At 27.8% G+C, this 116356-nt stretch overlaps 3 protein-coding genes across 10 annotated transcripts in view; 2 read left to right on the forward strand and 1 right to left on the reverse strand.

The window, feature by feature from the left end:
* Positions 1-21117: 21117 nt before the first annotated feature.
* Positions 21118-23860, reverse strand: LOC136081272 (uncharacterized). Its single transcript, XM_065798574.1, has 5 exons — positions 23741-23860; positions 23543-23639; positions 23261-23411; positions 21723-23162; positions 21118-21274 (listed from the first exon to the last, which is right to left on the reverse strand). Exons 1-5 carry the CDS (start codon positions 23858-23860, stop codon positions 21118-21120), a joined length of 1965 nt encoding a protein of 654 aa, XP_065654646.1.
* A 24160-nt stretch (positions 23861-48020) lies between these two features.
* Positions 48021-73616, forward strand: LOC100210973 (potassium voltage-gated channel subfamily A member 2). Its single transcript, XM_065799538.1, has 3 exons — positions 48021-49107; positions 65175-65364; positions 73011-73616. Exons 1-3 carry the CDS (start codon positions 48229-48231, stop codon positions 73238-73240), a joined length of 1299 nt encoding a protein of 432 aa, XP_065655610.1. The 5' UTR covers positions 48021-48228; the 3' UTR covers positions 73241-73616.
* A 29473-nt stretch (positions 73617-103089) lies between these two features.
* Positions 103090-116356, forward strand: part of LOC136081717 (aryl hydrocarbon receptor-like) — a 125594-nt gene continuing 112327 nt past the window's right edge. For 4 of the 8 annotated variants that reach the window (XM_065799544.1, XM_065799539.1, XM_065799546.1 and 1 more), the window contains exons 1-3: positions 103163-103227; positions 103460-103507; positions 105400-105462. In XM_065799544.1, coding sequence (XP_065655616.1) covers positions 105413-105462 — 50 coding nt within the window. In that variant the 5' untranslated portion in view covers positions 103163-103227; positions 103460-103507; positions 105400-105412. Of the gene's footprint in view, positions 103228-103459; positions 103508-105313; positions 105463-116030; positions 116123-116356 lie in introns of those variants that run through there. The other 4 variants (XM_065799542.1, XM_065799543.1, XM_065799541.1 and 1 more) reach the window with 4 other exon arrangements.

The raw sequence follows: 116356 nt of genomic DNA on the forward strand, positions 1-116356 counted from the left end.
TATGGGAATAACTGGACCGTTAAAAAATGCATCGAAAGAATAAAAATAAAGTTTATAAAACAGCTATATTCAAAACAAAAATTTTATTTGGTTATTGTTACTTACTGTTGTGCTACAATAATGAAAAAGAAAATTTACAAAAAAGTTTTTTTTTGCAAAAAGTAATCAAGCTATAAAATTGTTTACACCTTGCATTTTCTTTATCTGTCTTAAGTTTTCTTTTATATAAACAAATTTCTTAACTTTGGATGAATACAGGTTTGTTCTTTTGTCACCACAGATATTTCCAGCTATGAAAACAATTCGTTCAGAGCTGAATGAAGCTACTGGAATTGCTGATACTCTCCGGGCGAAGCGGGCTAGTTTTGGATACTAAAATTATTGGTTTTTCCAGTAACAAGGTATATTCCCATTATCAGTGTTGTTTTTAAATAGCTTGCTAACTTTGCTTTCATCTCCGTTATAAGGAAGTCCTTCCATCCGGGTTATCAACCACTTATCCAAAAGTTTGGACCTTTAAACTCTCACAAGACATTCTTACGTATCCATTTGTTTTGTTTTTTTGAGGATGTGTTTGTGCCTGCGCCATTGTGTCTTGTATCAATGCGTCTTGTACGATTGAGTCATCAATGAGGAATTGTGATGTGTTGGGTGAGGGGGTGTTCCTAAGTTCAGGTTTTCACATGATAAACACAGCTTCCTTTAAGGATATTTAAACATATTATGTTGTACCATTGTCTAATGCCATGCAATATTGATCCTTTGTAATGTGAATCCAACATGTTTGCATATGCATATTCTAAAAATGTAGCTCCACATTCGGTAAACCCGTCATTGATTATCAAAAAGTAATGATCAGCAATCTCTTTCATCATTGGATTGGGTGGATTATATGATATTGACTGCAATTCATCCTCCAGATCAAAAAGTTTTGGCATTACATGGACTATTTTGACCTCGTTCTTTGAACTTGTTGAGTTGAAGAATTCTTCATATTTTTTAATGGTTCAATCATTGTCCTCAATTGTTTAATCTCCTCTTCATCTATTATTTTGTAGACTAGCTTTTGTGAAACATCTTTTTTTGCAAGATTTTAATAAAAAAAATTTTTTTTAATTAAAATCTTGTAAAAATGCAATTTTTTTATTTTTAGTTTAAAAACTATAGTGTTTACGCAATTAAATCTAAAATAATAATTGTAGTATAAAATATAAATTTTTTGAAATTTTTATTTATTGTTAATATATTTATTTACTGTTATTATTATTATTATAATAAAATAGTTTCCCAACATAACATACTTTTAAAAAAAGTATACCATGTTGGGTCTCAAAAAAAGTAAGTTTAAACATATTTATTTTAATTTTTTTTTTTTTAATATTAGGGACTCAATTATCAAATATAGCAAATATTTGTTAAAATGAGAATAAAAATAGTCAAATGAAATGGGTTTTTATGCGTTGTTTTATATACTATCTGGTCATTGGTATTCGGCCGAATAGTTTACAATATTTGGCCGAATACCGAATAGTCACCAAATATTCGTGACATCTCTAATATATATATATATATATATATATATATATATATATATATATATATATATATATATATATATATATATATATATATATATATATATATATATATTAAAGCGCAGTCATTTATGATAAAAAAAACTTGTCTCACCCCGGGGTAAGTTGGCTCAAACTATAAAAATGATCATTAATGTAACTATTAAGTGCAAATTTATAAAAATTTTTAACTATTTGTTCGGCATCAATTTTAATCCGAAACTTTGATTTTACTTATTAGCTGGTACCAAATATTAATTCGTATAACAAGCCAAAACAGCAGCCCACTTTTTAGCTGGTAAAAAAAACCTCTGAAAAAAACTTTTTTTTTTTTTAAATAAATTTTTTCAATATTGCTAAAACTTAAAAGAAAAATATTAATTTTATAAAAATATTTTTTTTTCTATAGTAAATACTGTGAGCCAACTAGTCCCGCGAAAATTTTGCCAATCTACCGCAAAAGCCTTTTTTCAATAAACTGTTTATTTTCTATAGATACTTAAAAACGGCGACTTTTCCCGTAAACACAGGTTGGTTCAGAATTGTTCAATATTTAATCGAAATCGGTCGAAAAATGGATAAAACGTTTAGCAACCTATTATTGACTAAAAAATCGATACTTGATTTGAAATGTACATTTCAGACTTTTTTATATATACGTTTACTAAACGTCGATCCTGCGTTTAGAATATCGACTTACATTTGCCAATATTGTAAACCTTTAATCAACCTCAAATGAACGTAAGCATTTATAGATTTAAAATCTACTAATCTTTTAATAACTTTAAATCTTTAAATATATAAGTTTGTTAAACGTCGATCAAATGTTTACCATATTGACTAATATAAATCGTTATTCTAAACGTGTGATCGATGTATAATAAACGTTTATTATACTATAATATAACAATATAGCCACTGGTCAGAATAGCAATATAGCCACTGGTCAGCAATATAGCCACTGGTCAGAAGACTCGCATAACAGCTTAAGTCACGCGGTTTAAATAGGCATAACTAAAACGAAATAAAAAAATGTTCAAAACTTATTTTTTATTGGCTAAATAATTAAATTTAACTTAAATGCGTTTTCAAGATTTACTTCTTTACAACAACTGAAAGCAAAACGACTGATAAATAAATAATAAACGAGTGTTGAGTGCCCCATTTTAATTCATAGAAGTTAAAAAACTCTTATCGCGATAATCTATCTTCCTAAATGCCAACAAATCAATGGACTCCGATGTTTTAGAAATTATTAATGGCGTTATGAACAAGTAATAGACGGTATTCTAGGAAGATGATAATAAACCAGAGAAAACAGTGATCCAAAATATTTTATAATATATATTATAAGTATGAGTTTATTAATCTTATTAGTAATCATTGACTTAATCTTAATGTAAACTTTTATTTTCTGCTAATGAGATTAAATTTAAAAATACTAGATAGAAATTGTAACTATAAAATTTCCACTGCAAAAAGCTTGATTATTTAATTTTTTTTAATTATCGAAACGTAAGCAAGTATAGGGCACAAATATTTTTTCTCTACTATATGAAAACGTTTTATATAAGTTTATAACTTTTATATAATATAAGTGTAGTAAAAGTAGTATAAAAGTTTATAAACATATTACAATAGTTATAAAAAATATAAAAAATAAGACCTTTTATAACTATATCTTATTTATAAATTTCAAGACCTATATAGCTCGTATTACTTATAAAAGTAATAAAAAAAACAACTTATAAGTTGAAAAGTTGTAACGTAATTTTAATTTATATTAGTTTTAAAACTTAAGTAAATTGAGATTACGTTTACTAAATCAAAGAAACTATTAGACAAAATCTAAAAATTTAATAAACGTTAACTAAGACTAAATCTAAACGCTATTAACTATACGTTAATTAGACTAGATTTAAACGTAAATTAGACAAAATCTAAACGCTTTATATACGCATAATAATCATATAATAGACGTCTAAAATACGTTTGAATATAAATGTTTGATGGACGTTTGTTCTACACGTTAATCTAGATTTCATTTTAAACGGACAATTTACCGTATCTGAACGTTTTGTCGAAACGTTGTTTTAACGTTTAATAAACGTTTGTGTGTTTACTGGGTTGAATAAAAATCTGACAGGAAATAGTAAACCAATTGTGACTCGAATTTTTTACAAATTATTTTTCATACGACTAACTATTATCTTAGTGAAGTAAAGAGGAAGCAATGTTCCAAAAGTTACGTATTTGCCCAAAAAACACATAAATCTCAGCATCTCCCAAGCACATGCGCAAGTCCTAAAAATACTACAGTGAATGATGAAATGGTCAATTAAGAAAGTTCTATGTAATTTTTGGCACTTTCTGAGAAAAGCTTTTTAGATAAACGCAGTTCGTCAACTTACCCCTGATGCCAACTAGCCTCGGTCTCCCCAACTAAAAGTTTTATTCCAATCTAATAGTACTAATAGTTTTATTTTAATGATAAAACACTGATTTAATATTAATTATCTAAAGATCAATATAACAAGCAAGTATTTAAAAAGCCTGTTAAATATGGTAAGGAAAGTTATATTATTAAATTATAAAGTTGTTATCAGAATTGAAATTAATACACCACCTAACTGATTTATTACTTCAAAAGATCATAATGGTTTGTTAAATACCTGTTACAAATTTAAACCTAATTCTAAACCAAAACTCTTCTAATATCTACTGAAAAACAGTAAGCGCAATATAATATGGTGTAATCTCCCATATAGTAAAAAAGTTTCTACCGAAATTGATAAACTCTTTTTGGATTAAATAGAAAACCATATCCCAGTAGGCCATAAATACCACAAGATTTTTAATAGAATTACTTTGAAGGTGATATACAAGCCAGTATTTTTTTTTAATTTTTGTCAATGAATGGTTACTTTTTTTGTCCCACAAAAAAAAGTTATAAAGTAACGAACGAGTAATAACTCTTTGAAAAACTTTTTTATTTTATGGAAACTTGTGCTATAAGCGATAGTTCGTAAGATATTTACGCTTTTCATAGCAGTAAAAAATGTCAATAAAACTTTGTTATTTTATTTTCAAATGTAGTGTTTCATTAACTTACATTTTAAAAGGTGATAAAAATAGAAAATCAAAAATCTAAATTCAGCAAAAATATATGAAGACTGAAGACGAACTGTTTGTATTATTTGTATGAGAAAAGGTGACAGAGAACTTACAGAAAGACTCATGATAAGCATTAAACAAGTTTTACAAAAGCATCTTAACTTCAAAGCTGACAGAATTCCTTTGTCAAAATGTGGTAAAGTAGAATTTAACTTTTTAATCTATTTTAATAAGCCACCAACAAGACTGACTACAAAATGTGACTACTTAATATGTCAAATTGTCAAACTAAAGTCCTACAAAAAACATCCTTTGAGTAACTTCAAGAGTATGACAGCTAAACATGATGAGGAAATTGAGAAACTGTTTGTCAGTTTTTGGCAATGGCCTTTTAAATCAGTGCATTCCTGGAACCTGGAACTCGTCATGAAAATTTAAGGGTGGTGACTAAACCTGATCCTATTGAAACTGAGTTAGTGGTATCAACGAGTGAGGCAGGCGAGGATTCTTCTCCAAATGGTACTATTTGACTTAGTCAGACAATAGAAAAACCTTTACTATTAAGAAGAGGTAAATTTATAACCTATGACAAAGGTTTGTCTAAAATAGGCTTTAGCTTAAAAGATGATTTTTTTCTATTCAAGGAGTCTTTTACAACTTAAAACATATTTCTATTTCAGCAAAACACAAGTCTTTCCTACAACGGAATGGAGAAGTTAGGATCTGCTGTGAACTTTTTGAGTCCTGTTAGAATTTTGAAACCTAACTTTCAAAATTAAATTTGCTAAAACAGGTCTAAAGCTCAATGACCATTTTACAGTGACAAGTATTTATCAGTGAAAGCCACAAGTCAAGTTGTTCACTGTTGTGATCACAAGCTCAGGGAAATTATCAAGTCAGCAAGAAAAATATCTGACATGAATATTTAGACCCAATTTAGTTCAAATAAATATTCAGTTTTATCGAACATTAGTTAAGTTTTCATCTGAACTAAGATTATTTTAAGCTATAGTAATATGCAGTGGCGGACTGGCCTCAGGGAGCACCGGGAGAATTCCCGGTGGGCCGGTATGACTTTTGGCCGGCCTAAATCAGGTCGGTCAAAAATTTCAAAATTAGTGAACGCAAGAAAAAAAAGGAAGGAGCTAAAAAAATTTATCTTATTAGAATTCGAGTATTTTTTCAGGTTTTATGAATTTTTAACCCGTTTCTATACTTTCATTTTCTTTGATGTGGACCGTACAAATGTAAAATTCCCGAGCCGATTTCAAGCCTCAGTCCGCCCCTGTTAATACGTCACCAAATAAAGTAATACGTCAGACACTTTTAGATTTTTAATGGAAAATTTTTCCTATTCTTGTCTCCTTAAATTTTAACAAACTTTTTTGTTTAAATATGTATTTATTACATGTTAGAATCTTTTAAAGAACATTTGTAATCATAATATTAAAGAAAACATGTGTAAAAAGTTAGCAACAATGGTAATTTATGAGAATTTTAAAGTTTGTTTTGTAAAACTATCATTTTTTCTTAGAAAAAATGATAGTTTTACAAAACTACTTATTTAGGCCACGTGCCCACTGGGGCGTAAAAGCATTTAACCAGGGAGTTCAGAACACTAACTACTGTTTATTTAATTACTCAGCTCAGTTTGTTAAAAATTTATTTTTTTACATATTTTTATACATAATAATGTACCGCATTTACTCTATAAATTATATATATATATATATATATATATATATATATATATATATATATATATATATATATATATATATATGTATATATTTATATATATATATATTTATATATATATATATGTATATATATATATATAATATATATATATATATATATATATATATATATATATAATATATATATATATATATATATATATACATATATATATATATATATAAATATATATATTATATATAAATATATATATATATATATATATATATATATACATATATATATATACATATATATATATATAAATATATATATATATATATTTATATATATATATATATATATATATATATATATATATATATATATATACATATATATATATATATAATATATATATATATATATATATATATATATATATATATATATATGTATATATATATATATATATATATATATATATATATATATATATATATATATAGATAGGTATATAGATAGGTATATAGATATATATATCTTCAGGGATGCCAAAACAAAAAGTTGCTACATTTTTCTCAATTACCAATAATATTAATTATAATAAAGTATAAATGAAAAAAGCTAACTATAAAACTTTACCAAAGTACTTACATTTAAAAGTCATTTTAAGTACTTTTAAAAAAAATCTTTGATATAAACAAAGAAAAAATAGAAAAATTAAAAAACTAATTATTCAAAAAATTAAAACTTCTATTTTAATTTCAAAATATCCAAACAAAACTAGCAGTTTTTTGACATCTGCTTAACAATTGGATGTAGATTGTAGTTCTCTTAACGAGGTTAGTTTAAAACCAGCATGTCGCTCTGATTAAAATAGAAGATCAAGCGATACTTTGATTTCCCTTTTTGAAGTTCTAAAGCAATAATTTTTTTAATTTAAAAGAAACGCATTGTGGAAAACATAATTAAACATCTCCATCAATTAATAATTTAAAAAAAATAAATAGGCAAACAATCAATTGAATAAAAACTGACTGCATATTCATTTTGTTTGCTTTAAATTTAGGTACTTGAATTTTTTTTAGTATTAGAGTATTGTTTGTATACTAAAATGATCATTTAAATTAGAATTAAATAAATTAAACAAGTTTTGAAATTTTAAGATCATTCTGTATTGGTGCATATCCGTATAAAAAACTTCAAAACATATCGGTTTGTAACTTTTGAAACTATTTGGCTCGTAATTTTTCAAAGATACCGGTAAGTTTAACTTTTGCAACACTTCTAAAATTCAGTTTACTGTCACTAAAAATCGTTTTTTATGACTATGCATTGATGAAAAAATCCAAATAACTATAAGGTATAAATACATTATAATTTCTTTAACCCGATTTTCTATTGAAAACTCCTTTAAAATTTAAAACAAAGCATTTTTCAAATTAAAGAAATTATTTAATAACAAAATCGGTTGCACTAATCAATTAAAACAACTCAATATAAAAGCTCAGGAGTGGAGCTCCAAATATATAGTTTTAGTAATACATAATACCCAAAAAATTTGTTAAATTCAGTTTTTAATTAAATTTCGGTTTATGATATTGTCCGCGAAAAAAAATATCAATTTTGCAACTAAATCTAATTTCTTTACGAAATTCAAAATTCTTTAAACAGATTTTATCATTGTTCAGATAATTGATCGTGTCCAGAAACGGATGCAAAATCCAACAATGAGGAAGCAGCATCTGATCTTTAATCGGTTGTCAACATCCGTAATAATTTGAGCAAGGTTGCGGTAGGTAAATATAAAAACAAGATGCACAAATTGGAAAATCAAGCCAGAAGGATTATACAACATCAGAGGATGCCTGGAGAATTAACAAGAAATGCAGTACTTTCTGAGAAAGAAGAAATTACGCGTGTGATGAACAGCGTATTCGATATTGATACCCCAAAATGAGGTATCAATAAGGTTTTTACGTCTAAAAAAACTAAACACCAAATTTGGATTTTTACTAGACATCGAAACTCTTCTCGCTAAGCCAATAAACTTGGTTAAAACTTTTAAGATTTTGGAAATTTCTGCTACACTGACGTTAATGGTCACGAATCGTGCTCACAAACCAGAGTTTCAAATGAGTGCGACACTTTTTTTTTTTTTTTTTTCAAATAAATTGTTTAGAATGGTATAAAGATTTATTAGTCTGTTTTCCATTTCAATAAATATTATTTTAAATTTTATTGAGATATAACTATTGCTTGTAAAATATTTAAAATATTGATTTGAAGTCAATATTTTAAAACTTGTTAATTACAATAATAGTTTTAAAATATTTAGTAAATCTGTATTCGTAGGTAAAAATAATTTAAAATATTGAAGAAACTAGAATGGCTTGAGACAGCTGCAATCATAAAGAGAAAGGTTTTTGTGTTAGCAACTCCACAGCGCAGCCAAAAATATTTGATGTTTGACACAAACACGTAATTTTCATGAGCTTTTCTCTCTTATATCTTTTAAGTTTGTTAAAATTAAGCTAAAATCTTAAGGTTTTCTGCATCAATTAGTTTGAATCAACTTCTTTTCAACCATGTATAGAAAGTACTATGTTTTTATGGTCTCTCTTACATATTATTAATGTTTTAAGACCACTATTGATAAAAAAAACTTGCCGCGAGAATGTTTTTTGAAAAGAAGTTTTTGAAGGTAATGATTCTTAAGTACCAAAAAACACATCAAATTTGTGTAAAACGCATCAACTTTGTTTGAAATTTCCATATAGATTAAAAAAGGATAAAGAATCTAACGGAATGGAGAACTTTTTTAATATATACACTTTTTTTAAATTTCATTTAGATGCACCAAGAAGTTCTAACTAACGTCTTATCACAGAGCACCGTGGATGAGCATTTGAATAGAAGTTCACGCCTTCTTCTATACCGATGTCGCAAAACTTGCTTAGAGATGGGGTTCGCACCACGGATCCTTTGTTCCTGAGACAAGTGTATTACCACTGCGCCGCGACTGCTCTTGAACTATACGGTTATGTTAATCATACATAAAGTTTTGTGTAATGGGAATTTGTATAAAAGCAAAAAATTATGGTAGAATGTTGTGTTTTATGAGTCATAAAATTTTAAAACAAGTTTAATGTAAAATTATTGCGACTCTTGAATGTAAATGGTCAGGTTTTCTTTTAAAAACCAAAGCGTTTTATTTTTTTAAAAACCAATTCGCAAATTTTGCATCTTAAAACTTGCACACACAAAAAAAAAGCATTCGAATGGCTAAGCACATTACTAGCTGTATGAAATGTAATAGTGACCAAATAAAGAATAAATATTTAGATAAAGTTCCCTTTAAACAAAAAATGATTAAAATGATTAAATGAAAGAAGAAGTTATTCCTAAAAATTTATTTGCTCAAATAATAGAAGCAGGGGATAAAATATGATTGCCATCCACTTCATCACAAACTCCATTTGAGACATTCTTTTATACTCCGCATTTTGGATGATCATTGAGACTTTATGGTTATAAGCTGTGGATCAAATATCTTGCAAAATTGCAACCTGCATTTAAACTACCTAAATGTGATATGTTGTCTATTTCTTTACTTTAAAAGGTTTATAATGAAACCTTAACAACCATAAATTAACTCGTCATAACTGCCTCCATTGTAGAATTAAATGTAAAGGTTGGATCAATATCAGTAGGAAAATCGTAATTAAAAATATTAGGTTTTATATAAATTCTAATTTGTGGTAGTCTTAAAATTATTTAATATTTAATATAATTTTTCACTTTAAATAACATTGCGTATAATTTAGAATTAGTATTAAAAATTTAATTTAATTTCGCTTAATTTAAATTTAAATAAAAAACAATTACAAAAAAAAGGGTAATAATGGTATGAAAATAAATAAATTTACGCTTTTGAAATTTATTTATTTGCATACCGTTACTATCTTTTTTTTTTTTGTCGTCGGCCCTGTATAATGGCGCGTTAAGTAAAAATAACGTGCCATAATACTGGCCTCCCACTTTTTTTCTAAAAGACTTTTTTTTTAAAAAAAAAAAAGAAAAAAAAAGAAAGTTCTAGATAAAGAAGACTTTTTTTAAGAATTGGCAATTGTACCCCCCCCCTTCACTTCGAAACCCGTGTTTAGTCAGATACCGTGTTTTGTTTTTTATTCTCCAAAGTAATATCTTAACTAAGTTTTCTGGAACAATTTGAAATATTATTTTTATAGATGATTGGCCCATAAACTAAATTTGCGACATACATTGTGCAGTCTTGTTAATAGCTTTCCAACAAGATTGCACAATGATGTTAAAAGCAATAAAAAACTCCCAAATTTTATAAGCTTTGTTAAAGCAACACTAGCACGAATTAGGACAAGCCATTCAACAATTGCCAAAACTTTCAGTTTAAACTAACTTAATTAAAATTCAATCATATCTATTTGCTATTACACTAATTATCAAACTGAATTATCATATTTAGCATGTAATTAGCCTTAAAATTATAAAGCTAAGTATTTATTTTTTAATATTTTGTTTCTTCAGATGGTGTTCAATAATCCAATGTATAAAAATTCAACAGGTAAGCACTGCGGGGATTGATGATGAAACTAAATTACTTGTTAAGCCTATTCAAAACATACTGTTGTCAGAAGTATTCTGGTAAAAAGTTGATGGATTTATTATGTTACAAAAACCGATTTCCACAGCAGTTGTAGCAGTCAAAGAAGATAAAATAAGTCTCTCCAATGTGGCCAAAATATATTTGGATTTAGAAAAACTTTTTCATGACAATATTCTTTGCAACCCAACTAAGTTCTTTATTATTTAATATTTATTTGAGTGTTTTTTTATACTGAAAAAAATAAAAACTTTTTAAAAGTTAAATTATTTATCTTTTTACATTTAAAATTAGTTATTAATTGATTGAAAACATTTTTTTAGATGCTTTTAATGAAATGATAACGGATTTTAAATTAACCATCGAAAGCTTTCATAGTTTAAAAAAAATGGATCCTTTGATTAAGGAATGTGACAATAAAGTTTTGGGTCAGATTGGTGACTATAGATCTATAGATCTAAAGAAAGATTTAAAAAAGGACTTTTTTCAAAACATTATATATGGGCTTCAGTAAATTATACACCTCGTGCAAGTTAGTGAAAGGAAATATGTTGTTCATGTGTTCCAATACTGTCTTTTGTGTGTGTGCATCCAAATTAGTTAAGTACTGAAAAATCAAAAATGTGATACAGAATCATCAAAGACTAAAATTCAAAGCCAAAAATTTAATCTAACCAATCTTATTGGACAGAGTTTAAAGGAAAACGTATCAAGTGACTTAAAAGAATCCGTATTCAACTTCTCAATTGATAACCTTACTAAAGTGGAAATTCAGGATACAGAACTATGATGTGAAAAAAAAATATTTATATATTTTGTATTGGTCTTTAAGATATGTTAAGTTATACGTAACAAAAATATTTTATAAATAATTATTTTTTTGTTTTTTTTGTAAAAAAAAAAAGAATTATTTTTCGCAATTTTTTTTTCTATATACAGATGTTAAAAGTAATAGTTGAAAACAATGTTTGGCGTATATAGAACTTGAATAAAATAGATTATTTACAAATATGGTTTTTTCTTAACTTAAATTATGGACAGTGGTTGGCAGTGGTTTTAAGTTTTTGAAAAAATGCGGACCTGGAACGATTTAACACGAGCTCTCACGTACTTCATAAAAGAGAGATGGGAATTAAAGTCGGTGTGGGAATTTTATTCCGATCTATTAAACAGGGGAAGAGGTTAATTTAATTATGGTGGGTGGTAATTTTTACAGATCACGAGTAAAACAATTTAATTTTAGTGTGGCTTACCGTCAAATGTGCATCATTTAACAACTGTTTCATCATAATTTTAATTGCATTTAATATGCTTAAGTATAGGTATTAGCATAACTAATATAAGTTTTATACTATGGTGAGAAATAAACGAAAACCAAACTTTTGACAAATCTAGATTTACAAGATTTTTTTATGATTGACGATTTTTAAAGTCTGATTACAAAGTTTTATTATTATCAATAGCTGATGTATATGTATTTTCTGTTTGTTTTTTTTAGTTTTAAGTTGTTTTTTTGTTGATAATAAGTAAAAATTAACAAAAGAGGTACTGTGGAAAATACTACTACAAAAAAAGTACCATGAATGCTTTTTGCTTAAATTTCAATTTAACTGCTGAAATTATATTTTAATTTTTTTTAATGGCTTTTAATAGTTAATCTTTAATATAATTTGGTATTTCAGCTAACTTTATGTAAAAATATAAAATGGCTTGGAAGCTACTTAACAAAAAGAAAACAATTTGTAATTAATAACGACGGTAATCAAAATAATTATCTTGATATCGTATGCAGTGTTCCTTAAAGTTCAATCCTTAGACCCCTACTTTTCTTGATTTATATAAATAATTTAATAAAGCTTCTTACATTATAAGTATCATGAACGCAGATGATACAAATCTATTCCTCTCAAGCAGTAATATATATGAACTCTTTACAACAATGAATAAAAAATTAAAACATATATCAAACTGGTTTAAATGTTATAAGCTAACTTTAAATATTAATAAAACCAAATGGACTCTATTCCATTTGTGCAAAAAAGCGATTTTTACCAACAAACTCGCCGCAAATTTATATAGACGAAATTGAAATATAAAATGATTCCGTTACAAAATTGTTAGGCGTTAATCTTGATGAAAACATCTCCTGATATCAACACATTAATTATGTATTTACTAAAATTTCAAAAAAACATTGGGATTCTATATAAAGCTCGTAACTACCTTAATAAAAATTGCTTAAGCCAACTTTATTACTCTCTTATCCACAGTTGCATAAAGTAAGTTAAAACTTCTTTATCGTCGTCAAAAACATGCGATCTGCATAATTAACTATGCTGATCATTTTACACATACAAAACCTATTTTTACTGAAATGATATTATTAAACTTATTTGAACTCAATGTATTTAAAGTTTTATGTTTTGTATATTTATGGATAAATAATTAATCTCCTACCGCTTTTGATAATATTTTCAAACTCAAACCTAACAAAAAATACGGAATGAGAAACATAATTTTTTTAAATGAACCGTTTTGTCACACAAAATTTAATCAATTTCGCATTGCTTATCGTAGACCACATCTATGGAATAATATTACCATAATAATCTACCAACTTCCTTTTATCTTTTCAAGCTCAATCTAAAAAAATGTATTTTTTTTCACTTGATATTATCAAGTTGATAATATACTCCGATACTTCTAATATTTTGAAAATTGCCATTGAACTTGGATTTTGTTACTTTTTTATTTTAATTTTTACTTTATTTTTTAGTATATTATATGAATTATATAGTATGTATTATATGTATATTATACTTTTTTTATTTTGCTTGCTTGTATTTTATAAGGTTCTGACGACAAGGTCTTGTGATCATATTTTCAGACTCAGGTTATATTTAATTGTTAGCAGTTAATGTATGTGCGCATCTATACATTTGTAATTGTATATATTTTTATATTTATATATGCGAGTGTTTTTCTTATTTTAATTATTCTGATATGGGAATTTTTTTTAATTATAACACTATATATACGGCGTATAATTGTACTGTGACATCTTAATGTAAACAAAATTTAAAAAAAAAAAAAAAAAAAAAATATTTATATTTTTGTTAATGTTCAATTGAAACTTGTTTGCTTTATAACTTTAAATGTTATTTTCTATAGAACTTGTTATGAATAAGTATTAAGTGTTATACATTTTTGAAAGCATCGTGTTATGGAGATTTTAGAACAAAGTCATATTTTTAATTATATGATTTTGTTTACTAATAATTAATTAAACTACAAAATGAGCTAGAAAATATAAAACCTTAAAGTTCACAAATATTTTTGGCAGTCCCCCACGCTTCATTTTTATAATTGATTTGTAGCTTTGGTGTCTATAAAAATGATTTATTTAAATCATTTTATTACTTTTGCATTTTGTGGTGAAAATGTTATCAGCAATTTGTACACACTGCATCATTTAAAAAATAATGTATAAAGAGTTGAAAAAATTATATCACTGCAACAAACTTACAGTAGAAATTAAATACTTCGATTATTTTTTAAAATGACAACTTTTAAGTGTTTGAAACGTAAACTGTTACTTTCCTCTATTGATGGAGGAAAGTCAATTAAGACACTATCAAAAATTTTAAAAGAAAATTATCAAGTTTCAGGATTGCTTGTGTTTCATCGTTAATGATATTCATAGGCACCTTATTCCGCCGTTTAACAAACAATGGACCAAGGCAAGTGGAAGGAAAGTGGAAGCTTATCTAACAACAGAAATTGGTTAGATTCTGAATAAAGTGTATTTTTATTGAAATCGAAAAACTTAATAACAGACCCCACTCCATCTATATCATTTAAAAAACGTGGAAGACCGTGCACGTCTTATGGAGATTTGTCAGAGATCAGTAAAAAAAAAAGAAAAAATTCCACATTAGTTAAGTCAATTGGATTCAAACACATCTTTAATACATATCTTCAGGCATTACGTTCAATAGGAGAAGAAACAGAAGCAAAGCTTGTGGAAGCATAAAGGACTGCCAATAAAGAAAAAAATGACCTCTGTCTCGAGTTTTATGGAAAACACAAATGCTTTACTGACGGATGAAGAAGCACTCAGAGCGTTTGTTGATTTAGATTTAACTAAAGCACAATATTTATATTTAAGGAAATTGACAGACGAAAAAAACTGTTCCTTATTCCCACCATATAACAAGTTGAAAAAAAAGGAAAACAGACCTGCTATCCACCATCTTCTGAAATAAAAATTACAAACACATATACAAGAATTATGGAACTGCAAAATTTATTGGATCACACAGTAGATAGAATTTTGACAATAGATTCAGCGTACAATAATAAATTTAAACATTTAATTTTGTTTAGTAAATGAGGTTGTGATGTCCTCTGGCCAAAGCGAGTACAAAAAGACACTTCCAAAGGAGTTTGAACTTATTTTTAACCCAAATTTGTTAGTACTTTGGTACCAATCAGTTAATGAGTTAACTGACGTAGTTGTTTGGCAAAATCCGACTCCTTCGTCTGTACGTTTTTGTTGACCTATATACATAGAATTGTGCAAAGAGACTTCTAAGAAAGCTAAGGTTGATGTAAATGAAACAAAAGCAAAATGTGCTCTTTATGGTCATCTATAATTAACAAAAGTTGTAAAGGAATACAAGTGAAACATTAACTTTTTTTAACAATGACAGATGGAAAAGTGGCTCAGTTATTAACGGATACGCCCTCTGCGTTTACATGTACAATATGTTGAGCTACTTCACGACAAATGAACGATTTAACTAAAGTGTTTGCTAGACCTGAAAATGAAAGTTCGTGTTAATACGGTCTGTCGGACATTACATGCCTGGATTCGGTGTTTGGAAATGATATTACATATTCTGTACAACCTGTCTTTCCAGACATGGTCAGCTAAAAGTGAAGAAAAAAAACAACAAAAGAAAGAGAAAAAGATCTTTGTACAGAAAAGTTTTTGTGAGCACCTAGGGTTAATTGTTGACAAACCAAATTAAGTAAGTGGTACTACCAATGATGGTAATACAGCTTACTAATAGTAAGGTAATACTGCTAGGAGATTTTTTTACAATGCAAGCTGCTCTTCTGAAATCACTGGAGTAAATGAAAATTTGATCAAGCTACTTAACATAATTCTCTCTTCTCAGGTGTTATGATAAATGCTGAAAGTTTTGGTACACATGCGACAGAAACTGCCCACATTTATGTGAGTAATTATAGCTGGTACTATATGCCGTCATCAGTACGCAAAATTTTACTTCACGGAGAAAATATCATAAAACATTTTGAAATACTGCTTATCGGTCAACTTTTAGAAGATGTGCAAGAATCCCGTAATAAAGATTATAAAAATTTTTGCCTTCATCATGCCACGAAATGTTTTAGATTGCCTTAAAATTTGGAAGTATTTTATACTCTTCCGTTCACTTTCGATCCCTAGATCACCAGCATTAGAAAACCGTACAGCAAAAATGCCAAAGAACTTGATGAAAAAACTTGATGAAACTTTTTTGTTGGGCAATTGTTGCTCAACTCAATTTTTTACAAGTTTAAAAGTTCTGGAACATAGTCCATCAATAAAGTCATACGTTGTCACACACCCAGACATTGCACTGTAATAAACAAACATTTTATAATCCAATACAGAAAATGCACGATTGCGATGTTGTCTCTGATGGGTTTTAGAGCTTTTTTAAAAACAGTAGGCCACCAATCTTTGAAATTTAAATTATCCTCGTGCGTGATCTTCGTAACCGTAAATGGTTTGGAATTTTTTTTTGCTACTGACTATTAAATCAATATACTCATCCACAAGGAAGATGCGATCATGCTTTTGTATATTCCTTTTGATAGTACCAAAGCCTCTATCACAGGGAAGGAATGAGTGTCCCCGCGTAGAAATATAATGATATATTTTCCTAAAACACTTTCAAGCTTGTAGAGCTACAAGAAATTGAACAAGGGTATGGTTTTTATTTTGCCCAGCGCAGCCATTGAAGAATAGATGAAGTTCTTGAATAGAATCCGGAATTTTTGTGAAGATATTGTTCAGTCGAAAGGTACATACTTCATTTGGGCCTTTTCGGGCCTGTCCTTTGTGATAAACATAGCAGCGGCCCGTATTATTTCCCAGGTTGTGAATTTCAAAAGACTTAACCCAAAGCTGACGATAGTAAAATACCTCTTGAACAGGTGTGTGCGGAAGAGGGAGGTTTTGCATGAAGTCAAAACATAGTACGGCTACGTTTGAATTTGTATTACAAAGGTTTGTTACTTCTCTAATCTTATCATAAAATTTATTAGCACGTCATTTGTGGACCATGAGCTGAGCTGCCGCCACTCTATTAGCATTGTCGTTTAAGTTTTTGTCGAATATTCTTGATCCCAAGTTCTGACCTTTTGACACGTCAACTTAACTTTTGTACTAAACTGACATTTTATAGACTTGGGCGCATTCTAGTGATAGAATTTATTAAACTTGATTTGGCGCATTATAAGAATTGATTAGAAAATCAGTACTAGTTCTGGACAAGTATTGTTCTTCAAATAGTTTAAATCTACTTTATGGTAAAAAATAATGAAAGAAAGATGGACTAGTATTATTTTTGTAGTACACAGAGAGATCGATATAAGTTAAATGAAATTATGAAAAAAAGTGCAATTAACAAACTGTTCTTCTTTTTACCAATTGTACTGTTCTTCTTTTCACCAATTCAATGAAAAGTAAACAATTAAAAAATTAATAAAGCAATTTTGCGTCTTTGTTCCTTGTCTAGAGTTTAGCCGAAAGTTCGTATAAATATTTTTTGTATATATATAAATTTAATATGAATATATTTTTTCCAATTAAATAAGCTTTTAATGTATTTTTTGCTGTTTCGAATACTTTTTAAGTTTTTTCATATAATTAAAAAGAAAATGTTTAGTTAAAAATAAAAACTAGGGTTGTGAAGCCTTTGATTTTCATTTGTAAATTTTATATTTCAATTTTTTCTTATTTAAGAAATATTTCTTTAGAAGCGTCATATACTACTTTTGTGCAAAATTTACTTTTGAGCAAAATTTCAACACTTAATCTTTAGTAACAAAAAAGTTATTGATTTTTGATCCTAAACAGACCTTTATTTTCCGCAGTGCGAGGGGGAAGGAGAGGTCTTAATAAGTTAGGGTTAGGTGGGCAAAATTTTAAAAATGTTAGTAAACTTCCACTCCCGCGTGTTAAGCACTTCAGAGTATCACTCTTAAGTGCTTACTTTAAGCAATTTTTAACAGATACTACATAAATATAATTTATATATATTATTTTTAAAACATCAATAAATACAGTTTCTTTCAATACTAATAATTTTATTATATAAGAAGTTTCCGCTGGGTTAACAGCATCTTCAGTTTCTAATCTAATCAGAATCTTTGCAATGACATCGCAAATGGTTGACGCTTTTTTCTAACGGATGTAAATAACTTTTTTAAAAGATGAAAAAAGAAAAAAGGAAAAAGAAAACATTTATAAATTAAACGAAAACTAAAATTAACTAAAAATAAGAATAAACAAATATTTTTAAAGTAGAAAAGAAAAAAAAAATTAAATAAGTAAAAAAGAAGTTAAAATAAAAAAAAAAAAAAAGTTAATGAATGAAATAAATAAAAAGAATGGAAAACAAAGAAAATAATAACTCTTTATACATCGAAAAAAGATCGGCAAATCAATATTTTTTTATTTTTTCATATATTTCTTTAGATTTCTTTCATATATTTCTTATATATATTTTAATATATATTTCTTATATATATATTTTCGTATATTTCTTTCATATATTTCGTTTTTGAGTATTTATCATGCCATATTTGGATCGCACCTTAGGTATAGGTGTCAGATTTGGGGTAAAAAAAAAGGTCCCTCAAACCAGCTAGTTTCACTTCAAAACAAAGCCCTTGAAATTATTCATTTTCAAAATTTCCTATTTGGCAATGTTTCCCTACTGTATAGACTGTCTAAAATTCTTAGGCTTAACGACAATATTACTTTTTAAACTGTTAGTAGTAGGAAAAGGCCGATTCTGGCACATTTTTTATTTTCTACCATTTATCCAGCCACAATTTTATATATATTTTAAGATGTCCAATTGACCACAACTTTTATGATCGATTTTAACTGTAATAGTAAGCTACACCAATGACATGAAAACTTCCAGATTGTCCAACTTGTTCATCACCAGAGTTTAATGTGACTTCCAATCTTTTTCCTGGACCAACACTAGGCATAGAATCTTTAAAACTTCTGTAAAATGAGATAGTAGTTGCTGAATCAATTGATGGTGCTGTATTAGCCTTAGAGTTTATTTGGGCTAATAATCCAGATTCTTCATTATTAAATGAAGTAAGATTAGTACTATTCCACGATGTAAGATAAAAATCTTCTAATCCAGATGACATGAAAATACATGTACTATTACTAGACTGATTATTTGCATCTACATATCCACTAGATAATGAATAATTACCATAGTTGTATGGAGTCCAAGGTGTTATAGTACTGTTAGCATGTTTAAGAGGAGCGCTACCATCGTACATTCGTACTCTTGATTCCCACCATTTTCCAGATATACCAATAATATGCATTCTAATATATTTTAAATAAACCCCAATACCCTTTCTTGCAGTATCTATCAATATATATTCACTACCATAAGATGTGTTAGTATATCTAAATACATCTGATCGTAAAGTAAGATCTGCGATGTAAGGTGGTAATGATGGATTTTTAGCAACAAAAGGTTGTATCCAATAGTTAAGAAAAACTCCAGTAGCGTTATAAAGTTCAATTTTTAAAGTTTGTTTAAATGGCATATCAAATGTAAAATATCCTCCAAATTGAGTAGGAGTATGCACATTACATCCTTGCAAAGAGTCAGCATAAAATGGGCCACCAAGTGGAGAACACAAAAAATCACAGGCTAGACCATTAGTATCCATTCCAGTATTAGTTGTAGTATAAGCTAAATTTCCTATGCGAAGTTCGCAATCTGCATATATTTTAAGAAATACGTTACCTGCTACAGGTGGTCCAGTAGTAAAAGATTTATATAATGCTAGCCATAGTTTTCTTAGGATACCACTGTTATTGTTATTAAATGATATAATATATGCATCTTTTCCCTTATTACCTGTACTTGGTGGAAGAGATTGATTTTTCAATTCAAGACATGTTAAACTTGAATCTGGTACTATTTTGAAAATGTGAGAAGTAGGTACTATATGGTCAATATAATCTTTTGTAGCAACATCATTTGGATGTATAGGAGCTGGCACATTTTCTATTGTATTACCATTCATATCAAGTTTATCAGACATATTATTTAGTCCATCTCTTCTAATAAATGTGTTATTAGCTTGAGACATTGTTAATCCGTTTTTCTATTGATTGTGTATTTGAGTTTGAAGTTCTTCCGAATATATCAACAGGCATTTTATATATGAAAGATTTTTTAAGTCTTTAAGATTCATGAAAAATATTTGATTTTTTATATTTTTGCATTCTATAAGTTTTCAATAATATCTTGAAAATCGTATCCTTCATCTAATTTCTTTAAAAAGTAAAGACACAAGTGGCCGCAATAAGAAGTATTTCCAAATTGAACTCTTTCACTATTATAATAAACAGGATAGCGTAAGTATTCAGCAAGTTCAAATGGTGGAGGTTGGCTATAAGAGTCAAAAGTGTACTTTACTTTATCGTCTTTATACCAACAAATCCAATAAAATCCATTAGTACTTGAATCTCCTGTATTTAATATTCCACATTCTTTTTTTATTGTTCTATTTGGTAATTGATCTCTAACAAATACACCTCTAAAAATTTTTATTTTTAGTTTTTTTGCGGCTTCTATCAATTGAAAATTAGTTAGAGGTTCATTTGGTAAGACTAATCCTTCAACATTAATAAACTTGTCCATTTTATATATAATAAACTTTTTATTATATATATTAATTAATAACTGTTAGATTCTTTAGTTTCTTAGAATTAATTACAATATTCATAATTACATTATTATCAGTCTCTTCAGTCTCTTAAATCTCTTCATCTGACTCTTTATCTGACTCTTCATCTGACTCTTCTATTTCTTCTTCATATTCTTTACGAACTAATTTATATTTACTAATACGTCCAGTTTTATATATTATAATATCATCATAATATGAAGTTAAGTCATATTTATCAATGTTTCTGATGTAATGGATTTCTAAGTTTACGTTATCATTATTACACTAAGCATCTTTTACTATATCTTTGTTTATTAAATCTTTATCAGCTCTATTAGCAAATATAATTATTTTATTTTTACTAAGTAAAAGAGTTTTTAATTTTAATTCTCTATTTTCCATTTATATATGCAAGAAAATTATTTATATCATTTTTAAAAAAAATTTTTTTTTGTAAATTTATATATACACTTCTATAATATTATACAAGTTTATAAATGGATCATATTTATCAGTGTTTTGTATAAAATAGATTGAAATAACAACATTATTAATAAATTCTTCACCGTAGTATTTGTAATATTGTTTTACAGCTTTTATTATTTTTTGATTAATTTCTTTAATAGTGTTTCTTTAATGCCTATCGTCTTAATGCCTATCGTCTTAATGCCTATCGTCTTAATGCCTATTGCCTTAACTTATAATTTTCGTATGCTAACGTGTGAATTCCGTCTTCTAAAACAACTCTTTTATCATCGTCTGCACTTAATGCAATTTTATTTATTTCTTCAGTATATACTTCATGGGAATGGGATCTTATTACATTCATTTTCCTAACTTGATCTACATAATTTAATAAACAATTTTTACAATCTTCATTTGTTATATACTTTTTAACAACATTTTTCTTTACTCCTTTGCATTTTTTGTTATCTTTTCCGTGTACTTTGTAAGAATACAACTTTGATCTGAGTCCTACAAATTCTTCAATTTGTTCTCCTCCAGTCTCATCTTTAAACATTCCTATTACTTTCTTATTAAGACCAACTTTAAGTCCTACATTATTAATTGCTGGATGATTTGGGTTAAACTCACTTGTATCAAATTTGTTTTCAATATCTTTAGAAATATTGTAATAATAGTCTTCTGTTTTAATTTCGTATGTTAAAGAATCTGTATCTGTGAATAATGATTTTGCTCGATCAACATAGTTTTTCATTATGTAATAATAATGAAATTCATACATTTGAGTTTCGCTCAAGTCCAATATGCACATTCCTAAGTAAATTGGTTTTTTGTACATTAATTTTATTCTTTTCATATGTATAGCTATTAAATTTTCATCAAATATTGTTCTACTTTCGTAGTTTGGTCTTGATGCTAATTTAACAGCTTCATCTCTATTAGTTATTAATCTAACATTGACTCTGTTCTCAATGTTCTCCATTGTTTTTCCGAATACTGAGTTGTTCATGAGTTTAAAAAATTCTTTTTCAAAATCATTCGTTGCTTTCATTCTAAGGTTTGTATTTAGTTCAATGTATTCATTGAGCCATGCTCTTTCAAATTTTATTCCTCTATACATTTTAGTAATTTTTAATCCTAATCGTTCATATAGTTTTAGATTTTCATAATGTACTATATACTTTTTCTTATTATTCAAGTTTGGGACTAATTTTTCAACTTTATCAATATTTAATCTTTCAGGTGCAAGTGGATAATCATTATGTTCATCATGTAGATGTTCAGGGTAATCTAAATCTACTTCTAGTATGCATGGAACTGATTTCCAGTTTTCTATTTCATTTTCGTCCATCCATTTAAAACCATGTGTTGTAAGTGGTTTACTCATTGCCCATCCATATAAATTATTAGCCTCTAGATATTGTATGAATGTTGATTCTTTGCTTTTGTCATACTCATCACCCATGTACTTGTTATTAGAAGTTCCTAATCTATTAGATATCATACTGATTCTACCTCTTATTCCTTTCTTTATCATTAGGATCATATCGTAATTGCTCAACAGTTCTAATTTTATTTTTGTTTTCTTCAATGCTGCATCCCAAGCTAATCCTGGTGATGTATAATACCAAGCAGGATTTAATTTATAACAATTCATAAAAACATCTCTAAAATTTTCAAAGACGTCAGCTAGTAAAAGCACATCTGAATCATTGTACAAGTCATGATAATCTCTAAATGTTTTGCAATGAAACTCCTTCCATACATTTTGTGCATGTGAGTATCACTTATATCTTCATCGTTTAATTTTGAAAAAAGAATTTTTGGTGATAATTGGTTTTCATTAAACTTATTAACAGAGTCTACCCAATCATATGGATATACGCCTTTTTTTAGTAACAAATCTAATTGTTTCCCTGAATATAATTTTCCTATATTTTTGCATATTGGTCTTTTGCTAAATTCTTTGATAAAGCATCTAAACTAAAAGGCTCAAATCTATAACTATCTAAGAAACGAAGCTCACGTTTACCTTTAAATTTCTTACCTTCTTTAATATACTCATCGACTTTAATTTCTCTAGAAAAGCTAATGTACTTTTCTTCATTGTTTGGTATGCAACTCAATTTCCTTCCTGATATTTTCTTTATAAATAAGTGAGAATCATATCCAGATAAATTGTGAAATAGTTCTGGAAAGAATTTGGGAATTTTATAATTTAAATTACTACTTTGATGAGCAGCACCTCTATATTTTCCAGTATATGACAATGGTCACGTATTTTATCTTTTCCAAGATCTTCTCCACAAATGTGACATTTTATTGCTGCATTAAAATGATGCTTGTTTTTAGGAGTAGATATCATCTTTTTTGGAAATTTGATACTATCAAAAAAATTTCTTAATATCTTCTTGTAAACTATTAACAAAAATTTGTGCAACATCATCTGTTTCACTACTTGCAGTAAATATGACTGGACTGCTTTGATAAAAACTTTCATCAAAACATTTAATGTAGTAGCAGAACGAACTAGGTGTATGCTTTTGATACTGTTTAGTATAAGATTCATTCGGATTTGGTGTACAAGTATTAATGGGTTTAATAAAACTTTCTCATACACAACAATTCTGCATACACAACAAATGGTACTCTCATCGACCTATTATGATGAACAAATTGCATTGTTGAACCTCGATTAGGAAGTTCAATTCTAACTGAATCATGTGTATTACAATACAATTTATGTTAAGATAATGATTCTTCAGAGTTGTATCCAAGTAAACAATTTCTACAATAGTATGTAGAATGTTGCTTACTACATGTTTGTGAATAAAGCAATCTGCTTAAACTTTTTATTAAGCAGTAATGACTTTTTTCTCCATCTGAAATTAATAATAAATCTATTAAATGTTGACGATCATTATCTTTTGAAATGCGTAAAGAATAAACTGACTTTTCAAATCCATACACATTAACACTGATATCTTTATTATTTTTCTCAAACTGTGTAATTTTATCTAATGAAACTGGAAATTCTATTTTATCCCAATTTATTTTTTCAGCTTTATTTTTAAGATCTTTATCTACTCTTTGAGGATTCTCATCTGTTTGGTTTAATGCTCTTGCAATACACCATTTAAAGCATTCATTATCTTCATTTTTCATATTAAAAGAGGCTTTTTTAGTTTCTAAATATTTATCTAGCGGAATATATGATTTTGCTTTAAGAGTATTATACTCTATCATATTTATATCCATCTTCATAATAGAAACGAATCTCCAATTTGATCCTTGTTGTTGAAATGATGATAAGTTTTCTAAAATTTTAGACTTTGCTTCTCCATAAAACTCATCTAAATTTGTAGATTCTAATACTCTTAAACTCTTAGTTGTAAATGGGACAACTGCAGTTATAGTTTTTCCTGTTGTAATACTCCATTTCACAAGTGATAACTCTATTCACTTTTGATCCTCTATTTTTATTTATTATTTTAATTGCATTTTTCTTAGCATCTTTAATGAAAGATTCTGCATCATATCCATCTACATCTTTAACTGTAAATTGTTTTGTCACATTTTTAAATGCTAATTGTGATAATTTAAATTCTATTTGTTTTTTGTATACTGTATTAGAAACTATAGATTTTATTGATTCCACTTTCTTTTAATATCAGATCCTGTATCTTCTACTTTCTTCTTAATTAGATTTGGAATATATGGTTTAACCCACACTACAACATCATTATAGCTGTTGATGACATAAGACGATACATTTTTTGCAGCTGTTGTCAACCTTGAAAAGAGTCCGGGTTCTAAAACAGGTGCTTGAACTAATAATGGAATTGGTTCATCAAGCATAAGCCTTTCAGACCCATAAGAAGTATGCCTTTGAATAATAGGACGAGGAGCAGGAACTGGTCTTTGAATAGGACGAGGAGCAGGAACTGGTCTTTGTCTCTGAGATAATTCATTAATAAGTTCATCTTTTCGCATATTATAATAATATTTAATTTTTTGCTCTTTAGCGATTTTTTTTAAATCTTTTACATTTTTGCTATTCATATCGTTTTCCATTTTATATAAAAAGATTATTATAAAAAATTTATTTATATCATTTTTCAAAATTTTTTTTCTTGTTAAAATATTTCATATGATAAATTTCATATAAAATATTATACACACCCCCATCCTCTAACTCTACAATAATATTCTACTGTTCGCAGTTTTTTAAGTTGTCTCTCATTTTGAACAGTTGTTATTCTATATACAAAAGGTTCAGGAGTTAATATTTCTGATGATATGTATGGAATCGGTTCGTCAATTAGATCCTTCGGATCCATAAGAACTATGTTTTCCATTTTTTATATAGCAAGATTTTTTTAAATTTTTTAAATTATTATTTATTTCTTCTCTTTTCCAATACAAATTGCATGACGTAGGTTTATACATTCTATAAAATTCCATAACTTTATCTCCCATTTTTATATATTTTTTAAATCCTTAGATTATTAAATATTTTACAACTCATTATCTGATTCACTTCCTAAATCAAAATCGCTCATTATACTAGTAATATTAGAAATCTTTTCAATAATAACTACTTCTTGAAGTTTAACTTGTATTGACTCTATCATTGAACCAATAAAAATTTGAGCATCTTTGAGCATCCAATAGCTTCACATCTTTGTTTGATATAATCATAAGGTGAAGCTATAACAAGTGGTTTTACAGTATCCTTCGGATTTACTTTGCATTGATCCAAAGGATTTACTTTGCATGGATCCGAAGGATTTACTTCACTTTTAGTTTTTCTACGACGGAAAACTGTAGTTATTTCTAAATCTTTATTACTTGTAAATAACTATCCATATATTATTGGAGGTTTATCTGCATTATATCTTAAATTTTTAAATTAGCAAGATTAACTTTAGATTTTTTTATCTTATTTTTATATACTTCAACTTGATCTCTACAAAATTTTTCAATAGATTCAATCATTGCCATAAACCTTTCTTGTTCATCAGATTTTTCTTTATCACATACAAATGACATTGAATAACCATTAAGTTTATCATTTTTAAAATCTCTATTTTCACACACACCATAGGAAAACGAAGGTAATGTTTTAATGAGGACAGGACCAGCATCTGTTGGATATTTATATGCATGTTGTAATTTTCGATATGGAACTGGCTTATCAGCTTTGAATATGTCTTTTATAAATAAATTTATAATATCAAATAATTAAATTGTTATAAATGCCTTTATTTTTATATATAAAATATTTTTTTTATTTAATTAAAAAAAAAATATTTTTACAGTGTAGAATTTTTTTACATTTTTTTTAACTTTTCAGAATTGAATACTTCAATCTTATATCCATTATCAACTTTTCCATCACGCGATTCAAAATATTCATAGCTCTATATAATGATTTGTATACTACTTCTTTCCCTGTATCTACGTTTGTTAATTTAATAGTGACTGGCTTTTTCTTAATTGATCTCAATCTTTCATATTTTGGATCTATTTCTTTTTTCTTTTCTTTTATCTCGTGTATTCTTGGACGACCAACAGGTCTTTTATCTACATTTTCTCCTTTTACTTCATGTATTCTAGGACAACCAACAGGCCTTTTTTCATCAGTTGATTCTACTACTTTTGACATTATTTTATCTTTATCTATCAACTTATGATCTATAGCTAGCATTAATAATGTTACATAATTGTCTGATGTTTTTGTTATATTATTTTCTCTTGATAGATTTTGTAAATCTTTTCTAGTATAATACATTTTTATTATATAAAGAAAAACATTTTTTAAATTTATTTTTATATAAAATTAATGAATTTGAGTAAGCCTGTTTCCATCTGATTGAAAGTGTAATAATTTATCTGATATTACAAGAGCATATGCCATAGTATTTGCTGATACTGCAGTATTAAATGTTGCATTAATTGACATATTCACTATTGATGAATCTAATCTTTCTCTTTGATTACTAACATCAAAAACCATAATTGGAAATAAATCTCTATATTCAGTATATAGAATGTTTCCATTTGTAATCAAGTCACTAGTTCCATAAAATTTTTCACTAAAATCAGATGCAGTACCAAAAGTCGCAATGATCGAATAATGAAGGATTTGTTGTTTGATCTAATAACTTATTTGTTTGAAATCCAACAATGACATACCTAGGTCTTTCAGAAGATGCCTTTGGACTAAGTTGCCAATTAAATGATGTAGTTTGTGGTACTGCCATACTATTAAGACGACGCTCTCTGTAAGCTGATTGGATAGTTACTTTTGATGATATCATACTGAGAAGTTTAGATTCTTGTTCAAATGATGGTTCTAACTGTGGAATGTATAATGCTACTTTATCAAGAACAACTTTACCAGCAACTACATTATTAGCTCTAAATATGGCATTATTGTCACTTCCTCTAGTAAGAGTTAATGTTTGTATAAATCCAAAAACAGATTTGTCATAATCATCACAGAAACTAAAAATGTGGTTTAAAGGTATACGAAATGAAAATGCTCCCTTTGTAGTTGGTTTTTGTATTATTACTCCTTGCCTAATTGCAAATCCAACGTTATCTGTTAGCGATGCTGTTGATGCTGTATCGTTATACCATAATTGATTTAATCCCTTTGAAACTTGAAAGTTGTTAGAATATTTTAACAATCCAAGCATTGTTGTAGCTACACCTGGATTATCAATTGTCTCTACATCTGTAGATGATAATTTGTATGATATCCTATCGAATAGATACATGATACCATTATTTATTAAAGATATTACATCTGTATTAGCATAAGCTGTCCCATCATTTTTAAGAAGTGTCCCTTCAACTATAATAATATTGACATCTTTCAATTCCTACATCTTTCATTGGCTCATCATAATTAAATACTTCAGAAGTTGTCATTTTTTATATAAAATAAAAAAAAATTTTTTATCTGATAATGAATTTTTAAAACAATCTGAGCCCATTCCCTTTTTTAACTAATTCTTCAATTCTAATTGCATTTTCACTTCGAATTGATTTCTTTGGTTTTATAGAAGATCCATATACTAAATTACTAAGATTTACTTGATTACTTTGTGTTCCAGATCTAATCAAGTTTGATAATAGCTCTTCACTTTTTTTATCAAGTTGATTTAGATACTTTATCAATTAATTTGTTTCCTTTTTCTATTACAGTATTTTTAGCAGCTTCTATTGCTGATAATGATAGTTCTTTTCCTGCTGATTTAGCAGCAGTTAATGCACTTTTTCCTAAATCAGTAGCTGCAAGCTTTTTAACCATAGCTGATGATACTTTAGTTACATTTGATGCTGCTGCTCGTCTAAACATCTCTCTTAGAGTATCGAAAAGTCCACTTCCTCCAATAACATGCTTCTTAATATATCTCTTATTTTTAATGATGATCATTTTTACATACACAATTTTTTTTATTCATACTGCTAGAATATTTTGTATTGCTTTATATTCTTCACTATTTAATATACCCTGCCTTACTAATTCATCGCTAACTGCTACAGCTTCATTTCTTGATGAATTATTACCAGCCTCCCAAGCACCTATTCGCAATCCTCACAATTGGAGATATTAGTTCATTGTATTTTTCACTTCTTGACGACTTTGGTTTGTTTGGATTACTAGAAGTAGTTGCATCTGTTTGTAGTAATATATCTCTATAATTTTTAATATCTTCATTATTATATACTTCTTTATTTGGATTAAATTTTGTTATTAATTCCCACAGACCTTTTGTACCAATATATTCTTTTCCATCAATATTTATATTATTTTCATCAATAGTTATTGGCTTTTTACCAATGTATAACTCTCCATCTTTAGAATGTATTCCAAATACTGTATCTGTAGACTTTTTACTTGATGTATATAATCTAAGATAATCCGTTGCAATTTTGCCTAACTTTAATAACTTTGAACTATCAAACTCAATCTTAGATGCATAAGGATCCTTTTCATCCATACGGAGTATCTCAATATTTGGAAAAGTAAGTGCTAATTGATCTTTCAACTTTGATATCCCTTTACTTATACCAGATTGACTCTCAATGAGTGGACTATACAACTTTGTCAAGTCTTGATTAAAATTAGATTCACCAATCTTTTCATTAAGAGCATTCTGTTGTACTATTTTTTTCAAAGCTTTGTATTCTTCAATAGCTTGATTTCTCTTTTCAGGATCAGTAACACAACATAGAATTTTATGTTATGTTTTTATTTATATTTTTCAATATTAATTATATTTTTAATTTCATAGTCTTTATAAGTGACGTCATCTGATTCTAATAATCCTGTTAGTACTGCAATTGATAAAATACTTTTTATTAATTTTTTTTCTTTAAAGTCACACTCTAATTAAAGTACATATTTATCTATCATTCTCAGTTTATAATTCTTTTTAACATTACCCCATTGTTTATTATGCTCTTTCATTTCACTTTCTACTTTATAAAAATCAGTATCTTTATTCCAAATAAGTTTATAAAGTTTATCTCTATCATCGTCACTATAAGTATCTGGTATTTGAAAATTACCTTTTTCAGTAATAAGATTATAATTATATTGACATTTTGAGTCATATCTTAAATCCGAAGGATTAATGCGAAGTAAATCAGTAACACATGATTTTCTTCGAATAGGTCCTTTGGATTTAATAACAAATCCTGCTTTTCCAAATCCAAGAAGTTCCAAGTATTTTTTTTTATTCAAATCTAAAAAGAAAGGATAAAACATATTTATTAATAAATAATAAATATATTAACCTATACATATAGTTATTTTGTTTTTTCATTTTTTTGATCCTTCAGATTTACTTCGCATTGATCCTTCGGATTTACTAAATCTCATTTGAAGTAAATTAATCGCTTCTTCTCTTCCTTGATTAATTAATGATATCTTAGTTTGTTCATCATTATCTTTTTTAATTTTTGTCCTAATATCTTCAAGCATAACTTTAAACTTTTCAAATTCGCTAAGTATCAGCTCAAATTCTTTATCATCTATTTTCCCATCTACTAATGCTTTAGAAATATGATCGCTAATCGTATTCAATTTTGAACTAGCAAGTATTTTAATGCTTTCATGCTTTTGTGCTTTTAAATTTAATTTTTTATTCACTTAACCTCCTATCAATGAAAGAGCTCCAATCGCTAATGCTGCACCTTCACATGCAATAGCTATTGGAGTTGCTACTATTGTGGCTAAAAAACCAATTCCAACAGTTCCTAGTGCCATTGTACTTCCAATTAACGCTACATCAACTGCAGAAATTAATTTTATTGCCTTACGACACTTTTTACTTAATGTTAATCTCTTTTCTCTCTCAATTTCTATTTCTTTTTGAATTTCACTAATCTTATTCAGACGGTAAGCAATAGGATCTATTTGCTGTATTTCAGTATATTCATTTGGTAAAGTCGGATACAATTTATTCATATTTGAATTATTTAAATACTCCATTTTATAAAGCAAAATAAAATTATTCATTTTACTAAATTAACATAGCATAATACATCACCTTTTTTAATTGTTATATCTTCAATTGAATTATTGTTTTTGATAATCACAACATTATCATCAACTGATTCTGATACAATATTGTTATCTAAACTTCGCATTTTTAATTTTAGACTATTTTCTAAAGAAATTAATACAAAACTAGGATCATCAATTTTTACACCTATTTGCAAAGATATAACTTTATGCGACATAAATGCTAATTTAATATCTTCCTGTGCAAATATTTTATATTTAGACCCATCAACAATTAATTCCTGCTTATTATCAAAAGTGTCATTAAATACAAAATAAGATTTTGGGTCTTTTATAACAGTACAAGGCGAACTAGTATCTACTAATCCATAATTAGGAGTATTAATAATACAACTTGGAAGTGGCCTCTCATCTTTTTTTACCAATACCATTTCCAGCAATTTTATTAATCAGATTGTTCCCAGTTGCAGCTCTAACACCTGTAAGAAGTCCTGTTGCTAGAGACGGTATTACTTTTGATGCAAAAAAACTTCCAGCTGATCCTAAGAAAGGTAAAAGTACTCCTAGAAATCCTCCCTTGTTTATTTTAGCATTGTACATGAGTTGTTTTTTACTTAATTTTAGCACTACTCCTTTACCATCTTCATATGCTTTTGAAATTTTATTCATCTGTGTATTTGTTACAGCTAACGCATGTTCTCCATTAAAATCTGAATGTGATAATTCAATACTAACTCCAATCTTTTCACTGATTGCTTTTTCAATTTTTTTCAATTGTCCTTCTGAAAGATGTATTTTAACAGTAGTATAATTTGTCATTTTATTATAAGATTATTTTTTTTCTCGTATGTGAAATCTAATAGAAATTTTTTCACCTCTTAAATTAATTAGATTTCCATCTTGATCAATTATTGTATTTACTAATGTTGAAATCGAATCTAACAATACACGTTGATATATTAAATTAATCGGTTCTTGAACAATTTTATATCCAGGACCGACATTTGGAAAAAATGAATATATAATTTTTTGTGTTTTTCCGTCAACATATGAATCTTCTACTATACTAGATGTAACGTGTATAGTATTCACTTTTAATATTTTCACAATACTTTCAGATTCATAATAACCTGTTGAATATATTTGATAACTAAAACCTAAAATAGTCCTAATTGAGTTTGGAGTTGTAAAATCTACTTTATATCCTGTCTGAATATTTAAAGTTAAACGTAATGTATTGTTATTAGCTCCAATTGTTATAGCTGGAACTCCTGATATTACATCACCATTTTTAATTAAAAATAATTCAATATACTTATTTATATTATCAATCTCATATGCTCCTACTGGAAGTAGAACATCAAACCAAGTCACCCCATTATCAGGACTGAATCTAAAATTGTTATTTGAAAAATCAACATTTGGAAAACTATAATATGTCTCTAAACCAACTAGAGCCATTCCATACTGTTTATTTTTATCCAGTTCAATACTATAACTAAATTTAGTTACTATTTCACTACTGTCTCCGTTTACATATATACAAGGCATTTTTATATATTAAAAAATTTATTTATCAAGAATCTTTAAACGATCAAAGAATTTTCTATAGATCTTAAGGATCTTTAAAATAGTCAGATGTAATATAAAAATTATCAAATCCATTTCTATACTTTCCATCATCTTTTTCAGAAGATAAATCTATTACAACAAATCCATGCTTTTTCTTTCATGCAGTTCTACATAACTTTTTAAACTCATCCTCTGACATATCACTCGATACATGGTCTTTATAAATATGAGTTAAATTCTTTGAATCTTGTGGAAATAAACTAATAAAATTTGCATTTTCTCTTATAGTCTGTCTAGGCAACATAAAATAATATTGTGCAAGATAGAAACAATCTACATTACTATGCCTCCCTCTTATAACACTTCTCACATTTATTTTGCATTGTCAGTTGCAAATCATTAAATATCATTAAATTATTATTACTAGCATCGAGATCTTCAGGATCTGGTACATCATCTGCTGTCTCAAAAAATTTACACTCCATATCAACTTTACTATTTTTCTCATTAAACGTTTTTGAAACTTCTTCAATAACTTCTTCAGGATTTTCTATTTTGTCCTGATACTTAAACAAATTAAGAATAACTTCTTTTGGTAATTTTTCTTCAAAAGATCTTTTTAATATTTTGTATTCAGGCTGAAATAGAGATTTTCTAAAAACTTGTAAATTATTATAATCTAACCATCCAGGTCTTAAAAGCAAATTTAGTAGTAAAGTAGTTTTACCACACCCCAACTTTTAACAATTATACCTCTTATACTTTTAGGTAACAACTTACTATTATTTCGTTTATTTCTTTTTACGTTCCATGATAAATCGACAACATCCATATTTATATATGTAATTATTTTTTATATGTAAAATAATGTACTGTGTCAAATGCAAAAAAAATACAAATACACTAAATCAACAAAACTTTGTCAGCAAAAACAATAGAAATATGATTCGCGGAACTTGCGACATTTGCGCAACAACAAAAACTCAATTTGTCAGATCCACTAAGAAAGGAGGAGACTTAGTCAACTCTATTAGTTCAATAACTAAAAAAGTAAAATTACCATGGGAAAAATTCCCAGGTGAGATGCACTTACCTGGAATGAACTTTGTTGGTCCTGTTACTAATTTAAATGAGAGACTCACTTCTACTGACGCATATAAAGAATGGAGTAAACCTATAGATAGAGTTGATAATGCTGCTTATTGTCATGATCTCGCATATCAACATTTTATAGATACTGCAAATAGAAACTTAGCCGACAGAATGATGGTTGAAGAAATGGACGCTATAAAAAATCCAACTACACGCGAAAAAATTGAAAGAGGCATTATAAAACCTGTCATCGCTTCTAAAGCAAAGTTTGGACTCGGTCTGAAAGACCCATGCAAAGTCGGTATTCAAAAAAACTACAATCGATCAGCGAAAAAGTCAAAGAAAAAATTGTGAAATGGTCTGACGAACTTGCGAACAAACTTCATAGACCCGTTATAAAACATTTCAGAAAAAGAAAAGTAATTGCAAATGGAATCGATGAAATATGGGCTGCTGATTTAGTCGACATGCAATCTTTCTCTAGATTCAACAACGGTATAAAATACTTACTCATAGTAATAGATGTATTTTCAAAGTATGGATGGATTGTTCCATTAAAGAATAAAACTGGAGTTGATGTTGCAAATGCTTTAAATAAAATATTTAAAGAACGAAAGTGCAGAAAATTTTGGGTAGATAAAGGTCGAGAATTTTATAATAAGCATGTTAAAGCTCTAGGTTTTGAGTTATACTCAACTGAAAATGAAGAAAAAAGTTGTGTAGTTGAACGTTGGAATAGAACAATGAAAGAGAAAATGTTCAAATACCTTTCAGCTAATTCTACTAGAAAATATATTGACGTCTTAGATGAAATGGTAAATAAATAAAACAACACAAGACATTCTTCAATTAAAATGACACCAGTTAAAGCTAGTGATGAAAAGAATAAGAATATTGTTTGGTTAAACTTAGACGGAAATGCACGATCAGAGTCTGTAAGACCAAAGTTTTCAATTAATTATAGAGTCAGGATAACTAAAAAGAAGACAACATTTGAAAAAGGATACACACCAAGATGGACTGAAGAAGTTTTTGCTATATCACAAATTCAGTACACAGATCCTCCAACTTATAAAATAACTGACAATAATGGTGAAGCAATACAAGGAACTTTTTATGAACAAGAACTGCAAAAAACGAATCAGGAAATATTTAGGATTGAAAAAGCGATTCTCAAACTCAAAAATAAATCACTAGTAAAGTGGTATGGATATCCTGAATCGTTTAACTCATGGGTTGACAATAAAGAATTGATAGATTTTTCAGATCCATAAGAAGTAGGTTCTTCGAACCCATGCAGAGTAAGTCTTTTAGACTTATAAAAGTTGTGGTCAATTGGACATCTTAAAATATATATAAAATTGTGGCTGGATAAATGGTAGAAAATAAAAAATGTGCCAGAATCGGCCTTTTCCTACTACTATTGTTTATTTGTATGGGATTATCTTCACGATAAACTTCCAATTTCCTTCAAGAACTTTTTCTTTCAAATATGTAACAAACATTTTCACTATTATTATTATTATTATTATTGTTATTATTATTATTATTACCATTATTAAAATAACATGTTATTATTATTATCGTTATTTCTTCTTATTATTATTTATCATTATAGTTGTTATAAATATTATTTTTTATTATTTAATATTACTATTTTAATCATTGTTTACTTAATGTTAGTAGTTTATATTATTTGTAAGCAGCCTTCAAATGTAATACCAAATATTTCAGAAATGGATGAGAGTCTTTCTTTTAAGTACCATCAAACTTACTTACAGACTAAGCTAAGCCGATCAGTTGGAATGTTAGCCAAGATCAGACATTTCGTAAATTTTGAAACACTTATGAGTATTTATCATGCCATATTTGGATCGCACCTTAGGTATGCGTGTCAGATTAGGGGTAAAAAAAAAGGTCCGTTAAACCAGCTAGTTTCACTTCAAAACAAAGCCCTTAAAATTATTCACTTTCAAAATTTCCTATTTGACAATGTTTCTCTACTGTATAAATTGTCTAAAACTCTTCGGCTTAACGACAATATTACTTATTTAAATTGTTTATTTGTATGGGATTATCTTCATGATAAACTTCCAATTTCCTTCAAGAACTTTTTCCTTCAAATATGTAACAAACATTTTCACTTCCTAAGATCCTCTTCATGCAACAATATCTTTGTAGAACATACTAGAACAGTAAAATTTGGTAGCGAATCAATTAAACATCAGTGCACCAATGCTTGGAACAATCTCCCTCATTCTTTTAAAACTGAAAACTCAATTTCTCGATATAATTTTCTCAATAAATTAAAAAAACACTATTTGGATAGCTACTAGAATAATAACATCAATAAAAGCAATATATCACTGTTAATAGTCTTATTAAAAATACTCTCTCTTGTATATTTTATTTATTTTTTCTTTTTTTTTTTTAGAATCTTTACATTTATGTACAGCTTTTTTGTCGTCCTTGTACAATGATTGAATGTGTATGTGCGTATGCCTGTGTGGGTATATGTATGTGTGCAAATGTGTGTATATGTGTATGTATGTGTGTTATGTGTTAATATGTGTGTGAATGTTTATGTATATTTATGTATGTTCTTATGTAGATAAGTATAGACATATTTAAATATACCATTGTTATTATTATTATTAATTAAATATTATTATTTTTATTAATACCATTATTTTTATTGTTATTAATACCATTTTTATTATTATAGTTATTATTAATGTTATTATTATTGTTAACGTTATGATTTTTAGAGTTGTTATTATTTTATTCTTATGTTCTTTATTATTAAATTCAAAATAAAACGCATTCAAATCACGATCCGAATATTTTAACCGCTATATTTAAAGGATTTCTCCACAGAGCTTACTCAATCTGTAGGAAACATCATTTGCAAAATGAAATAAACTTTTTAACTGATATGTTTATTGAAAATGGGTACGATGAAAAGCTATTGTGGAATATTACATACCAATTTTATCTAAATAGACAAAATAAAAACACTTCCATCAGAACGCAATAACCATCCTGTAGCGTATTTACCATAGGTATCAGGGCTTTCATCAAAACTTTGAAAAATATTCCGAAAAGCAGGATAGAGAGCAGTATTTAAATTAAACCCAAATTTAAGATCTTTATTTACATCAAAAAACGAATCAAAACTACCTTGTCACAGCCAGCCTGGAACCAAAGTTGGCAAATATGTAAAAACTATGTTTTGGAGGGCATTTTTTACATTTAAAAACAAAAGAAGTCATTCAACCGCTGACGTCAATAGTAACAATTTTATATAAATTATAACGGTTAAAGATTTTTGTAACATTTTACAAACTGATGATGCTGTTATCCATAACCCAGCGAAAACTTTTTATAAAATAAAATTATTAGTATTGAGAGAAACTGTATTTAGTGGTGTTTTAAAAGTTACATATATATATATATATATATATATATATATATATATATATATATATATATATATATATATATATATATATATATATATATATTATATATATATATATATATATATATATATATATATATATATATATATATATATATAGATATAGATATAGATATATAGATAGATAGAAAGATAAACACACACACACACACACTCTTGTCAAAAGTGTAATTCAAAAGAAACCTTATGAGTAATGTTCCAATCATTTTAAATAAAATTTATTTTCAAAATTTTCCATGATATATACACATTTACGGAAAATTGAGACTAGTTTTAAATAGTAATAGCAATAATAATATATTTGAATAAATTTTTTTAGATAACATGACAAATAATTACAAAACAAACAAACAAAACTAACAAATTATCCAAAAATTTATGGTTTGTAAAATATAAACTTTAAGTAAAAAAAAGGCATTTGTTATTTCATAGCAAGTAAGTTGATATCAAAATTGGGAAAAAGAGAAAAAAGATTGCTTTAATATAATTAAAGTTTACGTCTTTAACAAAGACGTAAACTTTAATTTTAAACATCTAAAAAGTCAATATTTGTAGCTACTAAAGCACGAATTAATTAATAAACGTGCAGCTCATCTTCAATAAAAGATGTAATGTTTGCAGTTGTAGAAAAAGAATATTTGTCAATTCTATTCTTAAATGTGTTAGCTGACGAGTTAGTGATGTATTTCCATTATTCATTACATATTCATGATAACTATTTTCATTACTAAGTTGCATAATTTTACATTTGAGAACATTTAATTGCATTAGTTATTCCTTTGACCATTTTGTGACAATGTTTAAATTGTTTTGTAGAACCAGACAATCAGCATCGTGAAACTTAGGTCTTATTTTTTATAACAGTTTAGTGTCGTCAGCATAAATTTTTTGAATTGATTTTATCTTATCCGTTTAGTCGTATATATAGATGATAAATAACGTTGGACCATAGTAGTTTTAATTTTTCTAAAAAACTTGAATGTAGATCAAATGTTTAAAGTTTGTAAAGATATTGAAAAATATTCTAGTATTTTAACTTTAATGGAATTAAACAAATAAAATAAAGATGAAAAAACAATTTTTACATAATGATCTCAGCATTTATTGATCCTAAATTTACTTTAGAAAAATTTAGTGAAAGTAGTAGCACCTTGTGGCACATTTTTGAAAGAATTTTATTACTTTATAAGATGTTTAATATTGATACAAGGTTTAGGTAAGATGTCTTTTGCATCTGTACTCTGTGACAGATCCAGAATTTTTGATATTTTATGATAATTTCAGAACTTTCAAAACTCCAAATTTAAGTATGTTAATGCTTATATAAATTGAGAATATTTTGCAAAAAATTTAGATGTTTAAAACCTGGGAACAAAAATATTCCAACAGACTTGCAGCCGTTAGCGCAAATAAGAGAATTAATAAATGAATTAATAAAATATTTTCTATCTTATAAAATATTCACTATCTTTTACTAAGTTTAAATATATCCACAGGTTTATAATTTCATTTAACTATTTTTAAGCGTTCTAACGTTATGCTCATGCAAAATTTACAACACCTTCATTTTGATGGGAGTGAAGGCTTTACGTGTTCAAAATTTTTCGAATACTAAAAAAGTTTGAAACGTGACAATCAATTTGAACTTAGTATATAACGGGTGAAAAATACTATAAAGAGGTCAATGTAATACTATAAATATAGTTTTAAAATATGTGATGCCGTCCTTTGTGTATATATAACGGGTTATAACTAAAAAATGACAATAATTCTAACCCTCCGAAATCAAACCGAAAAAGTCAAAAAAAGAAAAGTACTCCTATGTGAAACTATACTTTCTCTGTTTACAAGCTTATCATATGCTTTGCTTTGCATCAGCTAATTCAGTTGTGTTTAAAATGCCGTCAAAATAAGATGTACTACTCGAGCACATTGTTCAGTTCTATGCACCAAAATGCACCAAATCCCCGGAAAAAAATTTACTGTGAATCATTTTAAAACCGAAAATATTTCAGTTTAAACTATTTACCGTATTTTGGCATCCTTAACAACCAATCGTACAAGTGGTAGTGGAAGACCAGCCAAATTAATGAACAAGAAGGGACTTCATTTGCTTCACGGTCCTTTCAACAACAATGATTCAATAAGTCAACGAAATGCTGCAGAAAAGTTTAATTGTACGCAGCCTTATATCTGAAAACTGTTGATATAACAAGGAATAGTCTGCCGAAAAAAACAAGAGCACCGGAATACACTGAACAACAAATATCAATTGTGAAATCTCAATGCCACTGGATGACCCAAAATTACTCTAGTAAATGTTTTGTTTTGGATGACGAAAGTTACTTCCCCTTCTCCAAAACGCAAGTTCCAGGAAATGATCGATATTATGCAGATAAAAGTTCTGCAACACCTACAAAATTAAAATACAAATACAAACACAAGTTTGGGCAGAAAGTTATGCTGTACATTGCCATATCTGAGAGAGGAATTTCCAAGCCATTGTTTCAGCCAAGTGGTTGGGCTATTAATCAAGAAGTATACCAAAATCAATGCTTGAAGAAAATATTGATTTCATTTTTCAAAAGTATCATTCAGATAGCAATTACTTGATTTGGCAGGATAAAGCATCATCGTATTATGCTAAAAAAACACAAGTGTTCTTGGAAAGCCAAAACATCCCATATGTATCAAAAAACCACAATCCGACAAACTTGCCTCAGTGTAGCCCAATTTAAGATTTCTTTGGATATTTGAGTTTGTTAGTATAACAAATTAACTGGGGAGCTAAGAATTGCAAACAATTGATTACCCAAATCAAAAGATGCATTCGTCAAATTGATATAAATGCTGTACAATGCTCCTGTTACAAAATCATGACAAAACTACGTCGAACTGCTGACAATGGACCATATTCGAATGTTCATTAATTTCTTTAGGATCTGCTTGTTTTATTTTAGCTATGAGTATTTTTAATTTTAGCTTATTTTTGATTTAATTTTGATAGAGTATCTCTGATTTTAAGTTACAAATTTAAGTTTCTCTAAAGCTACAGATCAAAATTATGTGAAATTTTGAACACTTATACTTTACTATATAATTTTTTTGAAAATAATAATATCTTTGTGCACGAATTAAGAAAGTAGTTTTGGCTATCCCTTTGTTGTAACCTTCCCACTTAATAACTCTCCAGATGATACAGTAGCATCCTAAAATTTATGAACAGTTACTTATTTTGCTATAAGTTTTGAACAACGCATTTAATATTCTTGAAACTTTTACTGAATATAGCTAGTAGTGTTATTTATTTAAAAATAAAATATTTTTTTAAAATACTTTTTATCAATGTAATTATAAAAAGATAACGTTCCTCTACGGTTCAAAAATTAAGCACACTTAACTTTTATTAATTAAAATTAACATATATGGTTTTTAAAATTTAGATTTGGTTTCAAAATGCCAGTATTTTGTTGGATAACCTTTAGAGTCAATAACAGCCTGGCAGCAACGCAGTATTGAGTCACTAGCTTGACTATAATACCTATTGAAATCTTAGACCATTTTGATTTAATTAAAGCAAATAAACGATTCTTATCTTTTGGTTTTCGACCTTTAAATTGAAAATTTAGGTGATCCCATAAGTGTTCAGTTGGATTAAGATCGAGACTTAGTGATGACATGATGAAACGCGAACTTTACTCGAGCTTTACAGCTCTTTACAGAAACAAGTGATTCCTTTACTGGTTTTCTTCCAACAAAGAAGCCTTAAAATGACAACGTTTGTTGGGTATTTAATTTGATAAAAGGGTATTTAATTTGATAAAACTTTAGCATTTAATGCCACAGCAAATTTTCTTGGATCTTCTTTTGACATTCTTACTAGTAATATTTTCTCTTTTTTATTAATAATTTCATTAATTTGGGCGGACCTGTTCTCTCTTTGTACTTGGTTGTTCCTTGAGTTTTATATCGATAAACAAGTTATCTTGGAAACATTAAATTTAACATTAAACAAGAGGCCTTGGAAACATTAAATTGATTTTGAACTATATTCTTTTAAATTATTTAAAATATTTTGATATTTTCAATAATGTAAGTATTGCATTAAGCCCCGAAAAATGCATCATTATAAAATAACATTTTCCAAGAAAATGCAAAAAATAAATAAAATATAAAATGTTTTACAATATTTAGCTTTTAAACTTTTAAAATATTTAGTAATTTAAAGAGTTAAATTTAAGAATTGGTTAGTATAGTAAGAAACTATTAACTAAAAAATATAATTTTAGCTGGTTCAATTTACTAATAATTATATTTGAGTTAATCTCAATTCTTTATGTTGATGTTGTTTTAATAAGAGTTAACAAGCAGTTATACGTGGAACTATAAGATTAATAAAAACAACAAAAGATAAAAAAATTACAATAATTACAAATTACAATCTAAAGTTTGAAAAACTGCAATAACTGTTTTTTACTATATTATTTACGAACAATACTAACATAATAATTGTTAGTATTGTTCGTAAATAATATAGTAAAAAATATATATAAATAAAGTAAAGTATATTGAAAAATTAAAAATTTTAGAAGAAATTTGATTCATTTTCAATTGCCATCAGCAATTGCTTAAGTTTTGTTTTGAATTAGTTTAGAGAACAATTTGTATATATATATATATATATTTTTTTTTTTTTTTTTTTTTTGTAGATATTTTAGGTGCTCCCAGAAGTCCTTACGGTCTTATCACACAGCACCGCGGGAGAGCATTTAAAAGGAAGTTCACGCCTCCTTCCGTACCATTGTCGCTTGTTGGGCTAGAGCTGGCTTCGAACCTAGGACCTCTGGGTTCTGAGCCAAAACTCTAACCACTGCGCCACGGCTGCTCTATATGTATATAAATATATATATATATATATATATATATATATATATATATATATATATATATATATATATATATATATATATATATATATATATATATATATATATATATATATATATATATATATATATATATATATATATATATATATATGTATATATATATATATATATATATATATATATATATATATATATATATATATATATATATATATATATATATATATATATATATATATATATATATATATATATATATATATATATATATATACATTTATAAATATATGTATATACAGAGGTAATATCGACATTTTATCGCGTTCGGAAAACCTACAAAATTATCATTATTTTAAACTTATATTGGAAAAATATCTGGTTTAACCAAACAAAGACTAAACGCAATCATTAAAAGATATTATAAACCGGTCACCGTAAGAGTGGCCTTTACTTCATTTAAAATTTCAAAACTTTTTTCCGCAAAAGATCCCTTTCCTACACACTTTTATTCATTTGTTGTCTATAAATTTAAATGCGCAGGCTGTAAAACCTGTTTTATTTGCGACTACTACTCGCCATTTATATATATATATATATATATATATATATATATATATATATATATATATATATATATATATATATATATATATATATATATATATATATATATATATATATATATATATATATATATATATATATATATATATATATATATATATATGTATATTTATATATATATGGTGTGGGCATTTTTTTAGAAAAGGAAACCCAGCTTATGTTCATAAATATTTGAAAATGACTGGTGTTGAGTGGAAAAACTTGAAAAATAAATTATACTATTAATAACTTGTTATTATTTAAGCCGGAATGTCACCTCTTCTTTATCTTTTGTATGTTTATGATGCAATAAACTTTTTTACTAAATACCATAGCAAATTATTTTTATTTGCAGATAACATGTGTCACTTTAACGATAAAACTACCACAGTAAAATCCTATGGTTCCTTACGCAAATATGAATCGAACTGAGTTCATTTTTTAACACTTTAGCATAGGTCTTTAAACCTTTTGCTTTGCAATTCATGACCTGTGAAGCGAATCAGGATTTTAGTCTTTAATACCCATTTTAAATTATTTTATAACTATTTTATATTTGAAATTATTTTATAATTATTTATTTTAACTAATTAATAAATCATTACTAACATAAGTGATTTTACCAAACATTCAGCAAACATTCAAAAACATATAAACTAACATTTTTTTTCTTTCTGTGTCGCTTTTAGTTCAACCGTGATAAAATTTTAAACAAATGTTATTTAAATGCTAGCTTATAATTCGCACCTTTATTTTTAGAAAGTATCGAAAGAGTCAATAACAAGCAATTCTTGATGGTTTCTTCAGAAAATCTGTCAAATTGAATCAGCCTGAAGCACTTGGGTTCCAACGGACGTCCAAGCTATCGTTTCACAAGTTTCAGTTGCTGTTAATTCAAATATTGAAAACCTTGATTAATGAAGTATTACAATCAAAGTTCCACCCGCCAAAGTCTTTTAAGTTCGACAAGCGCAAACTTAGCTCCAGTGAATGTTCGTTTTGAAGAATATAATGTGCAGTTTACACTTGGCTGCATTATAAAGTTGCAAACAATACAGCTTTGTGCTTTGATTGCATGACAGCTGAGTTAGAAAATAAATTATTGTCAAGTACGATAAGAGACCCTAGTTCTATTAAAAAAGGATATTCATATTGGACAGAAGGCACTTCAGCATTTAAGAAGCATCCACATTTAGCTTGTCACAAGGAAGCCTCGCTAGCAACTCATTTCACTAACAAAGATGTGGGTGAAATACTTAGCTCTGAGCACAAGGAGGTCAACAGCAAAATGCTCCTTAACATTTTATAAAATATTCGCCTTCTTTCTTGTCAAGGTCTTTGTGGTTATGACAATAATGAAGACAGTAACTTTTTTAAGCTATTAAAATTGCGGTGCAATGACTGTCCAGGATTGACACTGGGCAGAAAATAAAAAGAATCAATACATTTCTGGCAAGATTCAGATGCATGAAAAGAATGGCTGTTCATATTCTCAGAGAAATTAATAAGAATGTATCCCTTAATTAATGTTATACAATAATGGATGATAAATGTACTGACATCTCCAAACCGTGAGCAATTTTCACAGTGCATTAAGTAGGTGGATCAAAATCTTGTTGAGCACGAAGACTTCATTGGACTTTACGATGTAGACAAGATAGATTCCAATACTCTGGCTTCCGCTTTCGATGATGCCCTCACAAGAATGTCCCTTAAGATAAGTAAATGCAGAAGGCAGTGCTAGAAGTGCTAGTTTATAAAAGTTAATGGCGTCGTAACACTGGTACTTTGTGGTGAATCTCGCACGGTACTACTTATTTTTATGGACACGTTTCAACCCTTGCAGTTGGAGATTCCATGAAAAAGTCTAAAATATGTCAAGATGCCCTAGACACAGCCGTTAATGTTTTTAAATTAATCCGGTATAGTCCTAAACGCAATGCTGCTTTGGATTGAATTAAAATTGAATCGGAATCAAATAAATCCCCAATATTTGTTCATTCTATCAGACAAGATGGAATGTTGGAGGCAAATCACTACCAAGCATCATCAGCCACTATCAATCTCTAAACGTATTATGGAAAGTTGTTTAAGCTGCACTTTAGGTTCTGAAACCAAGAGTGGAATAGTTGGTATTAAAACATGGATGTTGGAATTCAAGGTGTTTTTTGGGCTATAACTTAGTGTGAAGATTTTGAAGATGACTGTTAATCCTAGAAAAGCGCTACAAAATAAGTCAATTTTAGCTGCTTAAGGTTAGAAGATTGCTGAGCTTACAGTGAAGACATTGAAATCAACGCGCAATGACAATTCAGACATGTCATTTTTCAATGTTACCACCTGTTTGGCTAAGCACTTACATTTATTTCTCTTTCAAAAAATCTAAAAAGGGGATCTTTGATGTTTTCAACAGTGCGCTAAATGGCAAGAATCTTATAAGGCAAAATATGCAACCATTCTTTAACAGAATAATGTAAATCTTTCATCCATTGAGGCCTTACGTCAATAAATAACCCCTTGTCCATTTTTTGTTCATCAGGAACTTAAGCATTTTTAATATCTTTGAGGTAGTGCTTCTGATAAATTTGTCAGGATAACTTTTTGAGCATTGTTAGGTAAACCCAACCATGATGGTGGTTGGTAGTCTGTTAAACTTTTTCACCACTGTATGAAATGCTCTCTTCTAAAAACATCTGACTTTCATTCTCAAAAACAACAGTCTCTTGACTATACTTACCAAAGTACACTTGCCCACACTTGAGTCTCATAATTATAGTAAGATTTTAGTTGTAAATTTTTCATGTATATAAAAACATCTTTAAATGATTTAAATATTCATATTAATCCACCATTTTTATACAAAAACTATGGTTCATACGCAACCTTTCACTTTTTATACTAACAAATCAAAAGTACCAGAGAATTTTAAATAAAATTCTGTTTTTCCACATTCAAAATTTTATATCGAAAACTATTGTAATATACAAGAGTAAAATTTAGAATGCAAATTACAGTTTTGTACACAATTTTAAAAAAAACTTGTGTATAATACCAAGTCTTAAAAATTTTTAACGATTTTTGTTTACATGGATTTACATGGCATAAAATATTTTAATATTTTTACTTTTATTGCATTACAACTTATATATATATATATATATATATATATATATATATATATATATATATATATATATATATATATATATATATATATATATATACACACATACAGTTGATTCCCGGTAAGCCGAACACCGCATAGTGGGCAAAATCCCATATTTTTAGTAGGTATCAAAGTTTGGTATACAATATAATTGGATGATTATAATTTGAATGAGCATGGTTATTTTTATTTTTGTGGTTGCCATAGCAACCCTAGTTGCATAGCAACACATATTTATGCTTAGTTCCAAAGAGTTACTTTTAGCTAAATATATTTAAACTTGGTATACAAATTAATTTGATGATTCTTATATGTTTGAGCATTAATATTTGTTTTAATTTACAGTCTCACTTTCATATAGGTTCACGCAATTTCCAAAATTATATAGATACAAAAGACACATTTATAAACTAATATTATTTGCAGATGACCTCAACCAGTCATTAACTCCAGCTGATAAGTTTTTATTTTGGCGTGACTTTTTGTTGTCTTTCTCAGAGGTGCAATAAATGGGTCAGATGTACATAGTAGTCGATTTAACAAATCTTGGTTAGTTTTCACACGAGATGATTTTCTTGCGAAATGTTCACAATAATTTTGAAAGTTTTTATTGCGTGTTTCTTGAGCTTTTTCAGAATAGATACCAATGGGTAATGCCGAGGTTTTAATATTTTCAGAACCATTTATTTTAATTTTGTACAGAGATTATGGCATTCAGTACCAAGGATAATGATGAACATAAAGTCGAGCTGTTTTTAAACAGAAAGCTAGAAATTTATCAGTGCCAATGTCTAAACCACATGAAATAGTTGCCAATATAACATGCAACTTGAAAATCAGTTCAACATCAATGTTTAAAATTTCTGCAAACTTTCTGCATTTTGAAATGCTCTTCGATTTCCATCATTTGATGCTCCACTACCATTAGATTTTGGAACTCTAACTATGTAGCACATTTCATTTTTAAATCTATTTTGAATTTGTTGCTTCAGATCCCTTCCTTTAGATTTATCTTCTACTGTTCTTGCCCGCCACTTTTTTAAAGTCATTTTATATCCAATATGTAATAAACATTCAAAAAAGCGTATCCAAGCATGTAAGGATGATAAACCAAATGTTTAACTGCCTGCCATACCTTTTTCATAACCGTTTTGTCAATAGCATTCATTGCTTTGGGATTTGCCCCACATATAGTACAGCGTTCACTAGAATTTCTAACATCTGCGACCGCGGCGCAGTGGCTGCAATTCTAGCTTAGAAACAAGAAGCTCTGAAAAGATTGTGCTTAGATTTATAACTTTATTACGTCTGTGCGTACTATTAACTTTCACAGCTAACGCTGACAACGTTTTAATTCTTAGTCCAAGTCTGACAGATGCGGTAATGTTTATAAAAACCTGCAATATGCACCTCAATTAAATTTGTATTAAAAAAATCCAAATTTTTCAAAAAAAATTATTAAATAGATTTACATGTAAAAAGTCCAAAAATGTATAACACATGTCTAGTAATCGAGTAAACCTTCACAGAAGCAATGCAAAAACAATGACAAAACAATTAAAGTGCTAAATACAATCGGAAAAAATGCATTAAACTTTTTTTTTCAATTTTTTAAAATATAATACACATATACTGTTTAAAACCCATTAAATTTAATGATGCGTTTAACAAAGTAAACTACAACTTTTTTTTAACTTGATAAATAAAGTTTAAAACGTCTCGTCTCCCAGCATTCTTCAGTATACTATGCCCTGTAGATTTGATGTAAAGAGTACAGATACATGGTGTAAGGTATTTATAGAACTTTGAAAGATGCTTCAAAGAAACAAAAAACTAATTTTCAAATAACTTTTTGAGGATATTATTACACTAAAAAAACACTGTTTCCAAAAACAGTTTAATAAAAAGAGCGCACGCTCTCCTTTTCATCAAAAAGCTTAGTAATCTGCAATAGAAATAAAAATAAGTAATTCTAGACGGATTATTCGCCCTATTGTTAAATCTACATAGCTGGCTTATTAAAAAAAAATTTGTAAAAATGTCGGGAAATTTCACAGCAGAGTTTTTCTTCCGTTTCATAGCAACAACTATTTCTTTTGTGACTTCATACCAATAACCATTTTGTAACTTCGTGACTTCGTTTTAATATATAAATAAACGGAATGTTTTGGTGCTTAACTCCTATAAACTCAACAAAAAAAAAAGTTTGTATAGTTATTAAATTAGTTAACAGCTTGTTTAAGCAGAAAGCAAAGATTTAACAACGCTTCAAAAAAAAAATCAATATCCGTTTTAAACCACAGTCATAGGAAAATTGTTTATAAATTTTTGCGTAAAATTCGAATCTGACGAATGAACAATTGCGATTCATAACCCGAGTATTTAAATGCCAGTTTCAAATATTTTTCTTCTAAATCCAATTAAGACGGATTGTAACATTGAAAAACATCGCGTTTGTGTGAATGTATCTGGAAAAAAGTATGAAACCTACGAGAGTACGTTAGCTAAATATCCCGGAACGTTACTTGCTTTGCCTCAACGAGAGCTTTTTTTTGACAGTTTGAATGGTGAATACTTCTTTGATAGAAATAGAAAAGCGTTTGGTGCTATTTTAACTTATTGCCAAACAGGGTTGCTAGTAAAACCTCCGAGTTTAGATGATAGAATTTTTGCTGCAGAGCTTAGATATTTTGGATTTGAATCCGAAAGCGAAGCTCATATACCTCCAGTAAGCAATGAATCAGAAAACAGTTTGTTGCCGACTAACAAGTACCTTAAATATATTTGGCAATTCTTTGAAGCACCAGAAACATCGTTAGGTGCCCGTCTGGTTTCTTTGTTTTCTATGTCTGTTATTTTGTTATCAATTGCTATGTTTTGCATAGAAACTTTACCTGAGTTTAAGCAACCTGTGTATACATTTAATAATTTAACAAATGAATCCTCTCTTTTAAGTTTCCAAACAAAAACTGAGTTTGAGTCTTCTTTTTATATCGTTGAATGTGGATGCATCATGTGGTTTACAATAGAATATTTGCTGAGATTGTTAGCATCGCCAAAAAAATTTTTGTTTTTGCGCCAACCATTAAACGTTATTGATATTGTTTCAATATTACCATTTTATATTACAGCTTTTTTACATTCCGCTAACAGTAATGTAGCAAGTCTTTCTATTTTTCGAGTGTTGCGTATTTTACGCGTGTTTAGAATATTTAAACTATCGCGATACAGTAAAGGTTTGCAAGTACTTGGTTGCACTTTCAAGGTATGTTATAAAAGTTACTTATATAAATAATGACTTTACTATGCATAAATGTTTGCTCTTTGCTTAAAGGCAAAAACGACTAAAAATTTTATTCCATATATATATATATATATATATATATATATATATATATATATATATATATATATATATATATATATATATATATATATATATATATATATATATATATATATATATATATATATATGTATGTATATATAGGTATGGATTGTGGGCTAGATGCCCTGCAAAACATATAAAACAAGATGTTTAACGAGAAAACTTCAGTAAAAAAGTTCTTTATTTTCAAAATAAATTGACTTCAAAGTGCAGTTTAATTTCAGGGAACCATTTTTCTATATAAAAATTCAGTTGTTTATCCAGGCGATTTCTTTTAATCAATCTAATTTACTCTGATTAAAATATTAAATAAAATGTATGTATTTACAAATACTAAATTAATTCCAGAAAATAAACTTCTTGAGCTTGCAGAGCCTTTGTATTAAGTTTTTTTTTCTTTGTTTAAATTATTAGCAAAACATTTTTAACAAACAAGTTCTAACTAACAATCCATAAAACAGTTAGCAAAAGTGAATTATTTGATTGTGAGTATTTGAGTCAAATATTTAATTGTGGTTCAACTAAGTTTTATAACAATTTACCTTAATTTTATATTATTTTAAAGCAAAACTGGTTTTAAAACAGTTTACTTTAATTAAATCTACTTTATGTTGGATTTTATTTTGTTTTCGTTAAAAGAAAATTTTTTTGTGATTTTTCTGAAAATTTAAAAAAATGACTTCGACAACTTTTGCTTTAGGCTATTGATATATCAAGCATATACAAGGTCAATATTTTACGCTAACAATTTTTTTACAAATTATGAAAAATTGGTACTTTTGCTACGATAATCTGCTATGCTAGGTAATAAAAAGACTTTAAAAAATTAAATAACGGTACCCAAGTGTTAATAAAATTTTTAATGCTTTGGTTAATTTATTCTATGTGGTCTAAAATGTGATGCAATTTCAACATACTCCCTGATATGACTAGCTAAAGATATATTTTTTAAAGATAAAATTCGAAAAAGATTGCAGCTTTTGGAAACAGTTAAATGAGTTTTTTCTGAAATTTTTAGCAGAATATTTTGAATTTATTATTATTTTTTTGTTCTTTTATTTCTTCACAATAACTATTACAATAAAATAAATGAAAGAAAATGCATATAAATAAAAAATTACAAACTTTGTTGCATATAAAATAAGAACGCGGAGACTTGCAGAAGATCAGATGATCTTGTCATCAAGAACCGCTTACAATCGTTACGTGTTGAAACAATTTTATAATGTGTATAAAATAAATAAGGCAGTCAAATAAAGTTTATAAAACGAAAGTTAAAATAAAAATTAACGTTTTATATAAATACTTAAAATACAAGACTTGATAGGTATAAAATATATAAATTAAATTAACATGATACACAAAAATAAAATTAATAAAACAAAGTTTAAGTATACAAGTATATAGTCAAATAAATATTTTTTATATAAGAATTCGTAAAAACATTATAAATAAATCAAAACAACTAAATTTAAAAATATATAGGTATGTTTTCAAGAGAGAGAATGGTATTTTTTAATTTCCTTTTAAATGCGAAAAAGTTCCAATCTTGAGAAAAATCAAAATGTTTCAAAACTATATTGTTCCATAAAAACGCCACTCGAAAAGAAATACAAAACTTGCCTTAATTGGTTTTGAAAACTGGTTGAAGAAGGAAATTATCATTTCTTAAATTATATTTATTTTTTTCTTTTAAATAATATATATTGTGTAAAGAAACCGGAGCTGTATGAGTTTTACATTTAAACATAAAACGCAGTACATTAAAAATATTTAGTTGAAATATGTTTAAAATATTTATTTCAATAAAAAGAGGCTTAGCATGTGAAAAACGGTCTTTAAAATTAATAAGACGTGCAGCATGTTTCTGTTGGCGATGAAGAGGTTCTAATTTACTTTTATTAACACTACCCTAAGCCGCATTCGCATAGTTTATGTGGCAATGAATGAATGAGTGGTATAGTTGAGTTAAAATATGTTTATTTAACATGCTTCTTGCTTTATATAATATACCTATACTTTTCGAAATTTTGCAGGTAATGTTTTCGATATGTTTTTTCCATGTGAGATTTTCATCAATTAAAACTCCTAAAAAGTTTATACATGTTGCTCTCTTAAATAGAACTTTAATCTAATGTTTTATTCTTAAATAGAGTTTTAATCTAATATTTGCATTCGTATTAACTTTAACTTAGTTTGTAGCCATTGAAGTTAAGATAATTCCCGGCCTGCTGCCCCAGAATTCCATTAAATTATTAAAGGTTATATCAACCGTCAATTTTTTACTTTTATCTTATAATCTAACATTTCTCTAATACCATACTAAAACAAAATTAGACCTAGATTGAATTGAAGCCAAATGTTTAGCTAGCATATGCCAAGCACCACCAACAGTTGCAACCATAGAAAATATATTTAGTATATCTGAAAAAAAACATTTTTATGATATTTGTTTTCTTTTAATGTTTGCTCGATATTTTTTTCTTTTGTATGTCACTATTTTTTAAACTTCTTGACATGGGGAAGAATTGAAAGTGAAGGAAAAATTAAAGCTAAATTATGCCTAATATGTGCTTATTTTATTATTTATTTAATTTTTTAAATAAATAATATATATCTAAATATATTTTGCAGTTTAAAAAATATTACAATAACCAGATATATTATACAATTTTACATTAGCAGCGGCAGGATTTCTAGAAGACCATGAAGGTCTTATCATAAAGGTCTTTACAATATATGGTCATCGTTTGATAAGAAATACAATGTCTGCAGTAAAATGATAATACACTTTTATGCAAAAAATTGTAAAAACTTACAACTTATACTTAAAAGATAAATTCTTAAACAAAACAATATGCAAAAAAAAAAAAAAAATTAAAAATGAATAAAGGTACAAGATGTCCCAAAATAAACAAAACCCATTAATTCGATTATGATTTATTATTAAAGCTAAATACGTTGAGAATTTTGATATTTTCTGAGGGCTCACATAATAACAAATAAATGTTAAAATTTTTGGGCCTTTAACTTAATTTTAAAGTTTATTTAAACACATGCTCCAAATGACCACCATTCCGACTCGGTGGGATAAAGTCGGAATGGTGGTCATTTGGAGACATTCATAAAGTTGGCGAGCAAAGTTATCAACCACTTTGAGACATTCTTCTCTTTTATTGCACAAATGTTCTGCGTAATAACCAATTTCAATTCAGCAACAGTCAGTGGATTTTTCTGATAAATTTTGTCTTTTAACATACCCCACAGGTAAAAGTCTGGGGATTCAAGTCAGGCGAATAAGGTAACCATTCTGGATCATGCCGCGTGCTTATCAAACAATCAGAGAATTTTTGGTCAAGTCACTCTAATGTGTTATCGACTCTATGTGGAGTAGCTTCATCTTGTTGGGACCACAGCATATTTTAATTTATTTCTTGCTATAATTCAAGGTCCATCGAGAACCAGTTAAGTAGCGCTCTTTGGTAACAGTAAGTGTTTTTCATTCTCATTTTCAAAACAATACGGCTCAATAATGCCGTGCTTTAATATGGCTACCCATGCTGTGTATTTAAGAAAGTAGAGTGGCTTATGAAGCACCTCCTCAGGTGCTTATGTACCCCATAAGACATTATTTTTGCTGTTAACGTGCCCAGAACGCATGAAGTGAGACTCATTGCTGAACCATTGTTAAGAAAATTAGGGTCAATTTCAAATGTTTTTTGAAACCAGTGGCACACTTTAACACGTTTCTTCATGTTAGTTGCTGTGAGTTTGCACTTTGTCTGCAGATCTCTCAATTTCCTTCCACTAGATGTATTCTCTGATTTCTTGCTACATTTATTTCCAGTTCCATAGGTTTGAAAGTTGTGATACCACAGGAATATCTGGGATTTTCCAGGATGATTGTTAAAAATAAACTGTCTGCGGAAGCGTGTTTGAAAAACCTGTAGGATTTCATCTCTATATACGTCGAGACGCAAAAAAAAAAGTTCTAACTTCAGAAACATAAGTTTCAAACTTATGATTGTTATTGATTGCTGATTTCAAATTTGAAAATAAAAACAACAGGGTTAAAATCAGTATATCTATTATAAATTTTGTGGGTTTCGTTTATTTTGGGACACCCTGTTTTTTCAATTAAAAATATAATTATTTTTTAGTTTCTGTTTAAATAAAGCAAAAATCAGTTTCGTAGAAAAATCAAAATTTGGTAAGACTACAGTGCTGTCCAAAAAGATCCGACCACTACGGTTCATTGTCAGAAACGTTATACCATTTCAATTTAATGATACTATGATTGAGATTGGGTTATGTTTTACCACTGGAGCAACATAACGGGCATTGTAACATGTGTTTGGTGGTCGTCAAACATTCACTTTATACGCAGCAAGTTGTTTCACCTGCGATTCGCCTGAAAACATGACACGTCACCACATTGCCACGGTCCAATTTTTATGTGCTTTACAAAATTTGAGGCGGTCAAGAATACTTTTCTGAGATAGTTGTTGTTTTAATGCAGCACGATAGGATCAAAGACCGAAATCATCCACAAGACGTCGCCAAATGGTGCGAGAGCTCACATCAAGAGGCAGTTCATTGAGAATTTGTGAAGATAATGCCAGTGGGTCCTTCGTGGCTGCTCGACGGATCATAGCGTCAGTTTTTTATGTGGTACATCTCGGTCTGCCACTGGATCTTCCTGTAGCGCTTGTGCCTGTTGACTTGATGTGCTGAACGACGTCGTGAACAGTTGTCTTAGGCATTTGTAAACGTGCGGCAATCGCACGTTCAGACTTCTCGTCTTCCATCAAAAATTATATTTTAGCACGTTTTCCAGATGATATTGTCACCATAGTCAAATGCAAATAGTAATTCACAGTCACGCATGCGATGGTATATATAACAATGGTACAACTGTTTTGATTGGCTGAGAACTAGCCAATCATGCATGCAAAGAGTGATGGTGAAATTCAGAGGAAAGCGCCTACACTACAATGTACATACTGTATACATAGATGAGCAATGCGTGGTCGGATCTTTTTTGGCACTGTATATTGTTTCAGAACTAAGGATCTCGGTAAGAAACAAAGTTCTGGTTTTTAAATTAAGAGCAATATGATTGTTGCTAGTTCGAAGATTATATTTGTTTTTAGGTTTCATACAATAAAGATTTTGTAATACATTTGGCGACAAATTTTCTCTACATTTAAACATGAAGCATAATATATTAACGACATTTAGTTGATATAAATTTAAAACAATCATTTCTTAAAAAAATTGTTTTCTTTTAAAAGGGACTATGAGATTGTTAACGAAGATTATATATCTATTTTTAGGTTTCATACATTTTGTACACTATTCTTAGTTCTTTAAATATTTTATACTAAATAAAAATTTATAAATATATAATATTTAAAAATGTATATAAAAGTTCAATTGTTTTTAAAACTTGGTATACCCCCACCTTTCATACCATTTATTTTAACATTGGGATTACATCCCAATGTTTAATAAATATTTTGATTACGATCACTGTAATCATTTTTAAAAGATTAATAAATGTAGTAAAAGATTAATAAATGTAGTAATAAATATTTACAATGTTAGTTAATGTAATGATAATTAAAAGAATAAATGTAATTATATTTACAAGATTGATAATTATAACCATATTTTACAAAGTCATTGAAAAATTTCTAATCAACATCAAAATTTTAGTTTCTTTAGTCTGACTGTTTTGACACCTAAAAATAACACAACGATAAATCAATCATGTTTTTTTTAACAGCATTTTTATTGCATATATTTCTTTTATCAATCAAAATGATTATCCAATAGTAAAAAATGACAATAACAATATATAAAATTTATCTTAAATAACAAAAACGATATATAAAAATTTAATTAAACAGATTATCTTGCAGAGTAGAAATGCAAAATATATTTTTATTTTGTTTGTTCAAAAACATTTAGTCTTAAAGACTTCAATTTTTTTTTTTTTCAAAAAATTAAACTTTTTTTGGCTTAACTTGCTCAGTATCTTTTATTAATGTTTAAATATATTTTTAATGCATTGAAAATTTGTACATGTACAATATATTTGTACAAAAATATATTTGTACATGTACAAATATATTTTATTACAAAAATATATTTGTGCATGTACAAATATATTTTATAGTTGTTAAACAATTTTCTAAGAAAAATTTAACATTTAAATTTAGCAAATAGTTTTTAATACCGTGTAAATAATAAAATAACTCATCTTTTGAATTTTATTTTGAAAAAGTATAATGAATTTATGAGTAACAGTGGGGCTACAAAAACAGCTGAAAGTGATGTTCTAATTCACACAGGATATTGATGAGAAGCTGATGAAATAAATGCAGAAATCGGTCGGAAATCTTAAAAACGCTGAGGGTAAATAAACTCAAAAAGATAAGACGTTACTAAATCTTCAGATTTGCCAAACTAGTAATATATTCAAACACATGACGCTCCTCAACAAAACCAGATAAATTGGTCCAAAAAATTTTCAGGCTATTCATATATTAAGTTGTTTTTCAGGTAAAACAGTTGAAACGTTTAATAAATGTTATTACAATCAATAATCATAGACAGCTATATTTTCTTTGTTGTTGTTTTTTTTATTTTTAAATTTCTTCTTTTTTTTTTAATAAGATTATTGTTGACAGTAAAAGAAATTACCATTTGCGTTGTTTTTTAAAATTTCAGCCCCTTAAATTAAAAATATTTAAATCTAGTTTTGCGAAATAATTAAGTAACAATTTATTTTTTATTGTTAACAATTGTTTATTCACAGATAAATATTCCCATTTTGCCGACTGAATATTAAAAAAGTTTCCAGTTTGCTTACTTACTTAAAAGAACAAAAGATTTTAATTTGTCGACTGATGGTTAATAATTGGGGAGGTCACACATATCGATCGATCAATCTATATCTATCTATCAATCTATATATATGTATATATATATATATATATATATATATATATATATATATATATATATATATATATATATATATAATATATATATAGAATAATAAAATAGTTTAATCTAATACTGAATATATTGTTGCTTCCACCTGTAAATGAATAAAAATGTTAATATGAGACAGGGGGAAACACTCCCTTTTTTACCCTTAAACATCAGACAGGTCCCTGATATTAAAGAAAATATACTTTCTTCAAAAGTATGTCATGTTTGGTCTCAAAAGAATCGAAACTTTATAAAAATTTCAAAAATAATAATATTTTCTAAAAATATCTCTAAAAAAAAATTGAAAGTAATTGTTTTACATCGTTTTTTTTTTTTATTGTCGTTATTATGTTAAAAAGCGACAACTTTTACGCAGTAAAATGTAAAGTAATAATCTAAATATAAAATAATTATTATTTTTAAATTTTTTATAAAGGTTTGCTTCTTTTTAATGTGTGTGTGGAGGAGGTGGGATTAGAGCTATGGGGATAAGAAAGAAAAAGATAGCACTGAGCGTTCCCTTTGACAGGTAGGGTTCTGATGAGCACTGTAAGCTCAACTAGTGTGATTTGGAGAGCTCGCTATAACTTATTTTTGTATTCTGAGAGGTAAGAATAAATTTTTTTTAGTTAACCATTAGTGACAACCACCAAAAGTGGCTAGCCGATGACTAGCCACTATTAACATGTCGAAAAGTTAAGGGCTGGCCGTTTAAAGCGGCTCCCACTAACGGTCCTTTAAGTAACCAATTAGGAAAACTCCATTTCAAACCATTCAAAAATGCCTATATAGGTCCACCTCAAATCCACTAAAACAATGCTTGCTGGTTAGTAAATAAAACAGTACAATTCAATCCTGAAATAATGTAAATATAGCGTAATACATTTAGGAGTTATAATAGACTGGAGAACGAAGTTAAATTACGTCTTTTCTGAAGGAACAATCTTTGCAGTAACATAATTTTCTATTAAACACCGCAATATTGTCATAATTTAAAGTTAATCAATCACATTCCACTTTTAACAAAAGTTATCCAATAAAATTGTTTCAAAAAGTCATAAGCAATTGAAGCGATAAGCTTATTGTTATTTTTTTGTCGTGCTTTTTAAATGAATAATAATAAGTTTCTAAATTAAAACTAAATTAATAAATATCTAGATAAGAACTGGTAGTATTTTTTTCCGGATTTACAAAAAGGTACTTTATATCTCTTCATTTAGAATATAACAGCTTACTTTTAAATCTAGCAAAAGTACTACAACACAAAATAAAATCCTGAAGAGATACAATAAGTTCCTTGTCGAATAAAAGTTCTTTAAGAACCTAACAAGCTTATAGCTAAATGAAGAAGCAAAATATAAGATTTAATCAAGTAGTAGAGGTTGTCTAAAACTTTGATATTTATACTTAGTATCGTGATATTCAAAAAACGATTACTTTACTTAGATCATGATTTTTGTTGGGATTACTACTTGATAGTTAGAACAGTTGTTAAAAACTTACACTGTCAACTTTTAAGAGAGTAATCCATTTTGATTACAGCTTACAAACTATATTTCAAAATTTTCCTTTTTTAAACGCGAAGGCGCCTTTTTGTATTGCCGCTGGAATAATTATAAAACAAAGACTGTACTACAATTTTAAAAGATTTTCGGCTTCGTTCTCCCTCACTACCTAGTGGAAATATTTCTTACGAAAAAAAAAAGTACACCCGAAACGGATTACATTTTCGAAATCAGAGTATCTTATTCTGTTATGAGATTTTGAAAATATTCTGTCGATATCTAAAAAAATAAAAGCCTGTTAAACAAGCTGGTCCAGAATTTTTAGTATATAAGATAAATAACTTTCAGAAATGGTGCTTTCATAAAATTTTTTATTAATCATACAAATTCATAATAAGAGTTTTAAGAAAAAATTGCGACATTTGGAGACTTGAACCTAAAATTTGGGTCCTTGTGACCCATTTTTTAATTCAAAATAAAACTATACCTCTTGTATTTTACTTAATTTTTTTTCTTTTTTTAAAGCAAATTAAACAAACTTTACTCCTACTTTGACAGTGACTTAGCCTTGAATACGGCATTTCAAAGGTGAAATAATTATTAACATATAGGGTGGAATGCAAGAAGCGAACTTGAGTCAAGTTCGACTTGAACTTTACATTGTAACTAATAGCGACAAAGTATGGATTTTCCCCTTAAAAAATACTCTGTCGCTATCTGTTACAGTGTAAAGTTCAAGTCGAACTTGACTCAAGTTCGCTTCTTGCATTCCACCCTTAAACTTTCAAACCACAAAGATTGATTTTCAGGGTTATTTAAATTGACGTGATATAAATTAAAACAGTACTGTTTTAATTTATATCACGTCAATTTAAATAACCCTCAAAATCAATCTTTAACTCTCTGTTGTAACTCTCTGAACGTTGTAACTCTCTTTAACTCGCTAATCTTGTAACTCTCTGAATAAAGGAATTTTTTTTCTGTATGTTTTATCAAAGCATGTTTATAAAATGTTAGATGTTTTCCTTATACAAACTACGTAGTTTGTATAAGGAAACATACAGAAAAAAATTCCTTCATTCAGAGAGTTAGAAGACACCTTGTAATCATTTTCTCAGAACTGACTAAAAGTATGATAAACAGATTTAGAGGCTTGTTTGCTCCTTTTTGAAAGAGCGAACAAGCCTCTGAATCTGTTTATCATAATTTTAGTCAGTTCTGAGAAAACGGTTACAAGGTGTCTTTTAACCGCTTTCTAAATGTCACAAAAATTACTCGAAAAATTTTCATAAAGCTATTGTTACATGCAACTTTCTTCATATACTCTCTTTCCTAAAACTCTTATTGATTAAATATATTTATGTAATTTATTGTGAAGAATTAGTTTGTAAAATATGAATAGTTATTATTAACTTATTGTTAAATATCAATAAAAACCTCAACAAAAAAATAAAATCTTATTATATTTGTGTCCGAGTGATCGGACATCATATTAAAATCAATATCATATTAAAACTCTAGGAACACGCCCCTAACGTAACGTCCTTAAAACGTTTTTGGATTTTTTTTTCTTTGCATATTTATTGCAATCAAGATTTATTGATAAATTTATCAATATCATTTCAAAAAAAAAAATTTAAAAGGTCATAATTTTAAAAGTTGTGACCTTTTAAAGTTATTTTTTAAAGTTAATTGGGGAGTAATAAACTATAAATAATAATAACTTTTTAACGAGAAGAGATTTTTTTAAAATTTTAAATCTGTCGATTAATTTTAACCTAGTTTAAGATATTATGGAAAAAAATTTTTTCCATAATATCTTAAACCCATAAATGGGACGCAATGACCCAAATTTTAGGTTTAATATTGTTTCCAGTCTCTGATCGTCGCAGTTTTTTCTAAAATATGCTTATTTTGCATTAGAACTTTTTTTTTTTAATTTAATTATTTTGAGCGCCCTAGGAAGTACTTACGGTCTTATCACAGAACATTGCGGAAGAGTATTTTAAAAGAAATTCGCGCCTCGTTCCTCACCAATGTTATAAAATATGCTCAGAGGTTGCGTCGAGCCACGGATCTCTAGCTTCTAAGGCTAACCACTGCGCTACGGCTGCTCAAAACTATCTTTATTACAAAATTTTATGAAAACAAGGTTTCTGTAATTTATCTATCTTAAACATTAAAACTTCTAGACCAGCTTGTTTAATCCCCTTTTATTTATTTAGATATTGACAGAGTATGTTCAAAATCAAGGTCGTAGCAGAACAAGGTATGGTGGTTTCGGAAATGTAACCTGTTTCTGGTGTACTTTTTTTGTGTGCACTAGAGTTTGCCCTCCATTCTGTTATACCTCCTTGATTTAACAAGATGAAATTTAATAAGTTTTACCTTAAACGTTTTACCTTAAACAAATTCTGTGGTAATTTTCCATAATACCATGTTGTCGCTCCTCTTTTACGAGCACAAGTGAATGTCAGTGCACTTTTTTAATGGTAATGGCTCTATTTTTATGGGAACTGACTCAAAGTTTGCCGAGTTCAATAGCAGCATCTTCATATTAATGGCTATTTTTACGAACAGTAACTGAAATCTCCAGTCAAGTTCACCAACCCAAAAGTTAATAACTTTATATAACTTCTATTTGAAATAATCAAAAAAATTTGTGAAAGTAAAAGTCAGCATTTAGCCGATTTGGTGATTTTCAGTCCCTAGAAAGTGATGACTTTCAACTCATTAACTTGATCTTTTACTTGCAGGTTGAACTTGTCGAAAGATTTTCTTTTAATATTTGCAAATATTGTTTAGTGACTGTGACACTCTTGATATCCTCAGTTAGGGATAATAATATATAACTATACACCTAAGTCTTTAAAAATCTTATCACTTTTTGATTGTTTAGAGCGGGAAGATAACTGAATCTGATACCTGCTTTTGAATTGGACTTGTGTTTTGGGTTTTGAAGTGTCTTTTGAAATTTTACCGAAGTAACACTCTTTTTACTGCAAACAATTGTAGTAGTATTTTATATATTTTTTGTTAATAGGTTTCATTACTCTTACTGAGTCTTTTTCTTTACGCCTTCTTAGATTTTTTTCACTGTTGACCTCCTATGGTAACCATGGTAATCCATAGAAAAGTTAGCTTTTGCTAAGGTTGTCATTTTTTATTGTGCTTGTGATATTTTATCTTCTGAATAGTTCTCAATTTATTCTTTATAGGTCTTTTCATAGAACCATGCTGTCACAACTGGGCTGGATCTTCTATTGAGGCCCTTTCTACTTGCTAAGGTCATGCTTCTGTTCTATCGTTGTACTCTCTCTTTTCTATATATACTAACATGGCATCTGCTCTAACGATTTTCTTGCATGACTTTTCACTGAGCATGTCCACATCTTTTTTTGCTGTTTCTTTTTCTTTTTTTTTTAGGTTATTTAAGTGCTCCCAGAAGTCCTTACGATCTTTTCACGTAGCACCGCGGGGGAGCTTTTTAACTAGAAGTTCACGCCTCTTTCCTTACCAAATTCGCTTATTGGGCTGAAGCCGGCGTCGAACCTCGGACCTCTACATTCTGAGCCAGAACTCGAGTCACTGCGCCACGGCTGCTCAAAAAATTTCATTTTCAAAAAAGTCAAAAAATCCTTTATACTCAAAAAAATGTTTTTATTCATCTAGTTTTTTGCTTTAGAATTCTCTCCCGCATTTTTTTCTGAATCATAAAAGTTACAGATTTAATCATACAAGTTACAGATTTAATCATACAAGTTACAGATTTAATCATACAAGTTACAGATTTAATCATACAAGTTACAGGTTTAATCATACAAGTTACAGATTTAATCATACAAGTTACAGATTTAACCATACAAGTTATAGATTTAAAGTCTTCTGCTAATCATCTTCATGCTCTTTGCTCTCTTCTTTATTTTTAGTTTTAACTTAGTCGGTGATTGCTTACAGACTTTTTGGTGGTTACTTACAGACTTGTTGGTGATGCATACAGACTTGATGGGACTGAATTTGAAATTAATATTCTAAAAAATGAAGAAAAAATGCTGACTGGTGAATAAAAATAAAAATATGTGATTGCAAAATTAGTATTTTCTTTGTACCTAAAGTGCTTAGACATTTTTAAAATTCTAAATTTTGTCATTGATAATTTGCGTATAATAATTTGGTGCTTCAGAACAACCATGTCTTTAACCAATGAGGCGCTAAAGTATCTTCAATTCCAGAAGATAGGGTGGTAATCAAGAATCATTTCAAAGGGCGTTACCATCAAAGATACAAGACACAATCTTTTTTTTTTTTTTTGTTCTTTTTAAGAATCCACTTTTTTTTCTTTTTTTCTTTTTAAGAGCTTAGAGCAAATATGTTAATCCGTGCGTGCGGATTTTATTTTTCATTTTTAGCAAAAGCTATCTACTTATTACTTAATGCTAAAGCAAAATTAAAAGAATCATGCTGTTTGTGACTGTATACCTCGTATATCTATTGGGTTGCTTGCTAATCGCTCTGTTGAAGGTTGGAGTCCAATACGGTAACAATGTTTTATTTTCAATACTTTTTTTAACTCACATGTTGATGTTGATTTGCTTAATCTTTCCTCAATAGTATCAGAAACTAAAATAAAATAAAATTAGTTTAATTAATTATTTATTTTTTTGTAATTTCAGCAACCTCAACCACAAATTGTGTAAAAACTATTTGCAAGCTGTATAAAAGATTGGATGTCACCAAAGGAAGCATTCCTTGTTGAATAAATCAAAATCAATTGGTTCGTCTGAAAAATTATTTCAGCCTTTAAAAAAGTCATTATAAAGAAAATTGAACTCAGAAGTAAGAAAGAAAACAAGAGAAATTTATGATTCCAGAAAAAGCGCAAAAATTGAAAATTTAGCAAGTGTCATGATGAATTAGAAAAACAATTTTTTTATCAAACCTGAAAAGATTTAACCGGGAATGAAATAGAGTTGAGCGCTATAGGGGCGAAAAAGGAGTAGAAAATAGGTTAGGGTGGGAGTTTGTAATTATTTTAAGTCACAACATTCATCTATATAAAAATTTTATTTAATCTAAATTTAAGTAAGTAAAATGGTACACTTCAAAAGTTCAAAGTTCATTCAGGTTTACAACCTTGGAATAATTTTGAAATAAAAGCAAATAATATAAATTAATGCAAAATTAGAGCAAACAGTTTTACATTTAAAGTTTGTGACGCGCTTTTGGAAGCAAAAATATGAAATATCAAAGTCGTTTGCTATCAAGTTTGTGATATAAATGATGCTTTAGTTGCATTGTCAGAAATTGAAGAATCATGAATTTGCACATGAAGCGATAATTTTTTTTTAAAAGGTACGTTGAAGTTTCCCGTTCTTCTAGTATGGTATCTACTTTTTCTATTTTGGAAAAAATTTTTTGAAAAGTGAGAAAGAACAAGTCTAAGTTTATATTTGAGCATAAACAACATATTTTGGAATATATTGATTTCATATACATTTAATGCTTTCAAATTTTTTAAAAGTGGCTCAGCATGCGAGAGTCTATCCTAATTAAAAACTATACTTGCAACATGTTTTTGTTTTTGATATAGTGTTGTTAGTTTGGATTTATGAGTACTCGCCCATGCAACATTAGCGTATATGTAGTAGCTTTGTATGAACGAGAAGTATAGGAACTTTAAATTATCAGGGGATAGTATAGAACTAGCTTTGTAAAGGATACCAATGTTTTTTGATATTTTGGTATTTAATATATCTATATGGGGTTTCCATGAGATGATGAAATCAATAAGTATCCCTAGAAGTTTAGTTGCTTGGGTTCTCTCTATTTCTTTAGTATCTATATTTGGCAAAAGTAAATCAAGAGATATTTTTATAAGGTTAGAATGAAAAAGAATGTATTTGGTTATTTCTGTGTTTAGCGATAATTTTTTTAAATTTTAACCAACTGTTTATTTTTTCAAGTTCAGTATTTGTAGTTTCATTAAGTTCTGTAATAGATGAGGATGCATAAAATAAATTAGTATCGTCTGCGACCATTATGACATCCAATTTTCTTGAGACTTTAGGAAGATCGTTAATATATATTAAAAACAAAAGTAAGGACTTCTGGGTACAACTTAAAAACTACAAAAATATTAATAAAAAAAAAGACAAAAATTTTTTCAGATGGAGGAAACTCTTCCAGGTATTATTATATGCCCGTCCCATTTATTAAAACAACTCTTTTTATATGCAACCTCCACATTTTTATATGCAACCTCCACATTTTTATATGCAACCTCCACATTTTCAATTCCCACAGCCTATGCTTACTTTTATTCCTTCAATTTTTGATTTTGTGTAAATATTTATGACATGATCGTTGCAATAGTTATTACTTTTATCACAACTTTTTTGTTTTACGAAACAAATTTTATATTTGCATGAAGAAGAAATCGCATAAATACGTAGTATTGAAAGATGAGAAAACGTGCTAAAACATTCTAAAAATTCAAACTTTCTATAATGCATAAGATTTTCGATAAGATGATGTCAACTATTTTTTCTTAACCTGAATTATTTCTTGAACTTTTTGCTATGAATAAAAAAAAAATAATAATAAAGAAACCTAGCTAATGTGTTCCTATAAATAATAAAACATATAACTCGTTACATGTAACGCATGCAACTAGCTACGTTTAACGCACGTAACTCGTTACGTGTTATGCATCCTAGTTAATACGTGTAACGGGATTGAGAACAAAATGTTTAAATCATATAGCCAGGGCCGACAACACGGGTTTCGAGGGTAGTTGACTTTTTTTTAAAAAAATAATTTGTATCAAACAATGTTGATTAGTTAATTATTTTGATGTTTCTACAAAAATTATAGAATTAAAAGATTGTCTAACTTTACACATGGTTTAAAGCTATTTCATAAATTAGGCTGTCTGGTTTTATGGGAAATGTGATGTCTCCAGCAAAGAAGAAGAGCAAATTTGGAGTATTTGAAATACATTTAATACTTAAAATTTGAACAAAGAAGCAAAAAAAAAAAAAAAACTAAATAAATTTAATAATTCCATACAACTTGTTTTGAATCACTTCAAGGTTCAATTACTTTATTAAAAACATCGCTTTTGCTTATTGGAGGTTTACAAAAAGAAAAACGTTAAACTGCAAAATAAATCAAGACAAAGTTTGTTTTTTTTAATTAATGATTGCACAGTATTAAATTTAAAAAAAACTAACATCAAAATATTGTGGAATAATTTAAAAATATTTGATTGAATAACAAAAAAAAAAATAAAAAACTTAAATAATGAATTTTTATTTCAACAATAAAAAACATTTCTTTTTTGTTTTAACCAAAATACTTGTTAGTTAATATGGTTGAAAGACAAGAGTGGGTAAAATTAAGTTTATTAACTTTTATTTTTGTTTTATTAATTTATAGGCAAGTTTGCAAGAACTTGGCTTATTGGCCTTTTTCTTGATGATCGGCGTTATTTTATTTTCATCAGTTGCTTATTTTTGTGAAGAAACAGAGCCAAAAACTGAATTTCGTAGCATCATTCATAGCTTTTGGTGGGCCATTGTTACTATGACTACAGTTGGGTATGGCGATATAACCCCTACAACACTTGGTAAAAAACTTTGTATAAGATTTGTAATTTTAATCAGGTAAATGTTTATATATTGAAATAATTTTTGGGCCACCACAAAAATATGTTGACGTAAAAATAAAATTTTTTAAAAATGCTAGTATAATGAGTTCCATCACGATCTGTAAATTTTATGGTTGCTAACAGCAACCACCAAGAATATTCTTTGGAAGTTTAAATGTATAAAAATGATAGAGTAACTAGAAAAGTATCACAATATTTTAACTTTTTCTGAGAGAAATAAATTTTTAATATATACATTAAAAACATCCTTAAGAAAAGTTTAAATGTATTTACTTTATTTCAAACCACTATTCTTAGATATGTATTCTTAGATATCTTCTCTTATATTTTTTTGTGTGTAACGTAACACGGAACTGCGTTCGTGTGCTTGTGTATGTAAGAACAATTTTGGTACTATATGTACATTAACATTGTATTGATAATAACAATACAATACCTTTTATGCCATTTCTTTGTAAAAACATTAGTTTCACAAACGACAAAGTTCGATTACGCCAATAAGTCGATAAGCAACAAATTAAAGGTTATCTGATTAAAATGAAGAAAAAAAGAAAGAAAAATAAAGAATTCTGATTAAAATGAAAAAAAAAAGAATAATAATGTGAATGTTATTACAAATTTATAATTTAAGCAATTTTTTAATTTGATTTTTAATTTAATTGTTAAATTAATACAACATTGTTTTATGCAATTTTTACAATTAATGCCATTTTTACAATTGTATTAATTGTAAAAATTGCATAAAATTGTAAATTTGTAATAACATTCATATTATTCTTCTTTTCTTTTTTTTTATTTTAATCAGAATTCTTTATTTTTCTTCCTTTTTTTCTTCATTTTAATCAGATAATCTTTAATTTGTTGCTTTATCGACTTATTGGCGTAATTGAATTTTGTTGTTTGTGAAACTAACGTTTCTAAAAAGAAATGGCATAAAAGGTTATTGTTTTTATTAATACAATGGATAATAAATATATAAAGAGTATTGTTATTATCAATAAAGGGTATTGTTATAATCAATAAAGGGTATTGTTATTATCAATAAAGGGTATTGTTATTATCAATACAATGTTAATGTACATATAGTGATGGCAGAGATAATAAAATGAGGCTCAACAGCAATAATAATAATACTTTTCTTCCCTAAGACCAATATTGTTTTTACACACACAAGAACACGAACACAGTTCCGTGTTACGTTACACACAAAAAAATATAAGAGAAGAAGCGTAACGGCTTAAACATACTTAGAACACAACAAGAGGCCTTACGAATTGCATTTTAATAGTAAATATAAAAGCTATTGCGTTTTATATAAGCTATTGCGTCACACATTTAAACAAGTAATATATATTCCGGATAAAGTCTCCGTCATTACATAAACATTACGATTAGTTTATTTAACAATTTTATAAACACAATTATTATTTGATTACTAAACTAAATAAGAAAAAAACATCTAATTTCAGTCTTTATAATTTGCCTATATTTCTTTTATACAATAATATTTTTATTATTGGTTTTTTTTTTTCGTTTAACTCGGCTTTCTTAAACATTGCTTGTACACTTTTTGATTTTTTTCATCAATGCATAGAATAAAGAAAACATGAATTATCCAAACAAATGAAACTTTTTTTATTGTTTCAAAATTTTCCCTTTTCCTCAAATCCTCTCATATTCTTAGATATATTATCCATCTCCGCATTTATTTATTTTTTATATAATCCATCTCCGAATTTTTTTTTACTGCAGATAAAGACTTTTTGACTTAGGGCTTTAGACTTGCTAACTCCATAAACGCTGCATTTTGAAAAGGTGCTACAAAAGGAAATGAAATTAGATTGGAGTAAATCTAAATTATATTCGGTTGTTTGATTGAAATATTATGACATCTTTTGAAAAATAAAAAGTTAAATTTTATTAAATTATTATGTTTATATATTATACAGGTTTAAAAATTGCTGGTGGGTTATCACAGCACTACTTTCCAATAAATAATACTTCTTGGGATGTCATTATTAACTTATTTTGAAATTAAATTGTACTGAATAAAACCAGATGACAAACTAAACAAGAATTGATTTGTATTGCTTTGACAGAATTTGAAAATCTGAAACCTTTTTATAAATTTTAAATATTCTGTTCTTGGTTTTTAAAATAGATACTATTTTATCTTATCATTCTTGAGATGCAAGAGATGGCGAAAGCGGTTTAGCAACTTTTTGAACTGTATTACCAGGACAATCTTTTCTAGTGCACAAATGATTGCCTTATGTTGGATCATTACATTTTAAAATTATTGTTTAAAAAAAAAAAAACGTGAACAAGACTGCAGCACTCAAATCAAGTACTTCTATTAAAATATCTAACTGGAGTCAAGTTTGAAAGTTTGAAAGTTTGAAAGTTTGAAAGTTTGAAAGTTTGAAAGTTTGAAAGTTTGAAAGTTTGAAAGTGTGAGCTAAAATATACAAAAAAAACTTTTTTTAAAATTCAAAACTTGAATCAAACTTTATGCATGCGTCACACATTTTTTTTTTTACTCCCTTCTCGTGATTGATTTTTTTCAATATACTTATCCCTTACTTTATCATGTGAAATCCAATTAAAAGTAATTGTAAGTTGTTTGTTTTTTATCCTTCAAAGGTCAATATGCAACATTTTGTTATCGCTTACCTGATGTACAGGACAGTCGTTTTTTTAAGTTTTTCATCTTCAATGATTCTTACTATCTAAATCTAAGTTATTTGAATTAGGCCTAAATAATGAGTTTTACATAATTGTGCCGTAAATTATGTTTAGATTGAACTAATTTATTAATGCATGAAGTTTGTATAATTAAAAAATTAATTTAATTTAAACATAATTTTTATACCTAAATGAATTTTTTATACCAATTAAATAATCAAATTAAAAAACCAAAAAAAAAAAAGATTTAACAAAGCTAGATTTCTCAAGTAAAAAATTATTCTCGTTGTTTTTTTTAAGTCAGTATTATAAAATCTTCTTCTGTAAGACTGGACCTTACGAGATTGAACTTTGCATGAAATATGCATCAGGGGTAACCAACAGAGATCATCTCTGCATGGTAACGTCCTTAAGGCTACATAAAGAAGTCTTTTATAAGCTTAAAATAAAGATGGTGATGCTCTTCTAATTTACTAAGTATATTTCCTCAATAATAATGAGCATCATAAATGCAAGTCACATATACTCCTGGTGTGTATCTTGAAATTTTATTAACATAAACTCTACAGGTAGAAATATCCACATTAGTGCAAACACCATCAAATGAAACTCTCCTTATTTGTTAGTGACATTGGTATAAAACTATGGTGCTTTTGTGTCCTAGGTATTGTAATAGAAGGATGGTGTCTCTCTTCCAAATTGAAGTTTGTAATATGTAATTCTATGAAAGCTTTGTCAACAAAATGAATGATTTCTTTGACATGTTGAACACAATTCCTTAGACATGTTGAACACACCAGATGAACATTTTCGCTTGATGTTTCAGAATCTTTAATTGACTATAGACTGGCTTGTGCAACAAGACGTTTTACAATCTTTATTTTTAATGCTACAAATAATTAACTTCAAAAAGGTTTTACAATCAGCAATTCCAGGAATTTTTAGCTTTACATTTTATGGTACTGACAAAGACAAACTCTATGCAGACCAGAAACACCCACAATAATGCACCACTTGGATGATGCATTCCTGTGTGTGGTGAATTCTTTTATATAGACTAAATGAAGTTGTTTTTGGATATGTTGCTTTGAATTATCTAGGTTAACTGACGCGAACTCTTACTTTCCTTGACAAATCCTTGAATATTTACCGCATGGATAGAATTGAGCAACCTCTGTAATTACATCTTTGCTTAGTTTTCTACTCAACTTCGGAGCAGGATAATATTCCACTTTTTGTTTTAATTTTCTAGTTTGTATTTAGAACAGATCTTTTTATGAAATCAAAAAATACTGCAGAGTTTTCTCTATTGACTATCTGGAATAAAAGTAAAAAGTGTGATTTTTTTGGATTTTGACAATGCTTTGTCAAGCTTTGACTTCATTTGTCAAATTTTAAATTGATTTGTCAAATTTTGATTTTGATTTTTTACATGTTTGTTTGCTGCGAATTCAATTTAACCAAGTGCAGTTTCCAAACTACCAGTGCTATTTCCACACTAAATACTTAAATTAATATAGTTAAGATACTTAAATGATAATAGTTATTAAATATTGTTTAACAATTTTTTATTACCAAAATTATTGTATTAAAAAGGTATTAGTTTAAATATTAAAACTTACTTTCACTTTTTTGCGTTCTTGTTCAAAGGATCACCACAACACCTTTGATGTTCATTTTCATACCACAACAAGCAAACTTTATCGTGATAGTTACAAATAAAATTTAGAGGATTTACTTTGTTCCTCCAAGAAACAAGCTCTTGGTTTTGTTTAGTTTTGTTTTTGGTAACATTTAGTTTTTTTAGACTTATTAAACTTGATAAGATAGCACTGTTCATTTAACGCTTTACCTATACAAAAAAGAGTGAGCTCACGTGTACTGCTCATTATTAATTAGTTCTAAAAATCAACATTTTATTTAGTTTAATTAGTACTTTTGAGATAGACATATCAGTATTATAAAATTCAATGAAACAATTTTTTTTTTAAAAACAAAAAACATTTTTCGAAAATTTACCCTTAACAATTGTAAATAAAGTGCTAATTAATTTTTTTGGTTTTTATTAATTAACACTCTTCAATTGATGCGTATAAGCATCAATCGAGTGTTACTTGTCAATCGAGTGTTACTTGTCAATCGAGTGCTACTTGTCTATCGAGTGTTACTTGTCAATCGAGTGTTACTTGTCAATCGAGTGTTACTTGTCAATCGAGTGTTACTTGTCAATATAAGATAAGAGTGTTAATTATCAATATAAGATAGCAGTAATTAAAGTGCCATCTTAGGTAACAGATGCTTTGCATTGGGGATCAAATTTAAAAAAATCTTGATCCTGCTCATTTTAATCAGCTCTGGAACAAACTAATTTTTTTTTAAATTTATCCACGACGATTAAATCAACAGGCAATTTGATTTGCATTAAGTTTTGAAATAGCTTTTAAAATTACGCTCTTTGAAATCACAAAAAATTTCAGTTTCAAAACAAAAATATTAACTTTACCTCACCATTATGAAAAAAAAATAGATGCCAATTTGTTTTAAAGTATCCATAGTAACTTGCTATCTTAAAATAGTTGAAGTATTAAACTAACTTGTTTAAAACTTATTAGCTGTTAAAAACGATGAAAAAAATCTTTTTGTTTGTAGAGTAGAACTTTATTGCAAAATAGTACACTACTTAAATAGAGTTTTTTCAAGAGCTATATTAGACATTGTTCCGAAATTTTCAATAAATACTTTTTTAAATATATATGTACAAAATCAAAAAGATTGAGATGTTCATGAGGGACCATTTGGTACCTTTAGCATGGAATGCTAAAGGTAGCAAAGGTCAAAACTTACTAAAAGAAAGCTAACAAGTAAATTATATTAGGAATATAAATAAATAAATCTTTACTCGTCACATCAATATTATTGGTAAAATAATTAACTATTTCGAGGATTTTGTTGTTGCAATATTTTAAATTTTTGGTTTTTTACTCCGTAACTTTTTAAAAATAAAGATAATTGTTGTTAGCAAATATAAAGACCAGAAGAAATAAATCAAAAATCAAATATTAAGAATTACTTTTATTCAATTAGTTTTAGACAAAAATTATTGTTGAATAAAAATGTCTTTTTATTCAACAAATAAAACTCTAAAAACTTACACTCCTCTTTGATCCATAAAGATCAGACAAACATCAATCAAGGTATTTTAGAGGTATTTAGTAGTTTCAAGCAAATTTTATTGTCAGTTTTCTGTTTTGTCCGTATTATTGTTTATTTCTTTAGTATTATCCTTCATTTCCTCAACATCATCTTTCAACTTTATTTAAGTCATCAGTAATAAATATTTATAAATTTATAAATATTATATTTTCGTCTATAACTATAGCAACAATAGTTTCATCCGTGGTTTCATGTTTTCTATTGTTCTACTTTTTCGCAAACAGCTCCTCGTAAAAATTCAAGCTCAACTTAATATCTTCTATAGAATTAACTAATAACTTTGTCCTGTTAAAATCATCATTAACTTTTTGTTTAATTAATTCTAGTCTTTCATTGAATATCTTGGTGTTCGCACTTAAAATGTCGATAACAACTTGTTCTTTGCTCCTGTTTCGATATAATTGCTATCTCGTTTTTATGTTCTGGAAACATTGCTGCAGATCATTTTTTATATTCTAGAAACATCTCCTACAGCATTTTTGAATTTCAACGATTGTGACTGTCATTATTTATTTTTTTTGTAAATAAATTAGTTAAATAAAGTTGTTATAAAAATTTATTTAAAGATTAAACTTTTTACAGCCGTTAAAAAAAACATGTCCGCTTACTTGCGTGCGCATTGCACAAATTGTTTATGTTATTTGCTTGCGTGCGCATTTCACAAACTTCATATGTCATTTGTTGCATATGTTAGTCTTACAGTTACGAATGGAGAAGATTCTTTACTATTAATTGCAAAGAAGGCAATTTGCTCAATAACTTTTAAATTTCTAGTTGCCAACTTTCTCGTGTTTTCTCTAAATGTTGCAGTCACTGTATGATGAATGAACGTTGCAGTCACTGTATGGCAATAAATAAATGGAGTATGTTTTGTTTTTTTGTTGTTGTTGTTGTTGTTTTTTTACAAACAGTTGTGTTTGTAAACATAGAATATCTTTTATCAACCTGTGTAGTAGAAAGCTTAAAGGTGTCCTTCAAAAGATGTTTTTCTTTTAGCTTCAAGCTGTTAATTTAACAAATAAGGCATTCGCAAGGTTTACCTTGTGTTGAGGGGTTGACATTGATTTTCCCAGAAGTCTTTACGGTCTTATGACAGAGCACCGCAATAGAGAATTTAATGAAGAATTTCACTGGATTTTGAGCATTTTAAGCAGCTAACAAAAAGCGATCTAAATGTAACTGCGCTTATGATGCTATAGAATACCACTTACACGAAATGGGGAAAACATTCAACATTGGTGTTTGGATACCACACTAATTAAAAGCTAGTTAGCTTGGTTAACGATGGGACACCGTGCATGCACCTCTTGTTTTTGCACCGCACATTTAACTAACTGGCTTGACCATGTCAGTGATAAAAAATCGCCTGTAATAAAAATTTTGATTAATCTAAATAAACTATACCGAAAATCTTGAAAAAGCGTTTTATTCTTCGCTTTTGCGTTGGCAAGAGGTCATTGACATTGATAGCGCATATATTATTAAAGATTAGTTATGGAATAAATAATAAATAAAATGCTTAAAAAACTCTTTTTAGCACAATCATTTATTTTTTTCATTATCTTTTTTAATTTCCCGCTGAAAAAACTGCTTTCTGCCACTATGTCTCTATGAATAATGGATTGATCTTTATGGTTTTATATGATTATTGTTAGTTTTCGCTTTATCTATATAATTGGTGAAATTTTTATTTTTTTTTATTATAGGTGGTAAAATTGTCGGATCTATGTGTGTATTGGTTGGTGTTCTTACGCTGGCTTTTCCTGTTCCCGTTATAGTGAACAATTTTTCGTACTTCCGCAGTTTAGATCAAACTCCCCTTGAACCATTAGACGAGGATTATTTAGAAATTCCTTTAGGAAATGAAAGAAACTCAAGTACTGCATCGATTGCTACAAATTCAACAAACTCAATGCAGCTAATATATAAAAAGTAAAAATAAGTTTGAATATTAGTACCAGTAGATGAATGCAATTTATATGGTAAATGGTAGCAATTATTTTATTACCTCCGTGATTATTATGATGCAGCAGATAACATGAAAAATAGCTGAGTAGGATTTTATTATACATATGTGACGATGAATATGTTAAACATGTTAACATAAGGTTAAATGCAAATTTTAAGTAAATGTTAACATAAGGGTGTATGGTGTTTTAAAAATCGTATGGTGTTTTAAAATTAGGTAAAAAAGGAACTAGAAGAACAAAAATAACAGTGAAAAATGTGTGAAATTTATTATTTGTCATTGATTATGTATATATATATAATATTTTTATGAAAATATTTTGAATAATAAGCATATTTTTTTATTTTTGTTGTCTATTTTCTTATAAATCAGAAAAAACATTTCCTGGTAATGATTTTATTTTGAAGGTTTTAAAAATATAACATTTCAGTAAGAAGCTCATTTAACAACATAGCATTTAAATTCAAACATTTTGACAATAAAATAAATTATTTTTAAATACTCTTATAAAATACAACGTCTTCAGCAGGCATATACTTAAGCATACTTTTAAAGACATTGGCTTTACCATCAAAAATAGTAGATTGTTAGAGGCTTAGTTCATGCTTTTGAACAAACATCAAAAAAGACTTTCTGTAGTATACATAATTTGAATGCCAGATGCTTTATCTGGATATAGGGAACAAGCTTAAAATTAAAATAGCCTCCAGTAGCTGAAAAGTGTTTGAAATCTGATTACTTTATTTGGTAGATAAAAAAAGAATTTTTATTTGATAGAGTAAGAATTGCTCTGATTAAACCAATGGAACTAAGAATTTCAACAGGAGCGTGTGCTCTATCAATTTGAATATGGATATAGTTAACCTCTTGTATACTAGAAATCCCTGAGTCAAAACTTTTGTTAAATTACTCTTTTGGGTAACATATCAAAAACTGACGTAAATGACTATGTCTTTAATGGTTCGATGACATTGCTTCTGAAGTCGTTTGTTGGTTCGACTGTAGAACGTCTCATTTGCGTGTCGTCCACAGACCAAAAATCAGCAAACATAAAAGTTTTTAAAATTATGCATAAATTAGTTTGCATAGATAAAAATTTGTTTTTTGAAATTACCAATAATAAATATACCCGTGGTCATACTTATAAGATTCGCAAGCAACGATGTCAACTCGACATTCAAATATTGAGAATAACAAATATTGTTTTTTTCAATGAGTTATATCTGGAATAATCTGACATTATAAGCTGCAAATGCTGATAACATTTGTATTTTTAAAAATAAAATAAAATCGTGCAATTTCGATAAACATTATGTCAATAAAAAAAGATTCATATCAAAAAAATGAATGAATGAAATCTTGAATGTTTCTATTATAAACTAAATTTGTTCCATATGTATTTTGTTTTCTTATTTAGGGGCATATTGTCAGTGTCCATTTATTGGACCTGTATGTCCTTTAGAATATGTAATTTTTAAACTTGTTCTAATAAATCTTTATTTATTTATTTATCTAAAAGTTCGTTTTTCATCACTGATATTTGTTGAGCTTTTAAATTTACAAGAGTTTAACAGTCTTTCGTTTTGGTTACAGACTTGCATGAAACACTTTTTTCCTTTCATTTCCCTTCCTAGTTTTTCCTCCACGTGGGAGAAGACGACGAGCTAGTGATACTTTAGGTGTAAAACAGTACCAGCTCGATTGTTCTTGGCTTTCATTATGATAGCCAAGAACAGTCTTATCAGTTTCTGAAAAAAATATAGATATGTATAATATGATATTATATATATATATATATATATATATATATATATATATATATATATATATATATATATATATATATATATATATATATATATATATATATATATATATATATATATATATATATATATATATATATATATATATATATATATATATATATATATATATATATATATATATATATATATATATGAAGAGTACGCGGAAAAAAATAGCATAGTCGCATTTAAAAAGTTTTAAGAAAGTATTTATGAATCGTTTATAAAAGTCTTTGTAAAAAGTTAGGAAAAATATGTTTTGATAAAAGTTACAAACATTTTATTAAAAATGTAAACTTCAGATAAATTAATCAAGAAATATTTATTTTTATGCTTTATATGAAAACTTTATATATATATATTATATATATATATATATATATATATATATATATATATATATATATATCCGATATATATATATATATCCGATATATATATATATCCGATATATATATATCCGATATATATATATATATCGATATATATATATATATATCGATATATATATATATATATATATCGATATATATATATATATATATATATATATATATATATATATATATATCCGATATATATATATATATATATATATATATAACCGATATATATGTATATATATATAACGGGTGATGCAGAAGTTATGGGACAAATCCTAATTTCATTATTTGACCATAATAGTTAGTTTTTGTGGTTTTATGCGTAGGCATAAACGTTCTATAAAATATAAACTTTATTATTTGAAACACAATTATTTAAAATGAGGTTAAATGCAGCTGAACGAGAATCTTTTCGAAAGCGACTAAAAATGTTTTTTGTAAATAAACCTAATATAAAAAAAAAAAATCGTAAATCATTTTGAAAAGGAAGGATTTGCTCAAAGTACAATATATGATAACCTAAAAAGACTTGAAACTGTTCAATCGTTTTCTGATAGAAAGCACCCTGGTCGTCCGACATCCTGGACTAGAGAAAAGAAAACCGAATCAACGAGACTTGTCAACAATTGAAAAGGGGTCAGTCAGAGAAAAATAGGTATTAAATTCGGTGTAAATCAATCGACAATTGGTTGTCAGTTTAAAAAAATGAATATTAAATATAGAAAACGTGAAAAGACTCCAAAATACACTATAGAACATTAAATAAAGGCAAAGAAAAGAAGCAGGAAACTAGTTAACCAACTCTATAACACAAAATCGCTTCTAGTCATCGATGACGAAAAATTTTGTTTTGCAGGCGACAACATGCCTGGAAATTCTGGATACTATACAAACAACAAAAAGACATGCCCAGAAATTGTTCGTTTTATAGGAAAAGAGAAATTTCCAAAAACATTTTTAATGTGGATAGCCATATCTGACCGTGGTATGTCCGAGCCATTGTTTCGCACTTCCAAGGCTGTAGCGATCAATTCATCAATCTATATTAATGAATGTTTAGAAAAACGACTTCTTCTATTTATTCACAAGTATCATGGAGACTTTAACTATTTATTTTGGCCAGATTTAGCAAGTTCTCATTATTCTAAAGATTCTCTAAATTGGATGGACCAATATGTCTATTACATTGATAAAGAATCCAATCCCCCAAATGTGCCTCAAGCACGACCAATTGAAAATTTTTAGGGACATTTGGCACAGAAGGTTTATGAGGGAGATTGGAAAGCTTCAACAGAGCAAGTTTTGATTGATCGCATTAAACTAAAACTACAAGAAATTGATTTAAACTTTTTACAGTCGCATATGAAAGGCGTCAGAGCAAAATTGAGATCAATTGCAGATGGTGGTGTTTTTTAATATAAAAAATAATATATTTTTATTAAAAGATATATACTTTATTTTAAAAAAATATAATAGTAGTTTTTTTTTTTATTTATAAACAAGTTATTGACGTTTTTTATTTTGTCCGATAACTTCTGCATCACCCGTTATATATATATATATCGGATATATATATATATATATATATCGGATATATATATATATATCGGATATATATATATATATATCGGATATATATATATATATATCGGATATATATATATATATATATATATATATATATATATATATATATATATATATATCCGATATATATATATATATCCGATATATATATATATATATATATATATATATATATTATATATATATATATATATATCCGATATATATATATATATCCGATATATATATATATCCGATATATATATATATATATATCCGATAGGGTCATTTCGGATAAAGCGAGCCATCGGATAAAGCGAGCCGGTCGCCTAAATATTGCAATTTTACGAAATCAAATTATGCTTTCGATTTATAACAATTTATTTAATATTAGTTATTCATTTTAAAGTCTAATGAATATTTTAAAAACAGTTGCTAAGCAATTATTTTCGCGGTGGTATAATTATAATCATTCGAGTAGTAACAAAACGTTTTTTCGCTTTAAGACCTTATATTTTGTTTAGCTTCAATTAAGAAAAGTGAGTATTTCATATATGACACTATTTATAGTAAATATGATTGTAATATTAGTAATATGAGAAACTATTTCAAAAAATACAGTGTTGATATGTATTTGAGCGATGATAAAGTTTTTTAATCGAATTTTCAACCTGGCTCGGTTTTGCATAACTGTTAGATAAACCGAGCCAAGGGCATTCAGGTAAACCGAGCCATTGGATTCTCAGCCCAATATGTTGTCAAATATTGAAAATTCTTGTTTGCCACTGCGATCGAGTATTGAACAGCCACCTGTACCTAATGCAGCTATGAATTTGCAGTTGATTTCTGTGACCGAATCCGTTGACATAATTAATCTGAATGAAATGCAATTGCCAGATATTTCAAATAGTTCTAGTGCTAAACTTGTTGATACAGCTAATAAAGATAATATTAATGCATCTAATTCTAATACTCGCCTAGATAAGCAGCATGAGCAACATGTCAATACTGATATTGCTGGTAGTACTTGTTTACCTACCACTGATGAAAATGCAATTGTGTCAATTGAACAAGCAGACCTCGATGTGTCTTTCGAAAACTTGATGCCAGTGCCACACAGAGATCGACCACAAAGCAGTCGGCCACGTAAGAAACCACCATCTTATGAATTGACATCAGAAGAAAATGTAGCATTTATTCAAGAAAGAACCAAACCAATAACAAAAAAAGCAGCTAAAGAGAAAGAGACCAGCAAAGAAAAGAAACAGAAGAAAACTGTTAAACAGAAGGTTATAAAGAAAAAGAAAGAATCCAAAAAAGAAAAGAAACAAAAAGAAGAGGACATTTGAAAATATTGTGGGTTTGCATATGGTGAAGCAACTGATCCTCTCATTGATGATGAATGGATTGAGTGTGACGCGTGCCGTGATTGGTTACATGAGAGCTGTATCGAAATAACCGTGCGTGGACAACTATGTGCTGATTGTGTTCAAACAACAACTAAGTAAATTAACTCTAGTTAAGACTTGATATTTTGCATTTTGTACTGCATCATTTATCTGCAGCTTTAGCAGTATTATTTTTATTAGACTAGTCGCTGACATTTTTATATTGCTTTTGTTCTTTAAATTTTTTGCATTGTATGCATTTGAGGTTAATGTTTGCAAACTTTTAATACCAGTTTACTATATCGTAGGTAATAAAGTTAATATTAATATAGTAAATATTATTTGTTATAATACTTCCAATTTTGTAAATTTTTGTCTGAAATAAAAGCTAAATGGCTCACTTTAGAATAATCATATAAGCTATTGGCTCGCTTTACCAATAATGGTGGCTCACTTTATAAATTTGTTAATATAAAGCGAGCCTTTCCTATGTATCATATATAGTTTACCATGGCCTACTATATTCACGGCCGTATATCTTACATTTGTGAGGGGGAAATTAAGAGGCCGATTTTTATTGAAAAAATGGCTGCAAAGAATATTATATTTTTAAAAAGCAGCTCTATTAATTTTTACCTTAAAGATCTTCTATGTAAAAGCGGCATTTATTTTTGTTACATATACCTTTTAAGATAAAATAGATATCAAAGATTTAAAGACATTTGTGTAATATTTGTTGGAGAATTGTCACAGAAATTATTCAAATCAACATACATTTATAACTATGTATATTATATTTATTTATAATATATATCTGTATTCATGTATATTTTAACGCTTTAAAACAAATGTCAAGAAGTAGTTTAAAGAAATCAAACAAAAGGTAAATTTTATTAAACTATATAAACAAATGCAACTGACATATTAGCAATTTTGATTTCACTTTTTTCTTTGCCTCTTTTTAAATGTTTTTAAGTTATTATTGGAAACCAAATCTTTCGATAGTTTTTGTTTGTTATTAAAAAATACATTAACAAGAATTTTTGTTGAAAACGTGATTCCCCAACTTTCATGATTTTCACAAACAAATTTGCTTTTTGGTGCATATTTATGTAACAGATATGTTGATGATTTAATGACTGGAATTGATAGAGATAAAATTTCATTCTCAATTAAATCCAAAATAGCAAATACACTACAAACAAATTCTGCAAGCTGTTTGGATGGAACAAATAGTCCACCACGTGACAATAGAGATAGATAAGAATTATTTTCAAGATCAATGTCTCCAGCTTTCAAACATGCTTTGCAGTTTTCGCATTTAGACCTTTTTGACAATTTTTTTGCAACATAGCCTGCTATAGTTATTGCCACTTCTTGACTATTATAATCAAGGGAACTTTCCATAATTTCTTCTATTCGATTTTCAAACAGTTCATCAAGTATTGTCAAGGAAGGATGAATATCTGGTAATAGATTTTCTTCCCAGAAGTTTATATGCTCCTTAATTAAAGAACGACATGACAAAATTCTTTCTGAATTTAAAACTTCTCTTAAACTTACAAGAAATCTTCCCCCACTCATTTGCCTGTATTGTGAGAAACGTCTCTCAATTGGATCACTTTGTAAACGAGCTGTCATCACATAATCATATCCATCATTCAAGAGCTCCTCAACAAGCAGTGCTTGAGCACGTAAGGTATTTATAAATGCTGAAGCAGTTTGAGTTGTGAGGGTGAATGCAGGTGAAAGAGACCACTGATTGATCCAATCAGCCAGAGCTTGGTAAAATATCATTTTATTGTCTCCTAATACAATAGCATTGCCAATAATATTTGGTGAAAACCTTTGTTTAGAATTAGCAATTGTCCACCAAGTGTTAAAAATAGTTAAAAAATTTGAAACATCTTTTCTATTTGGATAATAGCTTTTTGAAGCTGCAATTGTAGTTTCATGTATAATTGCTAATGCAAGTGGAGCACTTTGTTTATTATTTCCAGGATGTAATGCCTCATATGTGAGCTTTGGAGCTTTTCTAATTTTACCTTTCAGATCATTATCATTATGGTAAATCTTAAATAAATCATCCCAACTAATATACCCTGATGGACAATCAATATTGATATATGCATTATGGTATTTAAAGTCTGGAAAAACAAATTTTTTACCATTTAATAAATTATTTCTAAGGTTTTTGACTAAATGCACACTATCATAAAACAAATATGTCTTCTTTCCATGATTCTGTGGGTGAATAATAAAATATTTTGATTCAGACTTGAACATTGCAACTAATGATGAGAATGCATTAACGTTAGTGGAATGATTGTCTGTAACTATACCACGCACAGTGAACCCTGCATCTATTAGATTTTTAAGGTTGTCAGCAATTTTTCGTGATAGCCAATTTCCAGAGAATGTGATTTCTGGAATTGCTTGAACAATAAAAGGAATAGATTCTTTTAGTCCTATTATCATGAATGCGACAATTCCTTTGTACAAGTTACCTTCTTTGTCAGCACCAACATACTCTCCTCCTTGATATTGTGCTGCTTTTTGTAAATACATTTCATCTATCATCATAATACAATCAGGAGAAATTTTTCCTTTTTCACGTAGAAGTTTTAAAGCCTTTATAGAATCGATACCTCCTTGTTGAACTTTATTTAATAATGATATTGATGGTAAAGGGAGCTTTTTAAGTAGTAGTTTGTATGCCTGAAAAGATGTATATCGTAAAAGTAATGCATATCGAATCATCTCTGCTGAGTATGGTGGCCTGCCTTGTGGCTGATAAAGCTCTCTATCTTTAATTTCATCTAAAATAGTGTCATGATTTTCTAATGTGTAGTTTCTCATATACGAAGGAAAATTTTCTAGCATACTAATTTTATTAAGTTTTGCATTATGTCCTTTAACAAACCAACTCGGTAATGGAAGTGGCGTTCCTTTGTATTGCAAACGTACATTTAGGTCTACATCAACTGTTATTGATTCTAATATAGTTGGAAAATATGTCTGTTCATTAAATACTATATTATAAAATACAACACCTTTTTCAAATCGTTTAAATTGAAACCCTGGTGGTGCTACTGCCTCATTCAAATTATGTACATTTGTAATGGTATCATTTTTTTTGAACATTTCTAACTGATCTTTTTGGAATATTCTCAATTTAGGAGGACTTCGAGAAGTTTTTAAAACTGGTAAAGATGATTTTTTTTGCAAAAGTTCACAAGGATACTTAGAAGGAACAGGTTTTAAAAGCCAATTCAGGGTGGATTTATCACCTCTAATTATATATTTATCTTCAAAATGAAGTTCACATAAAACAGAATGTTTTGTTGGAGTCCAATCTGAACGATTAACAAATTTTATCCAAAGTTGATTTAAGTTTTGGTCTGTTGGAAAATGAAAAGATGCAATTTGTTTGTGTTTGTTGCTTAAGTATCCCGATGTACATTTTGGTGCAGCACATTTGTTGACCATTTTTAATATAAGTTCTTTAAAAGTTGGTAAATGAAGATAAGTGAAGAAAAATATTTTTAAATATAATATTTAAGCGTACTTTGTGTATAAAACTTTCAAAACCGGCCTCTTAATTTCCCCCTCAAAAATGTAAGATATACGGCCGTGAATATAGTAGGCCATGAGTTTACTTGGCTCACTTTATATTAGTGTGGCTCACTTTACATTATATCATAGTTTAGGTATCTGTTATAGAGTTTTCTAGTACAAGAAGTATTAAGATATCTCACATAGTTATTAATACACACTGATTTTAGTTTTATTGGCTCGCTTTATCCGAAATGACCCTATATATATTTATATCCGATATATATATATATATATCCGATATATATATATATATATATATATATATATATATATATATATATATATATATATATATATATATATATATATATATATAAATATATATATATATATATATTTATATATATATATATATATATAAGTATATATATATATATATATATATATATATATATATATATATATATATATATATATATATATATATATATATATATATATCCGATATATATATCGGAAAAAAACACATTACAAATCTAGCTTTATTATGTTTATAAGTCCCTGTGTAATAAGAACAAGAAGCTAAAAATTTAATAAAAAGAGTAGGGAGGTAATCCACTGTTATTTAGCGTGGTAACCCTCCCACTAAAATTTGTACAACTATGGATAAAACACACTTAAAAAAAAGAGTTTAATACGGGTACGTTATTCTACCCTAAAGGTAAGTTTCTACTCATCCGTTTTTCTACAGGAACGAGATTGGGAAGGGAAAAATAATCACGCAAGCATGCGTAGTTTTTCTTCGGACATATTTAAACTTATACCACGCATGCCCACGTTATTTTATTTTCGCTTCCCTTTTTTCGTTCCCGTGAAAAAAACGAATAAGTGGAAACTCACCTTAAGGTAGAAAACTAAAGTTTTAAGGTAGTAAAGTTATATCTTAAATCCACATTGTAAAATATAAAAATACTACCTTGAGCGTAAATTTTTCTACCCTAGTTAGATATAGCCATAATGCGTATTGCAAACCCTAAACGGACTTTCAAAATAAAAGCTCTCAGTAAAAAAAAAATAGGTAAAGAAGAGAATAACCATAAGTAAGATATAATAAGAGAAAATATTTTTTATGTTTATTGGTAAAGAAAAAACTTTAAGTTTTAAAGTTTTTCAAGTCTTGATAGACTTTCATTCTCACTAACAGCACTGTCTTTTGACTAAATAAACCAAAACATTGTGGTCCACACTATAACTCCATAATTATAATAAGATTTTGATTGTAAATTTTACATGCATATAATAACATCTTTAAATGGTTTAAATATCATCTATTATCCACCATTTTTAGATAAAACATACAATGTAAGGTATAGAATAGTACACAATGTAAAAAGACTTATTGCAAAGTTTTACAAATTTTTTATAATTTTTATTAAATTACACATATTTTCATAGGATAAAATAATGTTTTTACTTTTATCAAGTTAATACTTTTATTAAAAGTTTTTAAAGAACTATTCCGCACAGAAATCTATGTGCAATATTAAGTTTCATTTTAAATCCGAAATACTAGTACATTTCATAGTGGGTCAGTGGTAAACAAACGTAAAAAAAATTCATTCTCAAAAACTACATTATTGTATGCTACTTTATAGAATATACATTCAACTTTTATAAAATGTATATATTTTTGAATAATTATCATACCGAATGCTTCTAAGCTTACACCTCCCCACAACAGTGTTTATGTTTGAAAAAAGTGTACACGCCGAAATTAAATTTTTCTAGCAAGGTATGATTATAGAGCACACAAAAAAATATTTCACAAAATTCGAAAAGCATGTCCGGAAACAACACATAATAGATCCTTCTTGTATGTTTCTTTGTGGAAATCGCTCGGAAGTTTATATCTGGAAAACTCACGGAATCTTGAGTAAATAGTTTATCCTGCCTATTCGCTGTAAATTTCCAGTACATATACATTCTTTCTACAAAACTCCTTTACACGGCAAATTAATATATGCAGTTTGGTACTCTTTGTTTTGATCTCTAAAGCAATAAAAATATCTAGAAAATCATTTTTGCTTTTTCAAAATCCATACTGAGTATCTTGCTAAAACACAAGTAAGCCACAGTATCGAATGCATCAAAAGCATCAAAAAATCCCCTTAGATCTTCAGGAAGAGCATCTCTAAGCTTATTTGTTAATCTCATCAATTTCTTACACTAATTTCCTTCAAACTCTCCACCATGAAGTTTTTGTCTGACAAGGGAATTGCTTTCTAGGAAGATTTTTAAGTTGTTGCTAGTTTATTCCACAATAGATTAATTGTTCCTGTATAGAGATGAAGTTCAGGTATGTTGCATACTTCCATAACTCCAGTTTCATCATCTCCTGGCAGAAGTGGTTGATTCTTGCAACTATAAAATTCTTCCAGTGATGAGTCAGAATTACATCCTTGTTTCCAAGCAAGATTTTGATGTCTAATTGATTCTAAGGTTTGTTTATCTTCTGTAGAGAAGAGCCAATTTACATAATCTGTACTCTTATTACAGAAGCAGCGAGGATACTTTGAAGTATGGTTTTGAAGTCCTAAAATCAAAATAAGTAGTTTCAAATCCGCGCAAAATGTAAATTGAATATTTCCAAAGTTAATACTTTTGAAAAAGAAAGCACAGTTTTTATAATTCTCCTGAATATTTGGGACTATTCTTAAGAGTAATGTCTGATCAATGGACGTTTCTTTTTTCAGGTTCGGACAAATGCCTTCGAAGTAGTTTGATCTCTTGGTGATATCAGCATTGAAGTAACTTGCCACATAAACAGTACCAATTCTAAGCTTGAAGAAACCTTCAACGCCGTCAACAAATACATTCACCTGAACAATAAAAGCGTCTTGTTTTCTTTTTTTCTATCATTTTCCAGGTGAATTTTTCCACATCTTTAACAAGAACAACAGGTCGCACAGTTAAAGTCTCAGTTTCCGATTTATAGAAATCAAGGTCTACTGCTAAGAAGTATTACACTAAAGACTGATTACATATAGTTCTACGCATTTTTTTGAATGGTTTCTCCAAAACTCTTGGTCTACCTCCAGGTTTAGTTCTTTTTGTTCCAGGTTTTGTTGATTTTACTACTTTGCAGATAGTATAATTACAGAGATTTTTACTTCTGGTTAGGACGGAGAGAATTACTCCTGATGCTGCAAGTGGATGTATTTGAAGGGAACGAGGAATAGTTCCCACAGGGTTTTCCATGTAGTAATAATACTATGTTGCTGGTGTTGCATCTTCCTGTTGCAAAGGATGGATTACCATTATTATAATTGGTAAAAACCAATATTTTCATAAGCATCAAAGCTGTTACTGAAAATATTCTGTCTGCTTCTCGATAGCATATACAGCAGCATTTATGCCAAGCATCAAAGTGTGTTGCTGCAAAATTAGGCAAAATTAAGAAGCATACTTATATAATTTATATATATTACATTTAGTTATATAGTATACAATATATTATGCATTACACAAATTTTTTTTATAATATAAATATTATTGTATAACACAACATTATAAAATCCTTTTAATATAATATAATATAATAGCGCTGTACACTTCAAAAGTAAAGAGTGCAAACTGCGTAGAGTTTTTACTTTAACAACTGTAATACACAAAAATAATGAAAATTAGTATTCAAAATGTTTATCAAATTTGTTTTTGAATTGGTTGATACTAACTGCACCTATTGTTTCTTGTTTAAGTTTGTTCCATTTATTTACCACACTATTGCACAGTGAGTCAGATATCGAAAAAGCTGGTCAAAATATGAAAACGTTGAATGATTTGCCTAAAATTTCATGGCAAATATGTTTTGAGGTTACTAATTAAGAATTCGCTGAAAAAAAAAAAAATATGGCGGATCCAATATGGTGGACATATATGTTAAAAAATTGTTTAAAGTGTTCATAAATGATGGTTCATAATGGGTTTTATGGGTTCTTTCAGGCCATAAATTAGGAATTTGACAAAAAAAAATTTAAATAATTAAAAAACAAAATGGTGGATCCAATGTGTCCATAAATGCCAAAAAATGGATCAAATGATGGAAGATGGTGTTAAATATAGAAAAAAAACGTACTGTTTTGGTTACAATCATATTGGTTCTTTTTAATCTTTATCTGTCTCTTTGTTGAAATCTTCATTGTATTCAAAGTCTGTTTCCTCGGCATCTGCGTCAGAGTCTTCATAATCTTCTGCTACAGGAACCAAGAGGGCAACAGCCTCTGGCAACAAAGTCCTTAATTTTTTTGATGTTGATTTTCGTCGAAATGAAATGTAGGGGTTTGTGGTTGCCAACAATCTCCTGAACACGTCTTCTATAGTCTTAGCTCTTAAAAACTTTCGAGAAAAACCCAAACGATATTGCTTTATTAACTTATTAGTTGATATTAGTAACCAGTGGTTACCGTTCTTTTCAAAACTCCATCAATGTTATTAAATTGCTTGGAAGTTGTCTGGGAGAGATAACACCGTTGCGCAGATTTTGTGTTGGTGATAGCATTGCATACTTTACCATCTAACATGGTCATACTTAAATTGTATTGATAGAAAACATTTTTCATATGAATGGTTGTTTTTAATGGTTGGAGTTTTTCAATCTGTTTGTCAAAATTCTCATTTAAAATAGTTTACTCGGTTTCCTTTGTAAATTGCAATTTCAGAGGTCTACATAAGAGGGTTGAAGATGGCTTTGGATTACTCCATAAGAGATTTTCTTCTTTCGTTTCTTGATTTATACCTACAAGTTGCAATGGAACAAGCGAAGTAAAAAATAAACTTGCATCTGATATATTTGGACCTTCAAAAGGCATTTTATAAATACTTTGTCCGGATGTTCCGTCAAAGCCCCACTTACAAATCAAAGTCATATTCAATATTTCTGAATTACTCTTATATGTAATATTGTCTTGGTTCATCAGTAAAACACGTTGAACGGTGTGGTCTAATAAAGCTTGCTACTGTACCTCAGCTTTTGATTCGGTAAAATTTAAGGTGTCGTCTGGAGGGTAGCAACATTTTTTTGCTGCCAATACAGCTGAGTATGGTGGATAAAGTATATTTAAGCTTTTTTTTTTTGCCTGATTTCTCAAATGCTGGTACAAATCTTTTGTCAAATTTAGGTCTAATAGAAGTGCATAAAAGGCTGGCAATGATAATGATAGTTGTTAAAAATAAATCGACCCGCTGATTTATTTATAGTTACACGTTTTGCATCAATCTAAAAATTTACTGAAGTTTTTAACCAGTTTTTGTTCTTTTTAAAAAAGTAATCTTGTCGTTGAGCTGCTTCCTTATATTTGCTTCTAAACCTCACGTCGTCGGGAATTGAAATTGCATATCCAATCTTTTCTGTCAATGAATTTTCCAAATGTTCTATGATCACTTGCAAATCGATTGCAAAATATTCTTTTTTATAATTAAGATCTCTTTCCTTGAAAGTTCATATTCGGCAACCGGTGGATCTGATAAACCTGAATTTAAAAAATCAATGTTACAGCGTAACGAGGGGAAAAATGAGACACTTAAGCGCTAATTCATCTAATACCTTTGAAAAAATAACTTTTGAAAAAATAATTTGATATTTTTTAAATCCACTACCATCTTACTTGAAGCTTACAAAATATGAGTTGCAAAACTGCAGTAGTTTGGTCACCAGAGATCATTTATTGACAGCACCTATCCTGTCTCATTTTGCCCCACATAGCGGGGCAAAATGAGACAGCTTTTTTTTAGTAATTTAAATAAATAAAGATAAACAAAACAGATCTTCAAGAGGATTAGCAAGAAATACATTTTATAATATATTACAGCTATACTCAAACTGTCACTTGTCACATAAGTCACATATTGCTTGACCAGTATTTTGAAACAAACAACAGTCCAACTGAGCCCAGTTTGTGCATTTTGAATATTGACTCCACTTCTCTCCTTTGCAGTCTTACTCCATAAACCATTACAGACATAACATTCCCAGTCTTCAACACTTAGACTTTTAACTTTTTCTTTACCCTTTCCTAATGCACTTATTCTTTTAACTTTTTTGATTTTTCAGAGGATTCAAATAGTGATTTTCTGTAATGTGATGTTGTTATTATCTGTGATTCTTCTCCCATTTTTGGTGGTAAAATGATCTTTGGAATTGGTACAATATTAGAAAAGCATGGTGTTATATTAAAATCAATATTTTCTAAAGATCCTAGGGCAATGGTAATAAGGTGCTCGAATTAACTTGTGATTCGATTTTATCAGGTTTATGTATGCCTTTTTATAGGCTTTGGAGAATATACCTCCAAGTTGATCAGTTGTTATTTTGCTTCCAGGATGCTCACGTAACCCTGATCCACATTCTATATTATAAAAAGTTTTTAACGGTTTAAAAAAGCTTCGATCGAAGTGGCTGCAACTTATGAGAAGTATGAGGTGGTAAGGTTATAATAACTTTTTCCTTTTTCCTTTGCAAAGTCCAACAAGTAAATGTTTTTTGCATGAGTTTTCTGCCCATCTAAAATTAAAAGAATTTTATTTTTTATAGAAGCTCTAGTGTAGTTAGTAAAGTGTTTTATATACTCCATGAACAGATCAGTTGTAATCCACCCATTTTTAGAGCACCCTCCAATTGTTCCAGTGGGAGCATGGTTGATTAGTTTTAATTTCATTCGCTTTCTCTTAAAAATCATCATTGGTGAAACAAATAATTCAGTTATATTCATAGCACAAACAACGGCTATTGTTACACCCCGTTCACCATTTGTTACAGAAGAAATACAATACTTCCCTTTTTTGTTATAACTTTAACAGTTATATACAGTTGTAATGCCTGATTCATCGCAGTTAAAAATTTGATGAGCTTCAAACTTTGTTTTTATTTTTTTATAACAATTTCTATATTCTTGAAATAAATGTTCACAGAACTGCGGTTTAAACCATAAATACGATTTAAAGACAACCCCTGAGGCTTTCTTACTGAAAGGTCTGGATGTCTTTTCAAAAATCCACTTACAAAATCTTTTTCTGCAACACCATTATATTTATTAAATAGATGAACTATGTCATACTTTTCTACATACTAGAAGACAATTTGTTGAATGTCACTTATCGACAATCCATAATAAACTGAATCAATTTCTTTAATGTAGCTAATTAATTGATTTTCAGTATCATCTGGCAATACTTTTTTAAATGAACCAAGTGATCTTTTATGAATAATACAAGATTTTAAATTCTTTAATTTTCTTTGAATCCTTCTATGTAAAGCATCTTTATTTACACTAAAAGTCAAAGCTCCTTTTCTCAGTGACATTTTCTTTCATTTGACGTAGTCGATTGCCATTAACATGCTCAGCTCAGAAAAATTGCCACGATCATTTTTTCTCATATAGTTTCTAACCATAATTCACTTTCTAAATATATATATATATATATATATATATATATATATATATATATATATATATATATATATATATATATATATATATATATATATATATATATATATATATATATATATATGTATGTATATATATATATATTTAGAACAACTACAAGAATTAATAAAACCATACATGCGTATATTGAACTTATGTATTTAAAGTACACATAAAATTCATTGTAATTTGTTTATAGTTTACTGCAATAACCTATATGCTTAAATCTACTAACTATATATTTTATATACTACTTACTTTATTACATTATAATTACAATACAATACAATAAGATTATAAAATACAAACATAGTAAATATAAACATCAGGCAATTATTTGCTTCAATTTGATTAAATATTTATTATGTTTAAATATAAGTTAACAAAATATAAAACATAATTCTATATTGGATAATAACTAAACAAAAAGTAAGTAAATGCAGTATAATAAATTTAAATCTACAGCACGTTAATAATAATATTTGCTATGTTTGTTGTGTTAATGTAAAATATTAAATAAACATAATATTAGATATCGGCAAAACAAATATAAACAGAATGTTTTGTTTTGCCTTGCATCATGTTGGCATCGAATTGCCTAATTTCCTGACTATTTTATTGAAGAAATAAAATACCAAAGAATGGAAATGATAGAAAAAGGCCTAAAGAATCTAATAAAAAAAAAACTTTAAACATAAAAAGCTTTTCCACTCAGTGAGATCAAAAAAGGCTAGGAAAATATATAATAACAACACTTAAAAATTCGAAATTTTCGCGAAGCCGAGTGATGAAATAATTCCTCTTTTACTCAACTTTTTTATTTCTGTGTGAATATATATTTTTCTTGACACAAAATAGTTTTTGAACACAACTGCATATTTAAAATCTTGCAAATAATAATTTGTAGGGCTGGCATCATGATTAATGCGAACTGTCTCATATTGCCCCGCTGTCTCATTTTGCCCCGCGTTACCCTACTTATTTAAAATTTATTTACTTAATATTTAGTTAAGTTTTTAACTTTTTATTTTAATAAAATATATAATTGTATTTATACCGTCATTTTAATGAGTTTTAATGAATTTTAATGAATCCATTTCCAAATCGTTTGGAAAATATTCCTTTGTAATAAGTCATATCTCGAAAATCCGTAAACGGCAACCAAATTTTAAACAAACTTATTTATTTTGAAATTTCTATTTTAATAAAAATGCATAATGTATTATGCAGTAACTTAAATGAATTCTATCCATATATCGTCTATAAAAAGAGTATGACTTAAAGATTTAAATTACTGTATTAATTACATATAAATTACTGTATTAATACATTTATATTACTGTATAAAAAAACGTAAATTACTATATAAATACTGCAATTTTTATTTTAATTATCAATTTATGCATTATTTATGTATGTATTTATTTATTAATTCATTTATTAAATACTTAGAAGCGTTAAAAAAACATCTGCACAGAAGTATGTACAATGTGTTTTGATTTATATGTAATTTTTTCTTAATTTTATTATAAAGTTAATAACTTTTTTAATGAAAAATATTTCTTAATATTAATTATATCATTAAAAAAATAACCAAGTATTCAGTTTAAAATATGAAACAAGAAAAAAAAAAGGTAATGCAATCATATCTTAAAGATTGGAAAATGGTAATCACTGTGTGGCGGTGCGTGTGGCGATCATTGTCTTTTTATAAGTTATTCATCTCACTGTGTAGAAGAAAGCGTTGTTCCCGTCCTTTTCTTTTTTTAATATTCTTTATAATGATTCTAGACATCGATTATAATTAAAATTGTACAAATGTAGCTCATAATTAAATAATTTGATTTTCATTTTTCAAGATGTCTCAACGGCATTTTGCAACTGTCATATAAAAGATGCCTTAAAAGTGGAGTTGGTACTAGTAGGTGAATTTGAATGTTAAATTACAAAAATAATACTATATACGTACAAACACAATGTAAATGAGAGTGGAATTTCGTGGAATTTGTAACTTATCTTTATTTTTAAAGCAAATTTTTTTATTTTATAAAACATTTTTCTGTATTAAGTTAATTAAAAAAAAAAACATTTATAATTAATGACTTAATAATAATACTTTTGTTTTTTAATTAGTACATACCTCTTAAAACGAATTCCATTTTGAAAATATTTGTTTCACGTGCACACAATAAAAATATTTATCTTTAAAGAAAATACAATTTTTTAACTTTAACGGTTGCAAACACGACAGACAAAGGACTGCCGCGTTCAACCTGCAATACATCGCACGAAATGAAAAGCTGATCTTCTGCACAGCCGGCATTAAGTAGTCCCAACATCACTAAAGCCAACCTAATAATCCAAAAATACCGTGTCAAAACTTTTCTTTTTTCCTTTTTGACCAAATTTTTTGAGATCTGACCCACTGCGTATTGGTGAAAAAATGTCGTCGAATATTTTCCGTATACTGTCTTCTTAGTTTACTATTGTGGCCTCTAGTTTATGGTCTTTGTCTAGTATTTTGGGTTTTATGTGAAAGTTTATGATATCGTATCCTTTCAAATGTTTAACCATTTGTATCATATCACCTCTTCTTCTTCTATTCTCCAGTGATAGTAAACCCAATTTTTTTAATCTCTCTTCATAGCAATATCCTTTTAAACTTTCTATTCTAGGAGCTCTCTGTTGAACACTCTCTAGTTTATCTTTATCATACTGCCAATAAGGATTCCAGATAGGAGCTGCATATTTTAAATTTGGAAAAACTAAGGCTATAAACAAGAGTTTCGTTGTTTTTTCATCTAAGAGTTTAAAAGTGTGTTTGATCTGACCTAGCTTTTGATTTGCTTTGTTTACTGCTTTATTTACATGGTGTTTCCATCCTAAATCGTCAGAAACGTACACACCAAAATCTATTTTCATACTTGAGTACACTAAAGCCGTATTGTTTAATGAAAATTTGTGTTGGTTATTTCCAATTACCATAATCTTACATTTTTGCTGGTTGAACTTCATCAACCAGTATTTAGACCATTCTGTTAATACGTCTATATCTTGTTGAAGTTCAATTATATTACTATTATTTATTGCTCTAAGGATTTTCGTGTCATCAGCAAAGAGTTTACAGCTTGATTTTATTTTACTGAAGATATCATTGATATAGGCTACAAATAATAGTGGTCCTAGCACTAATCCTTGAGGTACTCCACTCACAACTTCTTCCCATTCAGATGTATTATCTCCTATCACCACTCTTTGAAGTCTGTTTTTTAAAAATCCTTGGCACCAATTCAATAATTTTGATTTAAACCAAGAGCATCCAGTTTTAACAATAATCTTTTATCATCAACCGAATCAAACGCTTTGGCAAAATCTAAAAACAAAACGATCATATCCCAACATTTCATCATTTTCTTCTTAATTATCCTTTCCATGACTTTACAAACTACAGATGTTAAAGATACAGGTCTATAGTTGCTAGGGTCTAATTTGTTACCGTTTTTAAACAACAGAATGATATTAGCACATGACCATAACTTTGGGAGTTTACTTGTTTCAAAGGATTTATTAAACATTAATGATAGGGGCTTGGTTAAAGCGGGTTTGCACTCCTTTAAAACTTTTGGGTGAACTTATTGGTATTTCAGGTGTCACTATCAAGTAAATAAAATAATTCATTGTACCACTCCTTTTGTAGTCTAAAAGCACTCATGTGGTTATTGTGAGAGTAATCTGATAAAGTTATTACTTTTTTTATTATGATTAATAAAAAAAGTGGTTGCTTAGCAATTTAGGTATCATAGCAACCTTCAATTCAAATAAATAAAAGTCAAGTAAAATACCAAAACTCAAATCTCATTTTATGATTTTTTGATTCCTATTGTTAAAGATATTTGCTCTGAAGAATTATCTGCCGAACTATAATTTGATGAGTTTGAAAAAGCTTTCCTTTAAAAAAAAAAAAAATCACCTGGTGCAGATGAAATTAGCGGAAATATTGTTATAGATTGCTACGAACAATTAAAAAATATTCTTTTTAAAATTTTCAGAGCATCTATTCATCAAGGTATTTTTCCTGAACGTTTAAAACTTGCCAGGGTTACCCCTATCCATAAGACAGATCCAATATCAGTAATTATTGTCCCATCTCTATTCTTTCTATATTTTCTAAAATTTTAGAAAGAATTATCTTCAACAGAGTATACAATTATTTTAATTACAACAACTTATTTCATGACAATCATTATGGTTTCAGAATAGGGAGTTCAACTGAACATCCCATTATTCAATTTATGAATAACATCTCTGAATCTTTTGAAAAATCTCAATATACGCTAGGTGTTTTTATTGACCTATCAAAAGCCTTTGATACGGTCGATCATTACATTTTAATCAAAAAAATTAAACATTATGGTTTAAACAATAAAATCTTAAAATGGTATGAGAGCTGTTTAACAAATCGAAAACAACTTGTGTATAGTAATGATGGTCAGTAGAGTGAACCCCTGAGCATAAACTGTGGCGTCACATAAGGTTCTATTCTCGGACCACTACTATTTTTAATATATGTAAACGACTTAAACAAAGCTTCCAAATTGAAAAGTATAATGTTCGCTGATAATACTAATCTTTTCTTATCCCATACTGATATTTATGAACTCTTTTCAACTACAAACAAAGAACTCAATTACATTTCTAATTGGTTTAAAGCTAATAAATTAACTTTAAATATTGACATAACAAAATGGATTATCTTTCACTCCTGCGCAAAAAAACGTTTTTTACCAAGTAATATGCCTCAAATTTATATTGATGAAACGATAATAAAAAAAGATACTGTTATAAAATTCTTAGGTGTTTATCTTGATGAGATAATTACTTGGAGAAAACATATTGATCATGTAAGCATAAAAGTTTCTAAAAACATTGGCATTTTATACAAAGCCCGAAAATACCTAAACAAAAAAAACCTAACCCAACTCTATTATTTATTTATACACAATTATATAAATTATGCAATCATTGTCTGGGGAAGTACGGATAAAAGTAAATTATAACACCTTTATCGCTGTCAGAAACATGCAATCCGCGTAGTAAACTATGCAGATCGTTTTTCAAATTCAAAATATTTTTCTGATTATATGAAGGTTCTAGATGTTTATAAACTGAACATATTTAACGTCTTATGTCTTACTTTTATATGTAAAAAAGATTTATCTTTATTTGTTTTTAATGACCTTTTTCCTTTAAAACCAATAAATAAATACACATTGAGAAATAAAAGTTTTTTAAATGAACCTTTTTGTATTTTATATCGTGCACCCCATCTTTGGAATAAAATAGTATGACCAAATTTTGATCCTTCTATTACTCTTCCTGTTTCTAAAGTTAAAAAAATTCATTCTCTCTATGGACAACATTCTAAAATTCTACTAAAAATGAATGTAAAATGTATTTGTTAAATCTTCAGCATATTATATATTAAAATGTGTTGTATCTTTGCATAATGTAAATACGCTAAATTTTTAATATATATATATATATATATATATATATATATATATATATATATATATATATATATATATATATATATATATATATATATGTGTGTGTTATAAATAAATATTTTTACTTTTTAAGGCTCCGATGATAAGATCCATATGATCTTCTTTCGGAAACCTAGCTTTACATTGTTAGTACGCTGAATTGTATCATTTGCGTAATTGTATTACGTCTTATGTTAATGTATTACGACTTATGTAACACGACTATGTGTACGCTGAATTGTATTATTTGCGTAATGGTATTACAACTTATGTTTATGTATTACGAATTATGTAACACGACTAACATTGTAAACTAAAAAAAAAAATTAAAACTATAGTCACCATTAAAACCGCAGTCCTCAAATTAGTAAGCAGTCCTCAAATTAGTAAACAGTCCTCAAAATAGTAAACAGTCCTCAAATTAGTAAACAGTCCTCAAATTAGTAAACAGTCCTCAAATTAGTAAACAGTCCTCAAATTAGTAAACAGTCCTCAAATTAGTAAACAGTCCTCAAATTAGTAAACAGTCCTCAAATTAGTAAACAGTCCTCAAATTAGTAAACAGTCCTCAAATTAGTAAACAGTCCTCAAATTAGTAAACAGTCCTCAAATTAGTAAACAGTCCTCAAATTAGTAAACAGTGCAAAAATGGTGTTTAAATTTTTAATACTAAACTTTTATACTCTCTAGTAAAAATTGCATATTAAATTTTTACTCCCCAGTAAAAATCTCATGTTATTTTTTTACTGCCACTATGAGGCTTCTACTCTCATATGATATTTTGCGGCAAAATGTAAGTTTCAACTTGGTTGTATTTTGACAATATTTTTAACGTTTTAAAAATTGTGGCTTTTTGAAAAGCAGTAAAAAAGCGATTCCGTTTAATATGAACATTATTTAAAATTTTTGCAGTGATTAAATCAATGAAACTAACCTTTTTTTTACTTGAAGCAATTCTTTACAGCCTGACGCAGACTCTGAAGGAGGTAATGTTTGTGTTGCATGTGGTACGTCAAGGATGTAGTTGATAAATGATTGGAATTAAAAATTCCATTTTTGGAAATAAAGCCGCATTCAACAGAAAATCTATTTCAGGCGAACATAAGGTGCGAGAATTTTATATCTTTGAATGGTCTGTAACTCAATATTGGAAGAAGATCTGTATAACCACGTCAAAATCAAATAGGTTTCGAACCGATTGATGTTGAACTTAACCATTAAAATAAATACAGTTGTTCATTCAAAGTGAAGATAAAAAGTACCGAAAAAGACATAATTCTAAGCCCTGATGTTGTGGACAATGATATTATCGTTAAACCTTTCAGGCTTCATTTTGATACCTCAAGAAGCGAAACACCACAGCAGAGTGCAGTTAAAACGCTACATTTTGTACAACCACCTCATAAAATATTTTCTACATTTCAAGAATAACCAACTTTTGCATGGCAACATTCTTACTCAACTCGAATACCAAATTTTATTAAAAGTGGAAGGAAAACCTTCAAAAATATTTCATTTTGTGCATAAAACTGCTAAAGTTTTAAATCGAACTCAATTTATATTTCCAAACTCATCAAATCATTTGATATTATCTTTCTATTGGAACATTGGCTTTTAAATATTGAAATTTTCGTGCTAAAAAACATACCATTGCCGACACATAAAGTATTTTTTCATGCGACTGAAAAAAAGGCATATGGAAGACCATTTGGAGGAAACGCATTCATTGTTTAAAAAGATGTTCTGTTGTCTCCTCACATAATTTATGAAGATGATAATATTCTCGCATTTAAATAAAAATGGTAAATAAAATCTAGTGTAGTCGCAGGTAAATAAAATCTAGTCTTAATCGGTATTTATCTTGCATCATGTCGAAATAACTTTGAAAGGAGTCCCTTTCAAAGCACATACAACAAGTAAACCTAATTACCTCAGTCATAAAAAATTACGAAGGTGTAAGTGATTGTATTATTGCTGGATATTTTCAATCATATACCGAAACAGTTTACAATTTTGAGAATCGTAAAAATAAAACACGCAATAAATTCTCTAATCGTCTAAATAATTTCATTAAATCAAATAAGCTCTCTTTAATTGATATAATCAGTGTCGCTGGTCCGACATACACCTATTAACAAAAACTCTCTCTAACTCATTGTATACTGATCACATCGCAGCTCTAAAAGATCCATCCTTATCTTTTATAAATACCAAAGTTGTTCTCCGTTCGTCTTTTAATTTTAGTGATCACCTACCAATTGCTACAAGTATTGTTGATACACATACTAATCTACCAACCGTAATAAATAGCATAATAAATAAGTATAATCATACCACAAAATATGGATGGAATAACGAAAACTTCATTAACTTGTATAGTTATAACCTCTCCATAGCTTTCAATAACTACACCTATAATGAAGAAAAAATTGAACAAGAATTAAAACAAACATGCGAAAAAATCAAAAATGCTGCTCCTATAACAGTTAAACATTGCTTTAAACAACGTAAAATTTTTTAATATTCCAAATCGTGGAGGACAACGAACCTTATAAAATGCAAAGAAACTCTTTCATTTAACTATAAACAGTGGCAAAAATCTAATTATGATAAAACATAAGCATACATTGAATACAAAAGATACATCCTTGCACTTCTATATAGCGCTTAAAGCAGTTCATAACAAAAAGACCCACAAAAAAAGCTATAAATATTGAAAATCTTTAACTAAAAATCCTCAGAAGTTCTGGAATAACATTTTTAAATTTAAAACTAAAGCAACAACTTGATTACTTATAAATAATAAATCGTAAAACATAAAAGATATCGTTAAAGAATTTAGACAACATTTTCAAACTCTACTCAATACGCCCTCAATACTCATAATACAAATAATAACCATAATCCTCCTCAAATTCTACCTCTAAGTAACGAGCCTAATTCACTAGTTATTATATCAGCTGATATTATAAATTGCATCTCACAATTAAATATTATTAAGTCCCCAGATAGCTGAGGGGTAAGTGGCGAACACCTTAAAAACTCTCAAAATAACTATCTTTTTTTATGGCTCGCTAAATTCTATAAAAGTATTTTAACAAATGGAAAGGTACCAAACGATCTATCAACTTCAACAATTTTTTCACTTGTTAAGTCATATAAAAAATCACTTAATAGTCCAGATAACTACCGAGGAATTAGTATTTTATCTATCTTTACTAAGCGTCTAGAATATCTAACACTACTTATATGTCCTAGTATAACATATAGCCACTTTCATCAATTTAATTTTATAAAATCATCAACACGCCTTTATATATGTGCAGTGTAGATGCAAATAAATCTTTTGATACTTGCAACTGGGATTTGCTATTTGAGAAGCTCTATTTCCAAAATTATATATGTTTGCGGTACCAAAAAGATAAAGCGATTTTATCGCTTTATCCTTCTGATACCGCAAACATATCCAATGGGATAACGGTATTAACAAAAACAAAGTTCAACACTCCAAAAAACAAATTTAAATGTGCCGAAGCTTATTTATGGTCTTGAGCTACGCAAATATGGTAATAATTTTCTTAGCATAATAGAGGCTGTTAGAAAAGCTTCAAAATCATTTTTCTTTATTTCGAAGTACATTAAAAGTTGCCAATATTCCTTTTTTAAAATAGAGGATATTTTGACTATTCTGCGTAGGAAGAAAGTAAATCTTTTTATCTGTTGAAAATTTAAACTTGCTATTCACTGGTAATCAATCAATTACAAAAACAGGCAATGCAGAATAAAAAATTTTTAACAAATGAAGTGTGTGAAGCCTGCAACACACTTGGTTCAAACTTTGTTCAGTGCATGATAAATGGAAAAAAAAATTAAATTCAGGCAACCTATTGAAGACCTCCAGTTTTGAAGTTTGAAAAAAAGAGGCAGTCGTTTAAAACTTTAATGGAGGAGACTGATTTTAATTTAATTGGTGACTATTTCATCGTAATTTATTTTACCTGTAGTTTATTGCCGGGTAATAAAGAGAAAATATAATTAAAAAAAAAACATTTAGAAAATCAAAAGCTCTAATTGCAACATTATTTTCTTTGTTATTTGTTATTTCACCTCCCCAAGGCCCATAAGGCCACAACAGATGAGGAGGCTACTTAAATGTGGTTATAACCCTCTCTAACTCTATAACTCCGAAACACGAACCTTGAAGAACAAGGCCGCTGCGCGGAGAAACAAGTTGAGCGCGGTACTACCAGGGACGTGGTGGGGATCGAACATTATAATAGCACTATAATAGCTATGATATTATATTAACAATAAAAATAATCGTCAACAAATATTAATATAGCCAAGCACAACCTCCAACTTGTAATGGCAACCTTGTTTTTTACTTGTTCCGGAAAACGTTGGTTAAGATAGTATTAATTTGACATCCATTCGAGGGACAGTAAAAATGTCAGGGGATTTGGGCATCTTAAAAAATAACAACTTTTTTGCAAAGAAAATTGATTTTAACTTCTTTTGTAACAGAATTTGAATATAATACTTTTCCAATAAAATACTTAGTTTTTTTTTCTGTCCCAAATTTATCTAATACGAGGTCCTCTTTTTTCATTATGGTCAGCGAGGTCCTCTTTTTTCAGGAGATTTTTATTACTATTCTGTAAACTGACTTGTATTTCTTTGGTAATTTGGTCTAACTTTTTATCAAAGTTTCTGAAGTCCTAATCTCTCTCTCAGAAGTGGCTATGACAATCATGGATTAATTCATCTTTTTTTCCTTTCTTTTGCAATTCATTTTTCAAGCTTTAGAAAAACCTCTAAACTGTTATAGGGATGATTAAAGAATATGATAATGTAGACACAGAGAAGAGAAGATATTCAAATCTTTACTATTAGAAGCAGTTGGGTTTTCCATTTGTTGAAAGATATGGATTAGCTAAATTCTCTGATGAAATGTTTACGTTATTTTTTATGCAACTATTTTCTTCATAGAGCTCTTTACTCGGTTTTCCTAGTCAATAAGGTCTTCTACGAGATAGTCTTACGAGAGCTCGGCGGACTGTCTCGTAGAAGTCTTTATTAAAAGAGCACCGAAGAGTGTTATAAAAAGTGTGCTTGTAGAGCTCTACCAAGAGCTTGTAATTAAAAGGTCTTTTAACATTTTAAGCATTCTTCATAGTAATAAAACTAACTTTCTTTATTTAAACGCATGGCATGACAATTCACGAATCCTCACTTTCATATTAGGAACTAACAATCACTTGCACGAGTATTTTATATTTAAAAGAAAATCACTGAGAAAACGTTAAGCCAAGATTATAAGAGATCCTTAAAAAGGTAAGAACCCTGATATTCCACACTGAATATCAGGGTTCTTACCATAGGTCTGACCATAAAACTGTGAAAAAGAAAGCCACGCTTTACTACTGAGTAGTATAGCGTGGTTGTTTTTTAATTTCTATTTTTGTCATCAAAATATATAAAAAAAAAAATTATAATTAGTATAGTATTATTATTAATATTACACGATATGTTATTTATATAACAAAATTTCCTGTTTTTATTTTTGTTTAGGTTCCTGTTTATTACTGTCCATTTCACTACCCTTTCTACTGTAGCGATCAGCACCAGCGCGATCTTCGGTGTTTTTGGAAAATCGTGACATTTTAAATTTAATTTCTTTTTTAATTTTGCCGGCAAAAGTAGTATATATATATATATATATATATATATATATATATATATATATATATATATATATATATATATATATATATATATATATATATATATATATATATATATATATATATATATATATATATTTGTGTGTGTATATATATTTAAACATGATATTTATGTTTAAATTATGGATTCTCACGTATAAGAGATTGTTAAAAATAACTATGAAGTACGGTCACAACCCTCCTATAAGCTATATCCATGACTACTAAAAAAAAAATTAGGCTACAACATAAATGTATTATACCCTTCATATTATATTTCATTGTAGAGGGCAACACATTATGGCTGTACTCACATAATCAAAAACCAATAAAAACTTACTTTATTCTTCGGATAGTTTTCAACTTCAGACAATACTTTTTTCCTGTGAGCAAATCCAGATTTTCGCGTTTTTTGTAAAATCAATACCCGAATTGTTTAAATTTATTTAAACTACTTATACTCATTTTCTTATAACAATTTGCAATAGATAGATAATTTAATAGATTTATTATATTAAATAATTCTTTTTATTTTATTATAGCAAAAATTGTGACAACTTATACACTAATAAAAAAGAGATTGATATTCAAGCACTCATTATATTTGGGTCAGGATTTTATAAAAAACGCGAAACCTGGATTTGCTCACTGAAAAAAAAAAGTTTCAACCATTTAATTCAGACGAATCATTTTATGATCCAGTCTTCAACAAAAATATCCACTTCTTTACAACTTTTTCTTTTTTTGTTGTTGAAGTCATTTTTTATTTTATGAGCTGAAAGATATATTTTAGATATATATAAAGATACATATAATAATTTAAAATGGTTATTCAAATTAATTTATTATTAATGCATTCAAATTAATTTATTATTAATGCATTATTAGAAATAATAAAACTACCATTCAATTGGAACTACAATAATATACATTAAAGACGTTTTCATAACTTTTGTATTAAAGAGCAAATTCATTTCCAAGCAAATTTAAACTCCATGCTTTCAGATTGTCGCATATTACATCATTCTCTTTATTCTGAATTGGAATTTGCAGAAAATCCTTGCCTACTTAGGACTAGTCCTGATTATGCCTGAACCCATCCCTTAATAGAATTTTCCCCAACATGAAACTTTTTTCAGTGTTTGTCCTGTATGTCCGATTGATATTAAAGATGAAACTTTTAGATCACAAGCAAGTTCAACTATACAAACATATAAATTTTTTTTCATGAAAGTTTATTTTCAAATTCATTCTTCTTTTTGCGCAGTTAAAGGCATTCTTCACTCTGGTATAAATTTAATGATATATAACCAGCCTCTTAAGTCGATGGAATTTACCGATTACATACACAGAGGCTAAACCCAAATTACTCAATTTCCCTGATATTGACCTAAAATGGCACGTGCTGCTTTTATTTATGCTAACACCGCAAATGTTTGTGAATATTTCAAAGGTACTGCCGTTATCCAAAATATTGGTTTTTGAAGTGAATGTATTGGCTTGTTTCTTGAAGTGATTGAATGAAATGAGTTAATGGAGAAGTACTTCAGTATCCAAATTCTCAAAATCTACAATACCACTACTAGAGCCTATATCAGAGGCATGCTCTATTGTAGCTTGCTCTATTTAATCTCTTGTAGGCCTGTGAGTATGATTGCTCATAAAAAAGAAATCTTTTGCAAATGCTTGCTGAAAAAGTAATCTTTCATTGTCAACACAAGAAAAAATTTATACCTTGACTAATTAAGAAGTCTTAGTCAAAGTTTTAACATTACATTCAAAACATAGCAAAACATTAATTTTACCATTATTGTTTGTTTGTTTTTTTAATTTAGTTGATATTAATAATATCGATGCAGAATATTATTATGCATAACGGATAAACTATTTATAACAAAAATTTACATTAGTGCCATACATATTTATGTTACTCTCAATAGTGGTCTGTATTCAATTGTTATTTTGAATAAATCAGCATTAAAAACTGAAAAAATGTAGAAAAATTGAGCTCATTCTACTTATATATATGTGTGTGTGTGTGTGTGTGTGTGTGTGTGTGTGTGTGTGTGTGTGTGTGTGTGTGTGTGTGTGTGTGTGTGTGTGTGTGTGTCTGTGTGTGAACTAATGAAATAGTATAATTTTTTAAACTACATTTTTTTTCATAAGAACTTGTGCGTGGTTTTTTTTTACAGAAAATTTTTACTAAACGAGGCGCCAATAACACAATTTGTTTTAAACTTATCACAAGTATTTTGTTTCTTTAAAAAAGGATTTATATATTATGCATTGGTATTTATTAAAGTCGATGACGTACTAATCAGTATTGATGAAGTATTTTCGGACGGAGCTTTGAATGAAGAAAATAGAGTTGTTGACATATTGAAAAAACTATGGCAACAATCTGGAAAATATACAAACTCATATAACTATATTCAAAAAATGGTTACTTTCAGTTTTACGGAATTGCTTATGTTGGCTTAGTTCCAAAAGTTAAAGTATTATGTTTTTAAAAAGTTTAAAAATATTTTAAAAATAGTTTAAGTTTGCATTTAAAGTAAACTTAAAGCTTTTCCTTAAATATCTGTAAAATAATATATATATATATATTTTTTAAATATATATCTGTAAAATAACTTGTTTTCTAAGAAAAACTCTAAATGCGAAAGATAAATAATGAAATTTACTTTTTTTTATTATTCTTAATTTTTGATTTTTGATTTTTTTTAGAAAGAAGTTTAACATCTTGTTTAAAGAAAAACACCTTTTACCTGATAAGTATAAACTATTTTATTAATATCGCAATGTTATATATAAGTTTTGCATAAATGTTATATAGTTATGTATAATAAACAATACATTTTATTGACATAAATGATTTATTGACATAAATGAATTATTTTAAAGTGATAGTAAGAAGTTTTTTTTAAGGATAAAAATGACCTTGTTTTTCATATATTTGTCTTTAATAATGATTGATGCCAAATACAACACCAGATCAGGTAACTAGTATCCCTAGGCGCGGTGTAATTATTTAGGATTCAGTTAGTACCATTAACCTAGTGAACAATGTTTACAATCATAATTTTCTAGACTCGTTTTGAAATCATTGACTTTGAAAATTATTAAATGTAAAGTGTAAATTTATTCAATTTTAAACTATTTCCAGTTTAAAATTTGTAATTTTTGCTTACATCTGTAATAATGAGACCGCATTAATCTTTTTAATAAAAAATATCTTTTTAAACAGGCGTTGATTTCTGCAAAACAACACTTAGAAAAATGTCTTCAAATATTTAACGTACTTATATAGTTTATTATAATTTATTATTATCTTAAGTATAAGATATAACTTTTTTTAACTCTTACTTATCATATGGTTTTAATCGTTGAATGAATTTAAACTTGTGTTATAATGCTTAACAACAGCATAAACCAATTCGTTGACCGCATAAACTTTAATACGGTTTTATCGCAATTTAATTTTCATAAAAACAATGCATGTTTTCATTAAAGCAAGATTTACGTTATCTTTAGTGCAGGATATTTTTACAATATCTAAGGCTAATTCAACTTTAGGTTTGTCCTAATGCAGCAATTTGGCATAAAACTAAATTAATTGATGTTAAAAAAATAATAGTACGATGCTGTTAGTATGTTATTTACTCTTATTATTATATTTATGTTAAAAATGTTTGAGTTAATAAATCTTTTATATTTTAAAAGGCACTAAAAAATTTTTAAAACAGTCTAGCATTCAAATATTTTTTTAGAAATCTCGAGTTTCAATTCAAAACTATTTTTGCTCATTATTTCGATAATTTTCTTGACTAAAATAAAGATTTTAAACAAATTTTCATTAATTTTAAAAATACTTTTTTATAAATAATAATTTGTTATAAAATCATTAATAAAAAAAGAAAGTCGTGTATCTCTGTATTTGAATCGCTCTAGATCTCAGAGATTATTAAAATCATCTGTTGATAATATAAAAATATGAAAATATAAAATGTTACTAAAGAATGTTGATGATAGATATTGATAACAGGAAAACTAAAATATTATTATAAGGTAGTGTTAACTCATTTTTAGGGAAGAATGAAATTCTTTTTTTTTTTTTTTCAAATTTATGCACTGATTTTGAACTGGATTCTATTTACTTATAAAGGTTCGTAAAAAAAAATAATTTATAAGTTTCATTAAAATGTATAGTTTTATCAATCAAATATATATTATTCTCTCTGATTGGTAAATAAAATACTTTTAAAACAGTTTACCGCATTAAAAGTTAGAAAAAATGCGTGATCGAGGTCAAACTATTTGATAAAGGTCGGTGGAATAAAAGAATATCCTTTAAAAGTTAAGAATTAAGCAATCACCAAGACGATCGACAAACTTAGCCGTTCAATATTAAATTTTAGTTTTAAAAAAGTTAACTCTTTGATTATTTTCATATCTATTTACAACATGAGTTTATTATTATTTTTTATTCAACACATTTTTTCAACATGATTGCTTTATATTTTTAAATAATTAATACGTCGTTTATTATTTTTTTGACGGTTTTTCTCTAATCTTGTTTACGCAACGATAAATAATCTTACTAATTTATCGAGTTATCGTTACAGATTTCATCGACTTGAGTTTAATATAAAATATACTTTGATTAGAAAAAATTTATGTATGGCTGAAAAGTACAGAATTCCAAAGGTTGGGCAAAGACAAGATTGCAAGTAAGATAATTTTTTTTGTTATTATGAAATACTCTGCTTTAAAATGTAATTCTCTGTAATGAACGTCATGTACTCTGAAAAATAACTTAAGAAAACTTAAAATACTCAGCCGGCATTTGGTTCTGATAAGACGTCTTTTGAACGCTCAAAAGATATCTTTTTAGGACCAGATGCCGGCTGGGTATGGTAGAAGACTCTCTCTCGAGCTAAGTGCATGCTTAGACTTGTTTATAAAAAATTAACTAATATGACTACTATATAACAATTTGCGCTATACATTTGTATGACTACAGTTCGCGCACCGTACGTGCGTATGACTAAAACTGTGTTATGAAATCCCTGAATAAAATGTGTCGTAAGATATCTAACCAAGTAAGACATCCAACCTCACACAAGTGGCAAAACGTCTCTATTGACATTTAGCATCACAACTTTTTATACAAACGCGTTTTATATTAAAAAAAAAGTAACATACACATTAAATAAATAATAGTTATTTATAAATGTTCATAACTATTTCTGCAAACACATAGTATAAATTGATTGTTTTAATTTTATTGCTGCTAATTACACCATAAATTGATTTCTAGTTATTTTTTCTTCGTTGTCAATAATACCATATATATTATATTATTTTTTTCTAAATACTTATAATACTAAATAATTCGTTGTCGATGATATTATAAATGCTTAATTGTTAGTTAATTTATCGCTGTTATCAATAACACTTTCTTCCTTGGTACACATTTTATAACATTTATGAAGACATTAACCCGTAAATACCATGCATTGCGTTTTTTATATCACGCTTGACTCGTATAAAATTGCAATAATCTGCAAGTATTTGCTTAAACTCTTTTTTCTTGTTTTTGAAGTTTATTGTTCTATATTGTTAGATGTCCAATTAGTCTTTTTTCTACTTTTCAATGATCATGCTTATATTTAATTATCATGCTTCATATTTAATTATCATGCTTCATTTAAACAATTGAAAAATTAAAACCATTGGGGAATGTTGGTGTGAAAAACCTCTTAAAAAGCGAATACTTGAATCCACCCAGCAGGCACAGAACGTTTGTTGAATGCCCTTAATGTGGTAGGTTTATGGTGGTAGACCACAAAATAGATACTTTTTATAAAATATTTAAAAAAAAAAGTGTTAAAAATATGCAGAAATTTTATCACTTAGAGAAAGATAATATTTTTGGAAAAAATATTTGAAAAACTTTTTAACTTTATTTAGACTTAAAAACCATGAATTATATTTATATCATATCTGATGATGACATAAACTTAATACACTTTAGAGATAGATTTTTAGTCTTTTTATAAGTAAAGATATGACTTTTTCTTAAACTAAGATAAAATTTATTCTATTTACAAGCAATTTAAGGAAGTTAAAAGTATGAGCTTGAAAAATAACTAAACAAATCCTACTTTTTTCATTTTTAATACATTTCTAAATGTAAACTCTGCTTCATACATACCCCAAAAGAAGTAAGAAAATGTAAACTCTGCTTTATACATACACCAAAAGAAGTAAGAAATTTTTTTTAATAAGATACGTTCAAGAACATTTTTTTGGTATTTTGTTTTAAAATAGGTATTTTAAATATAGTCTACTATCTACGTGGTACCACCCTACACTGAATAAAAGGGGATGGTTGAAATACACGTCCATTGGAATGTCTTTAAAGAATTAATTAATAATGTTTAATAAAAAATTGCCTTTTAAAAACAATTTTTAAATACATTTACTGAAAAAATTATAAATATATTTAGTGAACCAACAATTGAGAAAACATTTACCCAAGTTTTTGTCGGTGCATGATCAAGTTTAGCTTTCGAACTAAAACCCAATAAATTTAGCGTTGACTCATGCTTAACTGCTAACTAAAACCCAATAAATTTAGCGTTGACTCATGCTTAACTGCTAACTAAAACCCAATAAATTTAGCGTTGACTCATGCTTAACTGCTAACTAAAACCCAATAAATTTAGCGTTGACTCATGCTTAACTGCTAACTAAAACCCAATAAATTTAGCGTTGACTCATGCTTAACTGCTAACTAAAACCCAATAAATTTAGCGTTGACTCATGCTTAACTGCTAACTAAAACCCAATAAATTTAGCGTTGACTCATGCTTAACTGCTAACAAAACAATAATAACACTAAACTAACTGTAAATTAAGTGCTTTTTATTAAATAAAACCAAATAAAGGGCTAGGTGAATAAAACCGAATAAAACCGAATAAAGAGCTAGGTGAATAAAACCGATTAAAACCGAATAAAGGGCTAGGTGAATAAAACCGAATAAAACCGAATAAAAGTATAGATGAATAATTAGTAACACTGTAATAAAACCTATACATTATTTAAAAAAACCATTATTGCATGTTTTTAATCTGTTTTCAGAACATGGAATATTTTTAAAAAACCTTAAAACTACAATAGTTATACCAAGCTGTTCAAAGCATAATGTATAATAGAACATACTCATTTTAAGAAACAAATGATGACTTTTGACAGGTAAGTATTAACACACTGATGAGGAATAAAAAATTCATGGCTAAATGAAGTTAGCAAGAGTGTTTCCAATATTTAAAGATGGAGATATTTTAACGATATCGAACTATAGACCAATCTCAATATTTTTTCAAAATTCTAAAGCTAGTAATGCGTAATAAACTTTACAACTACCTTATAACAATAAAATACAATTTTATAATAGTCAGTAAGGATTTAGAAAATGTCACTCGACAGAACATGCATTATTTAAATTGTTTATGGAATTTATAAACGGGTTTAAAAGCAAAGAATATACTTTTAAACCTTTTATTGACCTTTCGAAGGCTTTTGGTACTGTAGACTATGATATTGTAAAAAATAATAACTCTAAATGGTTTTGTTCCTATATAAACAATTTTAAACAAAGTGTAAATCATAACAAAACCTGTACCTAATTGAAAAATATTGCGGAGTTCCTCAGGGATCTATTCTTGGCCCTTTATTTTTTAATATTTGTATAAACAACGTTTACTTAATGTCTATTATACTAAATTTCAATATTTTTGCTAATAATGCTCAAGTATTCTATACTCACTTTAACATTACGGCATTTGCAGGAATTTTTTTTTATTTCTACAGCAAGAGTTTTACAACAAAATTTATTATACAACTGATGTTAAGTTGCATAACTTACACTTGTTTCCATTGTAAAACAAATTTATTGCGTAACTGTTGAACAACTTTCCCACAACAATAAGAAAGAGGAAGTTTGAGCAACTGGTATATTATTTATCAAATTTAACGCTTTAGTCTTGATAGTTTTGAATAATAGTATTGCATTTAATTAAATGCAATACTATTATTCAGCGTACAAAATAAAGTGGGTCAACTCATTTTTTGACTTTAAAAAATAATTTGTATGTATTTTGAAAGTACATATTCTAAAATTTTAAGGTTTTGAAAAAGTGTCTTAAATGTTTTTAAAGTTTAATATATTTTAATTTGCTTTGTTGACGCAAACTCTTATAAATATAAATACTTTTTTTTTGCTTTATTCAGCTTTAATTTCACCTGACTGGGCGCGAAACCTATGGGTGTCTTTTTCATAGCTGTAATTTGAAGCTAAAAGAAACAGGCTTTTGCCTGAACTCCTGAACTAATTGCATTTTTAAATTATAATATGCCTAATTTCATCGAATAATTTTTTTAAAATTAGTCATAGATTAATATACTGTATTAATATTATTGAATTCACTCATTTGTACTAAGCGATTTTACTATACTTTAAAGTTCAATTTAATTTATAGTTTATAATTTTATAGTTTATCAGGTTTGATTAAATTGATACGATGAAGTGTATTAAGTTTTATTATCCAAGCGTTTATTCATTCACTAAGTAGTAATTGCTAAACACTATTACTAATTAACAAAAAGTTTTGTATATAATTTAAAGTTCAAAGTTCAATTTCAAATTTAAAAGGCTAGTGCCAAAATGTTAAGTTTAATGAATTCAAAGTTCAAATTAGAATGTTCAATATACAAATATAAGTTATAAGTACTGCGAAGTGTCGGAGTGTAGATTTTACTTTATACCTTGTATCATCTACCTAATGAGTAGTGAGTTACTAATTAGTAATTAATTTAAGTAGTAAACGAGTTACTAAAATCTTCTAACACTACACGTATAAAAAATTTATGTCTATATGCAACTGCATCCTGTATAGGGTAATTCGCCGTAAACAAAACTTACAAAAATTTTGTATTTTTATCATCCGTAACGCATTATACGAAAAAAATAAATAAAAATTATTCCGTAAAGAGTTATTAAAATTATTAATAACTCATAACGAAAAGAAACTCGCGAAACAAATCATTTTGAAAGAATACTTGCAAAACAGTTCCTTGCGGAAGGAGCGTTTCGGAATGTGCGCTTACAGAATAGACTCGAAAGCATTCGTTAAATAGTTATACAAAAAATGTTATTATTTATTATTTAAATAAAATAATGTTGTTAAATAATTCTCCAATAGTTTTTACATATCTATATCTATATGCGGTAGCTTTGTAAATGCTTAAATGCGGTAGTTGTGTAGTGGTAGAGCGCTCGCTTCATAAGCGAGCGCTCGCTTCATATGTGAGAGGTTCCGAGTTTGATGTTAAATGCGGTAGTGGTGTAATGGTAGAGCGCTCGCTTCATAAGCGAAAGGTTCCAAGTTCGATCCCCGCCACGTCCCTGGTAGTACGGCGCTCAACTTGTTTCTCCGCGCAGCGGCCTTGTTCGTCAAGGTTCCTGTTTCGGAATTATAGAGTTGAGAGAGGGTTATAACCACAATTAAGTAGCCTCCTCGTCAGTAGTGGCCTTCTGGGTTTTGGGGAGGTGAATTAACAAAAAAAAAAAAAAAATCTATATATGTTAATAAAACATCAAACAATACGAATTCTCTTAATACAAACAATAATTTATTTTGAGAAATTTTCACTGGGTTATGGATACCAGCATCATCAGCTCGTAAAATATTACAAAATTTTGTGAACGTTAAAAACAGTTTAATAAAAAAAATTTTTTATCTAAATTTATTTTACTTTTTATTAAACTGTTTTTTAACGTTCAAAAAATTTTGTTCTATTTTACGAGCTGATGATGCTGGTATCCATAACCCAGTGAAAATTTCTCAAAATAAATTGTTATTTGTATTAAGAGAATTCGTATTGTTTGATGTTTTCCTATTAATAAAACATACACTCTTAAACACGATGTCTATGTATGTATATGAATATATACATATATATATATATATATATATATATATATATATATATATATATATATATATATATATATATATATATATATATATATATATATATATATATATATATATATATATATATATATATAAAAGAAATTAAAGGGGCCTAACGCAGCTAAAGTTTAAATAGAAGAAACTGTAACTTTGAGTTAGTTTTGAGGGAAAGGAAAACGCTCCCTCCGCAACTTGTTTCTATGCCAGTGTTTATATATATTTATATTTATCAAATATCAACTTTGGTTTACTTCCAATTTTTGGTTGTTTATTGCCTTTGGCTTAGCAGAAAGTGAGGTTTACTATTTATCTTCTCATTTATAAAAACTTATTAAAATATTTGGTTCCATTACAAAGTTTAATTAAACTTTTAGTGTTGTTTGGCCGTTGTCATTTCAAACTGAATCTTGCAATTAATTTATCACTACCTTTCAGACTAACTACAGCTCTGAAACTTTCAGCGCTTGTATAGTCCTGGTGAGCTTCTATGTTAAAATTGTTTCCAGAGTCAAAGACCCGTGGAAGTGTTGGATTGTACGTGCCCGCTTTTTTGTTTTTTATTGCTCTCCAAATTAGCTAGAGCTTTAAAACTTTAAGCAGTTGTATAGTCCCAATAACGTTGGGATGTTGAAAGTTATCTGGGCCAACGACACAAGGGGCAACAAATAACCTTCCCACCCTGACTTTTTTTTTATTTTTTATAAAGAAAAACATTTTAGAAAAAAATCATTGAAAAGAATGTCTTTAAAGTTTTTTTAAATTTACTTGATGTTATTCAGGTAATAAAAGCGAAAGCGCATATAACAGAACGCTTTAAAAATAAAAAAATTGAAACTGACTAAACATAAAATTATTCTATTTGAAACCAAGTGAGAGCTATTTTTAAGCATTTTATTACATAATTAAATTTTAGCATTCATCACTTAAATTAGGTCTTTTTTTGATTTCAACGTAGGCATTGTTTCCCGATTACGCAATTGCATTCGTATGTTCAAGTTATCTTCTTTATTTAATTCTTATTCATTAAATGAAATTCTAAAAAGTATATTTTTTGAAATTCTTGATTTTTTTAATAAAAGTTTAATACTGAAACTTATCAACATCATATAAAAAATTAGTATTTTAATTACTTAGTTAAACTATACGTGTTTGATTCATAAAACGTAATTATATATATTAATAATGCCGCGTTTCGTAAGTTTTTTTCCATTAAGAACAGTTTTGCAAGTTGCGGTGCGAAAGAGTTTCGTTTCGAAAGAAATTTGGTTTTTTATCATTATTTTTAAAAATAAAACCTTAAAATGTTTATATGTTGCAATACTAAAAAAAAATTTTTATTATAAGCATATTGGTATAAAAAAGTTTTATTTTTTATAATTATATCCATTTGGCCAACAAAATTTTTTTATTGACTTCAAAATATCGTTTAGCGAATGAGCTCATTTCGCAAGTGCGAATTCCGTACGCGCTACATTCGTATGCAGCAAAATATTTTCAATTCGTAACTCAACTTGCGAAAGGCTACATTGCGTAAGTAGCATTTGCGAAATGAACTTCGACGTTCTTTTGAAAGAATTTTATTTTTCCAGAATTGTACGTAATCTTCCGGTTAACAACTCTAATCATGTATTGTTTCCTCTTTATGACTATAACTTTGTATTTTTTTAAAAAAACTTCATATAAAAAAAATAAAATACAAAAATGCTAAGTTAAAGCCTAAAACTCTTTAACCTTGCAAGGGTATTTTATAATAAATACGATTGATAGTTCACAAAGTGATTATGAAATACCTTTTGCATTAAAATAAGTATAATTGTAGTAATACAATTTATACTATATATTTATTTAGTCGGCATTTAGTCTGAAAAAAACATTTTTTTGAACTTGTAAAAGTTGTTCAAAACGTTCAAAAAACATTTAATGGACATTTTTTTTAGGACCAATTTCGGGTAGGAATATTGTTTGTTAAAAATTAGTAATATAGTTAGATAGATACGTAAGATTTTAAAGTTGAAAAAAACTTTAGCAGTATAAATGTAAAAGCTTCGGCTTCGGGAGAAGCTTCGACTTCGGTTCATCCCCGCTAATTAAATTTGTAAACAAAATGCGCGACTTTTAAGCCACAAGTTAGGCTTCATTATATTATTATTAAAAACCGCTTATACTTTAACGCGTATTTAAACAGAATTAAAACCGTTCATATTTAGTATTTTACAAAGCACGATCTGTATAAATTATATTATTTCATATACTTCCGATTATATACTTTATTGAGTCTGGTTTTTATAATTATTATATCCACTCAGATCTGGGTTTTATATTTATTTGATCCACATGTTTTTTTAAGGCGCTTTTTTAGTTTTTCCTAATTTATCAACCAAATATAGTCTCAACGTTTTTATTCAAAGAGTTTTAAAATATAAATTTAAAAAGATCAAATTTTCAAGCAAATATCTCAATGTAATTCTCTAACTAATGATTTAGTGCACTAAATAGAGAAATGCATCTACATGCTTCATCTCGATGGAGCATAGTATAGAAAGTTTCATGCTTGCATTGAGACAGTACAACACCTATATTTTGTAATATCTCAATGTAATTCTCTAACTAATGATTTAGTGCACTAAATAGAGAAATGCATCTACATGCTTCATCTCGATGGAGCATAGTATAGAAAGTTTCATGCTAGCATTGAGAGAGTACAACACCTATATTTTGTTACTACACGCAGTTGCCTAATAACCATGGCTGGTATAAAAACCACAAAAGTAAAATGTTATTTTTTGTAAATTTAATTAGTTGTTTTAGTTGTCTTAGATAAAATACTACTGTTAATGTGATTCTTACTTTAACTAGGTACGTGTTACTAATTTTTTTTAAAATATAAACTAAGTAGTGGCTACTCTTTGGCAAAGACTTAGCAGAAAAAAGAGCTAAACAGTGGATGCTAGAATGTTCAACTTTATGATAAATCATTTTTAATTTCTCAAAATCACAGCAATTACCTCAAACTTTGAAAAACTTTTCAAAGTTTGAGGTAAAAAAAATTGTTTTTGTTACATTCGAATCTACGCTTGGGTTGATGGTTGATATATCCTAATCAGATAATTCTGAATATTCAGAACTGCCTGATCTGGTGATCATCTTGGTCGACCATCAACCCAAGCATCTTTTCCAAGTTTTTTCGAATCATTTTGCAAGAATTTTGCATAAGTGCATCACTTAATTCCAAATGCAGTTGTATTACATTTTTAAGTTATTTTTAGTGTGGCAACACTTTAACAGGATAGTGACATTTTTCTTATTTTCTGAAATTTCTGTTTTGTCATCCCAATTGTTTTATTTTGTTTTATTGTTTTTATTTTTAGTATAGTCTTTTTTTTCCTGATTTTATTTGTTTTTTGCTTTTTTACATTAAATTTAGTATTAAAATATTTTTTGGTTTTTTAAACTTTTTTTGTCAAAACTTATATATTTTTCTGTATAAACCAACTTTTATCTTATTTAAGTGCTTTTACTTTTTTAAGTTTTAAAAATTTTTTAAAGATGTTATGTGGTAAATTAGGAAAAAGTAGAGACATTTATTTTGAGAAAAAGAGCAGTTGTTCAATTTATTTTTTTTGTTTTACAAGTAGCACATATGGAAAGAGTAATATATTAAAATGCATATATGGAAAGAATAACGACAAATAAAAAAAAGGCAACCCATTATACACTCAGAATCAATTTAAAAAAATGACCAAATATAAGAAAAAGTTTATAAAAGTAGTAAAAGAAGAAATAGATTTAGTACAAGTTCTGAAATTTCAAGCAAATTAAACTAGGTGAGACTAAATGTATCAAGATAACATTGCTAAATCTATTGTCTTTAACTGTTTACAGAAGTTTGCACAAATAAAGCACTATAAGCAAAAGGCTTGCCAACCAACTATAAATATATACCGCCTATAAAAAACAATTGTATTGAACAAAGGAAAATTGTAATTTTATTGTTAATAACTGGAAATTGCTGAGTCAATTTAGTGCATAGAAATGAAAATTTTTGAATCAAAAATTCATGTTTTGGTTTGTTATTATGCACAAGGTCAAGGTTGGTTGTATATCGTGGACAGTATGACAATATAGTGCCTGATTTGAAGAGTTGGTTAATAAATAACAAGATCTTCAATGAAGATATTCAATCAAGATATTTAATATTTAGGCAAGATTAAGGAGTGAAAAATCAATTATAAGTCATTTCCTTTTAAAAATATTTTTTGGATTTTTTTAAATTCTCCAAAATGTATAGAAATGTTAAAGTGTATAAAATGTTAGAAAGGAAAATTTCCTAGAAAAAGTTTACAATTATGGAATGAAAATTTTAAAAATTTATTAGGCACCATAATGCTCATTTAAAGGATATGGTACTGAGTTGTACTTATGTTATGCCAAATCACCATGGTGCATTGATAAAAATTAAAGAGGATTATAAAATGTTAAAAGTGTATGTTAATAGGCAAGATAGCAAAATTTAGTAGAAAAATAAAAGTATTTGTAGAAAAGAAAAAAGATAAGCAGATCCTTCAGCATTTACAATTTTTTATCAGACCTTGTCTAAAAAAGAGATAACCTCATTGAAACAACCAGCCCAAATATGACAACAGTATTTCTTAAAACGATGAAGAAAAGATAAAAAGGAAATTGTATCAGAAGTAAAAGTATGATTAGCATTATCAAGAGAGGCAAACTTACCAGATGTTAACATAGCAATGAATTACATATGTGGTTTCCATGGTCATGTGGTTTCAGTGGGAGGTTAGTTTATTATTGCTTTATCATTTAAGAACATTAGGCATTCTATTTAAAGAATGCACTAATTTAACACTAGCTGGGGGCTTCAGTACATACACCAAATGACTAAATTGGTAGAACTTGGAAGGAGTGCTGTTTCATTGACTAAGGAGGTAGGACCCGGAAGGAGTATAGGTAGAACCTAGGAGTGCTGTTTCATTGATCAGTAGGTAATGATAATTTAATCTAAATTTATTTAATTATCTGTATTTTTCTGCAACAGTGCTAAAGACAATATATATATATATATATATATATATATATATATATATATATATATATATATATATATATATATATATATATATATATATATATAATACTTATTTTTGAAAATAGAAATGTAATAGCTGGTAAAATTTATTTTGTGTACTTAGTTTTAAAACTTTTGATAGTTTTGGATTTATTCAAGTCATTGTTTTAGTGCAATTATTTTTTACTGACTAGTGAAAACTAAAAGACAAAATAAAAAATGAAAGAAAATAAAAAGAAATGTGAGGAAGAACACTTATCTAGGTTGGTATTATATATTCACTTAAAAATTAACATTTTTTGTAATACAATATATTTTATAATGCTGTATTTATCACATCACTGATATATGCATATATATCAGCCTAGGTAGAAATGAAATATACAGGCCGAAAAGTATAATAATAATATCTTTATCATTATAGGTGTAAATATAGTAATGCTGTTTTGCTTCCCCCTCCTACTAAAAAAACATGCAAGTCTCCCAATTTTTTCTAA

This window comes from Hydra vulgaris, chromosome 06 (assembly GCF_038396675.1).
Source record: "Hydra vulgaris chromosome 06, alternate assembly HydraT2T_AEP".
Lineage (NCBI taxonomy): Eukaryota > Metazoa > Cnidaria > Hydrozoa > Anthoathecata > Hydridae > Hydra > Hydra vulgaris.

What these genes read in the sequence shown, in the direction of transcription:
- LOC136081272 (XM_065798574.1), bottom strand. Translation starts at nt 23,860, where the DNA reads ATGATATCTACTCCTAAAAACAAGCATCATTTTAATGCAGCAATAAAA. An exon ending in GATACTCACATGCACAAAAT is followed by an intron (nt 23,163 to 23,260) that starts GTATGGAAGGAG and finishes TGAAAATTTTAG; the next exon opens with AGATGTTTTTATGAATTGTT. An exon ending in TACGAAAATTATAAGTTAAG is followed by an intron (nt 21,275 to 21,722) that starts GCAATAGGCATT and finishes CCATTACATCAG; the next exon opens with AAACATTGATAAATATGACT.
- LOC100210973 (XM_065799538.1), top strand. Translation starts at nt 48,229, where the DNA reads ATGCCAGTTTCAAATATTTTTCTTCTAAATCCAATTAAGACGGATTGT. An exon ending in TACTTGGTTGCACTTTCAAG is followed by an intron (nt 49,108 to 65,174) that starts GTATGTTATAAA and finishes ATTAATTTATAG; the next exon opens with GCAAGTTTGCAAGAACTTGG. An exon ending in TATAACCCCTACAACACTTG is followed by an intron (nt 65,365 to 73,010) that starts GTAAAAAACTTT and finishes TTTTTATTATAG; the next exon opens with GTGGTAAAATTGTCGGATCT.